We start from the raw sequence: 144,179 nt of genomic DNA, 5'->3' as shown, positions 1-144,179 counted from the left end.
TAGAGGTTACTCCTGGACCATATGGGGCACGTGGCGGGGGGGAGGAGCGGGAGAGCGGTAAAAAGAGAGAAAAACAAAAAACAAAAACAAAAACAAAAAACAAAAAGAGAAAAACCACACAATCAACAATATAACTAATACCGTCCCTAATTCTTGCTCTAAATTTAGCAATTGGCCCCATGTTCCGTTATCTTTTTTTCAGCGTCAGCTGCTGAATAAAAAAAAAATGTTTGACCTTCAAGTGTGAACTTAAGTCTGGCTGGGAAGATGACAGCCAGCCCATCTTCAGCATCCTACCACAAACCGGGGGAGCTCCCTCCTCTTTGTGGAGGTTTCTATAGAGAAGTCTTGAAATAACAAAATTTTATTTCCGTTATAAAAAATAGGTTGGAGATGAGATAAACGCCAGAGGACCGGCAATACCTCCTCGGTCTGTCCAGGACCTAGAACTCAGTCCCAGACTGGAATTAAGCCCCGGACCGCAGGAGGATTTGCCTCCTTTGGAGTCCTTTCCATTAGAATACATTTAAAGATGAAAAATAATTTTTAAACAATTTTAATATTTTTTTATGTGTTTTACTATGTTTTTACTGTGAATATTTTACATGCCAATGTTCTTCATTTCAGAAAATGTTTTTTGTGTTTTTAAATAGATATTTCTATATATGTATGTATGTATATATTATATACTATATATTAATATATATATATAAAACACAGAAGGGGACTGCACTCTCAAACTGGACTGGGTATACTTCCCATGACCCTGCAACATGCTCAGCCCAGGGTGCTCAATAGCACTCATAGGAAGCTGTGCTGTCCCCAGAGTCACAGGCAGTTAACCCCAGACAGGTCTGGGTGCAAGGCTCATAGGGAAAATTACAAAACGTTTTATAAAAAAGACACACACACATAGGTTCATTTTTTTTTTTTTTAAATATGATTTTTATTGAGGTTTTCAACAATACCAACATAAAAAGAAGATGCAGCAATAAACAATAGTTTGGTACATCAACAATAGATAAGTCGATGCATATTACAATGATTCACAGTAACAAAATCTGCTGTATATGCTAAGGTAGGTCTATTTTAGTGCAACTGATCCTATACAATAAAAGAGTTTCTTGTTGGATATTCTAGTATTTATAATACTTTGGGAGTCTCACCGACACCTTTAGTTTTCCAACAAATCAAAATAAACATTCATTTTCCATGACTCCGCAACACTTTAAAAAGGCAGTCAGTAGTCAACAAAAAATAACATAATATAACCATCTTTGTAGTGTTTATGTCTACTCAGTCTAGTAAGTGCATCAGTACCATTTAAGGAAGAATCTAACCAAATTGCACCTTTTATTAAAGAATAATAATTTTTTTCTTTTTCTTTTCTGAAAAAATTATTGAAGTTTTTAAATTTTATAGGAAAGAAGGGACCAAAGGAAAAGAGAGAGGGAAAGAGAGAGAGAGAGAGAGAGAGAGAGAAAAAAAAAACCCTGCATTGCTTAAACTTTTCCTCCCTCCCCCCTCCACGCCAGCCCCACACTACCAGATACCCAAAAGAACTATTTCTGAATTTTTGAAATGGGCTTATCATAAGCTCTATTTCGGTTGGCGAGAAGCTTTTAATGAATTTTGACCATTTACTAAAAAATGCTACAATTTCGCCCTCTGTATTTAGATCTGTGGCGAGTTGTTCTACCCTGTATTGTTTTTTAAGATAGTTTTTGACCTCGTTCACTGTGGGTATAAATCTAGTTTTCCATTTTTAAAAAATCAAATTTCTTGCGGCAAGAACTACTAGATTTAATATCTTGGCATCTCTAAAATGCTCCTTATTGTTTCACAAAAAAATTATGTTTGAGAAGGTAAGTTTAAGAGGCTTTATTTTTACCACTTTTACTAACCAATACTTTAGTTTGTGCCAGAATTGTTCTATTTTCAGACATAGCCACACCATATGCAATAAGTCTGACGCCAGTAGGCTGCATTTTGGACAATTCTTGAAATCAGCATTATTCCATCTATAAGCTTTATCTGGCATGTAGTATATCTGATATATGAGCTTTGTGTGGGACTCTCTCCATGTTTCAGATATCATGGTGTTACGTAGTAGCGTGAAGGATCTCATAATATGTGTTTCCTTATCTATGTTCATGGACAATTGATCTGACCATTTTTGGGCTAATTTTTCAACGTTACTGTTGCCTTTCTGCGAGTTCAGGAGGGTATACCACGGGGAGATAGAGCCGCGACCCGCCTTGATCAAGGCTGGCCACGACTCGAGCTTCCCCCAAGTCCATTTCCAGTTGTATTGGGCATGCAGCTGAGTAGTATAATGCCTGGCTTAAAGATAGGTAAAGAAATCTTGATTACTAAGATTGAATTCCAATTTCAGTTCTTGGAAGGATTTGATGATTCCTGACTCTGAGTGGTGAAGCTGTGCAACGAGTCTGAGCCCCTGCTCCTGCCATTTTTTCAAGTGCGGGGCTTGGGATCCCTCTTGAAATTCTAAATTACCTATAAAGGTTTGGTACCTGGCAATATTAGTATTTATTCCCAACAATGTGCCTATTTTCTTCCAAGCCTGAATTATTACGTGTACAGTTTTAAGATTTTTCACTTGTTTAGGTATTAAATGGGTCGGTGTATGTAGGAGCGATACTGGCTTTAAAGGGAAGGTTAAACTATTCTCTAACTGTCGCAGTGCGACCCAAAAAAACTAGATTGTAGAGATATAAATTTGGAAGAGCCAGCCCAGCAAATTGCCTTGCCAGATATAACCTTTACAGGGCGACTCTGGGTTTCCTTGACTGCCATATAAATTTCCGAAGTGCCGTGTTAAATTTCTTAATATCTTGCGTTTTTATAAAAAGCGGGAGGTTTTGGAGAGTGTATGATATCTTTGGCAAGATTACCATCTTATATAGAGCAACGCGCCCCGAGAGGGAGAGAGGTAGATTATGCCAGTCTCTCATAAGTGAGATATCACGTGCAAAGATTGGGGTGATATTTAAGGAGTACCACTCCTGAGGATCTGCCGAGACAAGTATCCCCAAATATCTAAGCGATTTCAGAACTGTCTTAAATGGATTATTTAAATATGACGTGTCAGTCTTCCTTAACCAGAGTAGTTCTGTTTTTTGTTTGTTCATTTTATACCCTGCAAATTGGCCAAATTGTTTAATTATATTGAGAATTATTGGGATGTTCCAAGAGGTATTAGAGACATAGACCAGCAGATCGTCCGCATATAGAGACACTTTCAACTCCTGCTTATTAATCCTAATACCTTTGATCTGGTTTCTGATTTTTATAGCCAAGGGTTCAATCGCCAGATCGAATAGAAGGGGAGAAAGCGGGCATCCCTGCCTTGTGCCCTGCTCCAATCGGATGATCTGTGACTCCTGAACATGCATGACTAATTTTGATGTTGCCTGTGTGCATAGATTGTTTACTAGATTCAAAAATTTATCTTGGAATCCATATTGTTTCAGTGTAGTTAAAATGTGATCATGGCTGAGTCGATCGAACGCCTTCTCGGCATCGATTGCTATAATCGCCGCATCAGATAGATTCTCTGCTATCTTCCTTTCACTGTTCTTAAAATAATCAATGGATAAAAGAAGTTGTCTAATTTTAGATGAGGAGCTCCTTTTTACAAGAAACCCCACCTGGTCCTTATGAATAACTTCCCCTAAACGTTTTTGCATTCTCTTGGCCATGATTGAAGCGAATATTTTGTAATCTGTGTTTAGCAATGCAATGAGTCTATACAACTTTCTGCATTGTGGATCTTTATCAGCTTTAGGTATAAGTAGGTGTGTGATGCTAGGAAGCTAGGAGGTATTTGATTGTTCTGTTGGAACAGATAGTTAAAAAGAATAGTCAAATGCGGAGTAATTGCTTTATCTAGACTTTTATCAAATTAATTTGGCAACGAATCAGGACCCGGCGCTTTCTCTCTTTTCAAAGCTTGAATTGCTTGACTTACTTCCAGCTCTGTTATTGGGGCATTCAACACCAGGTTGAATTCAGGGGATATTTTCGTGAGTGCGATATCTTTCCAGAATCTCTCCCTTGTAGTTGTATTCACTGGATTTGCAGCATAAATTGCTTTATAATATAGAAAAAAGGATTCAGATATTTCCTTGGGTGAGGTAAGCAATGTGTTATTAACTTGTATGGCTTCCACTGTTTTTGAAGATCTCGAATTCTTTACCAGTTTAGCCAGTAATTTGCCTGATTTGTTACCGAATTTGTAAAAATTAGATTGGTATCTTCAATCTGCTTGTGTTGAGTTAAGAAGTAAAAAAGTATCTCTATCTTCTTTGGCTTTAGTGTATTTTCTCCAATTCTCATCGGAATATATGTTTAAATACCTATTGTAAGCATTGATTACCGTGTCGATTACTTTTCTTTCCCTCTGGCGGGCTTCTCTTTTGATATTTGCTGTAAATGCGATTATATCCCCCCTCAATACCGCTTTTGCTGTTTCCCATAGTATCAGTGGGCTTGCCACTGAGTCTTTATTATTTCGAAAATAATCCTCCCACCTTTCCTTGAGCCACTCTCTAAATTTTGCATTCTTGTTAAGATATTTTGGATAAAAAAAACCCTGCTTTTTAAGGCAGGTTTTCGAATCTGGAATATTTAAAGTGATTGGTGCATGGTCGGATAATAACATTTCTGATATATGTGCTTTAACCCCCTTGTGATAAAGGCTATCGTTAATTAGCATAAGATCAATTCTCGATAGAGATTTAGTTGTTTTAGAACAGCATGTGTATTTTCTACTATCGGGGTTCTGAACCCTCCAAATGTCTCTAACTGCTAGGTTTCGCATAATAGATTTGAATAATTTGTTTTCCAATTTGTCCTTCTTGTTTATCTTCTGCTTCAACCCGTATCTCAATCTATCTATTGGGGCTCGTGGGGACATGTTAAAGTCCCCTGCTATAATAATGTGGCCTTCCGCTATTTGCAGGATTTTTGATTGAAGAGAGTGTATATTGAATTTGAGATTTTCAGCTTTAAGATTATGAATCTACTGTCTGGGTCAATCAGTGTATCTAATTTTTCATAACTTAGTTTCTTCCCAATCAGAATTGCAACTCCCTTGCTCCTATTAACTGAGGGTGAGAAAATACATTCAGCCACTCAGGATGATTTCAGTTTTAGCGATTCCTCTGCGTTAAGGTGTGTCTCCTGGAGTAGTGCTATAAGGGACTTGGTTTTCTGTAAATGTGCCAAGATTGTTTTTTGTTTAATAGGTGATGTAATCCCGCCTATATTCCATGAGGTGATTTTAATATCTTTATTCGTGGGGTTATTCATAAATCTCTAAAAGGCAACTAATTATGTAGAGGTTACTCCTGGACCATATGGGGCACGTGGCGGGGGGGAGGAGCGGGAGAGCGGTAAAAAGAGAGAAAAACAAAAAACAAAAACAAAAACAAAAAACAAAAAGAGAAAAACCACACAATCAACAATATAACTAATACCGTCCCTAATTCTTGCTCTAAATTTAGCAATTGGCCCCATGTTCCGTTATCTTTTTTTCAGCGTCAGCTGCTGAATAAAAAAAAAATGTTTGACCTTCAAGTGTGAACTTAAGTCTGGCTGGGAAGATGACAGCCAGCCCATCTTCAGCATCCTACCACAAACCGGGGGAGCTCCCTCCTCTTTGTGGAGGTTTCTATAGAGAAGTCTTGAAATAACAAAATTTTATTTCCGTTATAAAAAATAGGTTGGAGATGAGATAAACGCCAGAGGACCGGCAATACCTCCTCGGTCTGTCCAGGACCTAGAACTCAGTCCCAGACTGGAATTAAGCCCCGGACCGCAGGAGGATTTGCCTCCTTTGGAGTCCTTTCCATTAGAATACATTTAAAGATGAAAAATAATTTTTAAACAATTTTAATATTTTTTTATGTGTTTTACTATGTTTTTACTGTGAATATTTTACATGCCAATGTTCTTCATTTCAGAAAATGTTTTTTGTGTTTTTAAATAGATATTTCTATATATGTATGTATGTATATATTATATACTATATATTAATATATATATAAAACACAGAAGGGGACTGCACTCTCAAACTGGACTGGGTATACTTCCCATGACCCTGCAACATGCTCAGCCCAGGGTGCTCAATAGCACTCATAGGAAGCTGTGCTGTCCCCAGAGTCACAGGCAGTTAACCCCAGACAGGTCTGGGTGCAAGGCTCATAGGGAAAATTACAAAACGTTTTATAAAAAAGACACACACACATAGGTTCATTTTTTTTTTTTTTTAAATATGATTTTTATTGAGGTTTTCAACAATACCAACATAAAAAGAAGATGCAGCAATAAACAATAGTTTGGTACATCAACAATAGATAAGTTGATGCATATTACAATGATTCACAGTAACAAAATCTGCTGTATATGCTAAGGTAGGTCTATTTTAGTGCAACTGATCCTATACAATAAAAGAGTTTCTTGTTGGATATTCTAGTATTTATAATACTTTGGGAGTCTCACCGACACCTTTAGTTTTCCAACAAATCAAAATAAACATTCATTTTCCATGACTCCGCAACACTTTAAAAAGGCAGTCAGTAGTCAACAAAAAATAACATAATATAACCATCTTTGTAGTGTTTATGTCTACTCAGTCTAGTAAGTGCATCAGTACCATTTAAGGAAGAATCTAACCAAATTGCACCTTTTATTAAAGAATAATAATTTTTTTCTTTTTCTTTTCTGAAAAAATTATTGAAGTTTTTAAATTTTATAGGAAAGAAGGGACCAAAGGAAAAGAGAGAGGGAAAGAGAGAGAGAGAGAGAGAGAGAGAGAAAAAAAAACCCTGCATTGCTTAAACTTTTCCTCCCTCCCCCCTCCACGCCAGCCCCACACTACCAGATACCCAAAAGAACTATTTCTGAATTTTTGAAATGGGCTTATCATAAGCTCTATTTCGGTTGGCGAGAAGCTTTTAATGAATTTTGACCATTTACTAAAAAATGCTACAATTTCGCCCTCTGTATTTAGATCTGTGGCGAGTTGTTCTACCCTGTATTGTTTTTTAAGATAGTTTTTGACCTCGTTCACTGTGGGTATAAATCTAGTTTTCCATTTTTTAAAAATCAAATTTCTTGCGGCAAGAACTACTAGATTTAATATCTTGGCATCTCTAAAATGCTCCTTATTGTTTCACAAAAAAATTATGTTTGAGAAGGTAAGTTTAAGAGGCTTTATTTTTACCACTTTTACTAACCAATACTTTAGTTTGTGCCAGAATTGTTCTATTTTCAGACATAGCCACACCATATGCAATAAGTCTGATGCCAGTAGGCTGCATTTTGGACAATTCTTGAAATCAGCATTATTCCATCTATAAGCTTTATCTGGCATGTAGTATATCTGATATATGAGCTTTGTGTGGGACTCTCTCCATGTTTCAGATATCATGGTGTTACGTAGTAGCGTGAAGGATCTCATAATATGTGTTTCCTTATCTATGTTCATGGACAATTGATCTGACCATTTTTGGGCTAATTTTTCAACGTTACTGTTGCCTTTCTGCGAGTTCAGGAGGGTATACCACGGGGAGATAGAGCCGCGACCCACCTTGATCAAGGCTGGCCACGACTCGAGCTTCCCCCAAGTCCATTTCCAGTTGTATTGGGCATGCAGCTGAGTAGTATAATGCCTGGCTTAAAGATAGGTAAAGAAATCTTGATTACTAAGATTGAATTCCAATTTCAGTTCTTGGAAGGATTTGATGATTCCTGACTCTGAGTGGTGAAGCTGTGCAACGAGTCTGAGCCCCTGCTCCTGCCATTTTTTCAAGTGCGGGGCTTGGGATCCCTCTTGAAATTCTAAATTACCTATAAAGGTTTGGTACCTGGCAATATTAGTATTTATTCCCAACAATGTGCCTATTTTCTTCCAAGCCTGAATTATTACGTGTACAGTTTTAAGATTTTTCACTTGTTTAGGTATTAAATGGGTCGGTGTATGTAGGAGCGATACTGGCTTTAAAGGGAAGGTTAAACTATTCTCTAACTGTCACAGTGCGACCCAAAAAAACTAGATTGTAGAGATATAAATTTGGAAGAGCCAGCCCAGCAAATTGCCTTGCCAGATATAACCTTTACAGGGCGACTCTGGGTTTCCTCGACTGCCATATAAATTTCCGAAGTGCCGTGTTAAATTTCTTAATATCTTGCATTTTTATAAAAAGCGGGAGGTTTTGGAGAGTGTATGATATCTTTGGCAAGATTACCATCTTATATAGAGCAACGCGCCCCGAGAGGGAGAGAGGTAGATTATGCCAGTCTCTCATAAGTGAGATATCACGTGCAAAGATTGGGGTGATATTTAAGGAGTACCACTCCTGAGGATCTGCCGAGACAAGTATCCCCAAATATCTAAGTGATTTCAGAACTGTCTTAAATGGATTGTTTAAATATGACGTGTCGGTCTTCCTTAACCAGAGTAGTTCTGTTTTTTGTTTGTTCATTTTATACCCTGCAAATTGGCCAAATTGTTTAATTATATTGAGAATTATTGGGATGTTCCAAGAGGTATTAGAGACATAGACCAGCAGATCGTCCGCATATAGAGACACTTTCAACTCCTGCTTATTAATCCTAATACCTTCAATCTGGTTTCTGATTTTTATAGCCAAGGGTTCAATCGCCAGATCGAATAGAAGGGGAGAAAGCGGGCATCCCTGCCTTGTGCCCTGCTCCAATCGGATGATCTGTGACTCCTGAACATGCATGACTAATTTTGATGTTGCCTGTGTGCATAGATTGTTTACTAGATTCAAAAATTTATCTTGGAATCCATATTGTTTCAGTGTAGTTAAAATGTGATCATGGCTGAGTCGATCGAACGCCTTCTCGGCGTCGATTGCTATAATCGCCGCATCAGATAGATTCTCTGCTATCTTCCTTTCACTGTTCTTAAAATAATCAATGGATAAAAGAAGTTGTCTAATTTTAGATGAGGAGCTCCTTTTTACAAGAAACCCCACCTGGTCCTTATGAATTACTTCCCCTAAACCTTTTTGCATTCTCTTGGCCATGATTGAAGCGAATATTTTGTAATCTGTGTTTAGCAATGCAATGAATCTATACAACTCTCTGCATTGTGGATCTTTATCAGCTTTAGGTATAAGTAGGTGTGTGATGCTAGGAAGCTAGGAGGTATTTGATTGTTCTGTTGGAACAGATAGTTAAAAAGAATAGTCAAATGCGGAGTAATTGCTTTATCTAGACTTTTATCAAATTAATTTGGCAACGAATCAGGACCCGGCGCTTTCTCTCTTTTCAAAGCTTGAATTGCTTGACTTACTTCCAGCTCTGTTATTGGGGCATTCAACACCAGGTTGAATTCAGGGGATATTTTCGTGAGTGCGATATCTTTCCAGAATCTCTCCCTTGTAGTTGTATTCACTGGATTTGCAGCATAAATTGCTTTATAATATAGAAAAAAGGATTCAGATATTTCCTTGGGTGAGGTAAGCAATGTGTTATTAACTTGTATGGCTTCCACTGTTTTTGAAGATCTCGAATTCTTTACCAGTTTAGCCAGTAATTTGCCTGATTTGTTACCGAATTTGTAAAAATTAGATTGGTATCTTCAATCTGCTTGTGTTGAGTTAAGAAGTAAAAAAGTATCTCTATCTTCTTTGGCTTTAGTGTATTTTCTCCAATTCTCATCGGAATATATGTTTAAATACCTATTGTAAGCATTGATTACCGTGTTGATTACTTTTCTTTCCCTCTGGCGGGCTTCTCTTTTGATATTTGCTGTAAATGCGATTATATCCCCCCTCAATACCGCTTTTGCTGTTTCCCATAGTATCAGTGGGCTTGCCACTGAGTCTTTATTATTTCGAAAATAATCCTCCCACCTTTCCTTGAGCCACTCTCTAAATTTTGCATTCTTGTTAAGATATTTTGGATAAAAAAAAACCCTGCTTTTTAAGGCAGGTTTTCGAATCTGGAATATTTAAAGTGATTGGTGCATGGTCTTATAATAACATTTCTGATATATGTGCTTTAACCCCCTTGTGATAAAGGCTATCGTTAATTAGCATAAGATCAATTCTCGATAGAGATTTAGTTGTTTTAGAACAGCATGTGTATTTTCTACTATCGGGGTTCTGAACCCTCCAAATGTCTCTAACTGCTAGGTTTCGCATAATAGATTTGAATAATTTGTTTTCCAATTTGTCCTTCTTGTTTATCTTCTGCTTCAACCCGTATCTCAATCTATCTATTGGGGCTCGTGGGGACATGTTAAAGTCCCCTGCTATAATAATGTGGCCTTCTGCTATTTGCAGGATTTTTGATTGAAGAGAGTGTATATTGAATTTGAGATTTTCAGCTTTAAGATTATGAATCTACTGTCTGGGTCAATCAGTGTATCTAATTTTTCATAACTTAGTTTCTTCCCAATCAGAATTGCAACTCCCTTGCTCCTATTAACTGAGGGTGAGAAAATACATTCAGCCACTCAGGATGATTTCAGTTTTAGCGATTCCTCTTCGTTAAGGTGTGTCTCCTGGAGTAGTGCTATAAGGGACTTGGTTTTCTGTAAATGTGCCAAGATTGTTTTTTGTTTAATAGGTGATGTAATCCCGCCTATATTCCATGAGGTGATTTTAATATCTTTATTCGTGGGGTTATTCATAAATCTCTAAAAGGCAACTAATTATGTAGAGGTTACTCCTGGACCATATGGGGCACGCGGCGGGGGGGAGGGAGGAGCGGGAGTGCGGTAAAAAGAGAGAAAAACAAAAAACAAAAAACAAAAACAAAAAACAAAAAGAGAAAAACCACACAATCAACAATATAACTAATACCGTCCCTAATTCTTGCTCTAAATTTAGCAATTGGCCCCATGTTCCGTTATCTTTTTTTCAGCGTCAGCTGCTGAATAAAAAAAAAATGTTTGACCTTCAAGTGTGAACTTAAGTCTGGCTGGGAAGATGACAGCCAGCCCATCTTCAGCATCCTACCACAAACCGGGGAGAGCTCCCTCCTCTTTGTGGAGGTTTCTATAGAGAAGTCTTGAAATAACAAAATTTTATTTCCGTTATAAAAAATAGGTTGATTCTTACGATAAAATTGAAGGAACATCATTTTGTCCTGATAATTCAGGAATTTTGCAATAATTGTTCTGGGTCTGGCTAAGTTGGTTGAGGTATCGGGAGCCCTCCCCAATCTGTGAACTCTTTCGATAGAGATGAGTGTTTGTGATGGGGGGATTTGTAACAGTTGTGGTATAGTGTGCGTCATAACCTGCATGAGCTCATCCTGTTTAGCTGATTCTGGGAAACCAATGATCCTGAGGTTATTCCTCCTTGATCTATTTTCTAAATCTTCGACTTTAGCTTTTAATTTTAAGATCTCAGAGTGATGATCTTCAGTTTTAGAAAAATAAGCGTTTGATGTGTCCTCTAGATCTGAAATTCTCTGCTCTGCTTCTTGGATTCTTTTCGAGAATTGTCTGACCTCTAAGGTCAGTAGAGAAATATCCTGTCTGATTTCATTTTTTAATAGGTCAAATTTTGGGGTGATGGCCTCTAGTATACTTGCAACAAGATTTGGTGATCCATATGGAATCGATAGATTTTGGGACTTCGAGGGAGTTGTTTCTATAAGCGCGTCTGCCGATGTCCCCGGCGGAATTTTATTCCTATGGTCCTTGTTCTTGGCTGCCATGCCAGGATTATTTTTTCCCGTGAGTGATGGTGAAGTGTTGTATTTATCCATACACGATGAAAGAAGTGTAAGAAAAGTTAGTGCGAGGAAGCTAGGTGACTTGAGTAACTTGGGGAGTGTGGGGCAAGTGCATATAAGAAAAGCCCAGTCGTGGGAAGAGTGCAAGGTGAGAAAAAAAAAAAAAAGAGGGTAGGGGGGAAAGGAAGTGCCTAAGTCATGAGAGAGTGAAGTGCCACAAAAGTAATGTGTAGAAGAAGAGAGCAAAAAAAACAACGTGCCTCTTCAGAAAGTGCAATTAAAGTGAAGTGTAGTGAAATGACAAGAATTAAGGGCCCTCAGCTTTTTAGGACCAGGATATACCAGAGTGTTAGATGTGTTCTGGCGCCAAAACCAGGGACACGAGGATTATAACGCTTTGTAGCCTTAGTCTCGACTAAATGTTTACCTGCAATGCACTCGCTGCTGACCTGTCAGCAGAAAATAGGCTCCTATCATATCAAGCAAAATATGTTTGCTATGTATGTTCACCTGGGTGTATTCTACCCAGATAGGAGTCTGCACAGGGGTCTATGCAATCACTTAGGTTCCCCTATTGCTCCTGATTATTGTACGCATCAGAGGAGAGCTCTTGTGATATTTTGTGATTTAAGGATATATATTATTAACCCCTTAATGACCGAGGATGTGCAGGGTACGTCCTCAGAAAAAAGGCAGTTAACGCCTGAGGACGTACCCTGCACGTCCTCGGTGTGGAAAGCAGCTGGAAGCGATCCTTTCCGGTTATTGCAGTGATGCCTCGATATGGAGGCATCCTGCAATAACCTTAGATGGCCATCCGATGCAGAGAGAGCCACTCTGTGGCCCTCTCTGCACCGGACATCGATGGCCGGTATCGTTGGTGGGTGGGAGCCGGTGTGGGAGGTGGGTGGCGGCCATCGATGGCCCTGGTCATGTGGAGGGGGGCGGGATCGTGGGTGTGGAAGTTCGGGTGCGCGCGGGCGCGCGCCGGGGCAGGGACCGGGTGGGGACCGCTGCACTACAGAAAAAAATGTGTCCCAAAATAAAAGTGGGACCAATAATTTAAAAAAAAAAACCCTTAGGCGTTATTTAGGTGGTGGGGGTTGATCTATGGGGGGGGGGGGGGAATAACACAACAGAAAAAAAATAAAAATAAAAAAATAAACATTTAATTGTGCAAACTGGGTACTGGCAGACAGCTGCCAGTACCCAAGATGGCCCCCAATAAGGCAGAGGGGGAGGCTTAGAGAGCTGTTTTGGGGGGGATCAGGGAGGTTGGGGGCTAAGGGGGGATCCTAAACACAGCATATGTAAATATGCTTTTTTTTTTTTCTTTAAAAAAAAAAAAAATCTTTTATTTTAGTACTGGCAGACTTTCTGCCAGTACTTAAGATGGCGGGGACAATAGTGGGGTGGAGGAGGGAAGGGAGCTGTTTGGGAGGGATCAGGGGGTGGGATGTGTCAGGTGAGAGGCTGATCTCTACACTAAAGCTATAATTAACCCTGCAAGCTCCCTACACACTACCTAATTAACCCCTTCACTGCTAGCCATAATACACGTGTGATGCGCAGCAGCATTTAGCGACTTTCTAATTACCAAAAAGCAACGCCAAAGTCATATATGTCTGCTATTTCTGAACAAAAAGCATCCCAGAGAAGCATTTACAACCATTTGTGCCATAATTGCACAAGCTGTTTGTAAATAATTTCAGTGAGAAACCTAAAATTGTGAAAAAATTTACGTTTTTTTTAATTTGATCGCATTTGGCGGTGAAATGGTGGCATGAAATATACCAAAATGGGCCTAGATCAATACTTGGGGTTGTCTACTACACTACACTAAAGCTAAAATTAACCCTAGAAGCTCCCTACATGCTCCCTAATTAACCCCTTCACTGCTGGGCATAATACACGTATTTTGCGCAGGGGCATTTAGCAGCCTTCTAATTACCAAAAAGCAAAGCCAAAGCCATATATGTCTGCTATTTCTGAACAAAGGGGATCCCAGAGAAGCATTTACAACCATTTATGCTATAATTGCATAAGTTGTTTGTAAATAATTTCAGTGAGAAACCTAAAGTTTGTGAAAATATTTGTGAAAAAGTGAACAATTTTTTTTATTTGATCGCATTTGGCGGTGAAATGGTGGCATGAAATATACCAAAATGGGCCTAGATAAATACTTTGGGATGTCTTCTAAAAAAAAAATATATACATGTCAATGGATATTCAGGGATTCCTGAAAGATATTAGTGTTCCAATGTAACTAGCGCTAATTTTGAAAAAAAGTGGTTTGGAAATAGCAAAGTGCTACTTGTATTTATGGCCCTATAACTTGCAAAAAAAAGCAAAGAACATGTAAACATTGGGTATTTCTAAACTCAGGACAAAATTTAGAAACTATTTAGCATGGGTGTTTTTTGGTGGTTGTAGATGTGTAATAGATTTTGGGGGTCAAAGTTAGAAAAAATGTGTTTTTTTCCATTTTTTCCTCATATTTTATAATTTTTTTTATAGTAAATTATAAGATATGATGAAAATTATGGTATCTTTTGAAAGTCAATTTAATGGCGAGAAAAACGGTATATAATATATGTGGTTACAGTAAATGAGTAAGAGGAAAATTACAGCTAAACACAAACACCGCAACAATGTAAAAATAGCCTTGGTCCCAAACGGACAGAAAATGGAAAAGTGCTGCGGTCATTAAGGGGTTAAACGTGTTCCTTGGGAAAACTGGGGTACGGATTGTTGCAGCTACCTATCCCTAGGCTCCAATTAAACTGTTTCAAAATTTTGCCCTAGAGTAAAAAATAATAGATAAGCCAGCTAAATTTCTCACCAGTGAGTTAACCCACGGATCTCTAGCTTCACCAGTATTAACTAAAGTCCTTACACAGAGTGTTTCAAGATTATGCCGTCAAACAGTTTTTTGATAGATAAACCAACCTGTATTCACATCATATAGCTAGGTCCAGGGCTTTTAACCCTGCGACTGCCTATCAGTGTCACTGGCAATTCAGTATGATAAAATAACTCCTAATAGTAACAGTGATTACTGAGAGGCAGTATGGCAGGGCCAAGTCCTAATTGCCTCAGAAACACTCTGAGTTACTTCAATGCTTTTACTAAGTCATGTACCTTAACCTTTACACAAAGTGTTTCAGTTCTATGTATAGAATACTAGATTAAGAGATAAACTAACTCTTGTTCATCTCACAAGCAGGGGCGTATTAAGGCATAGGCCAACAAGGCCGGTGCCTAGGGCAGCAGATTTTTAAGGGGCAGCAAAATTTTGAGTCCCTAGGGCCACTCTACTGAACTCAGGTCCGGGTGGCTAAATCAACCAATTACTAATGACTTAAATGGCTGGCCCGGCTATTGCTATCCTATGGGATTGTATGTGGGTGCGCATGACGTGGTGACAGTGGAGGCAGAGCTCACTTGCGCAGCCTGGCCTGGACTGAGAGGGAATGCGGTATTCTTCCTGGCTCCACCGCGTGATTGAGACTCACACAGACTACACAGTGCAGTGTACACTACAATGTGACCACTGTGAAACAGCATATGCCTTTCTCCCTTCAATACATCTTCATTAGGCATTAAAATACTTAAACGGATTAGTCACTAAATACTTGTACATTTACTGTTTGTCTATCTGTCATACATGCAAAGAATAAGTATTTATTGCTGAATCTATACAACTATGTGACTTAAAACACAACTAAAAATATGTTGTATGCATTTAATACATTCAGAAACAATACAAGTATATACTTTATTATAATTGTATCATGTGACTTTATCCCCTAGGATACAATTCCTAAACCTATCATAACTACTGTTGTATTTTTTAAGTACTTTTAAAGGCCAGTTTGTATATTCATTACATATTTATCCAAGCAGATATTTTACTTAAATAACTGTGAATTACCAAAGAAGATGTTTAAGGTTAAACAACTATCTACTGACAAACTATCATACAGTGAAGGATATCTTTTTATGATATAAACACTTTAATCATCTGACTTGCAAAATAATGTCAATATATATATATATATATATATATATATATATATATATATATATATATATATATATATATATATATATATATATATATATATATATATATATATATATATATATATATATATATAAAATGTGTGTTTGTGACCAGAGTGAATGCAAGCCCTGGTAAACATCTACTTAAAAAGACATTATTTTTTTTATTTTTTACACCCTGCCCCAAAAATATTATGTCTAAAAAAAGGCCTTAAACCTGGGGTGGGGTGGGGGTGGGGGCAGCAGAATTTTGAGTGCCTAGGGCAGCACAAAATCTAAATACGCCCCTGCTCACAAGTCTCAGTCCGAAACGTCTGACCCTCCAAATATTTATTAATACCACTAACAAAGATTTGAAATACTTAGTAACATCAAAAATTGCTATAGAATAATGAGGCCAATTTAACTCTTGCTTGCCTCCTAAAACAATGTATTGCTCCTGTATCTGTGCAAAATCATGTGCCTTAATTTCTACACCTAAATTTCAAGATTTGTACAATATAACGGTGTGTTGATAGAAAAAAACAGCTATTTCCTTCCTTTTTTTCTCACATCACTTAGCTAGGTCAAGAGTTTTTAACCCTACAATTGCCTATCAGCATCACCAACAGAAACTTAAACACAAGTTCTTCTGCCCGGATTAGTAAAAGTTCCAGACCTAGGGGAAGGCTATTAGCTGGTCCCCACCCGAGTACTCTTATCTTTCTGAGCCGTTCCAGGTTCGACCAACCTTCCCTACCAGCCAGCTGGAGTGTGTGAGCACCGTGACAGCCAATCTGCACTTACCGGTCTTCACCATACGGCTCTGTGTCTGTGTCAGTTCCTAATTGACAACCAGCGTGTTTTCTACGGCCAGTTTTTGCTTTGCTCACTGCTGGGTGATGTATAACTTTGTTCACCTCGATTCCCGAGGCTTTTACTGCTCCCTTGCCGCTTGAATCAATGACTTGATTTGCAGGTACCACCTCGCAGCATCGGTGGGGGGGAACTGCCGTCGCTGATAGGGATGCTTTCTCTTTGGGGTTGCCTCTTGCGGGAATCGAGGCAGTCTGGAACCTGCGCTGCTCAATCCCCACACGCAGCACCGGTGGGTGGGGAGAACAGCTGTTCCTACAGAGCCTCGCTTTGACAGCCGGAACTACTTCGACCTGATACCCTTAAGTCACGAGGACCTCCGCTGTGTTTGGGCACCAGATAGCAGGGTAAGTTTTGGGTGGCCGCCACTGTGTCGGGCTGCGTTTGTGTGTGCTGTCGCTTGGCTTCTTACCCCACTCAAATGGCAGAGTTGTGAGTGGGAGGCCCACCTTCGATTTTCCCGTGTCTTCCACCTAGAGGGGAGCTTACATAAGTAACCTGCCAAACAATGTAAGCTCTCGGTGGGACAGATCTTGTTTAGCGCAGTTGGAATCTTGCGCTGCCGGGGAAGCACCAGAAGGATGTTTTTCCTGTGCTGTAGCAAAGCTTTCCCATATCCAGGGGAGAGCCAGGCGCTAAAAACCGCCAGGGAACAAGCTACAGGGAATGGTAGCCTGGAGCACACTCTCTCACTCCAGACTCCTCCTCTTCCTCCAGAACCAGAGAATGCCACATAGGTTTATTTTGATTGATAAATTAAATAAAAATAGGTCTTGATTTGGGTAAACTGTCCCTTTAAGAAGGGGAGGAAATAGAAAGTTGTATCTTAAGAGGTGTGAAGTGCACTGGATTTACAAACTAGATTCTATGTATCCTAAAGGAATGAATAGAGATATGGGGGGATATTTATCAAAGGTATATCGGACCTGATCCGACAGAGTGGATCAGGTCCGACATACCTCGCTGAATGCAGAGAGCAATACGCTCTCCGTATTCAGCATTGCACTAGCAGCTCTTGTGAGCTGCTGGTGCAACGCCGCACCCTGCAGACTTGCGGCCAATCGGCCGCCAGCAGGGGGGTGTCAATCAACTCAATTGTACTCAATCAGGTTGAATTCCAGCAATGTCTGTCCGCCTGCTCAGAGCATATAATAGCAAACAGTTCAATCCAGCACACAGCGGTACCTGCACGCTACTTCAGAGACCCACTTTAGCCTCTAAGTCCAGTAAGAAAATCCACAATGATTAGAAGCAAAGTGTTTATTTAAATGGGTAACACAGCAATTAACAGCAGCAAAATTTCGGTATTGCTACCTTAATGATGCTATCAGAGCAGACGGACAGGGTTATGGAGCAGCGGTCTTTAGATAAACGCAAATAGATACACCTACGGCTCCCTTAAGTAGGTCTCCTAGTAGACCTTATAGATATCAAGGTCTCTATTAATCAAGCTGTCAACCGCAAATACTCTGGAATTCCGCAGCGTATTTGTGGCGAGCCGGATTCACCTTAGTTATCAAACCCTACAGACCGGCAAAAGTAGAATTTAGTGACGTAACATACGATCCGCCGGTTTCAGTCCGACACAGATCAATGCTTACGTCACTACAGATGTTCCGAACGCAAGTTCGGCACAATCTGACTACTTTAGCTAGTTATCAAATAACTAGCAGGTACGCTTGGCACTTTTCCGGCCCAGCGTACCTGGTTTTCAATCCGCCGCCCTGGAGGCCGCGGATGCCATAGGAATCAATGGGAGCCGGAAAGCAGCGAAAGCTCATGTTCGCTGCTGCCCGATATCCCATTGATTCCTATGGGAATGTCTACACCTAACACCCTAACATATACCCTGAGTCTAAACACCCCTAATCTGCCCCCCCCCCTACACCGCCGTCACCTACATTATACTTATTAACCCCTAAACCGCCGCTCCCGTTACATTGTAGCTATCTTAGGATTTATTTTTATTTTACAGGCAACTACCTAGCTAAAATAAATACAAAAGTACCTGCACATAAAACCTAACCTAAGTTACAATTACACCTAACACTACACTATCATTAAATGAATTAACTACAATTAAATAAAATTAAATAAAATTATCTAAAGTACAAAAAAACCCCACTAAATTACAGAAAATAATAAAATAATTACAATTTTTTTAAACTAATTACACCTAATCTAATCCCCCTAATAAAATAAAAAAGCCCCCAAATTAATAAAAAGCCCTACCCTTTAATAAATTACAAATAGCCATTAAAAGGGCCTTTTGCGGGGCATTGCCCCAAAGTAATCAGCTCTTTAACCTGTAAAAAAAAGTACACTACCCCCCTTAGTTTAAAAAATTGTAATTATTTCATTATTTTCTGTAATTTAGTGGGGAGGGGGTTGTACTTTAGATAATTTTATTTAATTGTAGTTAATTGTAGTTATTTGTAGGTAATTCATTTAATGATAGTGTAGTGTTAGGTGTAATTATAACTTAGGTTAGGTTTTATTTTACAGGTAAATTTGTATTTATTTTAGCTAGGTAGTTATTAAATAGTTAATAGCTATTTAATAACTATTGTCGCTAGTTAAAATAAATACAAAGTTGCCTGTAAAATAAAAATAAACCCTAAGATAGATACAATGTAACTATTAGTTATATTGTAGCTATCTTAGGGTTTATTTTACAGGTAAGTATTTAGTTTTAAATAGGAATAATTTATTTAGATTTATTTAAATTATATATAAGTTAGGGGGTGTTAGGGTTAGGGTTAGACTTAGGTTTAGGTAATATAGTGGCGGCGGTAGGGGCAGTGTAGGGGGGGCAGATTAGGTGTTAACAAGTATAATGTAGGTGGCGGTGGGCTCCGGGAGCGGCGGCTTAGGGGTTAAATACTTTATTTAGCTGTAGTGGGGTTCGGGAGTGGCGGTTTAGGGGTTAAATACTTTATTTAGTTGCGGCTTGGTCCAGGGGCGGTGGTTTAGGGGTTAATACATTTATTAGAGTTGGGGTGGGCTCCGGGAGTGGTGGTTTAAGGGTTAATAACTTTATTTAGTTGTGGCGGGGTCCGGGAGCCACGGTATAGGGGGTAAACAGTAAAGTATAGTGTGGGTGTTTAGTGACAGGGTACGAAGAAAGCTAGCAAAAAGCCAAAGAGCAGCAAGATCGATGACTGTTAGTTAACAACAGTCCGCTGCTCATCGCCCCGTACTTGGTGCGCAGCTTTTTGACAGCTTTTTTGGTAACTTTGGAGAACATATTCAGGTCCACGGCAGCGATGTTAGGCGAACATAGGTGAGCGTATTGGTGCCGTTGAATGCAAGAAACTCGACGGCTTGATAAATAGAGGCCCAAATGTTTAAGTGGATGAAGCGAGCGCCTATAAGGCTGAGGTGAATAATTTAAAATATCACAATTTATTATACACAATAAAAAAGATGCAACAAAAGGTTGTGTAGAAATAAAAATTACAAATGAAAAATAAAATTCATGGATCCATGAATAATATGAGATTTAAACATAAATAGCATATACTTGAAATAGTATGAAAACAGCAATCTTCACATATATATGTAGATTTAAAGTGGCTTGTGCAAATATAGATGATATGAATATAATGGATTCAGAAATGTCCTAAAAAGGATGATGAAATTAAAAATGTCCCAATGAGAATGTCCAATGTGGTTGGTGAAACAAAAAATAATAAATAAAGTGTGTAGTTTATTTGAAGTCTCTGTGTACGTGGATAAGTCCAGGTTTAATGGATGTATTCAGATATCCAAATAAATTGTGGGTGAAAAAAACAAAAAAAGGAATTGATGGTGTTATGAAAAATGCAAAAAACGGGCGCGTCCGGACCAGCGTCTAAGATGGCCACTTTCTCTATACTTAAGAGCTACTATCCGTCATGTTCACTCTCTTTCTCCTGTCCCAGAGGATGCGGCCGGCCCTGGGGGAGGAGGGAGAGTAGATTATTGATCTCTAAAAAGCACTCTTCAGAAGCTAGCACAGAAAAGAAGGCACCAGTCTCTAATGGCACCAAAAGTAACCGGAACACCTCAGTAACCTATAGTTTCTGCTCGAGCTGGCTAGACGGCTGTGGTAGTTGACTGCTTAGCGAGAAACAATGAAAGCCTCCCCCTTACATAACTACCCAACAGCACATACAGCCTATTCCACACCTGAGATTGGCGCAAGTATCGGACACTGAAGTTTGGCCTTTACCTACTGTTTGCACAGTGTATCCATGGTTCAAAGGGCTCAGTGTTTCCCTGTTTGCTGCTTCTTATCAAAGGGCCAATCGTGGTCAGTACAAGGTTTCCACTTGCTCCAGAAAAGGAGTCAGCTAGCAGCATTAGGTGTTCCATTTAGAGTGTCATTACAGCCAAGAACGTTTGTCAGCAGGCTATTTAGTCACTCTCTCTGAGCTCATTCAATAGGACTTACAGTTAAGTTCTCTGTTTAATATTTTCATTCCCTGGGACACTTATACTAAAGAATCAACCTAGATGAGGGTTGAGTGTGGGACTATGACCTGCTGTAGAATTAGCATTAACAGATTGTGATATATAACTGTCTACTCCTACAACTCATCAAGTTGATACTCAGAGACATGCTCATTGATTGTATTTATTTATGCTAGGGGCTCTAGGTAACTCTTCTTCACAAATTGTTAGTATACGTATTACTAATTTCATGCACTTATACACTCATATTTGTTTGATGTGTTTTCATGGTGGAACTAAGGTAGATAATAGAGAAGTATTTTTGGAGTTTTAGTATTCAACTCAAGGATCCTTAAGAATTCATATATATTCCACATTATCTTGCTATATCAATATCCCACAATATTCTGTTCATTTCCATCATATGAGGCTAATTTTTTAAGGGGGCTTTCAAAGAACTCTCTATATGGCATACCCCCCTTCCTAGCTTCCAAATATTTGTAAACCCTCTTTTATCACAGTTCATTGGCTTTATCATGCACCTAAGAAAGACCCACTACTAATGTACCACATAATATCGATGTTGCAATTTTATAAAATTCCTCCGGGCACGCCCCCCCCTTCTCCCTCCCCTTTTTAATTTTTAAGTAGTTTTTTTTCGTTTATCGAAAGATTTGTCCCCCCCTCCCCCCCTATTTTGAATGGCTCTCACCCGTTGAACCTCCCTTCCCCCCTTATGTGCTATGGTCCAAAAGTGGCCAAGTTGAAAGCTTACCCCCAACATCCAGACATCACATAATAGACTAAAGAGGATCCCTTTTTATAGATGTGGGGCACATTTCCTATATTATATATTATAAACCGAAATTCCATTTTATTGAGTCCAAACCATCTTCCCTACATTTTGTAAAAGCATGATGTGTGATTCCATTTTAACATATGTATCCCACACTATAGATCTCATCACCTCCGCTCCAAAAACTAACATATGAGACTTACTTTATGCCCCATGATTGTGGTAGCTTTTATCTATCCCTAGTATCATATCTTTACCATTTCATATACATACTTTTTTTGTTTTAACATTAAATAGGGTTATGAAGCCACATTCTTGGTCTTATTTGATATTCTCTATGTGAGTGTAATTTATATCCTGCTTTGATGTAAATTTTTGTTCATGAACGATCTCTGTACGTTGCCTTTTGTTTCTCACAACTTCAATAAAACATTTTGTTTAAAATAAAAAAAAAAATGCAAAAAAACACAAGGTGAGTATAGTGAAAAAAGGTAAATAAATGTGAAAAAATTTATAAAAATGTTGCAAAATAGCTAAGATCCAAAAAAATGAAGAAAATACAAATGTATAAAACTTGGTAAATATATAAAAATTGTGTGGTTGTGGTGAGCTTCTACAGTCTTCTATTGATGAAATCCCATCTGTGAGTGTGAAAAGAATCTCTGAATGTTCCTGTGAAACAAAAAAAAAACACCTTAGCAGTTCAGGTGTTCACTTCAACGTCACCCCTGTATGGTAGGAATTCACTTCCTTCCTCCCTAGTCCATTCTGCTTACTCCTCTCCACAGTCCCAAGTGGCAGTCATATACGGCTTGGATATCATTACTTCTACCTAGCTTTGTTATACCTAGCTTTGCCTGTATCTTTTTCCAGAGAACCTTACTGCCTGTGTTTAAACTGTATCTTTTTTCCTCTGCATTTTTTCAGGAGAAACCATTCTTGCAGTTTATTCCATTTCCACGCATGCATAATTCTATCTGCCTAAATTCCTGTTGGAAACTACTTTCTCAGTGAGTACACTTAAAGTTTATTTGCAGTTTGCTTTTTTAATACAAACAGCCGGATCTACTTTCTACTCCAGCGGATTGATCTACCTTCAGTGTTTTCTTCCTCAATCTCTCTAAGGGTCCTGAAGCCTGAACACATTTTACATAATGATGACGTGCATATCCGAATAACAGATCTTATCATCAGACAGTAAACAAGTGTTGCACTATTTGTTTGTTCTTGCTTTTTCCTTATATGACTGCCACTTGGGACTGTGGAGAGGAGTAAGCAGAACGGACTAGGGAGGAAGGAAGTGGATTTCTAACATACAGGGGTGACGCTGAAGTGAACACCTGAACTGCTACAATTGAGACCAGCTGTCTTAAAGGAGACCAGCACTCTTAAAGGGGCACAATACTTACCTCATTCGATTGGGGTAACTTCTAGTAAGTGGGCACTTTAATCAGTGTATGGATTTTTTATGATCAAAACCTGCATTTTATATATGGTGACCTGCTTACAAATCTAACATTATATTGGATTACTGTTTATTTTAATCAATCCATTTATCTTATGGACTGAATAGAAAAAAAGACTTGACCAAGATAAATAAGAAAGCTTGTACACATTTTTGTATCTACTCTGTATAGAGCATACCGCTGATCGCCTGACATCACCGCTGATCGCCTGACACCTTGGAATTTGAAAACAGTCTTGACAAAGGTCCCTGCAAGGACCGAAACGTTGACTTAAGCTATGAACTAATAAAAGTACTTTTTGCTTATTAAGACCTGTGAGTGCCTCTTCCTTTTGAGAAGTTTATATATATATATATATATATATATATATATATATATATAGTGTATATATTATATATATATATATATATATATATATATATATATATATATATATATATATATATGTATATATATATATATATATATATATATATATATACACACTAGTTTTGTTTATGTATTTAATAGGTGCCAGTATGCTTGCCGTTTTTTGTTTGTTTGTGACCTGATGATATTATATGCGGTTTCGGGTATGTGACGTCATTTCTGGGATATAACTTCTGGTTTCGGTTTGCCCGGATGTTTTGATGCGGATAGAAAAAAACGGGCTTTACTCAATGCTTCTTGGAACCTGGCTAATCTGTATTGGCATAAAGATAGAGGAGTATTGCTAACATGTAGGTTCAATTGAGTTCCATAAATTAGGCATAAACAAAGTTAGTATAACTGTCAAGTAGTGGTAATGGGAAAGTGGGAATTAAATGAAATAGGCAAACTGGGCATTATAAAATAAGAAGAGATGGACATTACACAATATATGCATAAAGATGTATAACCAAACATTACACAATGAATACATAAAATGTTTAAATCAGTAAATGAATGTAAGAATTAAAATGTTAATAAAATGCATAAAAAAGTAATTAAAATAATTAAAATGTACTTAATGCTCTTCATAGAATATTAGCAGCATCAAGTAATTAAGTGTAAACACAACAACAATACATATACTGGAAGGTTGCTAGGTAATTCGTATCTAGACCTGAATGTTTGATGGAAATGTCTATAAGATAGGGTGATACCGTTTTGACTAATGGAAAGATATTGGATTGAGACAGTGATGTTCAGATTTCTCAACTGAAAGCACATATCAGCACATCTTAGCACATAGCAATTTGGCGGGTCACAAATCACATTAATGTACATTATAGGCATATCAAATGATTTTGAAGTGAAATAATAAGTAATATGTAAATTATATCTGAAATAAATGAGGTGGCAAAAGAAGGTTCATTTCATACAGCCCCCAAACAGCATGTTAGCCTTGAGTGGTGGGTTTCATAGAGAATTTAGTGGACTATCCCTGTACTCCTAGCTAACAAGAGGTGTGTTGTATAGAGTGAGCTAGAATGGAGTATACAGTTGGGTTGAGTCAGATACTTGTAAATAAGTCTGAATTTGGGCATCTATAGTCTGCTAAAAATAATTGTGGGTATTCAGAGGCTCCTCCATTTCTCGATCTCTGTTCTATAATTAGCTGACCGCTTTTAGTTAACATCTAGGTAATGGTCGTCTGAGATCTAACTAGGAGACTAAACTAGTTGGTGTGTAATGTTCACAATGATTAAAGGGCCATCATAGTACTAGCTGTATTAGGTATATTGCTAGTGCTCTGGATGCTGTGATGTTAAATGTCTTTTTGTCTAATATATTAGATTTGTCCACTAGGATAATATGAAAACTAGTATGAAAATACATGTAATCATCTTGAGAGTGGATAGATTTAATGCCTCTTTAAATACAAAAGATGTGATAGGTTTTCTTTGTTATTTAATCCTTTCAGGTACAGACAGTCTAATGTGAATATCCATTTCGATTCATTGAAGAGTAGTCTGTCTTCGTAATTGCCTCCTCTCCAGATCCTGTTGACTTTCTGAATCCCAAAGAATTTGAAGTCTTTAATGTTCCCACCATGCTTAGTTGTGAAGTGTTTGTATAGAGGAGTGTCTGTGTTCTTTTTTTCAATGCATAATATGTGCTCTCTGATTCTATCTTTTAGAGTTCTTGATGTCTGTCCTACATACTGAAAACCACATGGGCATTGTATTAGGTAAATGATACATCTGTCATGATATCTTATCAAATTGATGATATTGTATTTTTCTTTTCTTGTGGTGTGAAAAAAAGTGGTTTGCCTTCCAATAATTTTTACACGCTTTGCAGCTTGGACAAGGGTAGAATCCTCTGATTTCTTTGCCTTGAAAGTTCACCATATATTGTCTTTTCAGTTTGGGGATGCTTGGGGCTAACCTGTTTCTCAAGTTATTAGTTTTCCTTTATATAAACTTCGGGTGGGAGGTTAGTTTTTCTCCAATTGTATTATCTTATTTTAGTAATGGCCAATGGTGCTTTAATATCTTTTCTATGATATGTTAATTTGATCAATATTCAGTAATCATTGGAACGTCAATGATATCATCTTCAGCCTGTCTAGCCAGTTTGTTCTTATATTTTATGAGCTCCTTATGGTCAACTTGTCCGACCTCTTCGATCTTCCCATCCAGGATTTCCTCTTTATATCCTCTATCTAAAAAATGTTGTTTTAAAATGGTGGCTTGTTCCTCCCATTTCGCAGGGTTGGAACAGTTTTTCCTCACCCTCAGCATTTGGCCTTTTGGAATATTGGCTTTCCAAGTAGCATGATGACATCTGAGGTTGTGAATGTAGTTATTACAATCGACCTCCTTGAAGAAGGTCGATTTTTCTATTTGTCCATCTACAATCTCTATTTTCAGATCCAAAAAGTTGATCTTATCAGTACTATATTCGTAAGTGAATTGTAGATTCATCGTATTTTTATTCATCACATCAATGGTATATTTTAAATCTTCAAGGGTGCCTCTCCAAATTAAAAAGATATTGTCAATGTACCTTATATATAGGACCTTACATATCATGATATGACTAAGGGCAGAAGGTCTGAAATGTGGTCCTTACTTGTTCCCTCTATGCTAGAATAAAATTAAATCTTTGAATTGAATCCACAGTGCTGCTGGTTTTCTATTTTTATATTGATTTATGGGTTGCAGGTCCCTGCAGCATGCATGTGAGTAAAGAATGAAAGTGCTGGACAGTGTGATTGACTGGACTGAACATAGTCCCTAAAAAATTAAATATCTCAAACGTTCCTGATGCTCTTGGGCTAGGCAGTCTTCCACACCTTATACCCTGAGATACGATAGAAGTGGCACAAACAGCCTCCATCTTGACCCTGATTAAGACGGCTGAAATTTCAAAGGGACAACTTCTCACAGTACTGCCAATAAGTGCCACTAATATACCTAAAAATTACTGAAGACAACGACCGGAGCTACCTAGAACCTTACAGCTTACTTATATAAAGCTTGAGGATTTTAAGATGGCCATGCTGCAGTGGAGCTACAGCTGATTTAGAGCTGAACATCAACTTTTACATACAGTTCGAGATAGACACCAGTAGACTCTTTCCATTGACACTTTAACATCGGCAAACCTGTCGACTGTATTCAAGGTGCAATTTGCCACTCTATCTGCACCTATAGCACTCTAGTTCACCTTATAATTTGTAAGAAACAGAGATAGCCAAGGAACTATCCCAACTTTATGTGAGAATCAGACAAAGTAGTTGGGGCATGCATCCTCACTCTCAATACCTCTTTTGCTGGGGGACAACCTATACTGCTTATTTCACCACTTAAATTTGAGCTTCCCAGCTATTACCTCATCTGAGACTACTCCCAAGGCTCCTCATCCTTTGGGAATGAACCATATTGCACATCACTTGGGTAACAGCTTGACCACACTAGTCTCCCCCTTTCTCATTTTCTCGCCCCTAGTGGGTATTATCCTAAATTCCCCTGATCCTTCTACCGTCCCTTGTGTAGCGTAGTCTTAATACTGGGTCTCCTGAAACCCAACCTGGCCATAATATTTAGAGATCACACATTACTATAAGTGATCATTTTTTAGTAATTAACTTGTTCTATCTCCTCCTCCCCTTTAACCTCTGAGACCTGGAATGCACCTTAAAGTTTCAAAGTAAAATTTCACTAGTGCCAATAATAAATAATATTTTGAGGGGTTTATTACCGAGTAGAGACCGCCTATGAAATCTAATGGTATGTACTTATGAGGTGATGCTACTTAGAGTGTAAGCTTTCTCCTTTTTTATTACTTTCTGACTCAGGTATAAATGTTTGTCTCTTTTTTACATGCTGTGTTTATAGATGTATCAATAAGTTTTAAAGTGGACCATCCTTCCATGCTTATTCTTTTTTACTCCAAGTTCTGTATAACAGTTTGTTTATAACAGTTTGTTTATATGGTTTGAAGTTAGATTGTTCGGTTTAATCCCAAGGTAATATAACTACATACTAGACTGTTGACACTACATTACAATATCGGTAAGATCTAAGCCACGTATCACATAAAGCTTCCCTATTATTTTATTCATAATTTATAAAACCCAATTTTTGTGATTCAGATAGAGCAGCCAATTTAAAGCAACTTTCTAATGTACTCCTATTATCAAATTATCTCCATTTTGGTATCTTTATTTGAAAAGAAAACAATGTACGTTTAGATGCCGGACCATTTTTGGTGAACAACCTGGGTTGTTCTTGCTGATTGGTGAATAAATGAACCCACCAACAATCAAGTACTGTCCAGGGGTCTGAATAAAAAAATGGCTGGCTCCTTAGCTTGGATGCCTTCTTTATCAAATAAAGATAGCAAGAGAATGAAGAAAAATTGATAATAGGAGTAAATTAGAAAGTTTCTTAAAATTGCATGTTCTGTCTGAATCACAAAAGAAAGTTTTTTGGGTTCAGTGTCCCTTTAAATCTACTAATTGTCCTTCTGGTCCCCCCCCCCCCCTTTCTGTTTTTTTTTCTCTACCCTGTCTATCCCTCTCTCTCATCCTCTCTCTCCTTTGAGTCATGGACCTCACATAATGTCCAAGGCGTGAATTCCCCAACAAAAAGAAGCCTCCTATTGAACAATCTCATACGAACCAAATCTAATGCTGCGTTCATACAGAAGACACATTGAGGCATATTTATGAAATGTCTGTCGGACCTGATCAATGTGGTCCGACAGACATTGCGGAATACGGAGAGCAATACGCTCTCCGTATTCAGCATTGCATCAGCAGCTCACAAGAGCTGCTGGTGCAACGCCGCCCCTGCAGACTCGCAGCCAATCAGCCGCCAGCAGGGGGGTGTCAATCAACCCAATCATACTCGATCGGGTTGAATTGTGGTGATTCCTGTTCGCCTCATCAGAGCAGACGGACAGGGTTATGGAGCAGCAGTCTTTAGACCGCTGCTTCATAACTGGTGTTTCTGGTGAGCCTGCAGGCTCGCCAGAAACACGGGCCCTCAAGCTCCGTACGGAGCTTGATAGATAGGCCCCACTGGGTAGCGAACTCAGGCTTTTTACTTAAACACTTCTCTACAGTTTATGAATCCTCATACAGTTCTAAAGCTTGAGGGGTTGCCATATTAATTAAAGATAACATAACAGTAGAGACAATCCATGTGGAACGAGATTCTGAGGCAAGATATGTTATAGCGATATGTAAGCTCAACAACCTCACCTACACTCTTGCAAACATATATGCACCTAACACTCATCAGATTCCATGTATAAAGAAGATTCTTAAATAAGTGATAGAGATCAAACAAGGAACTCTCGTGTTAGGAGGCGACTTCAACCTAGTCTGGGACCCCTCTATTGATAAAAAAGGGCTCAAATCATACATACACGACCTCTCCACCAGCTCCCTGACCAGAGCTTTCAGATCTTTGATGTCACAATACAGGTTATATGATATTTGGAAAGCCTTACTCCCTGTAGACAGGGGTTATATATTCTACTCTAACCCACACAAGATGTTTTCTATACTTAAATACCTTTTTACTGACCTATGGACAGTAAACTCAGTACACAGCTCCTCAATACCTCTAACCGCTTGGGCTGACCATGAGCCTGTACTAGTCTCCCTTAATCCCCCCATAAAAAATCCAGTAGGAAATGGAGATATGAAGACTGACTTATGAAAGACTCTATACTTTTACAAAAATTTGAGAAACAGATTAAAGAATTCATAGCCTTAATTGACACTGGCCAAACACCTATATAGTTTGCCTGGGAATCTCTTAAATTTTTTTCAGAGGTCTATGTATGAAGCAGGCTGCACTAACTCTGGTGTTAGGAGGCAACTTCAACCTAGTCTGGGACCCCTCTATTGATAAGAAAGGGCTCAAATCATACATACATGACCTCTCCACCAGCTCTCTGACAAGAGGTTTCAGATCTTTGATGTCACAATACAGGTTATATGATATTTGGAGAGCCTTACTCCCTGTAGACAGGGGTTAACTATTCTACTCTAATCCACACAAGATGTTTTCTATACTTAAATACCTTTTTACTGACATATGGACAGTAAACTCAGTACACAGCTCCTCAATACCACTAACCGCTTGGTCTGACCATGATCCTGTACTAGTCTCCCTTAATCCCCCCATAAAAAATCCAGTAGAAAATGGAGATATGAAGACTGGCTTATGAAATACCCTATACTTTTACAAAAATTTGAGAAACAGCTTAAAGAATTCATAGCCTTAAATGACACTGGCCAAACACCTATATAGTTTGCCTGGGAAACTCTTAAGGCTTTTTTCAGAGGTCTATGTATGAAGCAGGCTGCACTAACTCGCAAGAATCTAGGGAAGACTTTAGCTGAACTAACATGCCTATATAGATCCATTTCCTCTATACAAAAAACAAACCCTACTAATATTAGTGCATCATGCCTAGAGAATATTTGTGATGACATTAGGAATCTGGTACTTTACAGAACCCAAAAAAAATGTTAAGAAAGTTCAGACAAATATTCTATTCCTATAGCAATAAAGCTAACACCATGTTAGCCGCCAAACTCAGGCATAGGCAAGCCCAACAACAAATATCCTCCATCAAGAATGGGGAACACCTTGCGATATCCCCAGTGGATATAGGGGAATTATTCTGTTCATATTACTCTTCTCTATATAGCCTAAATGAAACATAAACTAGCCATAATGCAGATGCCCCAGCCACCCGCACATATCTTGACTCATTCCATCTTCCGACCCTAGAAAAAGATCAGATAGAACATCTCAAATCCTCTATCACTCTAGAAGAACTTAAGGTAGTGATTAGACAAGTTAAAACAAGTAAGGCCCGAGACCCAGACAGATTTACTGGACAGTTTTATAAGACTTTTGCAGACACTATCAATCCCTTACTGTTGAAGACCTTTAAGAAATTTTCTAGAACAGGCAACGCCCCCAGTGAATTTCTCGAGGCTAAAATCTTGAACCAGGAAAGGACACCCAACTATGTAAGAGTTAAAGGCCCATCTTATTTATCAATTCTGATGTCAAACTATACTCAAAAAACTTAGCCAATAGATTAGCTGGAGTAATCCCAAAAATAATCCATAAAGACCAGGTGGGGTTTGTACCTGGCAGAGAAGGCCCTGATAATACACATCATATCTCATCTATCTTATACAAGGCTGACAGGCAAAAGATTTCCCTCCTGACCCAGTCATTTGACGCTGAGAAGGCATTTGATAGAGTTAGGTGGGACTTCCTGTTTAAGAATCTTCAATTTCCCCCCCCCCCCCAGTTTGTGTTGACGGTCCAGGCTTCCTATTCCCACCCGAGCCCTAGAGTTAGAGGAGTGAGTTCAATTCAGAATATTTTATCATTACAAACGGTACTAGGCAGGACTGCCAATTGTCATCTTAGCTATAGAGCCCTTTGCCCAAGCTATTATCAAAATATTACGGGAATATTTTTCAGCAACTCCAAACAGAAAATAGCATTGTTTGCTGACGATGTTACTCTTCTTCTGACATGACCCGGGACATCCATGACAGCAGTCTTCGATAGCATTTAAAACTAAAGCAAGTATAGTTTATACAAACTTAACATAACAAAAACAGAAGTGCTACATCTTACTGTTCCTCCCTTGAATTCCGATTGGCTGATAGAATTCTATCAGCCAATCAGAACAGCCAATAGAATGCAATCTCAATCCTATTGGCTGATTGGATAAGCCAATAGGATTGAAGCTCAATGCTATTGGCTGATTGCATCAGCCAATAGGATTTTTTCACCTTTAATTCCGATTGGCTGATAGAATTCTATCAGCCAATTGGAATTAAAGGGACGCCATCTTGGATGACATCATTTAAAGGAACCTTCATTTGTCTATAGTCGTCAGAAGAAGAGGATGCTCCTCGCTGGATGTCTTGAAGATGGACCCGCTCCTCGCCAGATGGATGAAGATAGAAGATGCCGTCTGGATGAAGACTTCTGCCCATTTAGAGGACCACTTCTGCAGGCTTGGATGACAACTTCGCTGAGGACTTCTCCCGGCTTCGTTATATGATGGATGTCCGGTCTTCATAACTGTGAGTGGATCTTCAGGGGTTAGTGTTAGGTTTTTTATTAAGGGTTTATTGGGTGGGTTTTAGTTTTAGATTAGGGTTTGGGCAGCAATAGAGCTAAATGCCCTTTTAAGGGCAATGCCCATTCAAATGCTCTTTTCAGGGCAATGAGGAGCTTAGGTTTTTTTAGTTAGGATTTTATTTGGGTGGTTGGTTGTGTGGATGGTTGTTGTTTGTATTTTTTTTACAGGTAAAAGAGCTGATTTCTTTGGGGCAATGCCCCGCAAAAGGCCCTTTTAAGAGCTATTGGTAGTTTAGTTTAGGCTAGGGTTTCTTTTATTTTGGGGGGGGCTTTTTAATTTGATAGGGCTCTTAGATGAAGTGTAATTAGTTTAAATATCTTAAAATTTATTTTTTTATTTAGTTTAATTTAGTGTTCTTTTTTTGTAATTTACTTAATTGTATTTAATTAATGTAATTTATTGAATTGTAGTGTAATGTTAGGTGTTAGTGTAAGACAGGTTAGGTTTTATTTTACAGGTAAATTTGTATTTATTTTAGCTAGGAAGTTAGTAAATAGTTAATAACTATTTAGTAACTATTCTACCTAGTTAAAATAAATACAAACTTGCCTGTAAAATAAAAATAAACCCTAAACTATCTACAATGTAACTATTAGTTATATTGTAACTAGCTTAGGGTTTATTTTACAGGTAAGTATTTAGTTTTAAATAAGAATTATTTAGTTATTAATAGTAGGTTTTATTTAGATTTATTTTAATTACATTAAAGTTAGTGGGTGTTAGGGTTAGGGTTAGGGTTAGACTTAGGGTTAGGTTTAGGGGTTAATAAATTTAGTATATTGGTGGCGACATTGGGGGTGGCAGATTAGGGGTTAATAAATGTAGGTAGGTGGCGGTGATGTTAGGGACAGCAGATTAGGGGTTAATAATATTTAACTAGTGTTTGCGATGCGGGAGTGTGGCGGTTTAGGGGTTAATATGATTATTATAGTGGCAGCGATGTCGGGAGCCGCAGATTAGGGGTTTATAATTTTATTTTAGTATTTGCGGTGTGGGAGGGCCTTGATTTAGGGGTTAATAGGTAGTTTATGGGTGTTAGTGTACTTTTTATCACTTTAGTTATGAGATTTATGGTACAGCTCTGTAGCGTAAAACTCATAACTACTGACTTTAGAATGCGTTACGAATCTTGCGGGATAGGCTGTACTGCTCACTTTTCGGCCTCCCAGAAAAAGCTTGTAATATCGGCGCTATGGAAGTCCCAGTGAAAAAAGACTTTACGCAAAAAAGTGTGCGGGACAGCTGTACCTACAAGACTCGTAATAGCAGCGGTAGTGAAAAAGCAGCGTTATAATCCATAACGCTGCTTTTTTACTCATAACGCAAAACTCGTAATATAGCCGCATGTAATGTACAAACTTCATATGTTGCTATATAAGACTTCATTTATATATATATAACAATTGAAAGGAGACAATATTAACTGATCATGTATATTACTTTTTATGTTATCCTTCTGATGTTTGTGTACCAAGAATCTCAATAAAAGATTATTTATTAAAAAAAAAGCAAATATGAAAGAGTTAGTTACTGCATCTGGCCAAATGGGACAAGCCCAGGTACCACGTCAAGGTCTATCCCAAAACCTGGGTCCCTAAACCAGCCAAACAATGCAAGCTCTCAATCAAACAAACTGGGAACAGGGGAAGGGTGCACAGGCTTATGTAATCACCATAGACATATACAAAACACGAAAGGAGACTGCACTCTCAGACTGGACTGGGTACACATCCTATGACCCTGCAACATGCTTAGCCTAGAAATACTTGTGCAATATTAAATGCAGACAGCATATGCTGTCGGCATTTAGCGAGGTTGAGCGGACATGATTTGCTACAGCGAATCATGTCCGCTCGACCAATGTTAAATCTACCCCATAATATGAAAAAGAAACATTCTCTTGTTTATCTATTTTACCATGAACTTGTAATATTAGAATGTGCACTAATCTTAATGTGGTATTACTATATTGATAGCTCACCCTACTCTATCAATAGTGCTCTATTTGTAATCTTGACCTATATTATTGTATTAGTGCTGAACCATTTAACTTTAAAAGTGGAATTGCTTAAGCATATTGTAATTATGAAGTTCAGAGCTTTATTTGGGTAATCATTTACTCTTTTCTATTAATCAGGATGTGCTTCCACTCTTTTCTTTTCTACAGTATCACTAATAAAAAGGGCCCACAGCTATATATAAAGTCATAGTAAATATTGAGGACCAAATGTATAATTAGAAAGTGTGGGCACCTGTTTCTACCTAGTATACCAGTCATCTTAAAATTACCCTCCTGAAACCACCGTAGTGTGAGCAGGAATTAATGGTAACAGCTAGTTCCCACTCAGCTAAAGAACCTCTGATGTCAGAGCCAGCTGTTTCTTGCACTTTCTATTATTTGTTAGTAGAAGTTATGTACCGGCTCTGTCATCACTAGGGATGGGTGAATATTTTGCAACATTTGAAAGCAAGTTCATTCGAATTTTGAATGTTTGTACAACATTCTAACATTCATTTAGGGTTAGATTACAAGTGGAGCACTAAATTATTGCATGACCACAAACGGGCAAATTTGCCTGTTTTTAGGAGTACGATAACTAATCAGCTATAACAAGTGGCTGGTTATTGATACCTGGGAGCTCGCTATAGCAATTATCGCTTATAAAATTAATTATATAAATATGCCCCAAATTCCCAAAAAAACAGTGTAGTAAATTTTATTAAAAAATGAACACCTAGATTACGAGTTGAGCGTTATGGCTCAATTTGTAGCGTTATAGCCCATAACGCATCAATTTCCATAACGCAGCCATTACAACTTTTTAAAAAACTCCATAGCGCAACAAAAATCCCCATTTACGCACAAATCCATAACGCTATCCAAGTCCAGTAGTTGATATATCGCATAAAAAAACCTTTACTAATCACAATCACTTAGACTCATAGAAACACTGTACAATAAATTAAATTTTAATAAAATATTTCCAAAAAAAATTATAACGGATCAAAGATACGAGATCTTGGGTGTTAGAAAAAAAAATGCATTTTTACATTGACTCACAAAGACATACATGAACATACAGTCATTTAGCTAGATCTCATATTATCATATACATACATAATTATCAAACATACAAACAATATATAGCAGATTATGTTCACAACACATTTTTGCAATATGAAATAATCACTATTTCATGTAATATTTTACAGAATGACATGACATCACTCACTTTGCGCACAGCAGGAGTGTTGGAATTATTTTTTTTCTATTTCTCTCCTCCATTGATACGGGTGGCTTACGGTTTGCGCTAATTTATAAATTCTTGCGTAGGTTCTGCAATTGCAAATAGTTCATGAAATATAATATTCAGCACTGTAGTTATGTGTTTTACATGTGTGAACATCAGTAGAAGGTCAAAATCAGTTAGGAAATTACATTACATCAAGTATCAATTGTATCATGACAAATAGGAAATCATTTTCAAGAATTAACACATATTTAAAGGGACATAAAACCCCATTTTTACAATTCATAATTTAGAAAGAGTATGCAAATTTAAACAGTTTTCTAATTTACTTCTATTATATAATTTGCTTTATTCTCCTCATATCCTTTGCTGAAAAGCATATCTAGATAGGCTCAGTAGATGATGATTGGTGGCTGCACATTGATGCCTTCTGGGATTGGCTCACTCATGTGCATTGTTATTTCTTCAACAAAGGATATATAAAGAATGAAGCTATTTAGATCATAGAAGTACTTTGGAATGTTGTTTAAAATTGTATTGTCTGTCTGAATCATGAAAGAAATATTATGGGTTTAGTGTCCCTTTAAGATCAGGATTAAAACATAATATACCATTAGGAATTTCATCAAATTAAAATATATCAAAAGAAAATATATTTGCCGCTTTTTTTGAAGGAACAACAATGCTATACTGCTTTATATAAATTAACATATGTGGGAGAGAATCACAATACATACATATATGTACATAACACACATCACACAACAACAAAACACACATTTATCTTATTTAGAACAAGAGAACGAAGATTTGGAGAGTAGACAGGCATGTAGCTAATATGACGACATTCTAAACTTGAGCCATAGGGATTGTATCATTAGGACTTTACTGCCTCTTTAATCAGTTTCTCACTCAATATTACATATACATAGACAAGAGGTTTGTAATAGCTTCATTATTATTGCGATTTCAATGGTACACGTAAAATATTGAAATCTCGGCAATCACTTATATATATAATATTATATATGTCAGCCGTTACTTTATTGTTTGCAACAATAATGCAGCAACAATGCAGCAACAATAATGCAGCAACATTGCTCAATCCAATTCTATGCCATGTCTATGCACACATTATATACAGGTATGCACTTTGAATCATGTTAGTGTAGACTTTTGTTTTTTAATATAACAGTGTGGTTAATAAGTATTTCTTACGCATATGAACAAACATTAGGAAGATACACTGTATATGTTATATTTTACACTTTAACACTTTCACATTACGATTTATTGGGTAAAAAATAAATTTCAACAAACAGACCAAAAATAAACGCCTACTTTGAAAGCATTTGCGCCACTCAGATACAATCAAGTGTATACAATCGGCAATCATTATGAACATGCTACAATTGGACATTCTGCACTATAAATCACCCAAACACCATGGCCAATATGTCCCTTATGATAGACATTGCATCAGATCGCTTTTGTGTGTTTGAATACCTTGTTACTCATTGCGTGTTTGCTTTGCTAATTGGCTTGTGCTGCTTGGCATTGGAATTCTATCAAATAGCTGAAATGTTGAATGTTTTGGGAGCAATAGATTGCACCCATGTTGCTCTGCGGGCACCAGCAGAAGAGGATCCTTTCCGAAATTGCAAACTCTTTCATAGTTTGAATGTGCAGTTAATTTGTGACGCACGGATGTGAATTCTGAACGTGTTTGTGAATTTCGGGGGCGCCAGTCACAACGCCTGTATCCTCAGGCAGTCTTCACTCTGGCAAAAGTTTGAGGACAGACAGTTTCCCCACAGGTGAATCATTGGTGAATACTTCTGCACAGCATGGTTAAGAAGTTAGACAATTGCCACTGTAATGTTTTCAAACAATTGTGTTTGTGTACTGTGCAAAATGTGCAGACATAGGCCCCAATTTATCAAAGGTCTTGCGGACCTGATCCGACACTGCGGATCAGGTCCGCAAGACCTAACTAAATGCGGAGAGCAATACGCTCTCCACATTTAACATTGCACCAGCAGCTCACAAGAGCTGCTGGTGCAACGCTGCCCCTTGCTAACTCTCGGCCAATCTGACTCGCAGCCGTCAACAGGGAGGTGTCAATCAACCTGATCGTATTCAATCGGGTTGATTTCCGGTGATTCCTGTCCGCCTGCTCAGAGCAGGAGGACAGGGTTATGGAGCAGCGGTCTTTAGACCGCTGCTTCATAAGTTGTGTTTCTGGCGAGTCTGAAGACTCGCCAGAAACACGGCCCTTCAAGCTCCATATGGAGCTTGATAAATGGGCCTGATAGAATGATATTTAACCATTTAATTTTCTTTCATCAAATGTCTAGGTTTAGCTCTAAACAGATATGTAGCAGGTCATAGCTAAAATGTGCAGATATAGAATGTGGTTTAACCATTTACTTGTCTCTTTTAGCAAATGTCTAAGTTTAGCTCTAAACAGATATGTAGCAGGTCATAGATAAAATGTGCAGATATAGAATGTGGTTTAACCATTTACTTGTCTCTTTTAGCAAATGTCTAAGTTTAGCTCAAAATAAATATGTAGAAGGTCATAGTTAAAATGTGCAGATATAGAATGTTTTTTAACCATGTACTTGTCTCTTTCAGCAAATGTCTAGGTTTATATAAACAGAATTGTAGCAGGTGAAAGCCTTGACAATACTTTTAAAGGGACGGTGTAGCTCTTTAACAATTACTGATGTAGACAACAGTTTAGCAGTTTGAAAGACTCAGTAAAATCAGCAAAGTCACTAGCAGACCAATTAACGTTTATTAAATATAGATATTTTAGCTATGTTTGTAAACGTTTAACCATAATTTGAATTTCATGGATTTTATGCGATTTTCGTATACACAAATGCATTGTATACATATTTTTTCTTTTAATGTTTATTTTAATCTTATTATTTATCATATATTTATAATATTGAAATTTCATAATGTTAATTATTTATAAGTGATTCAGGTTACATGAGCCGGAATTGTCTCATTACGCCTCTACGTAACCCCACTGATGAGGCACAGGAGCGCTATAATCAAGTGCACTGATGAACTAGGTCTGTAGTTGAACGGATGTTTGGGCTCCTCAAAATGCATTTTTGATGTCTGGATAGGTCTGGAGGAGCCCTCCAATACAGCCATAGGAAGGTGACAAAGATCATTATAGCCTGCAGCATCCTTCATAACATAACTCAACAGGCAGGGATGCTGCAGGATGTCCAGGTGCCCCTAGCCATCCAAAGAGATGACGAGAATGAAAAAGTCATAGAGGGGACATTCCGGGATAAGGGGGTCAATGTCAGATACAACATCATTAACAACCACTTCAGAAGGTAAATACTGTAAGTTATATAAGAGCATTGTGAATATGTGACACTGTTAGTAAAATGAAAGTAGAATCATGCGAACATGTTAGGATTGTTTAAGAAATTACTATATCAAAATCTAAAATATATTTTATTATCATAGGTAAATTATACATCATATGTCTCTGGCATTGGCTTCTGTGATGACTTTGTCACCTGATTTTTAAAGACAACATCAGATGGTAAGTATACACAATGTATGGACCAAGATGGAGGGGGGGGGGGGATTTCAGCCACTGATCCATCATATGGCACACAATTGTTTTAATTGTATTATTCATTTTAGACATTATTAGATTTTAGATAGTCTGAAAGGGATTAATGTAACAGATAGCAGATAAAGGGATACTCTGAAGCACATCGAATTGTCAAAGTCATACATCAGAGGTTGAATATGCACAATGTACTCTTTAAGTGGATCCCAAACGAAACCAAGAAAACAGTCACCCACACCCTCATCAGCAGCCGGTTGACCTACGGCAATGCACTCTATGCCGGCTCCACCATCAAACTCCAAAAGAGACTCCAACATATCCAGTTACTCTACTAGATAGGGGGTGAGCTTGATGCTATATACAGTTAACTGAAGATTGTTATCTAGTCTAATATTATCAAGAGGATTTACTCTAACCAAAATTTATAATGTCAACACAACATATGGTAGCACAATGAATATAGCTAAGTATATAATATAATAAAATTAGATACAATATCACCATAAAAATGAAAGGATTAGTTTCACACTGTTTGGGAAGAGCAATTAGTCTCTTGATATATAAATGGTAGCAGGTACTGGCACCAATCTGAAAAAGAGAACTAGTCTCTTGATATGTAGATGGTAGTGTGTACTGGCAGCAATCTCTGGAGGACCTGGCCTGGATCCTAGGACCACAATCTAAAAATAGAAGAAGAGACAGATGCACCACATGGCCCAATATTGTTTGTTCAAAGGATGTATATAATAGTGGTGTGTTAAATTACACTCACGTGTATTGGAGCACTCCAAATAGTGCAGTGGGAGCAGTCTGGGATCTGTAACAGTTACCCAGCAGACCAACCTCTTGGAGGGGATAGATAATATGTAGTGTAGAATACAAAAAGACACAAAGGTGCCTATATGTAGTCACATGATGATATAAAGGTGCCTATATGGCCTATGACAGTTTAAACCATGGATAAGCCTGATGAAACAGCTTGTTGCTGAGAAATGTGTCGCTTGTTTTTATATCTTTTAATAAAGTAAAGTTGATTACTTTTTACAAAAACACTTGCTGTACTGTTTTTTGGACCAAATAATTTGGCCCACTGGACATCCTGGATTTTTGGTCTATGCTGTTTGCCTTATATAAGTCTGTTGGGTGACTATATTGATCCCTTCCTGCTAATTGGCATAATTGGATGACTACCCTTCATTCGTCGGGTAGTCGGCGGCCGAAGAGGATGCTCCGCATCGGATGTCTTGAAGATGGACCTGCTCCGCGCCATTGGAGATGCTACAACAAATGTGAACATATCCAGAATGCCTAAGCCAGACTCATCCTCGACATCCCTCTCCAATGCAACATCACCGAACACCTAAGGAACCTTTTCTGGCTCCCCTTTCAACAAGAGAATCACCTTCAAGCTCCTTACCCACGCGACCAAGTCCCTACACAACATAGGACCTGAATCCATAAACTACCGTGTAAATTTCTACACCCCCGCCAGACAACTTCGATCGGCCGACCAAGCACTCGCAGTCATCCCCTGAATCAGCAAATCAGCAAATCTACAGTGGGTGGAAGATCCTTCTCCCACATGGCAGCAAAGACATGGAACATCCTCCCGCTGCACCTCAGACAATCCACCTCCCTTACAAAGTTCAGAAAGGACCTCAAAACCTGGCTCTTTGACCGAATGCCCATCCCCTCCCCCCTCCTATCCGCTTTCCCATAGGGCCTTGAGACCCTCATGGGTGATTAGTTTGTGCTGTATAAGTACCCAATTCACTTCTGCCCAGTTGGGTGAAGACGTCGCCGGTAGGGTGATCTTCAAGGGGTTAGTGTTAGGTTTTTTAAGGGGGGATTGGGTGGGTTTTAGAGTAGGGTTGGTTGTGTTGGTGGTGGGTTTTAATGTTGGGGGGGGATTTGTAATTTTTTTTACATGTAAAAGAGCTGAATACTTTGGGGCAATGCTCCGCAAAAGGCCCTTTTAAGGGCTACTTGTAATTTAGTGTAGGGTAGGGCTTTTTTTTATTTTGGGGGGCTTTTTTATTTTGTTAGGGGGATTAGATTAGGTGTAATTAGTTTAAAAATCTTGTAATTTGTTTATTATTTACTGTAATTTAGTGTTTGTTTTTTTGTAATTTAGATAATTTTATTTAATTTAATTTAATTGTATTTAGTTTAGGGAATTTATTTAATTATAGTGTAGTGTTAGGTGTAATTGTAACTTAAGTTAGGTTTTATTTTACAGGTACTTTTGTATTTATTTTAGCTAGGTAGTTATTAAATAGTTGATAACTATTTAATAACTTTTGTACCTAGTTAAAATAAATACAAAGTTGCCTGTAAAATAAAAATAAACCCTAAGCTAGATACAATGTAACTATTAGTAATATTGAAGCTAGCTTAGGGTTTATTTTATAGGTAAGTATTTAGTTTTAAATAGGAATTATTTAGTTAATTGTAGTAATTTTATTTAGATTTATTTAAATTATATTTGTTAGGGGGGTTAGGATTAGGGTTAGACTTTGGGGCAGCAGATTAGGGGTTAATAAATATAATGTAGGTGTCTGCGATGTTGGGGGCAGCAGATTAGGGGTTCATAAGTATAATGTAGGTGGTGGCGGTGTCTGGAGCGGCAGATTAGGGTTTAATAATATAATGTAGGTTTTGGCAATGTCGGGGGTGGCAGATTAGGGGTTAATATGTGTAGGATTAGGGGTGTTTAGACTCGGGGTTCATGTTAGGGTGTTAGAAATCAATGGGGTTTCGTTAGGCGCTTTACGCTGCTTTTTTGCAGGTGTAAGGTTTTTTTCAGCCAGCTCTCCCCCATTGATTCCTATGGGGAAATCGTGCACAAGCACGTTTTACCAGCTCACTGCTAATGTAAGCAGCGCTGGTATTGAGGTGAGATGTGGAGCTAAATTTTGCTCTACTCTCACTTTTTTGCAGCTGACGCCGGGTTTGTAAAACCTGTAATACCAGCGTTGTCTGCAAGTGAGCGGTAAGCATAAACTGCTTGTTAGCACCGCACAGCCTCTAACGCAAAACTCGTAATCTAGGCGACAGTTATCTATACTATGGCCCATATTTATCAACCCGTAAACTCGCCGGCACCAATACGTTCGCCTAAGATCACCTAACATTGCTGTCACGGACTTGAATACGGAGCGATGAGCAGCGGACTGTTGCTAACTAACAGTCATCGATCTCGCCGCTCTTTGGCTTTATCCCAGCTTTATTGGTATACTGTCACTAAACACCCACACTATTCGAAAATGTTTTACCTCTATCCCGCTGCTCACAGACCCTGCCGCAACTAAATAAAGTTATTAACCCCTAAACCGCTGCTCCCGGAGCACACCACCACCTACATTATACTTATTACCCCTAATCTGCCCCCCCTACACCGCCGCCACCTACATAATTCTTATTAACCCCAAATCTGACCCCCCTACACTGCCGCCACCTACATAATACTTATTAACCCCTAATCTGCCATCCCTAACATCGCCCCCACTATATTAAATGTATTAACCCCTAAACCTAAGTCTAACCCTAACACCTCCTAACTTAAATCTAATTTAAATAAATATAAATACAATTACTATCATTAACTACATTATTCCTATTTAAAACTAAATACCTATAAAATAAACCCTAAGCTAGCTACAATATAACTTATAGTTACATTGTATGTAGCTTAGGGTTTATTTTTATTTTACAGGCAAGTTTGTATTTATTTTAACTAGGTACAATAGTTACTAAATAGTTATTAACTATTTAATAACTACCTAGCTAAAATAGATACAAAAGTATCTGTAAAATAAAGCCTAGCCTAAGTTGCAATAACACCTAACACTACACTACAATTAAATACAATTAAATAAATTACTTACAATTAACTAAATTATATACAATTATCTAAAGTACAACCCCCCCCCCCCCCACTAAATTACAGAAAATAGTAAACAAATTACAGAAATTTAAACTAATTACACCTAATCTAATAGCCCTATCAAAATAAAAAAAGCCCCCCCAAAATGAAAAAAACCATAGCCTAAACTAAACTACCAATAGCCCTTAAAAGGGCCTTTTGCAGGGCATTGCCACAAAGTAATCAGCTCTTTTACATGTAAAAAAAAATACAAACAACCCCCCCCAACAGTAAAACCCACCATCCACACAACCAACCCCCCAAAAAAAATACTAACTAAAAAAAACTAAGCTCCCCATTGCCCTGAAAATGGAATTTGGATGGGCATTGCCATTACAAGGACAGTTAGCTCTTTTGCGGCCCAAAGCCCTAACCTAGAAATAAAACCCACCCAATACACCCTTAAAAAACCTAACACTAACCTCCTGAAAATCGACTTATTGGGATACGTCTTCATCCAACCCGAGCAGAAGTGGTCCTCCAGACGGGCAGAAGTCTTCATCTAAGCCGGGCAGAAGTGGTCCTCAAGACGGCAGAAGTCTTCATCCAGACGGCATCTTCTATCTTCATCCCTCCAGCGCGGAGTGGGTCCATCTTCAAGACATCTGACGCGGAGCATCCTCTTCATCCGATGACTAAAACAGAATGAAGGTACCTTTAAGTGATGTCATCCAAGATGGCATGCTTTAGATTCCGATTGGCTGATAGAATTCTATCAGCCAATCGGAATTAAGGTAGAAAAAATCCTATTGGCTGATGCAATCAGCCAATAGCATTGAACTTCAATCCTATTGACTGATTGGAACAGCCAATAGGATTGAGCTCGCATTCTATTGGCTGTTCCAATCAGCCAATAGGATTGAAGTTCAATCCTATTGACTGATTGCATCAGCCAATAGGATTTTTTCTACCTTAATTCTGATTGGCTGATAGAATTCTGTCAGCCAATCAGATTCTAAGGGATGCCATCTTGGATGACATCACTTAAAGGAACCTTCATTTGTCGGGCAGTCATCGGCTGAAGAGGATGCTCCGTGTCGGATGTCTTGAAGATGGACCTGCTCCGTGCCAGATGGATGAAGACTTCTGCCGTCTGGAGGACCACTTCTTCCTGGCTTGGATGAAGACTTCTGCCCGTCTGGAGGACCACTTCTGCCCGGCTTGGATGAAGACGTCTCCTGGTAAGTCGATCTTCAGGGGGTTAGTGTTAGGCTTTTTTAAGGGTGTATTGCGTGGGTTTTATTTTTAGGTTAGGGCTTTGCAAAAGGCCCTTTTAAGGGCTATTGGTAGTTTAGTTTAGGCTAGGTTTGTAGTGTAGTGTTAGGTGTTATTGTAACTTAGGTTAGGTTTTATTTTACAGGTACTTTTGTATTTATTTTAGCTAGGTAGTTATTAAATAGTTAATAACTATTTAGTAACTATTGTACCTAGTTAAAATAAATACAAACTTGCCTGTAAAATAAAAATAAACCCTAAGCTAGATACAATGTAACTATTAGTTATATTGTAGCTAGCTTAGGGTTTATTTTATAGGTAAGTATTTAGTTTCAAATAGGAATAATGTAGTTAATGAGATTTATTTAAATTAGATTTAAGTTAGGGGTGTTAGGGTTAGACTTAAGTTTAGGGGTTAATAAATTTAATATAGTGGTGGTGACATTGGGGAAGGCAGATTAGGGATTAATAACATAATGTAGGTGGTGGCGGGGGAGGGCGGGGGAGGGTTGGGCAGATTAGGGGTTAATAAGTATAATGTAGGTGGTGGCGGTGTCGGGGGTGGCAGATTAAGGGTGTTTAGACTTGGGGTACATGTTAGAGTGTTAGGTGTAAACATTACTTTATTCTCCCATAGGAATCAATGGGATATTGGGCAGCAGCGAACATGAGCTTTGCTGCTTTCAGACTCCCATTGATTCCTACGGCATCCGCTGCCTCCAGGGCAAAGGATTGAAAACCAGGTACACTCGGCCGGAATAGTGCCAAGCGTATCTGGTATAAATTTGATAACTAGCAAAAGTAGTCAGATAGTGCCGAATTTGCATTTGGAGCATCTGTAATGACGTAAGTATCGATCTGTGTCGGACTGAGACCGGCGGATCGTATGTTACATCACAAAATTCTACTTTTGCCGGTCTGTAGGCTTTGATAAATAAAGGGAATCAGGCTCGCCACAATTACGCTGCGGAATTCCAGCGTATTTGTGGTTGACGGCTTGATAAATGGGCCCCTTAGAATCTAAAGTTAAATAATGGCAGATAAATGTCTAACAATTGATATCAATGCAAGACTACATAAAATGACTCAAAGGGACAGTCAAAAAAAGAAATTATTTTTAATTAAATAAACATGATCCCTTTATATCTATATCCATTTTTATTGATACAATAACGTTTATTATAAAATACTTTTAAACTCTGTGATTTGCTTGTATCTAAGCCATTGTAGGCTGACACCTCATTAATTTATTTTTGACAGGCTTGCATTTAGCCAATCAGTGCCCTCTCCCTTGTAAATCCATGGGCGTGGTCACATGTTTATCTGAATGGCACACAAGAACTTACGCCCCCTATAGATTTTGAAAATTGCAAAATGCATTTAACTAATCTTGCCCTTTTCAAGGATATTGATAATTACATATGACCAGAATTAATTTTGGATTTATACAAAGAATACCAAGCGAACAAACACAATATGATGTTACAAGTGAAGTTTTGATATTGTAACAATTGCATTCCCTATGTAAAGAAAATAACATGTGAGACTACCTAGGATTCTGATAAAAAATCATGATAACAACATAAATACAAAAGAAAATGAAATCTAAATATATTTCGAGTTAAATATATCAATCAAAATAAGGATCAGAATAAAAAGATTCTATTATTTGATTCACTGGCCATTTAACACGTGGGGTATTTGATTTAACCATCTAGTTTGAAAGTGCTTTGATAAATGGATCAAACAGAGTTTTAAAACCTTGAATTTAATAGAATTTATAAATCATTCAGAAACATATATACCATTTTCAGAATAGTTGTTATTAAGTTATCACTTTATGGCAAAAACAAACTATGAACTCATCTCTGCTCATTTAAACATACATTGTACAAAACAATTAACTCACATGCATATTTAAGAATATGTTTTACCTTGTCAAAATTAAAAAATATATCTGATTGATGGTGTCAAAGTTATAATTTCTACAAATGAGATCCAATCTTGATTTAATATTTTACAGATATGGATGTTGTTGCTAGACCCTCAACCTTGGGTTTGTCCCAGTCTAGTATGTTTCATTATACTTCACTATTGGCTTACACATTTGTACATAACATTGCCTAATACATTCACATTGATCTATATGAACATGGATCCTATAATTAAATGTAAAGTGTATTTAAAATGAAAATTTCCTGATTCAGATATATAGTTCCAAATTAAGCAAAATCTGAAAAGATATTCTTCATAATCCTGCTATCTTTATTTGAATGTGATATTAGGGGCTGGGCCATTTTTGATTCTGCACATGGATAGTGCTAACAGTTGGCTACATTTAGACAACAATCTTACGGCTAGATTACGAGTTGTGCGTTATGAGGGGTGCGGTGCTAACTTGCAAGTTATTCTCACCACTCGCTTCCCTGCAGTGCTGGTATTACGGGTTTTTACAAACCCGGCGTTAACAGGCAAGAAGTAAGAGCAAAATTAAGCTCCACACTGCACTCCAATACCAGTGCTGCTTAAGTGAGCGGTGAGCTGGTTATACGTGCTCGTGCACGATTTCCCCATAGACATCTATGGGGAGAGCCGGCTGAGAAAAAGTTTAACACCTGCAAAACAGCAGCGTAAAGCCCCACAGGTTTTTTTTTATTTTGGGGGGGCTTTTTTATTTTGATAGGGCTATTAGATTAGGTGTTATTAGTTTAAAGATCTTGTAATTTGTTTTTTATTTTCTGTAATTTAGTGTTTGTTTTTTTTGTGTGATTTAGCTTATTTAATTTAATTTATTTGATTGTATTTAATGTAGGGAATTTATTTAATTGTAGTGTAGTGTTAGGTGTAATTTAGGTTAGGTTTCATCTTACAGGTCAATTTGTATTTATTTTAGCTAGGTAGTTAGTAAATAGTTAATATTTATTTAGTAAATATTCTACCTAGTTAAAATAAATACAAACTTGCCTGTAAAATAAAACCTAAGCTAGATACAACGTAACTATTAGTTATATTGTAGCTATCTTTGGGTTTATTTTATAGGTAAGTATTTAGTTTTAAATAGGAATAATTTAGTTAATGATAGTAATTTTATTTAGATTTATTCAAATTATATTTAAGTTAGGGGGGTTATGGTTAAACTTAGATCTAGGGGTTAATAAATTTAGAATAGTGGCAGCGACGTTGGGGATGGCAGATTAGGGGTTAATAAATGTAGGTAGGTGGCGGCAATGTTGGAGGCAGCAGATTAGGGGTTAATAAATATAATGTAGGTGGCGGCGATGTCCAGAGAGGAAGATTAGGGGTTAATAAGCATAATGTAGGTGGGGTCGATTTTAGGGGCGGCAGATCAGGGGTTAATAATATTTAACTAGTGTTTGTGATGCGGGAGTGTGGCGGTTTAGGGGTTAATATGTTTATTATAGTGGCAGCGACGTTGGGGGCAGCAGATTAACAAAATGGAGTATATTCATTGCAGAACATTTAGATGAGCATGAAATTCAAATGTAACTCTTAAAGGGACATCAAACCCTAAAGTAATCCTTCATTAGTTATGCAGAACATACCATTTTAACCAACTTTCCATTGTTCTTCTAATATAAAATATGATTTATTCTCTTGGTATAATTTGTGGAAGCAGCATCAATACACTACTGGTTTCTAAGGAACACATGGGTGAGGCAATGACAATCGGTATATATATGCAGCCACCAATTAGCAGATAGAAGCTAGGTTCTTTGCTGCTCCTGAGCTTTCCTAGATAAACCTTTCAGCAAAGAATAACAAGATAATAAAGCAAATTAAATAATATATGTAAATTTGAAAGTTGTTTAAAATGTTATGCTCTGTCAAAATCATGAAAGAATTTTTGGCTTTCAAGCAACTTTAAATAAAATCCATTTCCAAAATAAGTAAAACACATTAAGCTAGCTTTCCAAAAATACACTTTATTTTAGGTATTCAATGTTGTCAACACATCGAAAGAAAGATGGCATACAGGCTTTTGTAGAAAATACAATCGCCTAGATTTGGAGTTTTGTCGGTAAAGACTTGCGGTGCTAACGAGCCTTTTTTTTCCAAGGCACCCTTAAGCCAACGCTGGTATTACGAGTTTTCTGAATGGCTCCGTTAGCCTCAGAAAAGTGAGCGCTGAGACAAATTAAGCTCAAATTTAGCTCATCTTCAACCCTCAATACCAGCGTTGCTTAGGAAACAATGGGGCTGAGCTGGCTTTAAAAAAACCTAACACCTGCAAAAAAGCAGCGTTCAGCTCCTATCGCAGCCCCATTGTTTTCTATGGTGAAACACTTTCTAAGTCTACAACTAACACCCTAACATGAACCCCCGAGTCTAAACACCCCTAACCTTACACTTATTAACCCCTAATCTGCCGCCCCCGCTATCGCTGACACCTACATTATATTATTAACCCCTAATCTGCCGCTCCGGACACCGCCGCCACCTACATTATAGCTATGAACCCCTAATCTGCTGTCCCTAACATTGCCGACACCTATATTATATTTATTGACCCCTACTCTGTCCCCCCCAACGTCGCTGCCACCTATCTAAACTTATTAACCCCTAATCCGCCGACCAGACATCGACGCCACTATGATAAATGCATTAACCCTTAAACCGCCGCACTCCCACCTCACAAACACTATAATACATTTTATTTCCCCCTAATCTGCCCTCCCTAACATCGCCGCCACCTACCTACGATTATTAACCCCTAATCTGCCGCCCCCAACGTCGCCGCTACTATAATAAAATTATTAACCCCTAACCCTAAACCTAAGTCTAACCCTAACACCCCCCCCCTAAGTTAAATATAATTTAACTAAATCGAAATAAATTTACAATAATTAAATAAATTATTCCTATTTAAAACTAAATACTTACCTATAAAATAAACCCTAATATAGCTACAATATAACTATTAGTTAAATTGTAGCTATTTTAGGATTTATATTTATTTTACAGGCAACTTTGTATTTATTTTAACTAGGTACAATAGATATTAAATAGTTAATAACTATTTAATAGCTACCTAGTAAAAATAATTACAAAATTACCTATAAAATAAATCCTAACCTAAGTTACAATTACACCTAACAATTAAATAAATTACCTACAATTATCTAAACTAAAATACAATTAAATAAACTAAACTATAGTACAAAAAACAAACACTAAATTACAAAAAATAAAAAAATTACAAGAATTTTAATCTAATTACACCTAATCTAAGCCCCCTAATAGAATAAAAAAGCACCCCAAAATAATAAAATTCCCTACCCTATAATAAATTACAAAAGTAATCAGCTCTTTTACCAGCCCTTAAAAGGGCTTTTTGCGGGGCATTGCCCCAAAGTAATCAGCTCATTTACAAGTAAAATAAAATACAAGACCCCCTCAACATTACTACCCACCACCCACACACCCCTACTCTAAAACCCACCCGATCCCCCCTTAAATAAACCTAACACTACCTCATTGAAGATCACCCTACCTTGAGCCGTCTTCACCCAACCGGGCCAAACTCTTCATCCGATGCGGGCACAAGTGGTCCTCCAGACGGTCAGAAGTCTTCATCCTATCCGGGCAGAAGAGGACATCCGGACTGGCAGACATCTTCATCCAAGCAGCATCTTCTATCTTCATCCTTCCGGCAATGAGCAGCTCCATCTTGAAGACCTCCGGGCCGGAACATCCAGCTCTACTAATGACTACCCGACGAATGACTGGTCCTTTAAATGACGTCATCCAAGATGGCGTCCCTCGAATTCCGATTGGCTGATTGGATTCTATCAGCCAATCGGAATTAAGGTAGGAAAAATCTGATTGGTTGATTTAATCAGCCAATCGGATTGAAATTCAATCCGATTGGCTGATTGGATCAGCCAATAGAATGCAAGGTCAATTCTATTGGCTGATCTTATCAGCCAATCGGATTGAACTTCAATCCAATTGACTGATTAAATCAACCAATCGGATTTTTCCTACCTTAATTCCGATTGGCTGATAGAATCCAATCAGCCAATCGGAATTCATCTTGGATGACGTCATTTAAAGGACCAGTCATTCGTCGGGTAGTCATTAGTAGAGCTGGATGTTCCGGCCCGGAGGTCTTCAAGATGGAGCTGCTCATCGCCGGAAGGATGAAGATAGAAGATGCTGCTTGGATGAAGATGTCTGCCGGTCCGGATGTCCTCTTCTGCCCGGATAGGATGAAGACTTCTGACCGTCTGGAGGACCACTTGTGTCCGCATCGGATGAAGAGTTTGGCCCGGTTGGTTCAAGGGATGCCATCTTGGATGCCATCATTTAAAGGAATATTCATTCATCGTTAGTCCATCGGCCGAGAAGGATGTTCCGCGCCAGAGGTCTTCAAGATGGAGTCGTTCCTCGTCGGATGGATGAAGATAGAAGATGCCGCTTGGATGAAGATGTCTGCCAGTCTGGATGTCCTCTTCTGCGTGGATGGGATGAAGACTTCGGCCCGGCTGGAGGACCACTTGTGCCCGCATCGGATGAAGAGTTCGGTCTGGTTGGGTGAAGACGGCTCAAGGTAGGGTGATCTTCAATGGGGTAGTGTTAGGTTTATTTAAGGGGGGATCGGTTGGGTTTTAGAGTAGGGGTGTGTGGGTGGTGGGTTGTAATGTTGGGGGGTCTTGTATTTTATTTTACAGGTAAAAGAGCTGATTACTTTGGGGCAATGCCCCTCAAAAAGCCCCTTTAAGGGCTGGTAAAAGAGCTGATTACTTTTGTAGTTTAGTATAGGGTATGGAATTTTATTATTTTAGGGGGCTTTTTATTTTATTAGGGGACTTAGATTAGGTGTAATTAGATTAAAATTCTTGTAATATTTTTTTTTATTTTTTGTAATTTATTGTTTGTTTGCTTTTGTACTATAGTTTAATTTATTTAATTGTATTTTAGTTTATATAATTGTAGTTAATTTATTTTATTAATTTATTGATAATGTAGTGTTAGGTGTATTTGTAACTTAGGTTAGGATTTATTTTACAGGTAATTTTGTAATTATTTTAACTTGGTAGCTATTAAATACTTATTAACTATTTAATAGCTATTATACCTAGTTAAAATAAATACAAATTTGCCTGTAAAATAAATAAAAATCCTAAAATAGCTACAATGTAATTATTAATTATATTGTAGCTATTTTAGGGTTTATTTGATAGTTAAGTATTTATTTTTAAATAGGAATAATTTATTTAATTATAGTAAATTTATTTAGATTTATTTAAATTATATTTAACTTAGGGGGGGTGTTAGGGTTAGGGTTAGACTTAGGTTTAGGGGTTAATAACTTTATTATAGTAGCGGTGACGTTGGGGGCGGCAGATTAGGGGTTTATAATTGTAGGTAGGTGGCGGCGATGTTAGGGATGGCAGATTAGGGGTTAATAAAATTTATTACAGTGTTTGCGAGACGGGAGTGTGGCAGTGTAGGGGTTAATACATTCATTATAGTGGCGGTGATGTCCGGTCAGCAGATTAGGGGTTAATAAGTGTAGGTAGGTGGCAGCAACATTGGGGGGGGGGCAGATTAGGGGTTAATAAATATAATGTAGGTGTCAGCGATGTTAGGGACAGCAGATTAGGGGTTCATAGGGATAATGTAGGTGGTGGCGGTGTCTGGAGCTGCAGATTAGGAGTTAATAATAAAATGCAGGTGTCAGCTATAGTAGGGGCGGCAGATTAGGGGTTAATAAGTGTAAGGTTAGTGGTGTTTAGACTCAGGATTCATGTTAGGGTGTTAGGTGTAGATTTAGAAAGTGTTTCCCCATAGGAAACAATGGGGCTGCGTTAGGAGCTGAACGCTGCTTTTTTGCTTTTTTTTTTTTCAGCCAGCTCAGCCCTATTGTTTCCTATGGGGATATTGTGCATGTGCACGTTTTTCCAGCTTAACACTACCGTAAGCAATGCTAGTATTGAGGGTTGAAGTGGACCTAAATTTGGCTCAACGCTCACTTTTATGAGGCTAACGCAGCCATTCAGAAAACTCGTAATACCAGCGTTGGCTTAAGGGAGCGCTGGAAAAAAAAGGAGCGTTAGAGTCACTGGTTTTTACCGCCAAAACTCTAAATCTAGCGGAGAGTGTGTTCCACAAGTGTAAGAAAACAGTATCATCACATAATTATCCCTTACACATTAACTTTAAATTAAAAACAATAATATATAAACATAATCACTTCTTTCGGGTTCCCTTCTTTCCTTCTTCCTATGACAGTGAGGCTCTAGAATGGTCAGTTGCCTCCTCAGACGTGTCCTCATTGGAGATGGTTGGGAAAGAAGGGGAGGAAGAGTACTGTGAGTGATTGGGGATTGACGAGGCAGAGGAGGAGATGAATGAACTGGAGGAGATGATGGAGGAGGCACAGGATCTGATAGGACAGGTGCTGATGGTCCAGATTCTTTTGATCTTCCCATTTTTGGATATGGTCTGCTTGCCACCTCCCTGAGGACATAGAATATGTTATTTAGAACATTTAACATAAGTGTAAGTCCTTCAATCAGAGTATTCACTGCATTGGTCATAAACTATGTGTGTATGCCTCTTGTGCCCTCCGGGCATCCTTCATTTCCTGTAGGAAGACCCTCATCAGCTCCACCTTGGACATTGTGGGGGGGGTGTTTTAATTAGGGGGAGCTGCTGCATATGGAGCTGCTGCATAGGGAGCTGCTGCAAGGGGAGTTGCTGCAGGGGTTCTTCTGCAGGAGTATCTTCTACAGGGGTATCCTCCTGTTCTCTCCAAGGTAGTTTGCCACCTTCTGCACCACTCTCATGCCTGGGAAGAGGAGATGCATGTTCCTGCTGTGTTTCCTCCTCACCGGCCTCAGACTCTGTATATTTTAAAATTAAATAAATAAGAGATATTAGCACAGTTCCAAAAAAATATGTAAATAATATATTTGAAAGTGTATAAATGAGACTGCCTTAGAAATTCAATTATATCCAAAATAAATCAATATGATTTACGTATTTGAAAACCCGTTTTTCAGATATCTAGATGGTCAATATTAAAGGGACAATAAACCCATTTTTTTATTTCATGATTCAGATAGAGCATGCAATTTTAAGCACCTTTTCAATTTACTCCTATTATAATTTTTTCATCATTCTCTTGCTATCTTTATTTAAAAAGCAGGAATGTGATGCATAGGAGCCGGCCCATTTTTGATTGATTACCTGGGTTATGCTTGCTTATTGGTGGGCATATGTAAGCCTCCAATAAGCAAGCGCTAATTATGGTGCTGAACCTAAAATGGGCTGGCTGCTAAGATTTACATTCCTGTTTTTAAAATAAAGATAGCAAGAGAACAAAGAAAAATTGATAATAGGAGTAAATTAGAAAGTTGATTAAAATATCTTCTGAATCATGAAAGAAAAAATTTGGGTTCAGTGTCCCTTTAATGTATTTTTGTGTGCGTCTTAAATATTTTTAAATGCACACATAATCTGGAGACTAGATACTAATGTGATAGCTTTTTTTCAAATACAACTTTCTCAAGGTAATTCGAAATGCGTTTTCAGAATATGTTTAAAAAAGCGAAATTGCGTTAGTGATATCCATAATTTATTTTGATTGTAAATGAGTTATGAGGTGGATGAAAAGTGATTAGTAAATGTCCTTACCAGAAGATGAGAAGTGCAGGTTCCCGGTATCATTCCCTCCTTCAATCCCAACTAGGGCCACTTCGGAGATGTTAGGATGCAGCATTTCTTCCTAGCGGCTGTAGACAAATCTCTGCTCCGGCTCGCCATCGGTCCCGGTAGTCGCTTCCTCTACATTTTTTTCTTTAGCTTGCATTTGCAGTCCCAGTAGCGGTGCTGTAGCAGTGCTGTATAGATTTTAAGTCCCTCCTGAACTCCCCCTCTGCATTGACAGCATCCCTGATCTCCTTCCATAACCTTTTCTTTGCTGAAGGGGTGGCCTTAGGTGCCTGCTGCTCTCTCCATATAGGCCATTATAAGAGCCTCCTTCTCCTCCCTGCTATATCTCTCCTCCCTCTGCCTGGGCTTCCCCTGTAATGTGAGCCTTTGTTCTCCGGACTGTATTGCGCCCTCTTTGTGCTCCTGCCTTGTCCCACTATGCCCAGCCACTTGTTTGTCTTCAACAATGTGGCTTGACCCACCCGCCCTGACCTCTTCCCCTTCCTCTGTAATTCCTCTCCCTCTTCTCACCCCTTCCTCTCCCACTCTCCTCCCTAATTTCCACCCTAATCTCCTCATTAATCTCCTGCCTCATCTCGTACCTAATCTGCTGCCTAATCTCCTCCCTAATCTCATCACTAATCCTTTGTCCCACCATACTTTTTAAGAAGGTGATAGTGCACAAATGAAATCTGGTCAAAATAATGAAAAAAGTAAAAAGTGATCAAAGTTTGAATGGGTTTTTGAAAAAAGAGTAAGGGGTATGAATAAACAGACAAACATATAAAAATGATCTAAATGAGGGTGTGTAAACAATAAGTTGGTCTAAAATGAGCAAAATATAACTCTAGATATCTAAGGGATGAAAAACAAAAGCAGCACTCGCACACTTACCCAGACAGATTCCTACACCAATAAAACTCTCTCTCACACTCTCTCTCTCTCACTATCTCTCTCTCACTATCTTTCTCTCACTATATCTCTAACTATCTCTCTCTCTCTCACTATCTCTCTCTCTCTCTCTCTCTCTCTCTCTCTCACTATCTCTCTCTCTCACTATATATCTCTCTCTCACTATATCCCTCTCTCACTATCTCTCTCTCTAACTATCTCTGGCTATCTCAAATCTCCAACACCTAGACCTGTACCTGTCTTTAAAAAGCAACACAGTCAAAGTATCCATTTTCAGATAGTGCTTATATACCCTATGTAAATGCTTAATGATGTACCGGTTTGCAAAGTAAACGAGGTCCAGGTGTGCTGTTGTGAAGATTTGTATGTGTGCAATGTGGAGTAGTTGTTTGAATTTGCGCATATTCAGATTAAGTTTCGTAATCCACATATGTTTTTAGGGAATGTGTATAATGTGATGGTTTCATAGTGATCGTTTGCATAACATTATCATAATTTAGTATTGCAAAATCCCAATTAAAAATGTTTATTGTATCGTATTTGTTAACTGTTCTAAATATTTTATTTAAAAAGTCTTTCCTAATCGCCAATGCAAGTTTTGTTTGTGTATAAGTGTGTAATTTGTTGTTGTTCTTCTTTTCTTCCGTGATGGAGGTCCAAACGTATATGTTGAATCCTCGTTTTGTGTAAATGTTATGTAGTATTTGTTGTAAATAATTGTGATTGTTGAATGGGAATCTGCTATAATTTGTTAGCAATTGTTGTTTGTACATTTAACATGATTAATATTGGTGTCCAATAAGTTGTATAGATAATGTAACAGAGCAATGTGCAGTTCTCACGATATTGAGTGTTAGATATGTTTATTTTTCTGTTTCCATTGATCTCTATGGGGGAATCCATTACGCGGTTGTGATTACGCAAGTGAAATAAACACATTATTTGTGTTAACATGATGTGTAGCAATGTTCTTTTCAGATTTGTAATACCTACAATTAGTGATGTCGCGAACCTAAAAATTTGGGTTTGCGAACTGCGAAAGCGAACTCCCGCAAAAGTTTGCGAGCCAGCGAACCGGGCGAACCCCAATTGACTTCAATGGGCAGGCAAATTTTAAAACCCACAGGGACTCTTTCTGGCCACAATAGTGATGGGAAAGTTGTTTCAAGGGGACTAACACCTGGACTGTGGCGTGCCGGAGGGAGATCCATGGCAAAACTCCCATGGAAAATTACATAGCTGATGCAGAGTCTGGTTTTAATCCATAAAGGGCATAAATCACCTAACATTCCTAAATTGTTTGGAATAACGTGCTTTAAAACATCAGGTATGATGTTGTATCGATCATGTAGCGTAAGGGTTAAGCCCGCTTCACAGTGACGGACCAAACTCCCGCAGCGGGTACAACATCATCATCATCACACCGTACATCCATGTGTGTAATGCTGCCTGACTGAGACATATCCCTTTTATCTACATCCTCTGGCAATAATGGTTGCGCATCAATCATTTCTTCCAACTGATGTATAAATAACTCCTCTAACAGATCAAGTGAAGCGGCTGTGGTGCTAGTGTTGGTGGTGGCGGCAGGCGGGCGAGTGGTAACTTGAGAGGTGCTGCCCGAAGATAAGCTGGAGGAGAATGGTGCGTCAAGGTTCAGAGCGGAAGCTATAGAAGATTGGGTGTCCTGTGTTAAAAAGTCAACTATGTCCTCAGAACTTTTCGAGTTCATGGTACATGGCCTCTGAACACTGGGCATTATTCTAAGGCCAAAGGGAATCACAGCACCACGACCACAAGTGGGCACAGTATACGCTGTGAGCCTGACACAAAAAAGCAGACTGATGTTTCACAGTCCAAAAAGTTTTTTTTTTTTTAAATGTACACTTACACTACTATTAAACAAGATATGAGTGGTGGCACTGGGCAAGTGGGAACAGTATACGCTGTGAGCATGGCACACACGCTGGCAGGCAGGCAACTGCAATTAGATTACACTAGCAGACTGATGTTTCACAGTCAAAAAAGTTTTAAGTTTTTTTTTAAACTGTTACACCAGATATGAGTGGTAGGACTGGGCAAGTGGGCCTGGCACACACGCTGGCAGGCAGGCAACAGCAATTAGATTACACTAGCAGACTGATGTTTCACAGTCAAAAAAGTTTTTTTTTTATAATTTACACTACTGTTACACCAGATATGAGTGGTGGCACTGGGCAAGTGGGCACAGTATATGCTGTGAGCCTGGCACACACGCTGGCAGGCAGGCAACTGCAATTAGATTACACTAGCAGACTGATGTTTCACAGTCAAAAAAGTTTATTTTTTTTAAATTTACACTACTGTTACACCAGATATGAGTGGTGGCACTGGGCAAGTGGGCCTGGCACACATGCTGGCAGGCAGGCAGGCAGCTGCAATTAGATTACACAAGCAGACTGATGTTTCACAGTCAAAAAAGTTTTTTTTTTTAAATTTACACTACTGTTACACCAGATATGAGTTGTGGCACTGGGCAAGTGGGCCTCGCACACACACTGGCAGGCAGGCAACTGCAATTAGATTACACTAGCAGACTGATGTTTCACAGTCAAAAAAGTTTTTTTTTTTTAATTTACACTACTGTGGCACCAGATATGAGTGGTGACACTGGGCAAGTGGCTTGGCAGGCTGGCAACTGCAATTAGATTACACAGGGGAAAAAATGATGTTCTAGCCCTAAAAAGGGCTTTTTGTGGTGCTGTCCTTACAGCAGAGATCAGATGAGTCCTTCAGGACTGTAGTGGACACTGAATACACTAGCCTAGCTATAAATTTCCCTATTAAATCACCAGCAGATACACTGTCCCTCCTCTCACTAACAATGCAGCTTCTGAATGAATCTAAAATGGCTCCTGTCCAGGAGCTGGGAGGGTTTGGGAGGGAGGGTCTGCTGCTGATTGGCTGGAATGTGTCTGCAGACTGTGAGATACAGGGTCAAAGTTTACTCCATGATGACGAATAGGGTGCGGATCGAACATCGCATATGTTCGCCCGCCGCAGCGAATGCGAACATGCTATGTTCGGGAACTATTCGCCGGTGAACTATTCGCGACATCACTACCTACAATACGAAGAGTGCGCAATAAACATAACGCATGGGCTATTTGCGCACAACCATAATGCAAAACTTGTAATCTAGGTGATTGATAACAGCATCTTTATTTTTCAATAAAATAACTGCACTAGGCAGTATTTTGTGGCTAAAGTTGGCGGGAGTGGGGTTTTAGAAAAAAATGTCACTGAAAAGTGCCTTTTCATTGTTGTCTATGGGAACTTTGTGGTCCCAGTAAATATATATGTATTTGTGCTATAAATGTAATTTAACAATAAAAATAATAAAAAAAAATTCTGCTATTGTCCCATGAACAATTTTTTTCCATGTTCTTTTTACAAAATGGAAACTCCAGCTCTTCCATATTTATGTTTAAAAAACTTTTTTTTTTTTTACATCTGTAAACTTTTTGCTCCTGTTTAACCATAACTATTAATCTTCTTCTTAAAATTTTTACCAATTTACAACAATTTGCTTTAAGTAACATTATTTTTAAACTCAAAACTGTTTAATTTCAAACTGTTGAGTTGATCAGGAAGCTGCAGCAGTCTTGGTTGTCAAGTGACAACCGACATTTGCTCTTCATGTGCTGCAGGCGGTAACAGAGCACAATCCTTGCTCTATCACCATATGAAGGCAGATTGCCTGATCATTAGAGACAGTTACACAGTCTGTGTCACTGTCTGTTAATTATATCTGCTTATGCCTGTGGGAGGTTATGGAGGGATGTAGGGAGGAGGGATGTTTGGCACAATGATGGCCTAACGATGGAGGGGGGAGGGAGTGGGAAGGAGGGTGTGGGGGCTGTGTTATAGAAAATACTGTGGATGGGAGAAGGAGGGAAGAAATGCTACACTACAGAAAAATGGGAAAACAGGGTGTCAGGGTTGGGGGGCCCTACAGTGGTGATCTAAGAAAGGGAGAAGGTGGGGCAGGACGGCTACACTACAGAAAAAAATACAAAAAACCCCCCTATAAACTGGGTACTGGTGGATAGTTTCTATTATATAAGATTGTAGACACCACTAGGAGCGGAAGGGTTAGAGAGCTGTTTAAGAGAGATTAGGGAGGTGAGAGGATAAGGAGATCCTACACTGCAGAAAATAAATTGATATATACAATTATTATGGGTGTGAGGGGGGCTGCATAAGATGTATCAGGGAGGTGGGAAGTGTCAGGTGGGAGGATAATCCCTGCATTTAAATACTATTACCGTTACCAGCTAACTAATTAACAACTTCAGAAGTGTAGTGCACAGTTGCAAATTGGTGCCTTCTAATTACCAAAAACAAATGGCGAAGCCATTTATGTCTACTATTTCTGAACAAAAGGGACCCTATTTGTCATATGACTGTAATTAATTTCAGTGAGAAACCCAAAGTTTGTGAAAAAGTTAACAATTTTTAAATATGACCTGTGGTATGAAATATATCAAATGGGTTGTCCACTAATATATATAGATATATATATATATAGTTTTGAAAGGTAAATAAAAAAAACAAGGCTAGAAGGATGCAGGCACTACTCTGAGTAAAACATATACATTTAAAAAAATAAAAATATTGGCTATTTGTAGCCTGGTGGGAGTTAACATACAACTATAGTTCTCTTAATCTTTGGTATGAGGACATTGCTTTTTTGTTTGTTACATTGCCGACTTACTATTTGTGGTTAAGAAATCTCTTAATGACTCCTTATATAAAGAATGTATGGGATACTTTAATTGTAACCCACTAGGTTTAAGGTTCACAGGTGCACATAATAGAAAACATTTTATTTTTTAGATCTAAACCTTCAAATTGTTGATAATAACATCATTACCACAACCTTTAGAAAACCCAATGCAGGAAACATGATCTTACATGCTTCCTACCAGCATCCAAAACATCTCATGCAAGCCATCACCAATGGACAATTCATTAGACTGAGGAGAAACACAAAATCATATGATATTTATGAAAAACAATCTATAGTATTGAGAGACAGACTTATAAACAGAGGATATGTGAGAAATAGTTTGGAAAAATACATCAGAAAGGTGAAATTTTTAAGGTATGGCATAAGCAAAAAAAGAAAAGGGCTTAAGGATAACAATTTTGAAAACTCTATAGTCTTCACTACTGAGTACACACATCAATATAACACTATAGTTAAGATTTTGAAAAAAAACATATGCACCTTTTGTCAGGTGATGCAATTTTGAAACCCATTGTGAAGAATTGCAAATTTATGTAAAAAAACCCCAAAACCTTAGCCCAAAAATTGTCTCCGGGTCTGGTAAAAAGAAATACCCACACAGATACAGCCAAATGGCTAAACAGTGAAGGTAACTTCAGGTGTGGCAATAGAAATTGTCACACAGGTGCAAACCATTTTATGAGCTAAAATATTTCGCATTAAAAACCAGAAATATGATATAAATTTTTATGCCAATTGTTGCACACAATGGGTGGTCTACATGTTGACTTGGAATTAATGCAAATGTCAATATGTAGGTAAAACATCTAGGAAAATCAGAAAACGAGTATGAAAACACAAGGGAGATGTACAAAAAATATGTTAAAGAGTCAGCAGTAGCTAGCTACTTTAATAGCATCCATCTCACTAATGTAGCCAATATATCTGTTCAAGTGATAGACCTGGCCAGAGTACCCCCCCAGAGGCAAAGATAAGGGCAAAATATTGGATAAAAGGGAACTGTTTTGGATCCTAAAATTAAAAACTTGATTATCTCAAGGAATGAACAGGGAATGTGACATTAATTACTTAAAGGGACACTGAGCCACAATTTTTTATTTCGTGATTCAGATAGAGCATGCAAATTTAAGCAACTTTCTAATTTACTCCTATTATCAATTTTCCTTTGTTCTCTTGCTTTCTTTATTTGAAAAAGAAGGCATCTAAGCTATTTTTTGGTTCAGACCATGGAAAGCACTTGTTTATTGGTGGGTGAATTTATCCACCAATCAGCAAGAAAAACACAGCGTGTTCACCAAAAATGGGCCGGCATCTAAACTTGCATTCCTGCATTTCAAATAAAGATACCAAGAGAATCAAGATAATTTGATAATAGGAGTAAATTAGAAAGTTGCTTTAAATTGCATGCTCTATTTGAATCACAAAAGAAAACATTTGGGTTCAGTGTCCCTTCAATTGATAACTAATTTCAAAATTTTTATCCTTTTTTCTGACATCTGTGGTGTTTTTTTTATCTGGTTTAGCCTTACTGGGTTGTGTTTTATATCATAATTTATTAGTTCCTGTCAGGATATGGGTCCCTATTAGTTATTATAATAAGATAGGAGTGTACATAAATTAATAAAGGATATCTCTCAATTTATAAAAACCTAAATATTTCTAAAGCCTGACAGACTAAATCTATCATGATGAATCTTGTTTTGGAAACTAAATAAATATGGTGAAATTTCTTTTTACACACAGCTGAGAATATTTGAGTATTGAAAAGTATATGTATATATGTGCATTCGTTGTCTGTCTGTGATTTTAGATAATTAAAAAAGTTCCTGTAAGAAGCTTTTCAACTTTATTGTATTATGTAGCATTTTTACCATGTACATTGTATATGTATTGTTTTTTTTATTATTTCCTAACAAAGGGTTAACTTATACCAGTATGGTATGAATAAGGTATCAGTGTTGTATTCTTGCAGTCTATGATTAAGCACTACTAGGGGGCACGAAACGCATTAGACGTTTGCACACCAGCTGATGGTGGCCATTCACTAAGAGAAAGACAAGGCTCTATTTTTGTCTAAATGGAATGATAGCAAAAATACTAAAAAAATCTTCTGTATTTTGGGTGTTTTTCTTTGAAATTCCTGGAAGTGAAGCGGTTAAAGACCTCTGCCTTCTGCAAATGCTACATACCAGAATATTTTGTTGAGTTACTAAAGTGATCCATTAACAATAAATAAGTAACTTCTATTAAGTATATCCAGTTTGAATGCAAACACAATTTAAGTATATTTTTAAAGCACTGTTTTGGGTTATAATCTGATAAAGAACTTTCTGTATTTTAATGTACAACTATCACTTTATTTTCTAAGCCTGGGGAACCTTAAGTGTAGTTTTGATTTACAATGTGCTGTATATATATTTAGATTGTCTTCCTTTACAATGATCTCTTCACACACATCTCCATGGAAACGTCCAAACTAGACAATACAAGCAAAGCTGTTAAGAAAAAAACAAAAGTTCACTCTGACATGTTAATGTAATTTCATATGTATTTGTGCATCTGCATCGCCAAAGCAATTATATTCTCAATTAACTAAAGTGCATTTTTCTGTGGTAAAGAATTTGGAGGAATAAAAAACAACAACATTTTCATGAAAAAGGAGATTCAAGAGTATCCAGTTATAAAGGAATCAAAGTGACTTTATTAAGGATAAAATCCAAACTATACCAGCACGGTAACAGAGAGACAGCTGGCCCTACTAGTTTCGGCGGTGTGCCGTAATCTAAGACCTGCTGTGTATTTACAAGTGGGTGTTTAAAAGTAACTCTCTACACAATCATTGGCTACAGAGGAGTTAGAAATACCACTCCCCCTTAACCCTTGATCTGGTTGGAAACATACGGAGGAAAATGTTAACATAAATGTAAACAAATATAGTGTAATACATAATATGAAGTACATTAATAAGAGTCAAATTTCAGTGGTAGGGGTGAAAACAAAAAATTATGACATTAATAATCTGTAACTGGAACTGCATGTCATATTAAAAAATAATAAATAACAATGTTTTTGTTTACCAACAGTGGATTGAATATATACACATATGTGCAATAATATAAATAAATCAATCAATAACAAACAAAGTAAACAAGCTCGAAATTAGAGATTAGAAAAATGCAATTTGTGAGCATACAAAAACCATTCAGAAAAAGCCAAAACACATAATGGCATATATAACTATAGAGCCTGGTTATACTAGAAAGCCGATGTAAAAGATGTAATCTGATGAGGAGAATTTCTCAATAGTAGTGGTACATAATGGGGTACTGAGATAAACCATTGAAAATATATAAACATAAGGTAGTCAAACTTAAGACTTCTCAAATATGAATATGTATATCTATGTACCCTCATATTTACCAAAACAAGAACAATCAGAATACAATACATAAACAGTATAATTTATTAATTATTCAATCAAATCTAATAACCTAAAAAGCCCTAATAGTGGGAATATAGACACATGATATTGAACCTAAAGCAACATAGTATGATGTTGATTATAAAGAGGTTTTTATTATTATTACTAATGAGGTTTCTCCAAAGAATGTGAATGGCTGAAAGTATACTGAATGTTGTTAGCTAGTATAAAAGTTAACTATACTGTAAGGGACAATGCTAAATGATATGTTATATATTATATTCAACACCAGTGATTAATCAGATCAAATTCCGAGTTGAAGCCATTAGGGACCTGAGTGCGTAGTCTGAAAATCCAGAATGCTTCCTGGCGTGCTAAAATAGCATCTTTGTCCCCACCTCTTGACGGTCTCCTAATGGCCTCAATTGCTCACCACTTGAAAGATCTGACATCACCATGGTGAATTTCAATGAAATGTCTGGCTAATTCAGAACATGTTTTTTCATTCCTGATATAGCCCAAATGTTCCCGTACTCTAGTACGGATGTCTCGAGACGTCATGCCCACATACTGTAGTTTATGACAGACACATTCAATGACATAAATTACATAGTTAGTTGAGCATTTTATGCAACCCTTTGTTTCATATGTGTAATTGGTAACACAAGAGTAGAAGTTTCTACCTTCTGTGATAAAATCACAGGCCTTGCATCTTGAAACTCCACACTTGTATGTCCCATTTACAGAAAGCCAAGTAGTGGGCCTGGTATTCTGTGAATTCAGAACCGCAGCTCCTGTGCGGAATTATACACTAGACGTGCCTTCCTCTAAGCGCCACCCGAGTCTTCTGGGCGTCTGACGTCATTATCGGGACATGCCGAAAGGGGGTGTGTGAGGCTTATCCAATCCAATTGCTCCGGCGCCGGTCGAATCTTCAGCTAACACATGGGGAAAGGAATGCTGAACGGCAGGTAAAAACCAATAGGAGTGGAGGCTCTGTGGGCTCTTGAAAGTGAACGGACTCCTTGTAGTCCGTAAATGTAAGCAAGAAAAAGGAGATTCAAGAGTATCCAGTTATAAAGGAATCAAAGTGACTTTATTAAGGATAAAATCCAAACTATACCAGCACGGTAACAGAGAGACAGCTGGCCCTACTAGTTTCGGCGGTGTGCCGTAATCTAAGACCTGCTGTGTATTTACAAGTGGGTGTTTAAAAGTAACTCTCTACACAATCATTGGCTACAGAGGAGTTAGAAATACCACTCCCCCTTAACCCTTGATCTGGTTGGAAACATACGGAGGAAAATGTTAACATAAATGTAAACAAATATAGTGTAATACATAATATGAAGTACATTAATAAGAGTCAAATTTCAGTGGTAGGGGTGAAAACAAAAAATTATGACATTAATAATCTGTAACTGGAACTGCATGTCATATTAAAAAATAATAAATAACAATGTTTTTGTTTACCAACAGTGGATTGAATATATACACATATGTGCAATAATATAAATAAATCAATCAATAACAAACAAAGTAAACAAGCTCGAAATTAGAGATTAGAAAAATGCAATAGGGAATCTGATTACAAAAAGGAGAGCCAAGAGATAAAAAACAGGTTGCTTGAAAGAGGGTACAACCAATCTTTGGTTGATAATGCCTTGGATGAAGTAACCAAAATGAAAAGAGGTGATGTCCTTCAGAAAAGCAAACTTACAAAGTCTGATCACAAAACCAAGAATTGTACACTCTTCATCACCAAGTATTCAACGGAATTTTACGAGATTTGTGGAATTCTCAAGAAATACTTCCCCATGTTATATGGGGACAAACAATTAAAACCGGTAGTGGAGAGAGGTTTCAAGTGTGTTTATTCCAGAAACGTCACATTAGGAAACATCCTATCTCCAAGTCAAATAACACAGAATACCAGGCCCACTACTTGGCTTTCTGTAAATGGGACATACAAGTGTGGAGTTTCAAGATGCAAGGCCTGTGATTTTATCACAGAAGGTAGAAACTTCTACTCTTGTGTTACCAATTACACATATGAAACAAAGGGTTGCATAAAATGCTCAACTAACTATGTAGTTTATGTCATTGAATGTGTCTGTCATAAACTACAGTATGTGGGCATGACGTCTCGAGACATCCGTACTAGAGTACGGGAACATTTGGGCTATATCAGGAACGAAAAAACATGTTCTGAATTAGCCAGACATTTCATTGAAATTCACCATGGTGATGTCAGATCTTTCAAGTGGCGAGCAATTGAGGCCATTAGGAGACCGTCAAGAGGTGGGGACAAAGATGCTATTTTAGCACGCCAGGAAGCATTCTGGATTTTCAGACTACGCACTCAGGTCCCTAATGGCTTCAACTCGGAATTTGATCTGATTAATCACTGGTGTTGAATATAATATATAACATATCATTTAGCATTGTCCCTTACAGTATAGTTAACTTTTATACTAGCTAACAACATTCAGTATACTTTCAGCCATTCACATTCTTTGGAGAAACCTCATTAGTAATAATAATAAAAACCTCTTTATAATCAACATCATACTATGTTGCTTTAGGTTCAATATCATGTGTCTATATTCCCACTATTAGGGCTTTTTAGGTTATTAGATTTGATTGAATAATTAATAAATTATACTGTTTATGTATTGTATTCTGATTGTTCTTGTTTTGGTAAATATGAGGGTACATAGATATACATATTCATATTTGAGAAGTCTTAAGTTTGACTACCTTATGTTTATATATTTTCAATGGTTTATCTCAGTACCCCATTATGTACCACTACTATTGAGAAATTCTCCTCATCAGATTACATCTTTTACATCGGCTTTCTAGTATAACCAGGCTCTATAGTTATATATGCCATTATGTGTTTTGGCTTTTTCTGAATGGTTTTTGTATGCTCACAAATTGCATTTTTCTAATCTCTAATTTCGAGCTTGTTTACTTTGTTTGTTATTGATTGATTTATTTATATTATTGCACATATGTGTATATATTCAATCCACTGTTGGTAAAAAAAACATTGTTATTTATTATTTTTTAATATGACATGCAGTTCCAGTTACAGATTATTAATGTCATAATTTTTTGTTTTCACCCCTACCACTGAAATTTGACTCTTATTAATGTACTTCATATTATGTATTACACTATATTTGTTTACATTTATGTTAACATTTTCCTCCGTATGTTTCCAACCAGATCAAGGGTTAAGGGGGAGTGGTATTTCTAACTCCTCTGTAGCCAATGATTGTGTAGAGAGTTACTTTTAAACACCCACTTGTAAATACACAGCAGGTCTTAGATTACGGCACACCGCCGAACTAGTAGGGCCAGCTGTCTCTCTGTTACCGTGCTGGTATAGTTTGGATTTTATCCTTAATAAAGTCACTTTGATTCCTTTATAACTGGATACTCTTTAATCTCCTTTTTCTTGCTTACATTTACGGACTACAAGGAGTCCGTTCACTTTCAAGAGCCCACAGAGCCTCCACTCCTATTGGTTTTTACCTGCCGTTCAGCATTCCTTTCCCCATGTGTTAGCTGAAGATTCGACCGGCGCCGGAGCAATTGGATTGGATAAGCCTCACACACCCCCTTTCGGCATGTCCCGATAATGACGTCAGACGCCCAGAAGACTCGGGTGGCGCTTAGAGGAAGGCACGTCTAGTGTATAATTCCGCACAGGAGCTGCGGTTCACCGGGATGACGAAACCTGTAACCTGGAAGCTGCCACAACGTCCAGAGTGAAACGTATAAGTAAAGCTGACCATCAGTTGGGTGAGTGCAGAGGCTTATACCCTTGCTTTGAATTGAACTTAAATGTGAATTTATTTCCACTTGCGCTGATATATATGGACTTGTGCTCACCATGGGGATATGAAGATTATCACACTAAAACGGCAGGTATATGTTTTGGAGTATTTTTATATATAGCAACACTTTGAGTTACAGTGATTGTGAACCCTGGGGAATACTACTGTATTTTTGCAACAACATTTTCATATCACCATTACTATGCTTGTTATAATATATCCACATACATACCAAAATAATATATATATTCTCAATTAACTAAAGTGCATTTTTCTGTGGTAAAGAATTTGGAGGAATAAAAAACAACAACATTTTCATATCACCATTACTATGCTTGTTATAATATATCCACATACATACCAAAATAATATATTTATAATGGGCCAGATTACAAGTGATAAGTGGTAAGTGATAAGAGTGATAAGGGGTATATTGCAATGGTTTGCGCTCATCGGCCTTACCGCTCGTATTACAAGTTGCGTGATTGCAACCGGGATTTACGCTAGAATGATTATCGCAACTTCAGAGCTCCTGTTAACTGTTTCTCGAATCATAAAAGTGTCACAAAACACAAATACATAAAATATTACATTTACACTCATAATTACACCATATAATAAAAATTATTAAAAAAAAATATTGCACACAAAAGTTATAAAGGCTGAAAGTTAGGAGGTCTCAAGTGTTAAAAAAAAGGCAGGAAAAGGGGCTTTAACATTGAGATACATACAGTACATACACATGTCTAAATATGTACATGTACAGTTGTGCTCAAAAGTTTGCATACCCTGGTGGAAATCGTGAAATTTTTACATTGATTTTAAAAATATGACTGATCATGCCAAAAAAATGTCTTTTATTTAAGGATAGTGATCATATGGAGCCATTTATTATCACATAGTTGGTTGACTTCTTTTTAAATCATAATGATAACAGAAATCACCCAAATGGCCCTGATTAAAAGTTTATATTCCCTTGAATGTATTGCATTGTAAATTGCAATTAGTGTCTGTGTATAAATAGTGAATGAGTCTGTTAGTTCTGACATGGATGCACTGAGAAGGCTAGATACTGAGCCATGGGGAGCAGAAGAAAACTGTCAAAATACCTGCATAACAAGGTATTGGAACTTTATAACAATGGAAAAGGATATAAAAAGATATCCAAAGCCTTGAAAATGCAAGTCACTATTGTTAAATCAGTTATTAAGAAGTGGAAAATTTGGGGATCTCCTGATACCACGCCAAGGTGAGGTAGACCAAGAAAGATTTCAACCACAACTGCCATGCTGCTTGGATGAAGACTTCTTCCCGGATGGAAGACCTCTTCTGCCAGGATCGGATGAAGACTTCTGCCCGGTTGGAGGACCACTTGTGCCCGGATCGGATGAAGACTTCTGCCCGGCTGGGTGAAGACGGCTCAAGGTAGGGTGATCTTCAATGGGGTAGTGTTAGATTTTTTTAAGGGGGGATTGGGTGGGTTTTAGAGTAAGGTTGGGTGTGGGTGGTGGGTTTTAATGTTGGGGGGGTGTATTTCTTTTTTACAGGTAAAAGAGCTGATTACTTTGGGGAAATGCCCTGCAAAAAGCCCTTTTAAGGGCTATTTGTAATTTAGTATAGGGTAGGGCATTTTATTATTTTGGGGGGCTTTTTTATTTTATTAGGGGGCTTAGATTAGGTGTAATTAGTTTAAACTTCTTGTATTTTTTTTCTGTAATTTAGTGTTTTTTTGTACTATAGTTTATTTTATTTAATTGTATTTAATTTTAGCTAATTGTAGTTAATTTATTTAATTAATTTAATGATAGTGTAGTGTTAGGTGTAATTGTAACTTAGGTTAGGGTTTATTTTACAGGTAAATTTGTAATTGTTTTATCTAGGTAGCTATTAAATAGTTATGAACTATTTAATAGCTATTGTACCTAGTTAAAATAAATACAAAGTTGCCTGTAAAATAAAAATAAATAATAAAATAGCTACAATTTAATTATTAATTATACTGTAGCTATCTTAGGGTTTATTTTATAGGTAAGTATTTAGTTTTAAATAGGAATAATTAAGTTAATAATAGTAATTAGTGATGTCGCAAATAGTTCGCCGGCGAATAGTTCCCGGCAAACATAGCTTGTTTGCATTTGCTGCGGCGGGCGAACATATGCGATGTTCGATCCGTGCCCTATTCATCATCATTGAGTAATACTTTGACCCTGTACCGCACAGTCAGCAGACACATTCCAGCCAATCAGCAGCAGACCCTCCCTCCCAGACCCTCCTACCTCCTGGACAGCATCCATTTTAGATTCATTCGGAAGCTGCATTTTTAGTGAGAGGAGGGATAGTGTAGCTGCTGCTGATTTAATAGGGAAATCGATAGCTAGGCTAGTGTATTCAGTGTCCACTACAGTCCTGAAAGACTCATCTGATCTCTGCTGTAAGGACAGCACCCCAAAAAGCCCTTTTTAGGGCTAGAACATCAGTCTGCTTTTTTTTTTTTCCCTGTGTAATCTAATTGCAGTTGCCTGCCTGCCAGCGTGTGTGTCAGGCTCACAGCATATACTGTGCCCACTTGCCCAGTGCCACCACTCTTATCTGTTGTAACAGTAGTGTACACTTAAAAAAAACAACACTTTTTTGACTGTTAAATAATAGCAGTCAGTTTCCTTCACACGTGTGCATTTCAGTGCCTGCCTGCCAGGGCACAGTGTCACCCCAGTGCAACTCATATCTGGTGTAACAGTAGTGTAGATTTTAAAAAAAACAACACTTTTTTGACAGTGAAATAATAGCAGTCAGTTTCCTTAACACGTGTGCGTTTCAGTGCCTGCCTGCCAGGGCACAGTGTCACCCCAGTGCAACTCATATCTGGTGTAACAGTAGTGTACATTTAAAAAAAACAACACTTTTTTGACTGTGAAATAATAGCAGTCAGTTTCCTTCGCACGTGTGCGTTTCAGTGCCTGCCTGCCAGGGCACAGTGTCACCCCAGTGCAACTCATATCTGGTGTAACAGTAGTGTACATTTAAAAAAATACAACACCTTTTTGACTGTGAAATAATAGCAGTCAGTTTCCTTAACACGTGTGCGTTTCAGTGCCTGCCTGCCTGCCAGGTCACAGTGTCACCCCAGTGCAACTCATATCTGGTGTAACAGTAGTGTACATTTAAAAAAAAAAAAAAACACTTTTTTGACTGTGAAATAATAGCAGTCAGTTTCCTTCACATGTGTGCGTTTCAGTGCCTGCCTGCCAGGACACAGTGTCACCCCAGCGCAACTCATATCTGGTGTAACAGTAGTGTACATTTTAAAAAAACAAAACATTTTTGACTGTGAAATAATAGAAGTCAGTTTCCTTCACAAGTGCCCGTTTCAGTGCCTGCCTGCCAGGGCACAGTGTCACCCCAGTGCAACTCATATCTGGTGTAACAGTAGTGTACATTTAAAAAAAAAAAAAAACACTTTTTTGACTGTGAAATAATAGCAGTCAGTTTCCTTCACATGTGTGCGTTTCAGTGCCTGCCTGCCAGGACACAGTGTCACCCCAGCGCAACTCATATCTGGTGTAACAGTAGTGTACATTTTAAAAAAACAAAACATTTTTGACTGTGAAATAATAGAAGTCAGTTTCCTTCACAAGTGCCCGTTTCAGTGCCTGCCTGCCAGGGCACAGTGTCACCCCAGTGCAACTCATATCTGGTGTAACAGTAGTGTACATTTAAAAAAAAAAATACAATTTTGACTGTAGTAGATTGAATAGCAGTTAGTTGTCTGCAAGCGTGTGTGTCAGGCCTACAGCGTCTACTCTGCCAACTTCTGCCAGTGCACAGTGCCACTCATAGCTGTTGTCACAGTAGCTTGCACGAATAGTACCTCTAATCGAAAAAAAAATGACAGGTAGAGGCAGGCCACCCCGCAGGGACCGTCGTATCTTCGGGCACCTCTCAAGTTACCACTCGCCCGCCCGCCTGCTGCCACCACCAACACTAGCACCACAGCCGCTTCACTTGATCTGTCAGAGGAGTTATTTACACATCAATTGGAAGAAATTAATGATAGTGATGCGCAACCATTATTGCCAGAGGATGTAGATAACAGGGATATGTCTCAGTCAGGCAGCATTACACACATGGACGTGCGGTGTGATGATGATGTTGTATCCGCTGCTGCTTCCTTTGCTGAGTTGTCAGATACAAGTGAAGCGGTTGATGATGACGATGCGTCCGTGTATGTCACGTGGGTGCCCGCTAGAAGAGAAGAAGAACAGGGGGAAAATTCAGATGGGGAGACAGAGAGGAGGAGGAGACGAGTTGGAAGCAGGGGGAGGTTGTCGCAAGGAGCTAGTGGCACAGTCAGACAGCATGCATCGGCACCCGGGGTCAGCCAGACAGCACACCAATCAACGCGTGCTGTTGCCACCACCAGAATGCCGTCATTGCAGAGCTCAGCAGTGTAGCATTTTTTTTGTGTGTCTGCCTCTGACAACAGCAATGCCATTTGCAACCTGTGCCAAAAGAAACTGAGTCGTGGGAAGTCCAACACCCACCTAGGTAAAACTGCTTTGCGAAGGCACATGATCGCACATCACAAACGCCTATGGGATCAACACATGAGTGCAAGCAACACACAAACTCGAAGCCGCCATCCTCCTCCTGGCCCAGCATCTTCAGCCACGTCAACCACTGCTGTCCTCCTTGTCCCCTCTCAACCATCCGCCACTTTGTGTCTCGCTTTGAGCAGTTCCTACTCATCTGCCCACAGTCAGGTGTCTGTCAAGGACATGTTTGAGTGTAAGAAGCCAATGTCACAAAGTCACCCCCTTGCCCGGCATCTGACAGCTGGCTTGTCTGAACTCTTAGCCCACCAGCTTTTACCATACAAGCTGGTGGAGTCTGAGGCGTTCAAAAAATGTGCAGCTATTGGGACACCGCAGTGGAAGGTACCCGGCCGAAATTTCTTTGCACAAAAGGCAATCCCCAACCTGTACTCGATTGTGCAAAAGGAAGTAATGGCATGTCTGGCACACAGGGTTGGGGTAAGGGTCCATCTGACCACTGATACCTGGTCTGCAAAGCATGGTCAGGGCAGGTATATCTACCTACACTGTGCATTTTGTAAACCTGCTGATGGCTGCCAAGCATTGAATGCGTGGCTCTGCAGAGGAGTTGGTGACACCTCCATGACTTGCAGGCAGGCCTGCTGTCACCTCCTCTACTCCTCCTAATCCATCCTCTTCCATAACCTCCTCGGCTGAGTCCTCTTCTGCTGATGTGTCTTGCTCCACATCAACGGCACCCCCCCAGCTCCCCAGGTACTATTCCACATCCCGGATATGGCAGTGTCACGCCGTCTTGGGGTTGACTTGCCTTAAAGCAGAGAGTCACACCGGACCAGCACTCCTGTCCGCCCTGAATGCACAGGTGAATCAGTGGCTGACTCCGCACCAACTTGAGATCGGCAAAGTGGTTTGTGACAAGGGAAGAAATTTGGTGGCGGCATTGAATTTGGGCAAGTTGACACATGTGCCGTGCATGGCACATGTGTGTAATCTGATCGTACAACGCTTTGTGCATAAGTACCCAGGCTTACAGGACGTCCTGAAGCAGGCCAGGAAGGTGTTTGGCCATTTCAGGCGTTCCTACACGGCCATGGCGCACTTTTCAGATATCCAGCCGCGAAACAACATGCCAGTAATGCGCTTGATTTGCGACAGCCCGACACGTTTGAATTCAACACTCCTAATGTTTGACCGCCTGCTCCAACAAGAAAAAATCTTTAACAACTATTTGTATGACCGGGGTGCTAGGACAGCCTCTGCGGAAAGGATGCAGCAGTTCCAAAATAAATTAAAAAGTATGCTTTACGGGGGGCGGAGCCTAGCCACGCACTGAAATGGCTGCATAATCTTAGAGCTCTGTAGTCCCTAATGCTTTCACAATAAAATCAACGGTTTTCCTTAGACTAAAAGTGACCACTGCATAACCACACAAACTTTAAAAGGTCAAGGAGGCAATAACATCAAAAGTGCCTTTGCAAAAGTTGGGCAAAAGAGGAGAAAGGGCTGAGCTCAGTGTGTGAGATAAACGGAGGAAGCAGGGCCTAACTTGGGCAAGCATACAGACACGCCACCTAAGCTGACTTCAGCCTGACCAAGCTACCATCTAACTCTTTTGCAGTGACCCACATCTGCTCCGGAGGGTCGGGGATCCGCTCCGGAGCAAAGAGCTACAGAAGACAGACAAATTGGGAAGAAACTCTCTCCACCGCACTCAAGCACGGAGAACACGGAGAGACAACATTGGCGCAGCCTGCAAACATCTCCCCTGACCTTAGGCTGAGGAACATCGGCAATCACATCCCTAAAAGTACATGGGGCACGGTGCATTCCGTTTACAACGGACTCCCGCGGAGAGTACAGAGGTGCAGCCTACCTGATTTGGCGCGGGGATCCGCCATCTTGCGGAAGGCCTTCTGATCCCGAAGCACAGAAGCCTGAACCAGAGAGAGGTGAGAGGCCTCACTACCAGACGTACCGCTGCCTCAGCTGAAGAGGGCAAAGGACCGGTGACCGGAGTGCAGCGTGTAGCTCACAAGATCTCGCAGAATCCCACCGGGGGCTGACCAGGTCAGACACGCACAGACGCACTCAAAGGGGTAAGACCGGGGAAGGCAGAGGGCCTCAGGGGAAGATTACACAACTCAGGGCAGACATTCTGGGGCTAATTAACTCACCAGGGCATCGGGGGCTTCTGCGAGATTGGGCTGTCAAAATCAAAAATCAGCCGGCCCTCGTGGCCTAGTGCAAATTTTGAGTCGCAAGTAGGCCCCTCCAGTAAGGCCTCTGAGGACCACAGCACACTACAACAGCGCCCAGGGTGCCTCTCCAGATCAAAGTTAGCAGGCGCAGGCACTAACTTAGAACTGAAGGGCCGATTTGTAGGCCCCATATAAATATAAATATAAAAGTGAGTGAGCACCCCAACAACAGCCCATATAGGGGACAAGACAGGGAAAGCAAGTAGGGCTTCAAAAAAAAAAAAAAAATAAAGGAAAAAAAAAAAAAAAAAAAAAAAAAAGGGAAACAAAAACAGAAAAAAAAAGACAATCAACAATAAAAGTTAAGAACAGAACAAAGAGCACACCAGCTTCACCTTTGGCAGATAAGAAATCTAGACATTAAAGATAAATAAAAGATAAACTTGGATAGCCTCCATAACTGTGAGGGGAAACTAAAGATCAACAGAGAAAGAGAAATATCGTGAAGAGCAAAAATTACAATCCCTAGACTTGGTCCTGTCATATCTGTTAGGTCCTGTCACAACACCAAGTGCACACCACAAGATAGCATTGCAAAACACACCCAGTAGTAGGTTGGTTTCCAGATTTGGAATAGTGAAAGGAGACACATTCTGTAACAGCAAAGTGAGCAGACATATGTAATGGCTAGCAAGAGAACAGCTAAACCACCCCGAAACACGCACAATACAGCTATGGAGAACTACCTGATCCCGGCTGAGCCGGCCATGCCCTTAACAGAAGCTGCAGGCGGGCCACCTGTAAAAAGCACCACTGCTCAGATACACAACCCAGGTTCACAAACACAGACGCAAAGTTACCTAACAAGGGAGGACATAAAACACCTGTCCTCAAAAGAGGATATCAAGGAGGCTATGCGGGAGTTCAAAAACATGTTTGGGGAGCTCAAAAGGGACATAATGGTGGTGGAAAGACGCGTCACTCAGATTGAGGAGAGGCAAGAAACACTTAGCTCTGATTTACAGCACCAGACCAGTCACATGCAAGCTCAAGAAGGCACGGTCCAATCACTTATGGACCGTATAGAGGATCTTGAAAATAAGAGTAGGAGGAACAATCTCCGACTGCGGGGAATAACTGAGGCAGTAGACCCTCCTGCTCTACAAAATTACATACAAGACTTTATCAAGTATCTCAAAAATAACGATGATGCTCAAGATGTGCCTATAGAAAGAGCTCATAGGGCCTTACGCCCCAAACCTCCAAGCAGAGCCCCACCCAGGGATGTTATAATGAAGCTTCTATCTTTCAGGGACAAAGAGGAAATTCTACGACTGGCCAGAACGCAACACCCACTGGAGTTCAGAGGATCAGAAATTCAGGTATACTCTGATCTCTGCCCCACGACGCTGCAGAAACGAAGAGACCTAAGATTTGTCACGGCAGTATTAAAAGAGAAAAGGCTACCTTACAGATGGGGATTCCCCACTTGCCTGATTGTCACAAAGAACAACGCCTCACATGTTCTCAAAAACATAGAAGACCTACCAAGCTTTACTCAAGCCTTGGGCATCAACATAAACCCACCACGTGGGGAGGACGAAGCCCCACGAGACCCCTCTAGAAGAAATCAAGGAGTAAATCCACAAATTCCTGGCTGACAGAAGCAGGGGAGCTGATTGGACAATACATTGCTGCCAGTGCGAATCAGAGCCTGGCACCTGAGGGACCTTATTGGAGTCTCTCACAGACTTGACAGGTCGTATGTAGACATTGAACTTGATGTTTAAATGCATAATAAATGTTAAAGTTTGGTATATATCTTACATGAATTAGCTTAGTAATTATAATAGTAAGGGTTATATAGAGAAAAATCAAACTGGCCTGTGAATATTCTGTTTAATTAAAGTTGTGTTAATTGAAATGTACATGTTTAACATTGTTGAGAAGGGGCCCTCTCCCCTTGCGTGGGACCAACAGAAAACAGGAGGTAGTGTGAAAGAATGAACCAATTGTGTCTATCTAGGGAGCCAAAGCGGCAATCATGATTCTCTTAGATATAAGAATCACCATTAATTAACATCAAGGGTCAAACAAGGAAACACAACGGAGCGCACACATAATACATAACATGCTAGCATCTCCTTATCCCATTTGACATAGCACTGATATCACGCCTAGCAGCGAACAAGATCAGCGGGTATAGAACAGGCAATATGCCTAATATCGTTATCAATATACAAACCAGACCCGCTGGAGCAAGCTCCGTGCGCTAAACATAATGATGTCTTAATAATCAGAATATAGATAACTTTTTGGACCCCCATGGGAAACACCTCAACGATAACTACAAACTAAAACACAATCGCGCAGGCAAATAGCACACACATAACATTGAAGCAACAAACACACAAACCCTTAAAAGATACACATAGCGTAACACCCAAAAGAGCATACGCGCAGGATGTATATAAAAGGTGGTCACCGCACGTAGAATAGAGAAGCTTTAGTTTAGCGCGGAAAACTTATTATTTAGAAACCGTTGATTCAGTTAAAATTTAATAAAGGTTCATATCTCTAACGAAAGCATAGGGACAACTACCCCTAACGTGAAATAGTAGTTGTTTAATAGTGGTGACAGAATAGAATTTGCTGTTACTAAATTGTTGTAGTGTTCATTTGCACGCAGAACAGTAAATCTTTTACCTTTTCTTTTCTTTGCTTCTTCCTTCCTCTTCCTCCCCCTTTTTTTTTTTTTTTTTTTTTTTTCCTCATTCCCTCTCCTCATCGTTCCAGCCTCTCTCTCACGCCCTCCTTCCCTGCTCCCCCTCTCCCCTGTATACACTTGATTACCTCTGCAAGATAACTTAACATGGCACACAGACAAAACCAGCAGCGGCCCCGCCCCTTAGAACTCATTTCTGCAAACGTCAAGGGCATAAACAACCCCAACAAACGCTCAATTGTGCTGAGAGACATGAATAGAATGGGCGGAGATATCATTTATATACAAGAGACGCACTTCACAGCGACACATGAGCCAAAGTGGAATAGCCGTCAGTATCCTCATGCATATTTTGCCTCAGGGCCCACCAAGAAAAACGGGGTAGGGATCATTATACAGGCGAAAACACCATTACAGATCACTCAAGTTTACAGAGACCCTGAAGGCAGATACTTAGTGATCACTGGCGCTCTACACGGCAGGCCTATCACACTCGCGAATATCTATTGCCCTAATCACTCACAGCATCATTTTCTTACAAAAGTCATCAGAAAAATACTAGAAATACGGGTGGGTATATTGTTTCTAGGAGGGGACTTTAATGCTTCTCTCGACCCCTCTTTGGACACGTCTAACGGAGTCTCCAGCGCCCCCCCACAGGGTTCTTAAGCGCATGACAGCATCACTGACGGAACTGAAGGTACATGACATTTGGCGCACACATCACCCGACAGACAAAAATTATACTTTTTATTCTCACCCGCACAGAAAATACTCTAGGATTGACTATTTGCTTACAGACACTATAGGACTTCAAATAACAAGAAGTAGCAACATACACTCGATCACGTGGTCGGACCATGCACCGGTCAGCTGTTCTATCTTATGGCCCAACGTACCAATAACACCCTATGTGTGGCGGCTAAATGATACATTGCTGGAAGAACCAGTGTTCAGAGCAGATATACAAAAAGCGATCATAGAGTACTTCCGGCTCAATGCGAATGAAAGCATGGGGAATGGCACTATCTGGGAAGAGCACAAATGCACTATCAGGGGCCTGCTGATTAAGAGAAGGGCCGAGCTGAATAAGGCTAAGAGAGAACGCTACCAGGTCTTGTTATCTCAAGTGCAGCAGGCAGAAATAAGCCATAAGGCACAACCGACGAACGTGGCAGAAATGAAAAAATTAACAGAGTCTAGAGGAAAATTACTACAATTTTTACAAGAAGATTACCAAAAAAAAGCACTAATGCTGAGGCAGCTCTATTTCGAGCAGGGTGACAAAGCAGGGAAGCTACTGGCTAGGGCGATAGCAAGGAAAAAACTGAGCACATATGTACATCACTTAGTAGACAGAAAGGGAATTGTACGAGCAGAAGCAGACGCGATTGCAGACGCATTTAGAACATATTACGAATCCCTATACAATATCACGACGACACCACAGGGTGAAGAGGCGCACCTACGGCCACCATTGAATGACGAAAACATAACGGAGTATCTCAGAGGAGTGGAACTCCCAGGGCTCACAGGTCAAGAAAAAGAGTCATTAGATTCTCCAATCACGATGGACGAACTAAAGAAAGCGATCAAGGATCTTCCGACAGGGAAAAGCCCCGGGCCCGATGGCTTCGGGCTTAAGTACTATAAAATATATACGGATACACTAGCTCCCACTTTGTTGACTTTGTTCAATGCATTATCTCAGTCCCTCACACTCCCGGGATCCATGCTAGAGGCCTACATCACTGTACTTCCCAAACCAGGGAAAACGCAGGACAGACCGGAAAACTTCAGGCCTATTTCTTTATTAAATTCTGACGTGAAGATTCTCGCCAAGGTAATGGCCAACCGACTGAACAAACTGCTCCCTAGACTGATCTCAACGGATCAAGTAGGCTTTGTCCCTGCGCGGGAAGCCAGAGATAACACTGGTCACAACAGATGCCGAAAAAGCATTTGACCGGGTGAGGTGGTCATTCATGCAGCTCACTCTTGAAATATTTGGCTTCGGAAATAAATTCATAAACACAGTGATGTCCCTCTACTCCGCCCCTAACGCAAGGATCAGAGTTAACGGCACGCTCTCTGGTTCTTTCGGCATCAAAAACGGCACCCGGCAGGGTTGCCCTCTGTCGCCCCTCTTGTTCGCCCTCACGATAGAGGTGCTGGCAAGTAAAATCAGAAACAACCCACGAATCAGGGGGTTTCGCATAGGGGGCAGAGAACATAAACTCTCAATGTACGCAGATGACGTCTTGATGACCATATCGGAGTCACCTGCCTCACTGGGCGAAGCCATGGCAGAGTTCTCGGCCTTTGGAAGGGTCTCAAACTTCCTCCTTAATCCCCAGAAGTCAGAAATCCTAGTCATCAATGAGAGGCCTGAACTAATCGACGCACTCAGAATCAATTGTCCAATCAAAATAGCTCAGCACTCCATAAAATACTTAGGGATAAAAATCACCCCTGATATCAATGAAATAGCTGACCTCAATTATAAGGAAATTAGAAACGAGATTCTACGGGATCTAGCCAACTGGAAGAACAAGACCATCTCGTGGATGGGACGTATAGGGATAGTAAAAATGAACATCCTACCAAGAGTGCTGTACGTTTTACAGACTATCCCGATCTCCCCAGTCGTACAATACGTGAACCAAATTCAGAAAGCAATGGAATCATACATATGGAACGGTATAAAGCCCAGGATTAGGAAACACACTACCTATATGCCCAGAGACAGGGGAGGATTGGGAGTCCCCCTGCTGAGAGAATACCAGAGAGCGATCTCTTTGCAGAGGATAGTGGAGTGGAGTCTAAATACGAACAACAAGGCCTGGGTTCAGATTGATAACGACATTCTGGAGCGGGGAAATGTGGGGGCATTGGCTTGGATCCCAACTAAGAAACGCCCGATAATGATTACATACTACCCTATGATACGGGAAGTATTCCAAAGATGGGACAAATTAATCGGCACAAATTCATATGTATCATCACTCCACTCGCCGAACACCCCAGTCCGTGAAAACCCAGAGCTGGGCATGGAATATAAACCACACACAGCAGGGAACACCTACACTCTGGCAGAAACGGCAATAACCAACATATTGCAACAAGGCAAACTCAAAGCTCAGGCAGATTTATCTGAATGGGCACCTGAATACTTTACTTCATGGTTTAGGGTAGCTCAGATGGCACATTATCTACAAAGATGTAAGGAGAAGCCTTCATTCACTAGACCTAGAACGTTGTTTGAAACACTCTGCACAATGACACAGACTCCGACCCATCTAATATCTCGACTATACAAGACTTTAATGACAAGGGAGGGCACCGCTCTACCGACTTACACTACGACATGGCAGGCCGAACTCGGACTAGACATAGGTGAAACTGACTGGGTTAAGATCTTTGAAAGGGCAAAAAAAGCGTCAGTTTCAATGAAAATACAGGAAACACATTACAAACTACTAAGCAGATGGTACATGACACCTCAGCGATTACACAGAATATACCCAAATGCCAGCGGGGGGTGCTGGAGGGGCTGCGGGGGGGAGGGGACGCTCTTACATATCTGGTGGGCCTGCCCCTGCATACAGCGGTATTGGGAAGAGGTATTGAGAGAAATGAGCAAGATACTGCAAATTATAATTCCGCCCAAACCCTCCTATTTGATATATCACGAGCTACCAAAGATTGTAGGGGAGGACAAATACTTACTTCTCCTGCTGATGCTGAACGGAGCCAAGGGCTTAATACCAGTGTATTGGAAAAAAACTCAGGTTCCAACTGTGCAGGAGTGGAGAGCCAGAGTCGAGGAGTTGCTCAGATTAGAGAGGTACCACTATCTCAAAATGAGTAAACTAGCCACACATGAACTGATGACACTGTCCTGGACAGGTAAGGGACTGTAGGTCAGTTATACATACAGCACTGTGACACGGGAGGGGAGGGGAGGGGAAAAGGAAACAGTGGCCCATAAGTAGCTTTAAACACCTCGGAAGCATTTCAATCCCTCATTAGCCACCTTCAACCTAATTAACCTTATTCACCTCCATTTCCCCTTCCCACTTATCCTTAACCTTCCCCTTCTGTTTTCCCCCTTCCCCCGCCTGTTTTTAAATTATTATTTTTTTATTATTTTTTTATTTTTTTTTCTCTCTCTCTCTCTTCTCGTCTTCATCATTCTTATTCTTATCTGTACTCTCTGTTATGTTTCTTCAGCCTGACACCCAACTAGGGTGAAGGGCAGTAACATCAGGAATATTATCTATCTCAGCAATGTGAGGTAAATAAGCTGAGATGCTTCAATACAGATATAAAATAGGATCCTGATGTTAAGCTCCAAAGAAAAAACTGTTTTGGTTGATAAAAGTTATAATGCATTGCGAGCAGCTAAGCTCGCCGAAGCAAGCTCAAAAGTTATGGACTGTTTGTAAGAAAAGACTGTATAGAAGAGGAAAAGACTAGCAAATTTAAGTAATAATACAGAACTAATCAACAATTACCAAAAGTGGACTTATAACATGTTGAATAATGTAAACATTGTAACCCATTACCATTGGATATGTGAATGACACTGTTTGTTAAAACTATCTCATACCCTCTTCAATAAAGCTTGTTTGAAAATTAAAAAAAAAAAAAAAGTATGCTTTACACAGCGTATAAGGGTGATGTCACAGCACAACGGGAATCTAACAGGGGAAGAGGTGAAAGTAATCCTCCTCCTCCCATGACCACGCCGGCAAGGACAGAACGCTTTACAGAGGTGTTGTTGATGGAGGACATGCAGAGCTTTTTAAGTCCTATGCATTGCCACAGCCCTTCGGGGTCCACCCTCAGAGAACGACTCGACCGACAGGTAGCAGACTACTTCGCCTTAACTGCAGATATCGACACCTTGACTACTGGGTGTGCAGGCTTGACCTGTGGCCTGAGCTATCCCAATTTGCGATAGAACTTCTGGCCTGCCCTGCTTCAAGTGTCCTGTCAGAAAGGACCATCAGTGCAGCAGGAGGTATTGTCATGATAAGAGAAGTCGCCTAGGTCAAAAAAGTCTAGATTACCTCACCTTTATTAAGATGAATGAGGAATGGATCCCAAAGGGACTGACAGTGGGCGATACATTTGACTAAAAAAGGCCTGATGAGATGAGCTTCCTTGGGCTAAAAATGGTCCACACGCTGCTGTATTTTATCTCTGACTGCCAGATGACTTGCGTGACTTATCCGCCACCAACTAGTGCTCAAGCCGCAATGTTTTAGGGCACTTTCTGCATGGGAAACAAACATCAATTTTTCTGGCCGCTGCTACAGCAGCAGCTGCAACAATACCTAATTTTTCAGGCATGTGTACATGCCTTATTTTTCTGGCCTCTGGTGCTGCACTGTGGATTCAAAAACCAAACAAAAAAAAGGCACATAACAGGGATTAAACTGATAGGAATAGTACTACTTAACACACCACTCCTATCTGGTGGCACATTAGATTGCACGCACAGTGCACCAAATTTGAAGTAGGAGGTCCGACCAAGCAACTTTTTCCATCTCCCGGTTCCTAAAATCGATGCCATATACACGTCCCCTGATAGTGGACGTAACAGGGATTAAACTGATAAGAATAGAACTACTTAACACACCACTCCTATCTGGTGGCACATTAGATTGCACGTGCAGTGCCCAAAATTTGAAGTAGGAGGACCGACCAAGCATCTTTTTCCATCTCCCGGTTCCTAAAATCGATGCCATATACACGTCCCCTGATAGGGGACGTAACAGGGATTAAACTGATAAGGATACTATTACTTAACACACCACTCCTATCTGGTGGCACATTAGATTGCATGCGCAGTGCCCCAAATTTGAAGTAGGAGAACCGACCAAGCATCTTTTTCCATCTCCCGGTTCCTAAAATTGATGCCATATACACATCCCCTGATAGGGGACGTAACAGGGATTAAACTGATAAGAATAGTACTACTTAACACACCACTCCTATCTGCTGGCACATTAGATTGCATGCGCAGTGCCCCAAATTTGAAGTAGGAGAACCGACTAAGCATCTTTTTCCATCTCCAGGTTCCTAAAATCGATGCCATATACACATCCCCTGATAGGGGATATGACAGGGATTAAACTGATAAGAATAGTACTACTTAACACACCTTATAATAATGCAGAGAGAGGCAACACAGAGAGAGGAGTCTGAAGAAGAGTAGTCAGAGGAGGAAGGTGGCTTTGAGGAGGTGGAAGACCAAACACAGCAGGCATCCCAGGAGGCTTGTTGTCACCTTTCGGGGACCCTTGGTGTTGTACGTGGCTGGGTGGAGGAAGAGACCTTCAATGACATCAGTGAGGACAAGGAACGGGACATGGCTAGCTTGGTATCCAACCTTGTGCAAATGGGGAGTTTGCGGTTGTGCAAATGGACTGTTTGCGGTTGTTTGCGGTGCGTTAAACAGGGAGTTTGGTCTGTCACTGTGAAGTGGGCGTAACCCTTACACTACCTGATCAATAGAACATTATACATGATGTTTTAAAGCATGTTATTCCAAACAATTTAGGAATGTTAGGTGATTTTTGTCCTTTATGGATTAAAACAAGACTCTGCATCAACTATGTAATTTTCCATGGGAGTTTTGCCATGGATCCCCCTCCGGCATTCCACAGTACAGGTGTTAGTCCCCTTGAAACAACTTTTCCATCACTATTGTGGCCAGAAATTGTCCCTGTGGGTTTTAAAATTCACCTGCCTATTGAAGTCTATGGCGGTTCGCCCGGTTCGCCCGTTCGCGAACAGTTGCGGAAGTTCGCGTTCGCCATTCACGAACGCAAAATTTTATGTTCGTGACATCACTAATAGTAATATTATTTAGATTTATTTAAATTATATTTAAGTTAGGGGGGTGTTAGGTTTAGGGGTTAATAACTTTATTATAGTGGCGGCGACGTTGGCGACAGCAGATTAGGGGTTAATAGATTTAATAGGCTATGTGGGCTATGGCGGTTTAGGGGTTAATACTAGAATAGGTTTATTGCGGTGTGGGCTATGGCTGTTTAGGGGTTAATAATTAGGCTTATTGCGTTTTGGGGGATTGTCGGTCTAGGGGTTAATATATTTATTAGTAGTAGTGAGAGGGGGGATTGTGGACATAGGGGTTTTAAGTGTCAGGCTATTTTTGGGAGGCAGGTTAGACTATTACGGGAAATTTGATAATTCCTTTACTTTTCTTAGGCACCGGCAGTTTCTAAAGTGCCGTAAGTCACTAGAGACTCCAGAAATTTGTATTTATGCTTATTTCTGGACATCGCTAGTTTATCAGACTTACAGCACTTTAGGAACTGCTGGCAGGGTATATGTAATACCCCGATGTGCGAGGGGAAATTACGGGTTGCCCGGGTTCCCTCGCTTGCGCCGAAACCTGCGCCGTATATCGGATCACGCCCTGGATGTTCATTTTGTAGGGGCTAGAGAAACATAGTTATATCTGACACCATCTGAGAGGCTCCTTGCTTTTTTTTTGCATACATACATACAACCACCTAAAAACATGCTGTACTTTCTACCATCCACATCATACACCTAGCCATAAAATATAGTGCAAAGAAAACAAAAAAGTTTTCCAAGTGAATTTGTGAGCTAATGCATATTATACCATGTAAAACTGCTTTTATGATAATTATGCAAGCTAAGATCAATGAAATATATTCAATCAGAGATGGTCTTCATGTAATTACTAATTTTAAAATCCAGCAATTCCTCATCATGTGCCAAACTTCAAAAAAGTTCTAGCTGCAATATTTCTGGTATTATGTTAAAGATGTTGAAATATCATAGGGGTTTAGGAAAAAGCGCTGGATATATTTAACACTTGTATGCAAAAAGCAAAATAAAATCCCTAAACAATTTTATCACATTTAAAACCAACAAATAAATACATGTGCACTCCAAAATCAAATAAATGATTTCATAGTGCAAACTTGAGGTAAAATTGAATAAATTCCAAGTGGATACAATTTAATTAACAAATAAAAAACACATAAAATATGCTTAACAGTTCATGAACACATTTAAAGAATTAAAAACTAAAAACATACTCAGAGTTCCAATTGTGCAAAATTAACAAAGGTGAATCTCTCTGAGTCTTTTAGTAAAAGCCGAATAGTTCAAGAAGTCCGTAGTGGATTTTAAAAAATGCTGAAATCAAAAATGGACAAAAACTTAGTTGAATATACATAGAGCATATAAAGTAAGTTTATCACAACTTATTATTAAAAAAGCGATGCTCAGCTCTACACAAAAACCTGCCAGCGTCCACTATATAGCGGTTTGAACTATATAGCGGTTTGAATCAGGAATGAGTGTGATGTGCCTGATCCTTCAGGCTACTGTTGCCTCTTAGGCCCAAAAAGAAACAACACATTTAAAGAATTAAAAACAAAAAACAAACGGATACTCAAGCGAATGTTCAGAGTTCCAACTGTGCAAAATCCACAAACAGGTGAATCTATCTGAGTCTTTTAGTAAAAGCTGGATAGTTCAAGAAGCCAGTACTCAAGGGGTTAAATAATTAAAAACTAAAAACAAGCGGACACTCAAGCGAATGCTCAGAGTTCCAACTGTGCAAAATCCACAAACAGGTGAATCTCTCTGAGTCTTTTAGTAAAAGCCAGATAGATTAAGAAGCCAGTAGTAGATTTTCAAAAGTGCTGAAATCAGATATGGACAAAAACTTGTCTTAGTTGAATATACTTAGTGCATGTAAACTAAGTATATCCAAACTTACTATTAAGAAAGCAATGATCAGCTCTGCATAACGATTCGTAGTAGATCCTGTATGGTGTAACAAAAACCCGCCAGCATCCACTGTATAACGGCTTGAATCAGGACTGGGTGTAATGTGTCTGATCCTTCAAACTACGGTAGCCTCATAGGCCCAAAATGGGATTGAGATCCAATCAGCCAATAGAATGAGAGCTCAATCCTATTGGCTGATTGGATCAGCCAATAGGGTTAAAGCTCAATCCTATTGGCTGATTGTATCAGCCAATAGGATTTTTTACCCTTTAATTCCAATTGGCTGATAGAATTCTATCAGCCTATCGGAAATTCAAGGGATGCCATCTTAGATGATGCCCCTTAAAGAGAACCTTCAGTGTTCGACTGGGACCATATGAAGAAGATGCTCTGGATGATGAAGATAGAAGATGCCGTCTGGATGAAGACTTCTGCCCACCTGGAGGACGAATACTTGCCGCTTGGATGAAGACTTCTCCTTGCTTCGTTGAGGACTTCTTGCCGATTGGATGAAGACTTCTCCCGGCTGGATGAGGATTGATGTCAAGTCTTCAAAAACTGTAAGTGGATCTTCGGGGGTTAGTGTTTTATTAAGGGTTTATTGGGTGGGTTTTATTTTTAGCTTAGGGTTTTGGGCACTGTAAAAGAGCTAAATGCCCTTTTAAGGGCAATGCCCATCCAAATGCCCTTTTCAGGGCAATGGGGAGCTTAGGTTTATTGAGATAGGATTTTATTTGGGGGGTTGGTTGTGTGGGTGGTGGGTTTTACTGTTGGGGGGTTGTTTGTATTTTGTTTTTACAGGTAAAAGAGCTGAATTCTTTGGGGCAATGCCCCACAAAAGGCCCTTTTAAGGGCTATTGGCAGTTTAGTGTAGGCTAGGGGTTTTATTATTTTGGGGGGCTTTTTTATTTTGATAGGGCTATTAGATTAGGTGTAATTAGTTTAAATATTTGATAATTTCTTTTTTATTTTGTGTAATTTAGTGTTTATTATTTTTTGTAATTTCGTTAATTGTATTGCATTTATGCAATGTAATTTATTTAAATTTATTTAAATTTAGTGTAATGTTAGGTTTAACTGTAAGACAGGTTAGGTTTTATTTCACGGGTAAATTTTTATTTATTTTAACTAGGTAGTTATTAAATAGTTAATAACTATTTACTAACTAATCAACCTAGTTAAAATAAATACAAACTTACCTGTGAAATAAAAATAGAACCTAAGCTAACTACAATGTAACTATTAGTTATATTTTAGCTAGCTTAGGTTTCATTTTACAAGTAAGTATGTATTTAGTTTTAAATAGGAATAATTTAGGTATTAATTGTAATTTTTATTTGGAATTATTTTAATTATGTCAAAGTTAGTGGGTGTTAGGGTTAGGGTTAGACTTAGGGTTAGGTTTAGGGGTTAATAACTTTAGTATAGTGGCGGCGACATTGGGGGCAGCATATTAGGGGTTAATACGAGTAGTTAGGTGGCGGCAATTTTGGGGGCAGCAGATTAGGGGTTAATAACAGTTATGTATGTTGCGGCAATGTTAGGGACAGCAGTTTAAGGGTTAATAAGTGTATGTAGGTGGCGATGACATTGGGGACAGCAGATTAGGGGTTAATAATATTTAACTAGTGTTTGCGATGCGGGAGTGCAGCAGTTTAGGGGTTAATATGTTTATTATAGTGGCGGCGATATCCAGAGCCGCAGATTAGGGGTTAATATTTTTATTTTAGTGTTTGCGATGCGGGAGGGCCTTGGTTTAGGGGTTAATAGGTAGTTTATGGGTGTTAGTGTACTTTGTAACACTTTAGTTATGAGTTTTATGCTACAGCTTTCTAACATAAAACTCATAACTACTGACTTTCAGGTGGCGGTACAGATCTTGTAGTTATAGGCTGTACCGCTCACTTTTTAGCCAGACAGGCAAACTCGTAATACCGGCACTATGGAAGTCACATTGAAAAAGGACTTTTTGAAAGGTACTGTATTTACGTTACGTGACGGCCAAAAAAGTTTGCAGTACAGCTGTACCTACAAGACTCGTAATAGCAGCAGTAGTGAAAAAGCAGCGTTTTGAAGCTTTTTCATTCATAATGCAAAACTCGTAATCTAGCTGTTAGTTACTGTAAAAAATCTTTATAAATAAATATTAACAAGAAATACTTTATAAAAGATACATTATATTAATATTAATTAGCTATTGTGATAAAGCGTACCACTTTTTACAATTCATTACAATCAACTATGAATATTTAAAAAATGTTTAAAAATATTCGAATTGTATCATTCAACTAATAAATTATTAAATTAACAAATTTCATTCCTGACATATAAAACACACTGAAAACACTAAAAAGAAATAAAAAAGAGAGGGACAATAATTTATTTAGAAGGAGCAATTAATGGATACGACTAAGAAGGAATACAAAAAAAAATTGCAAAGGTATATATACAAATTCTAAAAAATTGATTTTATAGCTATACTAAATGTTAATGGTACTTATTTTTAAGGTTTATATGATTCACATATCTTTAAGAAAGTTACCAAGATCAAAGTCTACAGAGCTAATATATTTAACTTGAAGATCCACTTCTAATCTTAACAATGCACAATGTGGATCTCCCCCTCTCCAGTTTCTATTTAGTTTGTCTATAATAGTATATTTAAAACATTTCAAATTGCCACTATTACACTGTTTAAAATGTTTGGGTACAGGTAAATCTTTGTTTCTTTCTATGTACCCCACATTGACACTCTAACAAGTAGATTACATTTTTGTCTTTACACATATATGTCCCTTTTATATTGTATTCTCTACCAATTGAATATGATCTAAAAACCTTTGTTTCTGAATGTTTACAAGATTTACACGAAAGACTAGGAAAAAAAAAAAAAATTCAAATCGTTACCCCATAGATCTCTCTGTTTTTGAATATTAGCCTCTTTTTGAGATCAGTGGGAACTAAGATATTTTTTAGATTCTTTGATTTTTTATATACTATTTGCAGATGATTAGGTAAAATAGGTCCTAGAATATAATCTTTTTTTAAGAACAGGCCAATATTTATTTATAATTCTCTCTATTAAACGTTTGTTGCAATTAAATTGGGTAATGAAAGGAAGGAATATTATATTTTGTATTCTTCTTTCTTCTCTTTTTTCTTTTTGCGGTTATACAATATGTCTTCCCTAGACTGATGCAAGCTCCTTTGTTTTTCATTTTCTATCATATCTAAACAGTAACCTCTCTTTTCAAATTTCCTTGCTAGAAAGTTTGACTGACTGAGTTAGATAGTCTTCATCATTTTTACAATTTTTTCAAATTCTCATTAATTGACTTTTTGGAATGATCTTTTTTCATTTTTCTAGGTGACAACTAGTTGTGTGAATATAGTTATTTGCATCTACAGATTTGAAGTATGTTTAAGTCAAGAATTTATTCTTTTCAATTCTGATATCTAGATCCAAAAATTGTTTTTGTTGTCTACTGCTCGTATATGTGAACTTTAGATTACTTTTGTTATAGTTCATTTTTTAAACAAACCAGTCTAACTCTTCCTCTCTTCCTTTCCAAATGATTATAATATCTTCTATGTATCTTTAATAGAGAACCAGGTTTGCTCCCCTGTCAACAGAGTCTATGAAAATGTGTTCTCAAAGACCCATAAACAAATTTGCATAACTGGGAGCAAACCTGGTTCCCATTGCTGTACCACAAAATTGCAAGAAAAACTTTTCATCAAATAGATTTTTTTTTTCAATATATATTCAATACTATCCAAAATGAACTTTTTCTGTTCAATTTTTAGTGTCTCGTCCTTTTAAGGATAAAAATGTACAGTTTCTAAACCTTTATTGTGTTTGATACAGGTATATAAAGATGATACATAAAAACAATATGTGCTTTCTTTAAAAGCACATATTGTATAACCGCAAAAAGAAAAAAGATAAGAAACTCCAACAAAAGTTTAATAGAGAGGATTATAAATAAATATTGGTCTGTTCTTTAAAAAGATGATATTCTAGGACATATTTTACCTAATCATTCTCAAATAGTATATAAAAAATCAAGGAATCTAAAAATTATCTTAGTTCCCATTGATCTCAAAAAGAAGATAATATACAAAAACAGAGAGATCTATGGGGTATCGATTTGAAAGGGTTTTTTCCTTGCCTTCCGTGTAAATCTTGTCAACATTAAGAAACTAAGAAGGTTTTTGATCATATTCAACTGGTAGAGAATACAATATCAAAGGGACATATAGGTGTAAAGACAAAAATGTCAGCTACATGTAAGAGTGCAAATCTGGGGTACAGTACATTGGTGAGTCAGTAAGGCCAGCACGAGATTGTGTACATGAACATATCTCATCTATTGAGAATATGAATGAAGAAAGAAATAAAGATTTACCTGTACCCAAACATTTTAAACAGTGTAATGGTGGCAATTTGAAATGTTTTAAATACACTATTATAGACAAACTAAATAGAAATTGGAGAGGGGGAGATCCACTTTGTACTCTGTTAAGATTAGAAGCGAAGTCGATCTTCAAGTTAAATGCATTAGCTCCTGCAGGATTAAATATATAATTTGATCTGGGTAGCTTTCTTAAAGATATGTGAATCATATAACCTTAAAAATAAGTACCATTGACATTTAGTATAGCTATAAAAAAACATTTTTTAGAATTTGTATGTATCCCTTCTCAATTTTTATGTATCCCTTCTTAGTCTTAAACATGAATCACTTCTTCTAAATAAATTATTGTCCCTCTCTTTTTTGTATTTCTTTTAAGTGTTTTTAGTGTGTTTTATATGTCAGGAATGAAATTTATAAATGTATTAATGTATTAGTTGAAATTTACAATTCAAATATTTTTTAATATTTTTAAATATTAATAGTTGATTGTAATGAATTGTAAAAAGTGGTATGTTTTATCACAATAACTAATTAATATGAATATAATGTATCTTTTATAAAGTATTTCTTGTTAATATTTATTTATAAAGATGTTTTACAGTAACTAAATTATTTTAAAAAACAGAATACATTTTACACTAAATCAAATATTGGAAAGTTAAACCTGTTACATACTAGAAAGTTTAAAGGGCCATAATACCCAAATGTTTAAACACTTGAAAGTGATGCAGCATAGCTGTAAAAAGCTGACTAGAAAATATCTCCTGAACATCTCTATATAAAAAGAAAGATATTTTACCTCAAAAGTTCCTCAGTAGCCACCTCCCATTGTAAAGGATTTCTAAGCAGCATTTTAGTGTGTCTGTCCTGGGACAGCTGAAAGGATGAGCCTTGTGAACTCTCATATTATTTCACCAATCAGGTAAAGGAAGCTTACTATGAAATCTCATGAGAGTTAAGTCAAATCTCATGAGATCACAGTAAGAGTTCATGACCTCAGCACTGCTGATGCTGATTGGCTGCTGTTCATTTCTTCATTTTTTTTTATTTTTACCTGCAGCTGGGAGCAGGTGAAGTATAACTTTTTACACAGAACTTACTCTGCTGAGCTGAGGAGATTGTGAGGTAAAATATCTTCCTTTTTTATATAGAGATGCTCAGGTGATATTTTCCTGTCAGCTTTTTACAGTTATACTGCATCAGTTTCAAGTGATTTAACATATGAGTATTATGTCCCTTTAATGTTTCTTTTACATAAAGTATGCCACTTTAATTTAACTCTGCTATTTAAGGAGCAGTATCTGTATTGTAAGTCAAAAGCTTGAGAAAGGAGAAATCTGAAATGCGTTGCTTCTTTTTGGGCCTATGAGGCTACCATAGTCTGAAGGATCAGACACATTACACCCGGTCCTGATTCAAGCCGCTATACAGTGGACGCTGGCAGGTTTTTGTTACACCGTACAGGATCTACTACGAATTGTTGTGAAGAGCTGATCATTGCTTTATTAATAGTAAGTTTGGATATACTTACTTTACAAGCACTAAGTATATTCAACTAAGACAGGTTTTTGTCCATATCTCATTTCAGCACTTTTGAAAATCTACTACTGGCTTCTTAATCTATCTGGCTTTTACTAAAAGACTCAGAGAGATTCACCTGTTTGTGGATTTTGCACAGTTGGAACTCTGAGCATTCGCTTGAGTGTCCGCTTGTTTTTAGTTTTTAATTATTTAACCCCTTGAGTGCTAATGATGGCTCTGAGCCGTCACAGAGTTTCCCACTCTGGTGCTAATGATGGCTCAGAGCAGTCACTAGCACTCTCCCAACTTGAGGGAGATCTGGGGGCTCTCACCGCTCCTATCCTGGGGATCGGTGCTGCATAATGACAGGCATCGCCGGGGCTTCCGTTTTGCGTGGTGACGACACATGCAATAACGTGATGACGTCACCGTGCAACTTTATTTAACATTAACAATGTTAAATATAGGAGCAGGGGGCATGCTGCTTAGAAGCCTGTATCTCAGGCATCTAAGCAGCTACAGACCCCCAAGACCCACCTTTGGAAAGGTAATCGCCTAACCTTTCTAATAGTGTATGTCTTGGGGATCTGAAATAAATAAAAAAAGTAACAAAAAAATATTTTTTAAAATATTAAATAAAAACCCTTTAAAAAAGCCTTAGCACCCAGGTGGGAAAGGGCTTAGCACTCAAAGGGTTAAATTTGTTCATGAACTGTTAAGCATATTTAATGTGTTTTTTATTTGTTAATTAAATTGTATCCACTTGGAATTTATTAAATATTACCTCTTAAGTTTGCACTATGTTTTAGCCAGAAATCATTTATTTGATTTTGGAGCAAAAATGATTTATTTGTTGATTATGTTAAAGGTTATAGGGTGTAGATTGAGCGCCTAAAGACATTAACACCTGTAGCTCTGAACAAAGACTAGAGATGAATAAAATAGGGGTATGTTCAGAGCGCCTCAAGTAGGGAAAGGTGACTAGAATCTTACTGTGGATATTAATACTTAACAAGTGACTTGGACGAATCCTAAGTCAAGATATCTCGTAACGAGAACGCAATACTGGGTCTGGTTAATCAGTGCAAATGGTATAAAATTCTATAAAATAACAAATAGTTTAATACAAAAAGTAAAAATTGAGGATCCACAATGTATAATTGAAATGATAAAAGTTATAAACAATTTATTATAAAAGCAACAAGTGTAATAGAAAGCTGAGTACTGATATGTCAATGAGTGATATAACGATCTTTACATTTTGTGTATTATTACATTTGTATAATATTGTAGGATCAAAAGAAATCTTTACCCTTTGTGTGGCATTTTGTGTGGCATTTTGTTTTTCACAGTTCTTATAAATTTTGGTCATATGGTGTGTGGTGTTAAAAATTAGGATTTAAGAAAAATTACTATGATAAAGGATAAAAATATGTATAATAACTATGATGAAAGGTAAACTAGAGTAAGATAGAAAGACTACAAAAAAGACAGACTTTAATAAAAAAGAGCAATCTCTGGTTGATACGAGTGGTGTATTGGACACTATCTTCTATATTTCAACCATTATACATTTGCACATTTATAAATGAATGTGCAAACCTATATGGGGGTTAGGTATTGGTACCGATGTGTGTTAAATACACCAGAGTCCCTACTACATAGTGGATCTGCCCAATCTGCCATATAATCAGGTTTGTTAAGTATATTTTATTATTTTTATTATTGTTTAGCTGCATCTTTAGCTTGCAACACTGTTATATTGGAATACTGTTATTTGGTATATTTTTTGTCACATTCACTTGCCAATTAGTGGCATACTGCATTAATACTAATACCCCTCCCATTCCGACATACCAATTGCATTCAAGAAGTGAAGGAACCATGTTGGGAGTATCCACTAGCTGATGTGAGCCACCCAGGAACGCATATCACTCATTGACATATCAGTACTCAGCTTTCTATTAAGCTTGTTGCTTTTATAAGAAATTGTTTATAATTTTTATAATTTCAATTGTACATTGTGGATCCTCAATTTTTTTGTATTAAACTATTTGCTATTTTATAGAATTTTATACCATTTGCACTGATTAACCAGACCCAGTATTGCGTTCTCATTACGAGATATCTTGACTTAGGATTCGTCCAAGTCATTTGTTAAGTATTAATATCCACAGTAAGATTCTAGTCACCTTGCCCTACTTAAGGCGCTCTGAACACACCCCTCTTTGATTATGTTAAAGATGACAGAAGTAGCAACCCTATTGCCCTGATGTCCTTCTGCCTTCATCTTTTTTAAGAGGAGAAATTCATATGCAGTTGTATGCAACCGCAACATGCAGTGTCTTTCAGAACAGCAATGGTAGTACTGTCAAGTGTTAAGACAGAATCAACCAGGTGATTAAATTAATTTTAATTTGTGGTTATAAGTAATTTTTTGTTTGTAGGAAGGATTTAAATGATGTGTAGAGGACAATGTGTGGAGTTTGTCACAAGAGCCAGGCTTTTGCTGAGGCATCTCTTAGTGCTACTTCAACAGTGCTGTGCTATTTGTACTGCTGCTGCTGTTCAAATGTATGGAAATTCTAGAGAACACTCTCATTCTGTATACAAGGTGGGACCTTGTTGATTTATATATTCAGTCTAAGTCCTGTTGCCCAGGAATTCACCTGCCCATTTGCACCGCTGATGCTGTTCCAGCTTGTAACAATTGTATACAACATTCTGATGCTGCATCTGGCATGTGAGGCAAACATCTTACTGTAACTTAGTTGATGCATGATTTTCAGTCCAGTTCCTGGTTTTCTGGGTGCCCATCTAATCTTTATTACTCCTGCTGTTGCTACTCCATCATCTTGTGACTGTTTTAGAGAAAATCTCATGTATCAACCATGTGAGAACCACTTTTGGGAACTTTGTTGATGTACATACACCACTTAATTCCCCGCTGCTCTGGGTGACATCTATCCATTTATGCTGCTGCTGACTCTCAAAATTCTGGCAATTCTTAGAAAATAAGCACCATAATGAGCACTCACTTCATTGTAATGTGTATAGAAGAAGAAATATCAATATTTAAAACATACATTTTATACTTCCACCATTCAAAAGTCAATATAAAAGAATATAATCCATACACAAATATGTACAATTAAAAACAATATATGTGAATAAAATAACTGAAATGCTATGTGATGCTTGTTAGATATCTGCCACCTGGATATCAATTGGAGTAATCTCAGGTCTGAGCTCATTAATAGAGCAATTCGCTACGGTTGTCTCATTATATAAAATATTTAAATATCTATCGCTAACAAATCCAAGGGTGATGAATATACACACACCCCCATCAGCCTCTCCGAGAACATGATCTCCTTAATAGGTCAGTATAATCCCATTGTAGGTTTTATCCTATCATCAAGCCTAAATGAGACTTCATTCATGAGTGTTGTTACTATTTCCCTGTTGACATCCCTCTACCTCAGTTGGTTCCCATTAGCAATCACGTGACAGGTCATCACAATCCCATCCCTACACACTTTCTGTGAAAATATATTACCACAATATAAACGTAATCGTATGCTTTATACAATTTTCAATAGATGAAGGAATGTCAATCAGCCATCTCTGGGCTAGATTATAAGTGGCATTATATACAGTATATATTTTTTTGCGTCAGTGAAAACTCCACTTGGATTTTAATTTTTCCGATTGCTGGGTTGCGTTCGTATTAAAAGTTCCAAAAAACTTAGTTTGCGCTAGCGTTAACCCAAGTAGCACGAATAAACAAATTCAATTTTCCATGAGTGTGTACTTGTATTGCCCACAGAGATCAATGGAGAAAAACACCTGAGATTCAAATCAATATTTTTCAATCTGTTTATAAATTCTTTAAATAATCCTTTGCTACTATTCCAAATAATAAAAAGATCATCTATGTACCTGTTCCACAACAGTATATTTTTTTATGTATTCTAAGAAGAGTTCCCCAAATACTATTCCCCAATCGCACCATCCCAAATAAATATTGGCATATGTGGGTGCACATGAGGAGCCCATGGCTGTTCCTTGTATTTGAAGGGAAAAAATTATATTTGAAAACAAACAAAAAAATATGTTCTAGTACAAATTTCAATAAATTGAGTACAAATTGGTTTTATGCTTGTTTCTCATGTGATTCCATATTTAAAAATTATTCTATTGCATGGAAAACTCTATCATGTTTAATTGAGACTCTATATATATCAATTAAATATGATAGAGGTTGCTATACAATACATTATTTTTTTTTAAATATGGAAATATGTTGAAATTTGTGCTAGAACAAAAGTGTTTGTTTTATATTTATAAAAGAATAATACAGGCATTAAGCCTAAGTAAATCAACTATTCTAATAACACAACTAGCTGACTGTTAATGTTAATTCAGTTGCTGGTCCCTTCCAAGTTTATCAGATTAAGCCCTCAGATTTATAAACTCATGAGGAACTAAGAGCATCCAAAGGTTTCCAAATCATTCAGAATAATCAGGCTGTTGTTTAGAATGGAAAACATATTACTCTATATTTGATATGATGAATACATTCTAGTGCACTCTTCCATGAAGGGAAAGTCTCAGAGACAACAGGACATATAAAATGAAAGCTAGTTCAAGCTACCCTTGTTAATATCACTTAACAGAAGAATAAACCTATTGCACTGGCTACCTGTCTGGATTTGCTCCTTTTTTTTCTTTTTTCCTCAAGTCTATAAAATGAATTGTTTGGCTTTAGAAGTCTCTTTAACTCCTAAAAGCAGAAGCACAGTGCTAAGCTGAGATAGTATATCTGGGAGAATTAATGTTTACAAAGCTGAGTAGTTTTTATCCAAATGAGTCATATATTAGGGCAGACACAACAAATATGGATCACAGGTCATCGCAATTTCTCAAACACAATGGAAAGTGATCAGGAAAAAAATGGTGTAGTGTAGAGGGGACCATATGTCACTTAGTTAACTTATAATATAATTTATACAGTGTGACAGTGCATTGCTAGTTTGCTGGTGCAGATCGCCAAAGTCCACTGTTTCACTTTGTACTTACATCTCCAGTCCCCTTCCCCAGCCTCAATATATTTAGGTTTAGCAGCAACCAGGTAGTTTTAGAGACACTTTTAGTGGGCAAACAATGGCTTGCAAAGCTTTGAACCCTTATTCCACCTAATTTCCCATGGTGTCAGAGGATGTAAACCCCCTTAAAATGTCCCAGTCTCTCATTAATGTCTGCCTGTAGCAGTAACACTAGCAAAGTCAAAGTAGATCAAAATGTAATTTATAAGTAAAGGTGAATGAGTCCAGTAAGGCAGCCTGAGCAATTAGCAGGCAAAAACAATACCGCTATCGGCACTGCAGCAGTGGAAATATATGCAGATCAGTGCATAATGGAAGCTGGTTGTCCCTGTTTAGGAAAAAAAAACAAACACAGAGCGTCTGGTGGTTTAATACAGGAAGTGGTTCCAGATCCTCTGTGATGCCATCAAGGTGGTTTGCTGCCTGTAGTAGTGGGTGTGCACTTCCAGATTGCACCCAATAGAAGGAGAAAGCTGTGTAAGACAAAAAACAGGTGCAGCCGGATTTAAATGCAGATTATTTATTGCAGAGTAAGTTCATATGACAAAATGCATACTCACTAGCGTTTAAAAAACAATTGAGGCATAGTAATAAAAACAATCCCTCTGGTGTTATTCTTGTGTCCTGAGCAGATTCAGCCACCTCGGTCAAACTATACCAAGTCTGGATGATAGGTGCCAGGGGTTATTAAGGCGCTACTGGTAGGGTGAAAAAGACTCTATTTACGTTTCGTCTGAGAATGCTCAGACTTTTTCAAGAGTTTGGAATCTATCCAAACAAGGCTCAAATCGGCTTTTTAAGAAGAGCCTGTGTAATTGGAACCTCAGATTTAGCCAAAGGCATGTTGTGCACCATGCACATGACTATGCTGATTGAATAAAACAAGGGATGTATTAAGTACTTAACAATACACAGCATAGGGTTATGAGCCATATATGTCATATAATCTAGGGTACATAAAACACCCTCTAAAAACTATAAAATATGGAATATCAAATATATAATATAAATATTAAAAACATTATGTAAAGCATTAAAAATGCAACTGCAAGCAATTAGAGTATTCCCTGATTAGAAATACTTGAGTTGCAATTGATTAGCATATCTCCAACTTCAGACCAATGAGTCTGACAGTCCATGAATCAAGCCCCTAACAGAAGGCACCAGGGAAGGAGGCAGGCATACTAAGGGGTTATGCCTTAGTTTGAACCATTGAGTTTGAAACCCCTGAATTAGAGAATTAGAAATTGTAATCCACTTGGCCCAATGTGGAGGAATCCAAAGAAGGTCTTCAAAAGCAACTAAGACAGGGAGAGAAGCTTGCTCAAGCTCCCTCTATCTGGTTATTGGAAGATTGGAGACCCAAGCTGTTACATGTAACACCATGGCTACTTTGTAATAGAGGCGCCTATTAGGCAACCCTATCCCATCCACTTCAACTGGATTCTGAAGGACATGAGCCATTAGTCAGGATTTCTTATTTTGCTAGATAAATCTATTTAACAGAGATGGTAATTTAAGGTTTTTAAAGTAAGGACACTGGCACTTTTAGGGACATTCATCTAAATAAATAAATTAGCTTTGGCAATAGCATAGTTTTAACAGCCATGATTTGACCCAACCAAGAATTATCATCAAAACATTTCAAATCGAATAATCTCTTATATCTTTGAACAATGAGATATGATTATCCTCTAGGAGTATATCCTGGAATTCTCTCCATCACCTTATTGCTGCTTCAAGTGGCTCAATAGCCAGTGCAAATAGAAGCAAGGGCAAGGGGTATCCCTGTAATTTTCCATTATGAATTTTGATGCAAGGAATATAAAATAAACCTCTCCCCTGACTCTGGACGAGGTGGCTATATACAGTGCTCTTTACCTACTCTATGGAAACTAGGCCCTTGTTTGGAAAATCTGTGTGACTTCATTGTCAGCACTTTACTTTCTAAGGGCTATCTCTGTGAAGATCTGGCCTATCTGGTTTGCCAGGAGTTCTTTCGGGTCTCACTTATTGGTCATTTCTTGGAATTTTAACTTACCCTATTGCTTGTCCCGTGATACTCTTAGGGATTTCCGGAGCTGTAATGATATTTTGGTAAAATGGCAACTCAGATAAGCTTTCATAGCTGCCCAGACCAATTCATTTTTTTTTCCATTATCATTAAACAGTATATATTGTTGAATATTTGAAGATAATTGAGAGGTCCACAGCTCTGAAAAAAGCAGTCAGGGAAAAATCACCACATACTAAGTCAGAGAAAACTTTAATTCTAGACTGAGAAAACTTATCTAGACTCCACGAGTCACAAAATAAGAAGTGTATCCTTGAGTAGGAATTGTGAGAAATATTCAGCTGCCTCGCTATTCGATATGCATTTGGTTTTAAAATAAACATATAATGAATATATGTTGAACATTTACATTCATTTTCAATAAAAATGTAAATGTAAATGTTCATTTGCTACATTTGCTACAGGTTAAAAGTTCACCTGTAGCATTACGTACTTACCTATAACCCCTCTAATCCCACCCCTTCTTTACAAAAAGTGCAGCGTTTAATGGATCCTGCATGCTAAAGTATTTTTAACCTCTAATGAATAATTTTGTCAGTATTGTTTAATTTTCTTTGTGGTGCATTTTTTTGGATATTTGTTTAATGAAAACAAAATGTATGTCTGTGTTTCGTTAAAGACTTTGCATTAGTAACAAAATGAATGCACGTCTTATTACTGGAAACAGAACATGTATATAAAATACTGAATGTCTCTCCATCCCATGGGAGAGAGGGGGACAATTAGCTAATATATATATACATAAATACAGATGTCCATGTATATATATATATATATATATATATATATATATACACACACACATACATATCCATACTTAGACATGTATATGTGTGTATCTCTATGTTAAAGCCCTTTCTCTGCCTTTTTTATTTCTAACACCTGAGACCTTATAACTTTTTTATGCAATATTTTTTTTTAAATAATTTTTTTGAGTGTAACTGTACTTTTAAATGTAGTTGTAATGTGTTTTGTGCAACTATTTAGTCTGGGGTTGTAAAAAGGGGGATCTTCTTTTATACACAGACTCCGGTTTGGCTTTTAATAACAGTAATTGTCCGATTATGGCTGCCCAAAGTAATGTCACCAGTAACATACAGAAATATACTTGAAAAAATGGTGCATGAGTGCAGGAAAGGTTTGTTTAGTCATATGAGAAAACAATAACACATTCAATAGCAGGAGTTGCTTGTAGCTAACTCGGCTTACCCCACTCTGTGTCTCATCAGTCCTAGGGAGAAGGAAATCTTAACGCTGAATGTTGGAATCTTGTGTTGCTTTCGCCAACTTCTCAGATCTCTAGTGTGTTCCTCGGGACCTCCCTCCTCAGACGTCACTGTGGGTGTGTATGCTCTTCCCATTCACCATCTCCAAATACAAACATCCTCAATGCTTTGGACAATCCTCCATCTCTGATTGGGCAGCCCACTGGAAGCTCCTAGCCAGGTCAGATAGCGAGCAACGAAGGGTGAATCCCAGGTGCAAATACGAGTGCTCTACGCTTCTGGGTGCTCAGTAAAGTTAATTTGCGGTAGAAAGAAGGAGTCAGAAGAGGAGCACCTTTTGCTAAAACTCAAGTTATTTATTAAATCTTCATTAAAAATTCCAAATACACACACAGAAGGTGAATATTCAAAGGTGGGTCAGACGCAGCTGATGCATTTCGGCTGTTGCCATTGTCAAAGCTGTATGGTACTACAACTATTTAGTCTTGCATAACATTTAACCATAACTCTGAAGTCGCACTCGCAATATCTTGCTGCACGTTAAATTCAATTGCCCTTGAGCGAATGCATTTACTTTCAACTTGTAATATGCATGCTACTTCCAACACACACAAAAGCCTTGATAAAGCCCTTTTTGATTGTTAGTGCATCACTCTAACGCTTAAAGATCTTAGTAAGACAACCTGTTAATGGGATTTTTTACTCTATTGCATCTTTGTATGGATTCTTCTCAGTGATTTGTTTGCTTTTAATACACATACCTTATGGTCAAAAAACTTTTGTAGTTTTTCCAAGACAATCAACTGTAGCTGTGACACACCTTTTCTGCTCACTGAGTTTCATCTTTCATAAAAGAAAAATTTGTTTATTTCTACTATATCGGAGAATCACCATTCAACAGACACTTCCTGACGTCCAGGCAAATGTCTTTCTTCCCTTACTAGTACAATATTTAGAAGTGTGAATAATCTTTCCACTTTTCATCTTTCACATTATTGGCCACAATGGAGAATGAAGGCTCTGATATAAAATGCACACAAATAGTTCATTGCTCACAGCCAATATATATGCTAGTCACAACTACAGCATAAACAATTTAAAATATAAGCCTACTTGCCTGTTTTCTTTAGGTTACATGCAGCAACTGCATAAAAAGATTTAATAAATTATATATTCAATTACATTCATATAAACAGTGATGTTATGAAAATAACTATTTTTTAAATATATTTAAAAACTTGTGACTTACTTAACTTGACAAAGCCAAGCTGATTTTGCATTAGAAGTTCTGTTTTATTTGAACTTTGATACATTTTTCTTTACATCTGATTATAATAAAAATGTGATAATATTCTACATATGCCCACAGTGTGCACGTCTGCCTATCTATCTATCTATCTATCTATCTATCTATCTATCTATCTATCTACCTATCACTCTCCTAGAACCACAAAGTTTGAAATGGCCTTTCTACTCTCCCCATGTTGACCATTTTATTTTATACTGATCTACACTTCCTTTTATAAAAGCTTACTCACATATACATTTTTAGTGAGTGGGCTCCAAAGAATATCATTCAGAGGGACCAAGAAACCTATTTATCAAGCTTTCAACTATGTTTTTGGTTTTATTATCATGTAAGATTTTATTTATTATTATACATTGTTAAAAAAAAAAAAAACTGTGACCAAGATTTTTAAATTTGGCCTGTCTAAAGTCACAAATGCTACAAGAAACAACTGGGTCCATGTGAGCTGCTGGTGCAATGCTGAATATGGCGAGCGTATTGCTCGCCGTATTCAGCGAGGTCTGTCAGACCTGATCTGCACTGACGGATCAGGTCCAACAGACCTTGATAAATAGAGGCCATAGTCTCTGAACCACTCTAAAATTAGCATGCAAATTGATATTATAAGTCCATGGTAAAACTGAAATACCAGAGAAGGTTTAGAGCAGCCGATTTAGCGCTAACATTTCTGCACTCCAACATAGTTAAGCATAAGTTAAAACCTAATATGCACATTTAAATAATACAATTTCTATTAAACTAAATAAAGCTAAGTATTATATTTGGAATACAAAGCAACCACAGAATGCAAGACAAAAAAAAGAATATAATATGCCAACCATCTGATCTAATTTGATTGTTTTTGTCAGTTGTGCCTACTGATCACTTGTGTTTGTATTCAACTTGACATAAATCTTATCAGCGTATTTTTTTAAATACATTTTGGTTAGATTTGGCTTCTGAAGAGCCACTGTATATGTCTGTTCCTGTCAAAAGAACTCAATTTGATGATGGTTTCATAAATGGAACTCTGTTTTAAGCAAATATAAATATTGTAATTACATTAACTGTAAAGATAATTAGAAAATGATAAGAAAATATAGAAAGAGGATGAAAGGAGAAACTGAAATGTAACCGAAAAGGAAAGAAACTGAAAGAATGAGGGACATTCTAACAGCTACTAAACAATAATTCATAAGGATTTAGAACTGTAAAATTGACATCTTTATGTTCAACATGTTTAAAACTTACTGCATAAAAAAGAACACTGACTATATATTTTTTTAAAGTCCAGTTTTCTGTGTTTCTCCTTGTCACATCCCATTTTTTATTTTCTAATGTTTAGCAATGTAGCCACAATATCTTTTTTTCCAGTAGTTATGAAAGTTGTTGTCCTTATAACAATAAACTAAAGATGACAGTTACGGCCATAAAAAAAAAAATCTAAATATTTATTTTTCTAGGAGACTAGAAAAGTACGTTTTTAAAATGTCTTTCTCTATTTATTTGCCTAATGCATTATTTAAATGCTAATCCCTTATAGCACAACAGATTATCTTCTACTGACCAAAATCCTACCTGCATAGTATTCAGTTTGCACAGCATTTATAAACATGTCCAAATTGATTCAATGTTAAGTAAAGTTCAATGTTTAAATTGAATTCAAAATGCTCACAGTTAAATCTCCTTTTTACTTGATCTTCTGCCATTTTAGCAATACTGCTGCATTTATATTTGTATCCAACATGAATTTTTTAGAACTTTTCCAAAAAGGAAACATTTTTTTTCTTTAGGAATTAAAATCATTTTAAAAATTGAGATACATTTGCATGCTCTGGAAAATATGTTGTAGCAAATATCTGTCTAATCTAGGGCCTGTGTCAGCAATATGACCTTCCCATGATTTTAATATGACCCCCATTTTTCATTTCCATAATTATTTCCCTAATTTGAAAACAAAATGAGTGCTCTCTTGTATACTCTCTTTTTTTATTTATCTTTATGCAAAAAATAATTTTTTAACAAAACAAAAATAATAGATTTGCAGAACATATTTACCAGTGATTAGTGATGTCGTGAACATAAAAATTTGGGTTCGCGAACGGCGAACTCGAACTTCCTCAAATGTTCGCGAACGGGCGAACCGGGCGAACCGCCATAGACTTCAATAGGCAGGCAAATTTTAAAACCCACAGGGACTCTTTCTGGCCACAATAGTGATGGAAAAGTTGTTTCAAGGGGACTAACACCTGGACTGTGGCATGCCGGAGGGGGATCCATGGCAAAACTCCCATGGAAAATTACATAGTTGATGCAGAGTCTGGTTTTAATCCATAAAGTGCATAAATCACCTAACATTATAAAATATGAGGAAAAAATGGAAAAAAAACACACTTTTTCTAACTTTGACCCCCAAAATCTGTTACACATCTACAACCACCAAAAAAAACATGCTAAATAGTTTCTAAATGTTGTCCTGAGTTTAGAAATACCCAATGTTAACATGTTCTTTGCTTTTTTTGCAAGTTATAGGGAAATAAATACAAGAAGCACTTTGCTATTTCAAAACCACTTTTTTTCAAAATGAGCGCTAGTTACATTGGAACCCTGATATCTGTCAGGAATACCTGAATATCCCTTGACATGTATATATTTTTTTTAGAAGACATCCCAAAGTATAGGCCCATTTTGGTATATTTTATGCCACCATTTCACCACCAAATGTGATCAAATAAAAAAAAATTGTTCACTTTTTCACAAACTTTAGGTTTCTCACAGAAATTATTTGCAAACAACTTATGCAATTATGGCATAAATGGTTGTAAATGCTTCTCTAGGATCCCCTTTGTTCAGAAATAGCAGACTTATATGGCTTTGGCATTGCTTTTTGGTAATTAGAAGGCTGCTAAATGCCACTGTGCACCACACGTGTTTTATGCCCAGCAGTGAAGGGGTTAATTAGGGAGCATGTAGGGAGCTTGTAGAGTTAATTTTAGCTTAACTGTAGTGTAGTAGACAACCCAAAGTATTGATCTAGGCCCATTTTGGTATATTTCATGCCACCATTTCACCGCCAAATGCGATCAAATAAAAAAAAAATGTTCACTTTTTCATAAACTTTTGGTTTCTCACAGAAATTATTTACAAACAACTTATGCAATTATGGCATAAATGAATGTAAATGCTTCTCTGGGATCCCCTTTGTTCAGAAATTGCAGACCTATATGGTTTTGGCGTTGCTTTTTGGTAATTAAAAGGCTGCTAAACGCCACTGCGCACCACACGTGTTTTATGCCCAGCAGTGAAGGGGTTAATTAGGGAGCATGTAGGGAGCTTGTAGAGTTAATTTTAGCTTAAGTGTAGTGTAGTAGACAACCCAAAGTACTGATCTAGGCCCATTTTGGTATATTTAATGCCACCATTTCAACGCCAAATGCGATCAAATTTAAAAAAAACTTAAATTTTTTCGCAATTTTAGGTTTCTCACTGAAATTATGTACAAACAGCTTGTGCAATTATGGCAAAAATGGTTGTAAATGCTTCTCTGGGATCCCCTTTGTTCAGAAATAGCAGACATATATGACTTTGGCATTGCTTTCTGGTAATTAGAAGGCCGCTAAATGCTGCTGCGCATCACACGCGTATTATGGCTAGCAGTGAAGGGGTTAATTAGGTAGTTTGTAGGGAGCTTGCAGGGTTAATTTTAGCTTTAGTGTAGAGATCAGCCTCCCACCTGACACATCAGACCCCCTGATCCCTCCCAAACAGCTCCCTTCCCTCCCCCACCCCACAATTGTCCCCGCCATCTTAAGTACTGGCAGAAAGTCTGCCAGTACTTAAATAAAAGGTTTTTAAAAAAATAATAATTTTTTTTAGCATATTTACATATGCTGTGGTGTAGCATCCCCCTTAGCCCCCAATGTCCCTGACCCCCCCAAAACAGCTCTCTAACCCTCCCCATCTGCCTTATTGGCGGCCATCTTGGGAACTGGCAGCTGTCTGCTATTATTTCACAGTCAAAAAAGTGTTGGTTTTTTTAAATGTACACTACTGTTACACCAGATATGAGTGGTGGCACTGGGCAAGTGGGCAAAGTATACGCTGTGAGCCTGACACACACGCTGGCAGGCAGGCAACTGCAATTAGATTACACAGGAAAAAAAAAAGCAGACTGATGTTCTAGCCCTAAAAAGGGCTTTTTGGGGTGCTTTCTTTACAGCAGAGATCAAATGAGTCCTTCAGGACTGTAGTGGACACTGAATACACTAGCCTAGCTATCGATTTCCCTATTAAATCAGCAGCAGCTACACTTCTCAGTAAGAATGCAGCTTCCGAATGAATCTAAAATGGATGCTGTCCAGGAGGTGGGAGGGTCTTGGAGGGAGGGTCTGCTGCTGATTGGCTGGAATGTGCCTGCTGACTGTGAGGTACAGGGTCAAAGTTTACTCAATGATGATGAATAGGGGGCGGACCGAACATCGCATATGTTCGCCCGCTGAGATCACTGGTAGCAATCACTGGTAGTGATGTCGCGAATAGTTCGCCGGCGAATAGTTCCCGGCGAACTATTCGCGATATCACTACCAGTGATTGCCACATTTACTATTGATAAAGTCAATTAAGCATGAAGTATATGTCCTAGATAGCGTTTTAGTTACTTGCAGTCAGTAGGGTACATTGTAATAAATTATAAATAGAAGACATGTACAATAGGTAATATTTTGTTGGATCCTACTTGTATACTCTTTTGTGTACCTGGCTTATTTGCGTTCTGTCTTTTTTAATTTATTTTTTATTTGATATGTATGCAACTAGGTGTATATATAAATATTTGATCCCTTCCCAGACCCCCCCTCCTTTTGTCATATAGCATATTGCTTACTTCAGGTTTCAAAAATTACTAGATTTTACAGAGGTATTTTGGATTAAGCTCTAGTGCAACACTTAACTCGCCACATGTAATACAAGAGGAATGAGCAGACTTATATTTCTCCCTGTGCTATCAGTAGTATAGGGTCACACTAAACAATGTTTTAGCTGCGTTAAGATGTTTTGCTTAAAATATTTAACCATCCACTTTTAAAAACCTATTGCTCACCAATTGCAATCTAGCCCATTATATATCTGCATTCAACATCAGTTCATCTTCCAAAAATGTAGGATTACATACTGAGGTTATTTGATAAAAGAATGAATAAGAGAGAGGGAAACATCTGTAAATAGTTTGAATTTTTTCCACTTATTTTGGCTTTCTCTCCACTTAATTGGGTCAGTGATGCATAGGGGTGACCATTGAGATGATAAAGAAGATAATAGAGATCACAGATGTCAAGGGTGCATAGCAGCCAAGTCACTTATCTTAAAAGTTATCTTAAAGAGTGCTGCTGTGATAATTTGATTCTTATATCTGAAAAAGTTTTGCCTGCAGTCAGTGTTCCCTCTAAGGAAACATTTTGTGAGCCACTCAGCAGTGAAACAGTTAATAAGGGAACCATAATGCACTATGTATGTCGTGTTTGCTTACTTCAGGGTGTGGTTGCTTAATTACCTGTTTCACTGCTGGGCCGCTCACAAAATGGAGATGCCACTTTTAGTAAACAAATCATTTATCTAGAAAAAAATAAAAAGTCAGCCTCATAACACTGTCATTGTCAGCTGGCAGAGATAAGGTGCCAAAATCTCCAATTTCACAAATGGGGTTTAAAGAAGGGATTTAAAGAGCCCATTACATTAGTAAAACAGAAAAGGCAAAGATCCTGATGTTGAAGATCCCTTAAATTAATGGTATACATGGTAACTAAAAGAGGTATGCATGTAAATGGTCATATGCTCAGTTGTTTTGTTGCTGTCTATAAAGAGAACAGATCATATTACAACTGATAAGTCTTTTCAAAGCAAGAATTAGTTCATCTTAGATTAGTATGCATTATTATGTGTGTTTTACTGTACATGTTTTCATTATGCAGTACCTGAACATTATGTACCTGCTTCAGTTACAATGTTTTATATAAAGGTGTGTACCACAGTAACAAACACAGTGTGTGCGGCTTTTCATTAAGCCCTCATCTCTTTCCTTTTTATATCTCATTACTTATATTCCAGTACACGTTTGTTTTTAGGTACATGTATCAATTTGCCTTAATGAAGCAGCTGTTTAATTGGACCAAAGCAATCTAGTACTAATGAATGCATAACTTTGCATTAGTACTTGAGCGAAAACCCAGGAGATGAGTAATAGCATGCCCCCTAGAAGTTTATTAGGTGTGGGATATAATTTGGCCATGCTATCCAACCTTTAGCGTACCCTAGGCTGTTGCTTGAATTCTAACATTTTACATTAAATTTGTAATATGAAAATAAAAATGGGAGCACTATGGGTTGTCTGGGCTCTAGCAATGTTAGTCCATCATAGTGCTTGTTGTATATGTTGTAGAAACATGTTTTGAAAACATGTCGCCACCACACTGCTGAGATCTGCATTCACTGGTGATGTGCGCTGATTGTTCAAAAAGCAGAATGCTCTATAGTTCCCTATGAAAAGCTCATCACAACTCTGGATAGCAAGGGACTTTGTGACTGAAATGAGCATTTATCTGGGACCTGATAATCCTTTTATTATTGAAACATTAGTGTTACATAGTTTATTACTCCTTGTAAATCTTCACAAAGTTATCTTTTTAATATAAGCCAAAATAATAAAGTATTGTTTTACAACATCTTTTGGAATCCTCTTATTTCTCTATTTTCATGAATTTATAATCTCCTTTTGTTGGTACTTTTGGGGATTACCTCCATGTTTGGAATAAGGGTCTCATTATTAAAATAATTGAATAAATAGGAATAAATATGATAGAAGGACATCTTAATGCCCTAATGATGAAGATTTTTCCCAGTTTCTGCGGTTTTGGTATATTTGCTCTGTATTAATTTCACCAAAAATATCCTTTGTCTTATTAAATTAACTCATACATATTATATACCAGGAAAAATGCCTCAGAATAGATTAATTATTTCTATGTAATTTAAATCAAATTTAGGCCAAATGCTTTAAAAATTTGCTATGTTTAAACTGTAAGCTTATTAGTGGTCACCCTATCCAAACTGCTAGACAAAGGTATATATTTGGAGAAACTAGAAAGTCCAGGGTATTTACCTAGAAGCATTTTGACACTTTTAATGTATAATCATTTTATTGTCAAAAGCATAAAAAAATTGGCATAAAAAAACACTTTATTAAAATAAAATTATAATATTATAAACAAAAACATACACTTGTAGCACTCCAGGGTCATAAAAATCCGATTTCTATTAGAGATAACATATTGTAAACTTCACGTAGAAGATGACAAAAAATAGGAAAAACAAAGAATCTAAGTAAAACATAACTTTTATTGGGGTATAAATAAAATTAGGAAAAATGGATTAAAAACACTCTTAGGTACCTAACGTAGTGTAAATATTGCTTTAATTACAGAGTAATCAAAGTAAACATTTGTGTGTACTCCATTATGTGTATTACTGTGTATAACACTGATGGTAATGAGAATGGATAATAACAGTACAACTTGATATCTTGGATATATACCCCTTGGTGATGGAGGGTATTAAGTTAGTGATACACTAGTACTGTTTGCAATAGGCTAATAGCAAGCCCATGTGAGGGAATGAGAAACACTGTATCGGTAATCCATTAATATCCATTCTCATTACCATCAGTGTTATACACAGTAATACACATATTGGAGTACACACAAACGTTTACTTTGATTACCCTGTAATTAAAGCAATATTTACACTACGTTAGGTACCTAAAAATGCTTTTAATCCTTTTTTCCTAATTTTATTTATACCCCAATAAAAGCTACGTTTTACTTAGATTCTTTGTTTTTCCCATTTTTTGTCATCTTCTACGTGAAGTTTACAATATGTTATCTCTAATAGAAATCTGATTTTTATGACCCTGGAGTGCTACAAGTGTATTCTCTCTTCCCCAGTTGCAGTAATTGTGTGCTGGTATTAGAGTGGAAGCACGCTTCCAGAGGCTAAAATGGTAGCCTCTTCTCATGGTAGAGAACTTAGCACAGCGAAGGGTGTAAGTTGCGTAGCGAAGGGGGTAAGTTGCGTAGCGATGGACAGCACATTTAAATAATATATGTATAAGAAAAGCTATATATATATAAATAAAAACTACACTTGAAAGTTATCATTTTGAAAAAATACTAAAATGGATAAACACCTAAAAATGGATTTTGTAGTTTAATGTATATGGTTAAAGACTTTTTAGCAAGTTTCTAAGAATAAGTCCTGTTGGTCACTTTTAAAATCCTGGTGTGTTATAATTTTCTATCTGGGTTTAAATTGGAAAACCTTAAAGAAACAAAACATTGACAGACCGACAACAAAATAGGATAGGGTTTTTTTCCACAAAAGAGCTATAATAACTTCAACAAGGCAACTGCCCAACAAATACTCTTTTCAGGGTGATTTTAGATTAAGTTTTTTAGATAGTTTCTGTTTGTAGCAGTTATTTGAGTTTTAGTATATGTAATTGTTTTAGTTTTTTTGTTTTTTATAGAGTACATTAGTTTTAGGACAGGGCTTTTACTGGTTGGGGATTTTTATTTTTGTTAATATTTTTTCTTGTAATGCTTTTTTAATATTTTTTAGTTTAGGGGTTAATAACTATAGTGGTTATTGCACTGGGGTTATGGCAGTTTAGGGATAATATTATAGTGGGGTAGTTTGCAATTGACGAGTGGTAGTTTAGGGGTTAAGTAGTATATGGGGTTGTTGTGATGGGGTATATGGCATTTAAGGGGTTAAGAAGTGTAGAGGTTATTGTGGTGGGGGTTGTATTGGATTAGATAGTAATAGTGTAGGGGTAATTGTGATGGGGGTTATGGTGGATTAGGGGTTAATATTGTAGGGGGTTAATAGCAATGGGGGTTATGGCGGATTAGAGGCTACTCTTGTAGGCAGCTTTACATTTACTTGGCTGTGTGATATATGTAAAAGGGATCCTTTACGTTACATCTTCAATGTAGGTGACAATTCTGCTTGGAATATATCACCCTCATCGCCACACATTGTGTTGTCTAGTAAAACACCTCTCGGTAATGCTGCCTTTAATCAATGATGTCAGCCACTTGGAATATTTTACTGGCTTTCTCAGCATAGTGACAGATCCCTTTAGAATATCTCATTGCCTTGTGGCACTTTAGACCATTGTGGCCAAAAAGTGAAGATCTCTTGTAGAATGGCGAGTCATGTATTTGCTTTCTTTATGAGGTTATAAATGGCATCAATACAAAATATTGAAAGGATTTGAATTGTTCTTCCGACATTTAGAAGCTAAAAAAATGTAAAGGCATATTTTTTTACCTAACTTGGGGGCGGGGAGTAAATAAAAAATCAAACAGGAAATTTAAAAAATTTTGCTCTGCGTACTTTCACAATAATATAATATTAAACCATCTATCACCACAAACTACATCTTTCATTGAACATATCTTCACTGATGAACAATATCCTACAAAAAATATACATCTTCCCCCAGCATTGCATTTCATTACTAAACAGGGATAATGGATTGAACAAGTCAAGTGCTATGTTTGCGATATAATATTATACATAATACAAAATAAATGCAACAATCCTCCTTATGGAAGAAAACCTAGGATACAGATAGACAGATAGATAGATAGATAGATATCATGAAATTCTAGTGTGTGGCTAACATTTTTCTCCTACAGCCTATTACCTTTGTGAAGTATGTTGTCCTGTGTGAAGTATGTTGTCCTGTGGTGGTGTCTCACTATCTCAAAACTGATAAGGTTGTCTCATTTTATTTTCCTTTTTATTTTCTCTTTAACCCCTTAACGACACACGTCGTACAGGGTATGCCCCACACAATCTGGTCTTTAAAGACCAGCAATGTACCCTGTACGTCTTTAGGGGTTTAAAGTGTCTGGAAGCGATCCTGATCGCTTCCAGCCACTTTCAAGGTATTGCTGTGATACCTCTATATTGAGGCATCACTGCAATACCTTTTTTCCAAGACCGATGCAGAGAGAGCCACTCTGTGGCCCTCTCTGCATTGGTCAGCGATGGTGCTGATTGTTGGTGGGTGGGAGCAGCTTCAGCTACCCAGCATCCAGGTTACTGTATGTGCAATGTGCACGCTGGGTGCCGGGAGCATGCGGGGGGGGCCTGCAGGGGGCGCGCGTGTGCATGTGTGTGTCCACACGTGCAGCAACCACTGCCACCAATGTAATTGAATGGGAAGGAGGGAGGGGGGAAATAATGATCAAAGGATATGGGAGGGGGAGAGGAAGGGGGTATTGAGGGGGGCAGCTACACTACAGAAAAATGCAAATTGTATAAAAAAAACCTAAAAAAAACCTTTTTTTGGGAGGCAAACTGGGTACTGGCAGACAGCTGCCAGTACCCAAGATGGCCACAAATAGGTATCGGGGAGGAAGGGTTAGAGAGCTTTTTTTGGGGGGATCAGAGAGTTTGGGGGCTAGGAGGGGGTCCATCACAAACAAAAACAAAAAAAAGCCTTTTATTTTAGTACTGGCAGACTTTCTGCCAGTACTTTAGATGGCTGGGACAATTGTGGGGTGGGGGAAGGAAGAGAGATGTTTGGGAGGGATCAGGGGTGGGATGTGTCAGATGGGAGGCTGATCTCTACACTAAAGCTAAAATTAATCCTTCAAGCTCCCTACAAGCTACGTAATTAACCCTGTCACTGCTGGGCATAATACACGTGTGGTGCGCAGCGGTATTTAGCGGCCTTCTAATTACCAAAAAGCAATCCCAAAGCCATATATGTCTGCTTTTTCTGAACAAAGGGGATCCCATAGAAGCATTTACAACAATTTGTGCCATAATTTCACAAGCTGTTTGTAAATAATTTCAGTGAGAAACCCAAAGTTAGTGAAAAAGTAAACATTTTTTTTATTTGATCAAATTTGGCGGTGAAATGGTGGCATGAAATATATCAAAATGAGCCTAGATCAAAACTTTAGGTTGTCTACTACACTACCCTAAAGCTAAAATTAACCATACAAGCCCCCTACAAGCTAACTAATTAACTCCTTCATTGCAGGGCCTAACAAAAGTGTGGTGCGCAGCGGCATTTAGCGGCCTTCTAATTACCAAAAAGTAATGCCACAGCCATAAATGTCTGCTATTTCTGAACAAAGGGGATCTCAGAGAAGAATTTGCAACCATTTATGCCATAATTGCACAAGTTGTTTGTAAATGATTTCAGTGAGAAACATAAAGTTTGTGAAAACGTTTGTGAAAAAGTAAACAATTTTTTTTATTTGATTGCATTTGGCGGGGAAATGGTGGCATGAAATATACCAAAATGGGCCTAGATCAATACTTTGGGTTGCCTACTAAAAAAAAATGTATACATGTCAATGAATATTCAGGGATTCCTGACAGATATCAGTGTTCCAATGTAACTATAGCTAATTTTGAAGAAAAAAAATGGTTTGGATATAGCAAAGTGCTACTTGTATTTATTGCCCTATAACTTACAAAAATAGCAAAGCACATGTAAACATTGGGTATTTCTAAACTCAGGTCAAAATTTAGAAACTATTAAGCATGGGTGTTTTTTGGTAGGTGTAGATGTGTAACAGATTTTAGGGGTCAAAGTTAGAAAAAGTGTGTTTTTTAATTGTTTTTATGGTAAATTATAAGATATGATGAAAATAATGGTATCTTTAGAAAGTCCATTTAATGGCAAGAAAAACAGTATATAATATGTGAGGGTACAGTAAATGAGTAAGAGGAAAATTACAGCTAAACACAAACACAGCAGAAATGTAAAAATAGCCCTGGTCCTTAAAGGAAAGAAATTTAAAAATGGCCTTGTCCTTAAGGGGTTAAGGGCTAAATTACAAGTAGAGTGCAGTTTTAACGTAAATTACAAGTGGCTGGTTAATGCTCCCGTGAGGTCAGACCTCTGGTTAATTAAAAAAAATGTGCCCCAATTGCCCCCAAAATAAAGTGGACATTTGTTTTATATAAATAAAAAATATAACCCTTTTTATTTTTTTAATAAAAAAAAAACTGCACAGATCAGTTATAAGTTGTTAAAGTGAGGGTATGTGGGTTTTAGAAAAAAAACAGCACTGAAAAGTGCCTTTACATAGAGGTGAATGGGGACTGTTTTTTAACTGTAAATATATATATGTATATGCTTATATACATATATATGTACGTGTTAATATGTGTATATATACATATAAACATATACATATATATTTAAATACATAATATATTTTTAATTTGCTGCAAGGTCGTGTTTGTGTTACATCTTACTTGTAATACCATGCACATTTAAATTTTACGCTCCACTTGTAATCTAGGCCTAAATGTTTACAAGATTTCTCTTTATGTTTTACATATGTAAGAGTTGGCATTTTTATAGATAAAGATTTTTTTTTTAACTTTGAAAAAGTTTTTGTGATTTCAGTTTCCTTCATAGGTGAACATGTGCCAAAAGGTGAACAGTTACAAGATATAATTCCACTGAAAATAACAGAGAGTGACTCACAACTCGTGTGTGTAACAAATCTTTAGAAATTCTGCAAATTTTGAATTCTATTGTTGCAGTGTGTTTTTTTCTGTGAGGTATTAGCTACAAGGGTTTTATTGACTTTAGGGATATGTCTTAGATTTTGCCTAGTCTATTCCGATACTTAAAAAAACACTCAATGCAGTAGAATTGCACAATTAACAAGTGCATAATAAAAAAAGACAATTCAATAACACCTATTCTGAATTTCAAATAAGCAGTAGATTTTTTTTCTCAGAAATTTATTTTTTTCTCCCATGTCCTGGCCCCTTGTATCATGTGACAGGCATCAGTCAATCACAGATTAGTATACATATACCCTGTGACCTTATGCACATGCTCAGTATGAACTTGTTCCTCAGAAAATGTGAATATAAAAAGAACGTGCAAAATTTGATAATGGAAGTAAATTGGAAAGTGTCTTAAAACTGCATGCTCTTTCTGAATCATAAAACATAATTTATGCAAGAACTTACCTGATAAATTCATTTCTTTCATATTGGCAAGAGTCCATGAGCTAGTGATGTATGAGATATACAATCCTACCAGGAGGGGCAAAGTTTCCCAAACCTCAAAATGCCTATAAATACACCCCTCACCACACCCACAATTCAGTTTAATGAATAGCCAAGTAGTGGGGTGATAGAAAAAGGAGTAAAAAGCATAAAAAAGGAACTGGAAATATAATTGTGCTTTATACAAAAAAACATAACCACCATAAAAAGGGTGGGTCTCATGGATTCTTGCCAATATGAAAGAGATTAATTTATCAGGTAAGTTCTTACATAAATTATGTTTTCTTTCATGTAATTGGCAAGAGTCCAAGAGCTAGTGATGTATGGGATAGTAATACCCAAGATGTGGAACTCCACAGAAGAGTCACTAGAGAGGGAGGGATAAATATAAAAACAGCCATTTTTTGCTCAGAGCAGGCGGACAGGTTATGGAGCAGCGGTCTTTGTGACCGCTGCTTCATATCTGATGATTCTGGCGAGCCTGCAGGCTCGCCAGAAACACGGGGCATCAAGCTCCATACGGAGCTTGATACATATACCCCAATGTATCAATGGCCAAGTGTAACACACTTAAAACATATATAAACCATTAGTATCATATATAAATTGTATTTATTAAGTTACAAAGAAAACATACAAATACAATATTTCGTTAGGTACTGCGAATATTTGGGCCCCAATTTATCAATGCTCTCCGCATTTAACATTGCACCAGCAGCTCACAAGAGCTGCTGGTGCAACGCCTCCCCCTGCTGACTCGCGACCAATCGGCCGCCAGCAGGGAGGTGTCAATCAACCCGATCGTATTCGATCGGGTTGATTTCTGGCGTGTCCTGTCCGCCTGCTCAGAGCAGGCGGACAGGGTTATGGAGCTGCTTCATAAGTTGTCCATACGGAGCTTGATAAATGGGCCTGTTAATGTCTAATTCAGATTTATCAACCAAATATTTTTGAGACAATCGATCCGTTTGTTGGTAGCTTTACTTTTCCCCTGCTCGGCCAGTTAGCGTGATTGTAGACACTCCCAGAACTGCCTAATCTGTGAGCAGATACAACTCGCAGTTGGCATTAGGAGACCAGCCAATTTGTTCGCATTAAGAAAACATCAAAAGGTGGTATTTGTGAACACAAGAAAAAATTCTTAAACCGAGATTGGTTCCTTGAAAGAAAACCCGCCACATCCGGTAAGAGTTCAAGGATGCCGCCACAATCAGGGCGAGCCCGGTCGAGCAGGGGAAAAATAAAGCTACCAACAAACAGATCGATTGTCTCAAAACACCGGTCCTGTTTGGTAAGACTCTTGGGATGCAGTCAGCATAAAAGTAAGCTTGGAGAAGTAGGGTAAGAATAAATTTACGATTATTTGCACAAAATACCAATGGATTACCTTTACACTATTTAAAGAGAAAATGTATTAAAGGACTGCATTTAGTCACATTTATACTCCGAGATTACAAGTGGAGATAAATACAATTGCAAGCAAGCAGTCTCTGCAAACATACTAAAAGAGACACTCTGTATATATATGACACACACGCTGGCAGGAAGGCAGGCAACTGCAATTAGATTACACAGGGAAAAAAAAAAAGCAGACTGATGTTCTAGCCCTAAAAAGGGCTTTTTGGGGTGCTGTCCTTACAGCAGAGATCAGATGAGTCCTTCAGGACTGTAGTGGACACTGAATACACTAGCCTAGCTATCGATTTCCCTATTAAATCAGCAGCAGCTACACTGTCCCTCCTCTCACTAAGAATGCAGCTTCCGAATGAATCTAAAATGGATGCTGTCCAGGAGGTGGGAGGGTCTGGGAGGGAGGGTCTGCTGCTGATTGGCTGGAATGTGTCTGCTGACTGTGAGGTACAGGGTCAAAGTTTACTCAATGATGACGAATAGGGAGCGGACCGAACATCGCATATGTTCGCCCGCGGCGGCATACGCAAACAAGCTATGTTCGCTGGGAAGAATTCGCTGGTGAACTATTCGGGACATCTCTATTAATAACTAATAAAGTGGGCACCAAAGATTCATATGTAGACCCCCTCTGAGGAAGCGTTCTGTGAAACGCGCGGCAGAGGTCCGAAAGGAGCAGCTGTGTCTCTCCCGTTTGTTGTTTTTAATTTGCTTATCTGGGTTTAACAATATATATATATATATATATATATATATATATATATATATATATATATATATATATATATATATATATATATATATTACATCGTTTTGTCACTTAAAGGGACAGTATACTATAAAATTGTTTTTCCCTTTATGTGTTTCCAAAAACTTTTTTTACCAGCTGCAGAGTATAAAATGTATGAAATCTGCTTTTTTAAGGCTTATTTGTGTATATGAACTAGCTGATTTTGTGCTTTGAACCACAACCTATAAAAATGGGTTGAGCTTCTAGGTATAATCTGATCTCATTACTTTATCACATTGTGTACATATACCTGCTTCTTTATCTTATATCTGTCCCTAAACCAATCACCAATACTGGGAGAGAACAATGGAAAATTAACATTGTATTACCTTATCTCTTCTATAACCCACTGGGAGTGTAATTTGTTCTACTGGCAGTGTTTACACAGCTTGGCCACGAGGCCAAAAACTTTCAGTATGGGTGGGGACACCACAGGCTAAATAAACGATTTCAAATGCCAATATAAAGGTAACGGAAAAACTTGTAAACAATTTAATACACTCCAGCAGGTAAAGTGGATCATTGGGAACAAATTAAAGGGGAATATTGTTTTGAGTAAACTGTCCCTTTAATCATCTAAGAACTCTTTGAAAAGATTGTAATACCGGGACAACAAGCGCCCAAATCTGAACTCATTTTTATATCTGATAATTTTTTCAGTTTTTTAAATTTTTCCTTTTTTTGGCATATTTTTGCTGCATATTTTTGCTATGTATTTTTGCCATTTATTTTAGAGCCATATGTGTCAAATGAACCCTTTTTTTTATAATTATTTTGATCGGATGCAGTACTACAGTGAACGTTCACTAGTTTTATTATGATTTTAAATATTTGATTGATATGATAAATCTGAATTAGACATTAAATATTCGCGGTGCCTAACGAAATATTGTATTTGTATGTTTTCTTTGAAACTTAATAAATACAATTTATATATGAAACTAATGGTTTATATAATATGTTTTAAGTGTGTTACACTTGGCCATTGATACATTGTATTAAAACAGTAACAATAAGGTTACCAATATAAAGAGTAGATTTGTTTCGTTTAATTACATCCTAAACAGTTAGCCGTAGGCATCACCTCTACAAATTTCTCTAACTGTCCTGCTTTGCAAATCTGATCAACTGAAGCTTCATTCTTTTTTTATTTATTTGTTTTATTTTTTTTTATTTATTGAGGTTAAACTTAAGGCATACATGTTATTATTCAAAGCAAGTTACAAACACATTGCAATGTCAAATTTTTGCGGAAAAACATAATTTATGTAAGAACTTACCTGATAAATTCATTTCTTTCATATTGGCAAGAGTCCATGAGCTAGTGGCGTATGGGATATACAATCCTACCAGGAGGGGCAAAGTTTCCCAAACCTCAAAATGCCTATAAATACACCCCTCACCACACCCACAATTCAGTTTAACAAATAGCCAAGCAGTGGGGTGACAAAGAAAGGAGTAGAAAGCATCAACAAAAGAAATTTGGAAATAATTATGTTTTATGCAAAAAATCATAACCACCATAAAAAGGGTGGGCCTCATGGACTCTTGCCAATATGAAAGAAATTAATGTATCAGGTAAGTTCTTACATAAATTATGTTTTCTTTCATGTAATTGGCAAGAGTCCATGAGCTAGTGACATATGGGATAGCAATACCCAAGATGTGGAACTCCACGCAAGAGTCACTAGAGAGGGAGGATAAAAATAAAAACAGCCATTTTCAGCTGAAAAATTAATCCACAACCCAAAAAAATAAGTTTATTCTCATAAATGAAAGAAAAAAATTGAAATCAAAAGCAGAAGAATCAAACTGAAACAGCTGCCTGAAGAACTTTTCTACCAAAAACTGCTTCTGAAGAAGCAAATACATAAAAACGGTAGAATTTAGTAAATGTATGCAAAGCGGACTAAGTTGCCGCTTTGCAAATCTGATCAACTGAAGCTTCATTCTTAAAGGCCCACGAAGTGGAGACTGATCTAGTAGAATGAGCTGTAAAGAGGCGGGGCCTGACCCGACTCCAAATAAGCTTCATGAATCAAAAGTTTCAACCAAGAAGCCAAGGAAATAGCAGAAGCCTTCTGACCTTTCCTAGGACCAGAAAAGAAAACAAATAGACTGGAAGTCTTCCTGAAATCTTTAGTAGCTTCCACATAATATTTCAAAGCTCTTACCACATCCAAAGAATGTAAGGATCTTTCCAAAGAATTCTGAGGATTAGGACAAAAGGAAGGGACAACAATTTCTCTATTAATGTTGTTAGAATTCACAACCTTAGGTAAAAATTGAAAAGAAGTCCACAAAACTGCCTTATCCTGATGAAAAATCAGAGAGGAGACTCACAAGAAAGAGCAGATAGCTCAGAAACTCTTCTAGCAGAAGAGATAGCCAAAAGGAACAACACTTTCCAAGAAAGTAGTTTAATGTCCAAAGAATGCATAGGCTCAAATGGAGGAGCCTGTAAAGCCTTCAGAACCAAATTAAGACTCCAAGGAGGAGAAATTGATTTAATGACAGGCTTAATACGAACTAAAGCCTGTACAAAACAGTGAATATCAGGAAGTATAGCAATCTTTCTGTGAAATAAAACAGAAAGAGCAGAGATTGGTCCCTTCAAGGAACTTGCAGATAAACCCTTATCCAAACCATCCTGAAGAAACTGTAAAATTCTAGGAATTCTAAAAGAATGCCAAGAGAATTTATGAGAAGAACACCATGAAATGTAAGTCTTCCAAACTCTATAATAAATCTTTCTAGAGACAGATTTACGAGCTTGTAACATAGTATTAATCACTGAGTCAGAGAAACCTCTATGACTTAGTACTAAGCGTTCAATTTCCATACCTTCAAAGTTAATAATTTGAGATCCTGATGGAAAAATGGACCTTGAGACAGTAGGTCTGGCCTTAACGGAAGTGGCCAAGGCTGGCAACTGGGCATCCAAACCAGATCCGCATACCAAAACCTATGTGGCCATGCTGGAGCCACCAGCAACACAAATGATTGTTCCATGATGATTTTGGAGATCACTCTTGGAAGGAGAACTAGAGGCGGGAAAATGTAAGCAGGATAATAACACCAAGGAAGTGTCAGCGCATCCACTGCTTCTGCCTGAACATCCCTGGACCTGGACAGGTATCTGGGAAGTTTCTTGTTTAGATGAGAGGCTATGAGATCTATCTCTGGAAGACCCCACATCTGAACAATCTGAGAAAACACATCTGGATGGAGAGACCACTCCCTTGAATGTAAAGTCTGACGGCTGAGATAATCCGCCTCCCAATTGTCTACACCTGGGATATGCACCGCTGAGATTAGACAGGAGCTGGATTCTGCCCAAGCAAGTATCCAAGATACTTCTTTCATAGCTTGGGGACTGTGAGTCCCACCCTGATGATTGACATATGCCACTGTTGTGAGTTCTAAAATATTTATTGGTAATCTCGCCTCTTGAGATTTCCAAACCCCTTGTGCTGTCAGAGATCCCCAAACAGCTCCCCAACCTGAAAGACTTGCATCTGTTGTGATCACAGTTCAGGTTGGCCGAACAAAAGAAGCCCCTTGAACTAAATGATGGTGATCTATCCACCACGTCAGAGAGTGTCGTACATTGGGATTTAAGGATATTAATTGTGATATTTGTATAATCCCTGCACCATTTGTTCAGCATACAAAGCTGTAGAGGTCTCATGTGAAAACGAGCAAAGGGGATCACGTCCGATCCTGCAGTCATGAGACTTAAAACTTCCATGCACATAGCCACTGAAGGGAATGACTGAGACTAAAGGTGCCGGCAGGCTGCAACCAATTTTAAATGTTTCTTGTAATTAACACTTCTTTTAATAAAGAACGCATATACTCTATTTTAAATAAATTAGTAGATTTGTCAGTGTCAATGTCTGAGGAAGGATCTTCTGTATCAGATAGATCCTCAGTCAGAAGAGGATAAATTATGTTGTTGGTCATTTGAAATTTCATCAACTGAATGAGAAGTTTTAAAAGACCTTCTACATTTATTAGAAGGTGGAAATGCAGACAAAGCCTTCTGGATAGAATCAGAAACAAGTTCTTTAAAATCATAGGTATATCATGTACATTAGAAATTGAAGGAACTGCAACTGACAATGTACTATTACTGATGGACACACTATCTGCATGTAAAAGTTTATCATGACAACTATCACAAATGACATTCTGCAAAATAATTTCCACAATCTTACAACAAATGCACTTAGCTTTGGTAGAACGGATGTCAGGCAGCAATGTTCCAGCAGAAACTTCTGAGGCAGGATCAGATTGAGACATCTTGCAAAATGTAAAAGAAAAAACAACATATAAAGCAAAATTATCAATTTCCTTATATGTCAGTTTCAGGAATGGGAAAAAATGCCAATAGCATAGCCCTCTGATAGAGAAAAAGGCAAGAGGCAAACATCAATGGGGTACTGAAATAATGAAAAAGTTTGGCGCCAAGTACGACGCACAACGTAACTGAAAACTTTTTCGGCGCCAATAATAAAAGGAAATGACACACTTGTGTCACTAATGACGCAACCGTGTGTAAGGCTTTGGCGTCAACTATGACGCCGGAAATGACGAAGTTGCGTCATAGACGTATTTTTCGCGCCAAAAAAATTCTCGCACCAAGAATGACGCAATAAAGTTTAGCATTTGACGCACCCGCAGGCCTAATACCGCCCGCAATTTGCAAGAAGTAGTCAATTGAAAAAAGACTAAACCCCAGGTAAGAAAAAAAATTTCTTAAAAAATTTTTATGTTCCCCAAATATGAAACTGACAGTCTGCAGAAGGAAATACATGAACCTGACTCATGGCAAATATAAGTACAATACATATATTTAGAACTTTATATAAATGCATAAAGTGCCAAACCATAGCTGAGGTGTCTTCTTAAGTAATAAAAAACATACTTACCAAAAGACACCCATCCACATATAGCAGATAGCCAAAACAGTATTGAAACAGTTATCAGTAGAGGTAATGGTAAATTGAGAGTATATCGTCGATCTGAAAAGGGAGGTAGGAGATGAATCTCTACGACCAATAACAGAGAACCTATGATATAGATCCCCATTAGGGCAATCATTGTATTCAATAAGTGATACTCCCTTCACGTCCCTCTGACATTCGCTGTACTCTGAGAGGAATCGGGCTTCAACAATGCTGAGAAGCGCATATCAACGTAGAAATCTTAGCACAAACTTACTTCACCACCTCCATAGGAGGCAAAGTTTGTAAAACTGAATTGTGGGTGTGGTGAGGGGTGTATTTATAGGCATTTTGAGGTTTGGGAAACTTTGCCCCTCCTGGTAGGATTGTATATCCCATACGTCACTAGCTCATGGACTCTTGCCAATTACATGAAAGAAATACAGATAATAGACATTTGCAGACATGATCATGCAGTATTGAGATAGCTTGACTTGTTAAATACTAACCTTCTTAAAAACTCAGAAGGTCACTCTTGGACTTTATAATAGAATTAAACTATTACTGAAGGTTACACTGACTACATGTGGGTCTCAAAACCAACCTCATTTTATATTTGTTATTTGCGTAGATGCATATATACTAAACAAACGAAACATCACTTTAAATATTTGCAAAAATTATATGAAGTTAGCAGGGTTTTTAACTCAAATAGTAGTAATGATAGAAAACAATCAGACACAGAGTATGTATATCATGTTAGATAGAAAAGGAAACAAATTATACACCAATATGGAAGCTAGAAGAGATTTGACATGGTTTAGCCCATATACATATAGAAATGCAAAAGGTCCCAGAGCGTGTTAATAAAAATAGTGGGCTGGTGAGCTTGATATCTTAGGGGTAATAGTTGGAGCATCTAGTGGGAGGAAGTGCACTGAATTATATCTCTAGGAACATAGAACCGAATATATAACTTAAAGAACACTTTTTACTTTAAAATGATATATGAAGATACACAGTATTAAGTTAAAATATACATGGGGCTGCAAGTTAAGCGATGGCATGAAGATCTAATTAACAAGCTGTGTTGCACTATCAACTAATGTAAAAAATACTAATAAAACATACATTCTGCTCATAGCAAGCATTATTTTAAAAAACAAATGGAAAAATGTAATATATATATATATATATATATATATATATATATATACATACATACACATACATACATACACATACATAGGCTATTCTGGTATTGGTATATGTAGGTCTCCTAAATGTAGAAACTCCCCCTGCCACCCCACCGGCAAGTCAGGATGTAGGAGGGTAAAAGTAATACTAGCTTCAATTGCATTCTCTATTGCCCTGGCCACAGGCAACAGAATAGAGGCTAATGTGGGAGGAATAATGGTGGTCATATAGCATTGCGGGGCATAGCAACTTAAGGTATATCCTAGAGCGATCAAACACATAAGGAGTTTGCAAACCTTAAATTTAAAAATAGGATACCTAAAACAGAGCCCCTGATAATAGCAACCTATTTAGTTCATAATATATTTATGCCATGAAGACTCTAAGCCATATTTCACAGCACCTAAGGAACAACGCCCATTGTAGTAATTAACTCATTTGGTAGAACTATGTTATATAATGCCCAGTAACAGTGGCTACAAGGAAAACTAAGCAATGGCAGACAATTAAAGTAGCATAGACCTCCATCTTGTTCTCAAGTGTAACGAGAAGTTAAACATATGTATTTACATAACCCAATAAATGCATAAATAATTAGCTATCTCCCCCAGAGTTAGTCAAACAATTATGGTGCAACTATGTTAGTGTGCATAATAAACAAAGGTATCAGTTGATCGGCACAGCAAAGGAACCGTTCACAGAAAATAGGCAGCAAATTAAAGATCACCCTTTCCTTACAAAGCTAACCCACCTAAACTTTGTTATCTGTGCAAATAATGTCCCGTAGTGCTGGCTTATGACTTAGACCCAAGACAGGCCAAGTATAACGGCTAGGCACAGTTCGGTAGTGTACAAGTATATATATAATCATAAGTAGCTGAACATAGTCAAAGATGCAGAGTTCACACTAAGCACGACACCAAGGCCATTCTAAGGGGAGTTATATGCATACTTTGTGCTCTAGCCAGCACAAGTGAGGTGGAAGATAGCACAGTGATCTGTATGCTGCGACTGTTCATACCTAATTCCTCTATTGCAGAGGGCTGGTGCAGGGTCATTAGAATTGGTGTAGAGGTACATGGACAGATGGGCCTAAAAAAACTTGGCCAGTGCTCTCCTGCTGGTGATAACTGCACCGGAGGTTCCAAGAGAAGAGATGCAGCATTCCAAAGAGAGGAGCAGGCACACACCCCCAGGATCCCAGCAGGGCATCGGTGGAATCCACATCCATATCAGTTCAGACCACCATGTGGGCAAGGTCTGTATCCCCCAATCCTCAGGGTCTAGTGAGGAAAATCCACCCAGCGTAGTCAGAATAGGGAGCATGACGCTCTGCATCCAGGATGGGAATGGAATCACAGTGCCATGTCTCTCACCTAGCAAGGTGGTCTCTGGGATATGTGGCCCCAAATATGGTAGGTGCCGCAGCCAGCAGTTATATTCCAGTATCCATCTTAATCATCCCAAACTTGTGCATGCAGAGGTGGAGCACAAAATTTTAATTCCAGAACCTCCGGCTCTTGGTATAGGTAAGGGATGGTAGTTAGCATCAATCACACCCTGCAGTAGAGCGTAATCTGGGGCTGTAAAGGCGGTAGATGTCTCTATCTGCTCTCCCAGGGCATCACTGTTTGTCGTCTGCGTAGTATAGAGGGAGGCTGCCTCACTATTTATTGTTGTGATGCAGGCCTTGGTGTTAGCATTCAGAATATCTGATTTCCCCAGATCAGCATCCGACCCCGTATTTTCACCGCTGCCATCTGCACATGTTGAGCGGGCTACATAATATTCTTCACTCTGGGAAGTGTCATTAGCCGTCAGTTGGGGGATAGGTGTAGGTGAATTTTCGTGGCTGGGTGGGCTGGTAATGTCACTAAAGCACTTATCGAATAGCAGGTGGAGGCTTTGAAAGTGTTTATCTAGCATATGTAGCAGAGTTTCTTCAAGAATCTGTGTCTCCATTTGTAGGTGAAGTTGTCCAGTTGCAATTGAACTTATTTGATAACCCAGGGACCTGGGGGGGTAAATATGTGGTAGCTTTGATTACACCAGCAGTCAGTCAGTAGAGGCCTCCCAACCTCGTGGCTAGTCATAATGCAATCAGCTGAGGAACATAGGTAGGTTCGTTTTGTGTCAGCAATCTCCAGATTTTCCCTGAACAACACAGGATAAAATGGCCTATGTTTTTCAAGAAAAGGTTAAGTGGAAGTCAAGAATGAACTTCAAAATACTAGGTGAAAAGCAGGAGCTCTTCCCAAAGACGTCCTACCGCAACAGCTATAGGCTCCGCCCCCCTAAAGCTTCATTCTTAAAAGCCCACAAAGTGGAAACTAATCTAGTAGAATGAGCTGTGATTCTCTGAGGCGGGGCCTGACCCGACTCCAAATAAGCTTGATGAATCAAAAGCTTTAACCAGGATGCCAAGGAAATGGTAGAAGCTTTCTGACCTTTCCTAGGACCAGAAAACACAACAAATAGACTATGTCTTCCTGAAATCTTTAGTAGCTTCAACATAATATTTCAAAACTCTTACAACATCCAGAGAATGTAAGGATCGCTCTAAATAATTCTTAGGATTAGGACACAAAGAGGGAACATCAATTTGCCTATTAATGTTATTAGAATTCACAATTTTAGGTAAAAATTTAAATGAAGTCCACAAAACTGCCTTATCCTGATGGAAAATCAGAAAAGGAGACTCACAAGAAAGAGCAGTTAATTCGGAAACTCTTCTAGCAGAAGAGATAGCCAAAAGGAACAACAATTTCCAAGAAAGTAGTTTAATATCCAAAGAATGCATAGGCTCAAAAGGAGGAGCCCGTAAAGCCTTCAAAACCAAATTAAGACTCCAAGGAGGAGAGATTGATTTAATGACAAGCTTGATATGAACCAAAGCCTGCACAAAACAGTGAATATCAGGAAGGTTAACAATCTTTCTGTGAAATAAAACAGAAAGAGCAGAGAGCAAACCTTTATCCAAACCATCCTGAAGAAACTGTAAAATTCTAGGAATTCTAAAAGAATGCCAGGAGAATTTATGAGATGAACACCATGAAATATAAATCTTCCAAACTCGATAATAAATCTTCCTAGAAACAAATTTACGAGCCTGTAACATAGTATCAATCACTGAGTCAGAGAAACCTCTATGACTAAGCACTAAGCGTTCAATTAGCATACCTTCAAATTTAACAATTTGAGATCCTGATGGAAAAACGGTCCTTGAGACAGAAGGTCTGGTCTTAAAGGAAGTGGCCAAGGTAGGCAACTGGACATCCAGACAAGATCTGCATACCAGAACCTGTGAGGCCATGCTGGTGCTATCAGTAACACAAATGATTGTTCCATGATGAACTTGGAGATCACTCTTGGAAGAAGAATTAGAGGCGGGAAGATATAAGCAGGTTGGTAAAACCAGGAACTGCTATCGCATTCACCAACTCCGCCTGAGCATCTCTGGACTTGGACAAGTACCTGGGAGGTTTCTTGTTTAGATGGGAAGCCATCAGATCTATTTCTTGAAGATGCCAGATCTGAACAATCTGAAAAAAACACATCTTGATGGAGAGATCACTCCCCCGAATGTAAAGTCTGACGGCTGAGATAACCCGCTTCCCAATTGTCTACACCTGGGATATGTACCACAGAAATTAGACAAGAGCTGGATTCCACCCAAGAAAGTATCCAAGATACTTCTTTTATAGCTAGGGGAATGTGAGTCCCACCCTGATGATTGACATACGCCACAGTTGTGATATTGTCATTCTGAAAATGAATGAATGGTTCTCTCTTCAGCAGAGGCCAAACCTGAAGAGCTCTGAAAATAGCACGGAGTTCTAAAATATTGATTGGTAACCTCACCTCTTGAGATTTCCAAACCCCTTGTGCTGTCAGAGATCCCCAGACAGCTCCCCAACCTGAAAGACTTGCATCTGTTGTGATTACAGTCCAGGTTGGACAAACAAAGGAGGCCCCTTGAACTATACGATGGTGATCTAACCACCAAGTCAGAGAGAGGAACATTGGGATTTAAGGATATTAATTGTGATATCCTTGTATAATCCCTGCACCATATATTCAGCATACAAAGTTAAAGAGGTCTCATATGAAAACGAGCAAAGGGGATGCTGCAGTCATGACCTAAAACTTCCATTCAAATAGCCACTGAAGGGAATGATTGAGACTGAAGGTTTTGACAAGCTGAAACCAATTTTATTCATCTCTTGTCTGTTAGAGACAGAGTCATAGACCCTGAATCTATCTGGAAACCTAAAAAAGTGACTCTTGTCTGAGGAATCAAGGAACTTTTTGATAAATTGATCCTCCAACCATGTCTTTGAAGAAACAAAATTAGTTTATTCCTATGAGAATCGGCAGAATGTAAAGACTGAGCTAGTACCGAGATATTGTCCAAAAAGGAAACACTGCAATACCCTGTTCTCTGATTACAGAGAGTAGGGCACCGAGAACCTTTGAAAAAATTATTGGAGCTGTCACTAGGCCAAATAGAAGAGCGACAAATTGGTAATGCTTGTCTAGAAAAGAGTATCTCAAAACCCGATAGTGGTCTGGATGAATCTGAATATGAAGATATGCATCCTGTAAGTCTATCGTGGACATATAATGACCTTGCTGAACAAAAGACACAATAGTCCTTATAGTCACCATTTTGAAAGTTGGCACTCCTACAAAATGATTCAAAATTTTCAGATCCAGAACTAGCCTGAATGAATTTTCTTTTTTGGGACAATGAATAGATTTCTGAAACGGAACTGGTATGATTACTCCTGAAAGCTCTAGATCTGAAACACACTTCAGAAAAGCCTGAGCCTTCACTGGATTTGCTGGAATGTGTGAGAGAAGAAATCTTCTCACAGGAGGTCTTACTCTGAAACCTATTCAATACCCTTGAGAGACAATACTCTGAATCCATTGATTTTGGACAGAATCTGCCCAAATATTTTGGAAAAATTTTAATATACCCCCCAACAGCTGGACTGGAATGAGGGCTGCACCTTCATGAGGACTTTGGGGCTGGCTTTGGTTTCTTAAAAGGCTTGGATTTATTCCAACTTGAAGAAGGTTTCCAATTGGAACCAGATTCTTTGGGGGAAGGATTGGCTCTCTGTTCCTTATTCTGTTGTAAAGAGCGAAAACGATTAGAAGCTTTAGATTTATTTTATTCTGAAGTAAAAAAAACTCCCATCCCCCCAGTGACAGTTGAAATAATTGAATCCAACTGAGAACCAAATAAATTGTTACCTTGGAAAGAAAGAGATAGTAATCTAGTCTTAGATACCATGTCAGCATTCCAATATTTGAGCCACAAAGCTCTTCTAGCTAAAATAGCTAAAGACATAGATTTAACATCAATATTGATGATATAAAAAATAGCATCACAGATAAAATGATTAGCATGTTGAAGCAAGCAAACAATGCTAGACAAATCAGGATCTGTTTGCTGTTTTGCAACCAAAAAGTTGATGCAGCTACAACATCAGCCATGGATGTAGCAGGCCTAATAATGTAACCAGAAAATAAATAAGCTTTCCTTTAATAAGATTCAAGATTCCTATCTAAAGGGTCCTTAAAAGAAGTACTATCTTCCATAGGAATAGTAGTACATAGAAATAGCCCCTTCAACTTTTCCCAAAACTCCAATCTAACTGCTGGCAAAGGATACAAATTTTTAAACCTTGAAGAAGGAATAAAAAAAGTACCAGGTCTATTCCATTCCTTTGAAATCATATCAGAAATAGCATCAGGAACTGGAAAAACCTCTGGAGTAACCACAGGAGGTTTATAAACAGAATTTAAACGTTTACTAGTTTTAGTATCAGTACTAGTATCAGAACTAGTTTCCTCAATATCCAAAGTAATCAACACCTCTTTTAACAAGGAACAAATTTACTCCATCTTAAAGAGACAAGTAGATTTGTCAGTGTCAATATCTGAGGTAGGATCTTCTGAACCAGATAGATCCTCATCAGAGGAGGATAATTAAGTATGTTGTTGGTCATTTGAAATTTCATCAACTTATGAGAAGTTTTAAAAGACCTTTCATGTTTATTAGAAGGCGGAATAGCAGACAAAGCCTTCTGAATCGCATCAGCCAATAGGATTGAGCACGCATTCTATTGGCTGATTGGAACAGCCAATAGAATGCGAGCTCAATCCTATTGGCTGATTGGATCAGCCAATAGGATTGAACTTCAATCCTATTGGCTGATTGCATCAGCCAATATGATTTTTCCTACCTTAATTCCGATTGGCTGATAGAATTCTATCAGCCAATCGGAATTCAATAGACGCCATCTTGGATGACGTCATTTAAAGGAATATTCATTCGTCGGGTAGTCGTCGGTCTGGATAGATGATCCACGTCGGATGTCTTCAAGATGGAGCCGCTCCTCGTCGGATGGATGAAGAGAGAAGATGCCGCCTGGATGAAGACTTCTGCCCGTCTGGAGGACCTCTTCTGCCCGGTTGGATGAAGACTTCTCCCGGCTTCGTTGAGGACTTAGGCCAGGTTGGGTGAAGACTTCTCAAGGTAGGGTGATCTTCAAGGGGGTAGTGTTAGGTTTTATTAAGGGGGTATTGGGTGGGTTTTAGAGTAGGGTTGGGTGTGTGTGTGGTGGGTTTTAATGTTGGGGGTATTGTATTTTTTTACAGGTAAAAGAGCTGATTACTTTGGGGCAATGCCCGCAAAAGGCTCTTTTAAGGGTTATTTGTAATTTAATGTAGGGTAGGGATTTTTATTATTTTTGGGGGCTTTTTTATTTTATTAGGGGGATTAGATTAGGTGTAATTAGTTTAAAATTCTTGTAATTATGTTTTTATTTTCTGTAATTTAGTGTTTTTTTGTACTTTAGTTAATTTTATTTAATTTTAATTAATTGTAGTTAATTGTAGTTAATTTAGGTAATTTATTTAATTATAGTGTAGTGTTAGGTGTAATTGTAACTTAGGTTAGGATTTATTTTACAAGTATATTTGTATTTATTTTAGCTAGGTAGTTATTAAATAGTTAATAACTATTTAATAACTATTGTACCTAGTTAAAATAAATAAAAACTTGCCTGTAAAATAAAAATAAAGCCTAAGCTAGATACAATGTAACTATTAGTTATATTGTAGCTAGCTTAGGGTTTATTTTATAGGTAAGTATTTAGTTTTAAAAAGGATTTATTTAGTTAATTATAGGATTTTTATTTAATTTGTTTTAAATTATAGTTAAGTTAAGGGGTGTTAGGGTTAGAGTTAGACTTAGATTTAGGGGTTAATAAATGTAATATAGTGGCGGCGGTGTAGGGGGGGCAGATTAAGGGTTAATAAATATAATGTAGGTGGTGGTGGGCTCCGGGAGCATCAGTTTAGGGGTTAAACAATTTATTTAGTTGGGGCAGGGTCTGGAAGCGTCAGGATAGGGGTTAATAACTTTATGTAGGTGGCGGCAGTATAGGGAATGGCAGATTAGAGGTTAATAGGTATAATGTAGGTGGCGGTGGGCTCCGTGAGCGGTGGTTTAGGGGTTAATACATTTATTAGAGTTGCAGCGGGGTCCGTGAGCAGCGGTTTAGGGGTTAAGCACTTTAATAGAGTTGCGGAGGGCTCCGGGAGCGGCGGTTTAGGGGTTAATATGTATAATGTAGGTGGCAGCGGTGTAGGGGGGGCAGATTAGGGGTGTTTAGACTTAGGGTACATGTTAGGGTGTTAGGTGTAGACGTTCCCCTTAGGAATCAATGGGATATTGTGCAGCAGCGAACATGAGCTTTTGCTGTTGTCAGACTCCCATTGATTCCTATGGCATCCGCCGCTTCCAGGGCGGCGTATTGAAAACCAGGTAAGCGGGCCAGAATAGTGGCGGGCGTACCTGGTAGGTATTTGATAACTACCAAAAGTACTAGATAAACTAATTGTATAAAAGGATACAACATAGTTTGTAGCAAAGAACCCCACAAGAATATAATGATTCTTAACTCCAAAAAAATGTAATGTAATTCAGATGATTCTTCTATTGTTAAAAAGTTCCATTTCATTTATACATTATAGACTTTATTAAATAAACTAGGAACACACATTCATGCTGTAGCAAAGGCAAGTGAATTAAAAAACACTTAAACCTGTTTTAAAGGTTAATATAGATTAGCTCAAATATTCATAATAATTGTTTATATGAGCCCACTGATTTATATTATACTCAAGTAAGCTAAACCCTTACAATCCGAGGGCTGTATTACTTTTAAATGTTAATAACTAGTGATGTCGCGAACATAAAATTTTCCGTTCGCGAACGGCGAATGCAAATTTCCGCAAATGTTCGCGAACGAGCGAACCGGGCAAACCGCCATAGACTTCAATAGGCAGGCGAATTTTAAAACCCACAGGGACTCTTTCTGGCCACAATAGTGATGGAAAAGTTGTTTCAAGGGGACTAACACCTGGACTGTGGCATGCCGGAGAGGGATCCATGGCAAAACTCCCATGGAAAATTAAATAGTTGATGCAGAGTCTGGTTTTAATCCATAAAGGGCATAAATCACCTAAAATTCCTAAATTGTTTGGAATAACGTGCTTTAAAACATCAGGTATGATGTTGTATCGATCAGGTAGTGTAAGGGTTACGCCCGCTTCACAGTGACAGACCAAACTCCCCGTTTAACGCACCACAAACAACCGCAAACAGTCCATTTGCACAACCGCAAACTCCCCATTTGCAAAAGGTTGGATACCAAGCTAGCCATGTCCCGTTCTTTGTCCTCACTGATGTCATTGAAGGTCTCTTCCTCCACCCAGCCACGTACAACACCAAGGGTCCCCGAAAGGTGACAACAAGCCCCATGGGTTGCCTGCTGTGTTTGGTCTTCCACCTCCTCAAAACCACCTTCCTCCTCTGACTCCTCTTCTTCAGACTCCTCTCTCTGTGTTGCCTCTCTGCATTATTATAAAGTGTATTAAGTAGTACTATTCCTATCAGTTTAATCCCTGTTACGTCCCCTATCAGAGTACGTGTATATGGCATCGATTTTAGGAACCGGGAGATTGAAAAAGATGCTTGGTCGGTCCTCCTACTTCAAATTTGGGGCACTGCGCGTGCAATCTAATGTGCCACCAGATAGGAGTGGTGTGTTAAGTAGTACTATTCTTAGCAGTTTAATCCCTGTTACGTCCCCTATCAGGGGACGTGTATATGGCATCGATTTTAGTAACCTGGAAATGGAAAAAGATTCTTGGTCGGTCCTCGTACTTCAAATTTGGGGCACTGCGCGTGCAATCTAATGTGCCACCAGATAGGAGTGGTGTTTTAAGTAGTTCTATTCTTATCAGTTTAATCCCTGTTACGTCCCCTATCAGGGGACGTGTATATGGCATGGATTTTAGGAACCGGGAGATGGAAAAAGATGCTTGGTCGGTCCTCCTACTTCAAATTTGGTGCACTGCTCGTGCAATCTAATGTGCCACCAGATAGGAGTGGTGTGTTAAGTAGTACTATTCTTATCAGTTTAATCCCTGTTACATCCCCTATCCGGGGACGTGAATATGGCATCGATTTTCGGAACCGGGAGATGGAAAAAGATGCTTGGTCGGTCCTCCTACTTCAAATTTGGGGCACTGCACGTGCAATCTAATGTGCCACCAGATAGGAGTTTTGTGTTAAGTAGTTCTATTCTTAATAGTTTAATCCCTGTTACGTCCCCCATTGGGGAACATGTATATGGCATCGATTTTAGGAACCGGGAGATGGAAAAAGATGCATCCTACTTCAAATTTGGGGCACTGCGAGTGCAATCTAATGTACCACCAGATAGGAGTGGTGTGTTAAGTAGTACTATTCCTATCAGTTTAATCCCTGTTATGTGCCTTTTTTTTGTTTGGTTTTTGAAGCCACAGTGCAGCACCAGAGGCCAGAAAAATTAGGCATGTACACATGCCTGAAAAAGTAGGTATTGTTGCAGCCGCTGCTGTAGCAGCGGCCAGAAAAATTGATGTTTGTTTCCCAGGCAGAAAGTGCCCTAAAACATTGCGGCTTGAACCCTAGTTGGTGGCTGATAAGTCACGCAAGTCATCCGGCATTCAGAGATAAAATACAGCAGCATGTGGACCATTTTTAGCCCAAGGCAGCTCATCTCATCAGGCCTTTATTTGTCGAATGTATCACCCACTGTCAGTCCCTACGGGATCCATCCCTCATTCATCTTAATAAAGGTGAGGTAATCTAGACTTTTTTTGACCTAGGCGACTTCTCTTCTCAGTGACAATACCTCCTGCTGCACTGAAGGTCCTTTCTGACAGGACACTTGAAGCGGGGCATGCCAGAAGTTCTATTGCAAATTGGGATAGCTCAGGCCACAGGTCAAGCCTGCACACCCAGTAGTCAAGGGGTTCATCGCTCCTCAGAGTGTCAATATCTGCAGTTTAGGCGAGGTAGTCTGCTACCTGTCGGTCGAGTCGTTCTCTGAGGGTGGACCCGAAGGGCTGTGGCGATGCGTAGGACTTAAAAAGCTCTGCATGTCCTCCATCAACAACACGTCTGTAAAGCGTCCTGTCCTTGCCGGTGTGGTCGTGGGAGGAGGAGGATTACTTTCAGCTCTTCCCCTGTTAGATTCACGTTGTGCTGTGACATCACCCTTATACGCTGTGTAAAGCAATACTTTTTAATTTATTTTGGAACTTCTGCATCCTTTCCGACTTGTGGTAGTTCGGCAACATTTCAGGCAATTTCTGCTTATTCCGGGGGTCTAGTAGCGTGGACACCCAGTACAGGTCGTTCTCCTTCAGCCTTTTTTTACGAGGGTCCCTCAACAGGCACGACAGCATGAAAGACCCCATTTGAACAAGGTTGGATGCCGAGCTACTCATGTCCCGTTCCTCGTCCTCAGTGATCTCACTGAAGGTATGTTCTTCCCCCCAGCCACGTACAACACCACGGGTACCAGATAGGTGACAACGAGCACCCTGGGATGCCTGTTGTGGTTGGTCTTCCTCCTGTTCCTCAAAGCCACATTCCTCCTTTGACTCCTCTTCCTCACAATCCTCTTCCAGCGTTGCCGCAGGTCCAGCAAGCGATGCTGATAAGGCTGTTTCTGGTGGTGATGGTGACCACAACTCTTCCTCTTCACGCTCATCTATGGGCTGATCCAGCACTCTTCGCAGGGCACGCTCCAGGAAGAAAACAAATGGTATGATGTCACTGATGGTGCCTTCGGTGCGACTGACTAGGTTTGTCACCTCCTCAAAAGGACGCATGAGCCTACAGGCATTGCCCATGAGCATCCAGTAATGTGGCAAAAAAAATCCTAGCTCCGCAGAGGCTGTCCTAGCACCCCGGTAAGTAGTCGTTAATGGATTTTTCTTGTTGGAGCAGGCGGTTGAACATTAGGAGTGTTGAATTCCAACGTGTCGGGCTGTTGCAAATCAAGCGCCTCACTGGCATGTTGTTTCGCCACTGGATATTGGAAAAGTGTGCCATGGCCGTGTAGGAATGCCTGAAATGGCCACACACCTTCCTGGCCTGCTTCAGGACGTCCTGTAAGCCTGGGTACTTATGCACAAAGCGTTGTACGATCAGATTACACACATGTGCCATGCACGGCACATGTGTCAACTTGCCCAAATTAAATGCCACCAACAAATTTCTTCCATTGTCACAAACCACTTTGCTGATCTCCAGTTGGTGCGGAGTTAGCCACTAATCCACCTGTGCGTTCAGGGCGGACAGGAGTGCTGGTCCGGTGTGACTCTCTGCTTTCAGGCAAGTCAACCCCAAGACGGCGTGACACTGCCGTATCCGGGATGTGGAATAGTACCAGGGGAGCTGTTGGGGTGACGTTGATGTGGAGCAAGATGCAGCAGCAGAAGAGGACTCAGCCGAGGAGGTTATGGAAGAGGATGGAGTAGGAGGACTAGAGGAGGTGGCAGCAGGCCTGCCTGCAAGTTGTGGCGGTGTCACCAACTCCTCTGCAGAGCCACTCATTCCATGCTTGGCAGCCATCAGCAGGTTTAACCAATGCACAGTGTAGCTGATATACCTGCCCTGACCATGCTTTGCAGACCAGGTATCAGTGGTCAGATGGACCCTTACCCCAACCCTGTGTGCCAGACATGCCATTACTTCCTTTTGCACTATCGAGTACAGGTTGGGGATTGCCTTTTGTGCAAAGAAATTTTGGCCGGGTACCTTCCACTGCGGTGTCCTAATAGCTACAAATTTTTGGAACTCCTCAGACTCCACCAGCTTTTATAGTAAAAGCTGGCGAGCTAAGAGTTCAGACAAGCCAGCTGTCAGATGCCGGGCAAGGGGGTGACTTTGTGACATTGGCTTCTTACGCTCAAACATGTCCTTGACAGACACCTGACTGTGGGCAGATGAGCAGGAACTGCTCAAGGTGAGAGACGGAGTGGCGGATGGTTGAGAGGGGGCAAGGAGGACAGCAGTGGTTGACGTGGCTGAAGATGCTGGACCAGGAGCAGGATGGCGGCTTTGAGTTTGTGTGCTGCTTGTACTCATGTGTTGATCCCATAGGCGTTTGTGATGTGCGATCATGTGCCTTCGCAAAACAGTTGTACCTAGGTGGGTGTTGGACATCTAATGACTCAGTTTCTTTTGGCACAGGTTGCAAATGGCATCGCTGTTGTCAGAGGCAGAGACACAAAAAAAATGCCACACTGCTGAGCTCTGCAATGACGGCATTCTGGCGGTGGCAACAGCATGCGTTGATTGGCGTGCTGTCTGGCTGACCCCGGGTGCCGATGCATGCTGTCTGACTGTGCCACTAGCTCCTTGCGACGACCTCCCCCTGCTTCCAACTCGTCTCCTCCTCCTCTCTGTCTCCCCATCTGAACTTTCCCCCTCTTCTTCTTCTCTTCTAGCGGGCACCCACGTGACATCCACGGACGCATCGTCATCATCAACTGCTTCACTTGTATCTGACAACTCAGCAAAGGAAGCAGCAGCGGGTACAACATCATCATCATCACACCGTACGTCCATGTGTGTAATGCTGCCTGACTGAGACATATCCCTGTTATCTACATCCTCTGCAATAATGGTTGCGCATCACTCATTTCTTCCAACTGATGTGTAAATAACTCCTCTGACAGATCAAGTGAAGCGGCTGTGGTGCTAGTGTTGGTGGTGGCGGCAGGCGGGCGAGTGGTAACTTGAGAGTTGCCCGAAGCTAAGCTGGAGGAGGATGGTGCTTCAAGGTTCCGAGAGGAAGCTGTAGAAGATTGTGTGTCCTGTGTTAGCCAGTCAACTATGTCCTCAGAACTTTTCGAGTTCAGGGTACGTGGCCTCTGAACACTGGGCATTATTCTAGGGCCAAAGGGAATCAAAGCACCACGACCACGACAGCCCCTGTGGGGTGGCCTGCCTCTGCCTGTCATTTTTTTTTTCAATTAGTGGTACTATGCATGCAAGCTACTGTGACAACAGATATGAGTGGCACTGTGCACTGGCAGAAGTTGGCAGAGTAGAAGCTGTGGGCCTGAAAAACACGCTTGCAGACAACTAACTGCTATTCAATCTATTACATTCAAAAAAAAAAAATTTTTTAATGTACACTACTGTTACACCAGATATTAGTTGCACTGGTGTGACACTGTGCCCTGGCAGGCCCTGAAACGCACACGCATGATGGAAACTGACTGCTATTATTTCACAGTCAAATTTCTAGTTTTTTTTTTTTAAATGTACACTACTGTTACACCAGATATGAGTTGCACTGGTGTGACACTGTGCCCTGGCTGGCCCTGAAACGCACACGCGTGAAGGAAACTGACTGCTATTATTTCACAATCAAATTTCTATTTTTTTTTCTTAATGTACACTACTGTTACACCAGATATGAGTTGCACTGGTGTGACACTGTGCCCTGGCAGGCCCTGAAATGCACACATGTGAAGGAAACTGACTGCTATTATTTCACAGTCAAATTTCTAGTTTTTTTTTTTAATGTACACTACTGTTACACCAGATATGAGTTGCACTGGTGTGACACTGTGTCCTGGCAGGCCCTGAAACGCACACGTGCGAAGGAAACTGACTGCTATTATTTCACAGTCAAATTTCTAGTTTTTTTTTTTAATGTACACTACTGTTACACCAGATATGAGTTGCACTGGTGTGACACTGTGCCCTGGCAGGCCCTGAAACGCACACGCGTGAAGGAAACTGACTGCTATTATTTCAAGTCAAATTTCTAGTTTTTTTTTTAATGTACACTACTGTTACACCTGATATGAGTTGCACTGGTGTGACACTGTGCCCTGGCAGGCCCTGAAACGCACACGTGTGAAGGAAACTGACTGCTATTTATTTCACAGTCAAATTTCTAGTTTTTTTTTTAATGTACACTACTGTTACACCAGATATGAGTTGCACTGGTGTGACACTGTGCCCTGGCAGGCCCTGAAACGCACACATGTGAAGGAAACTGACTGCTATTATTTCACAGTCAAATTTCTAGTTTTTTGTTTAATGTAAACTACTGTTACACCAGATATGAGTTGCACTGGTGTGACACTGTGCCCTGGCAGGCCCTGAAACGCACACGTGTGAAGGAAACTGACTGCTATTTATTTCACAGTCAAATTTCTAGTTTTTTGTTTAATGTACACTACTGTTACACCAGATATGAGTTGCACTGGTGTGACACTGTGCCCTGGCAGGGCCTGAAATGCACACGTGTGAAGGAAACTGACTGCTATTATTTCACAGTCAAATTTCTAGTTTTTTTTTAATGTACACTACTGTTACACCAGATATGAGTTGCACAGGTGTGACACTGTGCCCTGACAGGCCCTGAAACGCACACGTGTGAAGGAAACTGACTGCTATTATTTCACAGTCAAATTTCTAGGGTTTTTTTTAATGTACACTACTGTTACACCAGATATGAGTTGCACTGGTGTGACACTGTGCCCTGGCAGGCCCTGAAACACACACGTGTGAAGGAAACTGACTGCTATTATTTCACAGTCAAAAAAATGTTTTTTTTTTTTTTAAATCTACACTAATGTTACACCAGATATGAGTTGCACTGGTGTGGCACTGTGCCCTGGCAGGCCCTGAAATGCACACGTGTGAAGGAAACTGACTGCTATTATTTCACAGTCAAATTTCTAGTTTTTTTTTAATGTACACTACTGTTACACCAGATATGAGTTGCACTGGTGTGACACTGTGCCCTGGCAGGCCCTGAAACGCACACGTGTGAAGGAAACTGACTGCTATTATTTCACAGTCAAATTTCTAGTTTTTTTTTTTAATGTACACTACTGTTACACCAGATATGAGTTGCACTGGTGTGACACTGTGCCCTGGCAATCCCTGAAACGCACACGCGTGAAGGAAACTGACTGCTATTATTTCACAGTCAAAAAAGTGTTTTTTTTTTAATGTACACTACTGTTACACCAGATATGAGTTGCACTGGTGTGACACTGAGCCCTGGCAGGCCCTGAAACGCACATGTGTGAAGGAAACTGACTGCTATTATTTCACAGTCAAAAAAGTGTTGTTTTTTTTAAATGTACACTACTGTTACACCAGATATGAGTTGCACTGGGGTGACACTGTGCCCTGGCAGACCCTGAAATGCACACGTGTGAAGGAAACTGACTGCTATTATTTCACAGTCAAATTTCTAGGTTTGTTTTTTTTAATGTACACTACTGTTACACCAGATATGAGTTGCACTGGTGTGACACTGTGCCCTGGCAGGCCCTGAAACGCACACGTGTGAAGGAAACTGACTGCTATTATTTCACAGTCAAATTTCTAGTTTTTTTTTTTAATGTACACTACTGTTACACCAGATATGAGTTGCACTGGTGTAACACTGTGCCCTGGCAATCCCTGAAACGCACACGCGTGAAGGAAACTGACTGCTATTATTTCACAGTCAAAAAAGTGTTTTTTTTTTAATGTACACTACTGTTACACCAGATATGAGTTGCACTGGTGTGACACTGAGCCCTGGCAGGCCCTGAAACGCACATGTGTGAAGGAAACTGACTGCTATTATTTCACAGTCAAAAAAGTGTTGTTTTTTTTAAATGTACACTACTGTTACACCAGATATGAGTTGCACTGGGGTGACACTGTGCCCTGGCAGACCCTGAAATGCACACGTGTGAAGGAAACTGACTGCTATTATTTCACAGTCAAATTTCTAGGTTTGTTTTTTTTAATGTACACTACTGTTACACCAGATATGAGTTGCACTGGTGTGACACTGTGCCCTGGCAGGCCCTGAAACGCACACGTGTGAAGGAAACTGACTGCTATTATTTCACAGTAAAAAAAGTGTTGTTTTTTTTAAATGTACACTACTGTTACACCAGATATGAGTTGCACTGGTGTGACACTGAGCCCTGGCAGGCCCTGAAACGCACATGTGTGAAGGAAACTGACTGCTATTATTTCACAGACAAAAAAGTGTTGTTTTTTTTAAATGTACACTACAGTTACACCAGATATGAGTTGCACTGGTGTGACACTGTGCCCTGGCAGGCCCTGAAACGCACACGTGTGAAGGAAACTGACTGCTATTATTTCACAGTCAAAAAAGTGTTGTTGTTTTTTTAAATGTACACTACTGTTACACCAGATATGAGTTTCACTGGTGTGACACTGTGCCCTGGCAGGCCCTGAAACGCACATGTGTGAAGGAAACTGACTACTATTATTTCACAGTCAAAAAAGTGTTGTTTTTTTAAATATACACTACTGTTACACCAGATATGAGTGGTGGCACTGAGCAAGTGGGCACAGTATACGCTGTGAGCCTGACACACACGCTGGCTGGAAGGCAGGCAACTGCAATTAGATTACACAGGGAAAAAAAAAGCAGACTGATGTTCTAGCCCTAAAAAGGGCTTTTTGGGGGGCTGTCCTTACAGCAGAGATCATATGAGTCCTTCAGGACTGTAGTGGACACTGAATACACTAGCCTAGCTATCGATTTCCCTATTAAATCAGCAGCAGCTACACTGTCCCTCCTCTCACTAAGAATGCAGCTTCCGAATGAATCTAAAATGGATGCTGTCCAGGAGGTGGGAGGGTCTGGGAGGGAGGGTCTGCTGCTGATTGGCTGGAATGTGTCTGCTGACTGTGAGGTACAGGGTCAAAGTTTACTCAATGATGACGAATAGGGAGCGGACCGAACATCGCATATGTTCGCCCGCGGCGGCAAACGCAAACAAGCTATGTTCGCCGGGAAGTATTCACCGGTGAACTATTCGGGACATCTCTATTAATAACTAATAAAGTGGGCACCAAAGATTCATATGTAGACCCCCTCTGAGGAAGCGTTCTGTGAAATGCGCGGCAGAGGTCCAACAGGAGCAGCTGTGTCTCTCCCGTTTGTTGTTTTTAATTTGCTTATCTGGGTTTAACAATATATATATATATATATATATATATATATATATATATATATATATATATATATATATATATATATATATGTCTTAAAAAAACTTCTACATATGAATCTATGATGCCCACTTTATTAGTTATTAACATTTAAAAGTAATACAGCCCTCGGATTGTAAGTGCTTAGCTTACTTGAGTATAATATAAATCAGTGGGCTCATATAAACAATCATTATGAATATTTGAGCTATCTATATTAACCTTTAAACCAGGTTTAAGTGTTTTAATTCACTTGCCTTTGCTACAGCATGAATGTGTGTTCCTAGTTTATTTAATAAAGTCTATAATGTATGAATGAAATGGAACTTTTTAACAATAGAAGAATCATCTGAATTACATTAGATTGTTTTGGAGTTAAAAATCATTATATTCTTGTGGGGTTCTTTGCTACAAACTATGTTTTATCCTTTTATACAATTAGTTTATCTAGTTGTTTTGTTCTGTCTAACCTAGAATCCACATCAGATGTTGGTCTAAGTAATTAAAAATAATTAATGTATCATTCCAATTTGAAGGTACATTTATTTTGATATGTATATAGGAGCAACATCTGTTACTACTTAACTCGAATAACCCCCAACCTTATATGTTCTAAAAACTACCAAAAGTAGTCAGATTGTGCCAAACTTGCGTTCGGAACATCTGTAGCGACGTAACCATCAATCTGTGTCGGACTGAGACCGGCGGATCGTTTGTTACGTCTCTATATTCTACTTTTGCCGGTCTCTAGGGTTTGATAACTACAGTGAATCAGGCTCGCCACAAATACGCTGTGGAATTCCAGCGTATTTGCGGTTGACAGCTTGATAAATAGAGGCCATAGAATCAATAGGTGATACTCTCTTCACATCTGACAAACACTGTACTCTGCACTCATTCAATATTAAACAATGCTTAATTTTCACAGCACTTTAGAAGTATATTTTTGGTATTTCAAAATTCCTTAAAAATGCAACCCATTTCAAGTGAATACTGTAGAAGAACAGAATGATAAAAACAATGCTGGAATATGATGTTATTATTTTAATAGTTATATTTTAGTTTAAATACAAACATTATCTGACTTTCCAGATTGCCTCTTTTTTTCTAATTTTAATTTAGTGTGTGAACAAAACTAATGCTATTTGAAAATATAAAAGGCTATTAAAAAATATTGTTATTTTTTTGTTGGACTATAAAGAACATCTGAGCTCAAATGCTTCCTCAAATAAATGAGAGACTCAGGGCTAAATTATAAGTCAGGCGCAAACGTTTTTGGGCAAGTAATATTGTGTTTTCGCAAGCATTTTCAATTGCACTGATATTACAAGTTGAGCAAAATTCTTACCGCAATCTCAGAGCTGTGGTTAACTGTTTTCTGAAAGTAAAAATTTGCACAAAACACATCAAAAATACATTACAAAGTACAGTTACACTTATAATAACACTATCTAATAAAAATTATTTTAAAAAAAATAATACGCAAAAAAGTTATAAAGGCTCAAATATATGAGATCTCAGGTGTTAGAAGAAAAAGCCACCAAAGGACTTTAACATCTCCAAAGATGTATTTGTATGTATATAGATATGTTTAACTGTGCGATTACTGTAATTATTTCAATATTCCAATATGATATATAATATACCTATATAACCATCTATATATTTTGGTATTTGTGTTAAAAACCATCAGAAATATGTATTTATGAATAAATAGAACATATGCCACTATATTAAGAAAATTGGAATATGAACTATTCATATTTTCATTTTGGGTTAGCACAATTGTGAACATTTGATCATATTTGTGCGAGAGAGTGGGTGTTTTTTTTTTTTTTCTCCTTTGACTCCCATGGGGGAATATGTGAACTTGCACACGATATTGGATGTTCAGATTTTTGCGCTAGTTGTGTTACCGCTTGAGCAAAATATTTGTTTTTTTTTACTTGTAATACAAGTGCAACCTGACTAGCGCAAAACACTTAACTCTAGTGGAGTTTTAGCGATTGCGAAAACACAATATACTGCACCACTTCTAATGTAGCCCTCAATCTGTTAAAATGAAACTGTTAAATTCTGCTGAATTTACCACTCAGATCAAATATTAGTGTAAAAAGTAGTGTGAGAGATTAAGAATAGGTATCTCATGAGAGAAAAGGAGTTATCTATTACTTGTAATGTTCAGTTCTAAATAATGCAATTCTCAGATAATTCTGATAGGCAGTGACATTTGTTTCCACATTCTTTTACACATTGTGCAAATTAAATGACACATGCATCAATCAGGCAGTTAACACAATACATGATTGCGGAGGAGATAACTAAACTTTTCTGTAAAAGTTAATAAGAATTACTCATAAGACTGTAGCTAAATTTTTCCAAAAGTATTTAAAGTTACAATGTTTCATGTGCTTTTAATAATTAAAGGGACATTCCGGTCAAAATTTAAATGCACATAGATAAATTACATATTTCAATAGACATATATTTGCATTATACATGTATTGACAAAAATGCTTCTAGTAAAAGTTATGACTATTTTAGAGTTAGCATTTTATTCTGCACGTGCATGTGAGGTATAACTAAATATTGTCACTGCACCAGCATTTTAAATACCGCAGCTTTTTAGAGAGTCAGCGGGGCTTGTATCATGTCAGCAATTACCAATTATTGAGTATTGAGTGCTAAGCACTTTCCCACCTGGGTGCTAAGCTGCTTTAAGGAGGGTTTTTTTGGGGTGTTTTTTTTTTAATATATTTTTTTAACTTTTTTTTTTCTTTTCAGATCCTCAAGACTTACACTGCTGGAAAGGTTAGCCGATTTTCCAATAGTGGGTCTTGGGGGGCTGTAGCTGCTTAGATGCCTGAGATACAGGCTTTTAAGCAGCATGCCCCCTGCTCCTATACGTAACATTGTGAATTTTAAATAAAGTTGCATGGTGACGTCATCACATCATTGAACGTGACATCACCAGGCATAACGTGAAGCCCCGGCGATGCCTGTCACTATGCAGGCCCGATCACCGGGGTAGGAGTGGGTGGGAGTCCCCAGATCTCCCTCAAGGTGGGAGAGTGCTAGCAACGGCTCTGAGCCGTCGTTAGCACTAGAGTGGGAAACTCTGCAATGGCTCAGAGCCGTCGTTAGCACTCAAGGGGTTAAGAGATGATTCAAGCATCTTAGGCTCTCTGAGCAAGTGCTGTAATTAAAATGCTGGTGCATGGTGCATACTTAAATACACTTTTAAAATAGCTATACCTTTTATTAGAAGCATCTTTGCTAATACTTGTATATTACAAAAATGCTTCTATTCAAAACTGAAATGCATTCATGTGGATTTTAATTTAGGCTGGAATGTCCTTTTAATGAAGAAACAGTTGAATCTGCAAGAGATTGAAGCAAATACTTTAATCTCTGTTATTCCTTACCTTACCCTTGTATCTGTAGTGCTGTTCACCTTTTAAAGTGGTGCTATTTACAGGTCTTCACTTTTGGAGCATTTTTTGAGTTATGAAAGCCACTGCAAAACTGTTTCCTACATTATTTCTCCATGCAGCCCTGCAGCTTAATTGCACAGTGCTCCATCTCTACCAAGTGTTCTGAACAAACATCCTCACTACATGAGTTCAGTACTTAATTTAAAAGAAAGTGGCACCAAACTAGTGTGATGTCATTAGCCATTTCCTATAACATGTTAGGCATTATCCATTATAGTTGCCTTTGCCTTGAGTCAGTCTGTTCCTTCATATATAATATTGTTACAAAGAATCCTGTATACACTGCTGTCATATAGTACACAGTCATACAAAAAAAAAGGTGTTTTAAAGGGACATTAAACTGCTAGGCACAACTACTTTACATTGGTTACTACTCACCATGCTATTTTTTTTCCTCTTTTGCCTGCAACTCTCTTTAAACCTGTTTCCTTATTTTAACCCTTTACTAGTGCTAGTTAGTGAAATGCTGCATCTTCACACTGGACAACTCCATTTTGGAGTTTATGTATTCATGCACACTTACAGAAGTGGCGCACATTCATAGATCAGTCATAGGGGTCAATTTGTCAATCTCTGTAGCGTATCATGTCCGCCAGACATCGCTGAATGCCAACAGCGTTATGTAACTTTTAAATTGTGTTTAAAAAATGTAAAGATGTAAAGCTTCTGCTTTCTATTGAGGGAGATAATCCATTGTGCAAGGATCAGCTGTCAAAAAACTTGTAACATCACAGATCTGCAATAGTGCACTGCTTCTATCACAAGATGCAACAATACGTGCATTACAAGATGGTGGTGTCCAGTGCAGAGCTTTGGATTCTGTAGTGGTTAAAATAAGAGAACAGATTTAAAGAGAGCTGCGGGTACAGAAGGAAAACACTAGCATGGTGAGTAGTAATCAGGCAACTGTATTTGTACCTAGGAGTTTAATTATCCTTTAAGAAAAGATACCACGACAATGGAGCCCAAAGATTTAAATTTGAAAACAGAAGTAAATTTGATTTTTTTTTCAAAATTGTACATTCCATCAGAATCACAAAGGTTTAATTTGTATCTCCATGTCCTTTAAAGAGACATAATTTTAGACACCGACACTTCTGCTGTACTCTGATTCAAGTTTTCTGCTTTCTGATTTGCTTACAGGAATATGGTACTAAAAGAAGTTATCTGACTTCTATTTTTGATTCTTTATTGAAATGAATGTTAGCTGGACAATTATGTTGACACTGTTAATTTTGATTTTGATAATTTATATCAAAATCTGCACATGA

This window comes from Bombina bombina, chromosome 1 (genome assembly GCF_027579735.1).
Source record: "Bombina bombina isolate aBomBom1 chromosome 1, aBomBom1.pri, whole genome shotgun sequence".
NCBI lineage: Eukaryota > Metazoa > Chordata > Amphibia > Anura > Bombinatoridae > Bombina > Bombina bombina.
Note: the sequence above shows the minus strand (reverse complement) of the source record.